Below are 144,179 nucleotides of genomic sequence, written 5' to 3' on the forward strand. Positions count from 1 at the left end.
TGTCACTGCATACAAATTTGTGTGTGCCGTGCGTATGCATATATGTACACGTATGCATGTATAATATATGTACAACAGACATTCATGCATATATTAAATTTTAAACTTCACAAGCCTATCAGGCAAGTGCCATTATCATTCTCATTTAACAGATCCGGAAACCGAGGCATGGAAAGTTTAATAATTTCCCCAGACTTGAGGGTGTATGTTTGAGAATAAGCAAATGTATGGCAAATAAAACCATTGGAATGAATAAGAATGTTGGGGAACGTTTGACTATACACAACAAAATGGCTGCAAATGGTTCCCAAGACAGACTAGGAAGCAAATATTCAAAATTTGGGGGGGGGCGCAGAAAGAAGGGAACATCAGCCACAAATAACCTGAACCGCCATATCTTGGCTGAATCCCAAACAGTTTCACATACAAACTTATAATTTCCACGTCAGGCTACATATGTGTGTGTGTGTGAGAGAGAGAGAGAGAGAGAGAGACAGAGAAGTAGTGATTTGGTATATACCACAAGTTTTACAAGGCTTTGAGTTCCTTCATTTTCAAAATCAACCTAAAACCTCAACACCTAGAAATGGTCTGACCTCCCTCAACTTCAGGGAGGCCCTGAATGGGAAGTTTGGATTTTAAATGTGTCCTCAGTATCCCTCCTGAACTGGCTGGTTCCTTCCCTGCAGCAGCCCTGAGAGCTGTTCTTTTCCCAGAACAATCTCTTGAAGCTGGATGATCACCCTCTCGCACCCACCTGAGTAACATGGCTTTTGGATCTCTTGATTCTCTTGAATTCCTCTCCCCACCTCCTTTTTTAAGCCAGGAAAAGAATCAGGAATTCCCATTCTTGGGTGAACAGGTACCAAGGTCAAAGAACACGCGGATTCTACTTCTGGGGCTTTTATATGTCTTTCTTCAAGATGTCTGAACATTCATTATAATTCAGGTAGGATACTCAGACTGCCAAATTTCACTTGGCAACGATAAATAGAGCTGTGGTTTTCTTTGTTCATCAGATTTTTCTGTGATTCTCTATAATAGCTCAAGGTTTTTTTATTTTGGCTTCTAAAATTCAGATATGCCATAAAACATCATGTAAGTTTAAGGTGTGTCACTGAACCAAACGAGAGTTTGGCTCCCCAATGCACAGCAAGTCAATAAAAATGGACACCAAGCTTTTGCAGAGAAGAAAGAGAGCTTGTTTGTTAATGTGGCCTCACCCAGGAGAAAAAGGAGCTAATGCTCAAAAGTCCTTAACTCCCTGATGGCTTGCAAGTGGAGGGGTTTTAAGGGCAAAATTTGGGCAGGGATCTTTTGAGAAGCTGGATACTGTTGATGGGATGCCCATGATATCGTCCTAACAGGTTCTCTGGTACTGCTTTGTCTGGTCCTTTGAGGACTTTGGCTCTCAAGAGACTTGGAATCTGAGAAGATTTCTTTATATTAGAGAATTCATTAGGACACTTGGTGACTATATCTCTAAGGTCGTGCTTGTTAACTACTGGTAAGTTAGTGGGGTTGCAATTCCTCTAGGTTCCTTGGTCGTTTGGGCTGAGCTTGGGGGTGATAGGACATCTAGCGTTAATTCTTCCACTTGAAGGGACAAGATGGGATGCCAGCTTCAGGTGTATAGGACATGTTGGTTTGTTGTGTTTATAATGCAGTAGGATTAGCTAACACCTCTATCACATCACATAATTATCACTTCTTTTTTTGTGGTGAGAACAATTAAGATCTAGTCTCTTAGCAACTTTGACGTTTATGATACAGTATTATGGCTGTGTTCACTGTTCTGTGTGTTAGCTCTCCAGAACTAATTTATTGGCTAATTGCTAGTGTGTACCCTTAACAATATCTCCCCAATTTCCCCACCCCAAGCCCATGGTGACCGCCATTCTAATTTCCACATACATGAGTTTGGCTTTTTTAGGTTCCATGTGTAAGTGATGTCATACAGTATTTGTTTTTCTCTGTCTGTCTTACCTCACATTTAGGGCTCAATTTGTGAGAATTTATGGTAATTAAACTAAGAGGCCAAAGCACTGAGTTCTGTTTCCACTTGGCCAGTAACACTCCGTGACCCATCCAATGGCTTCCTCGCCTTTTTTTTTTTTTTTCGCTAAAGTACTTCAACCCGGCAACTGTGTGTTGAAAGCTTAATGTACACAAGTGTCTGTCATGTGAGAGATTAGAAGTTTAAAAATTGGTCCTTCACCACAGAGTTTGAGAAACATGGGGTTTAGAGAATTTGGGGTCTTTAGCATCATATAGCATTACCTGTGAAGCAGAACTGGAAAAGAAAGCTTGAACTGATTGATTGAGTCATGTTGTGGACGATGACTTTTTTTTTTTTTTTTTTGCAATTTTTTTTTAAGGTGATATAAGCCTATTTGGGGGCTCCGAGAAGGCCAAGAGAGAGAAAAGGATGGGAGAAGGATCGGAAATGTATGAAATCTTCTGAATTTTATGATGGCTCTAATTTTTATGTTTTTTCATCCATCAGTACGTCAGACAAAACACTTTAGACAAAACGGATCTGAGGTCTTCACGTGGGCCACCAGGTGCCAACTTCAGTGTAAGCAGGTAGGGCTGATTTACTGTGTTTCATTGGCTGTGGCAGAGAATCAAAGCTGTGGTCCCAGGGGTCCCAGCATCCATGGGAATGGGGTTCCTGTCACTTAGATGGGGCAGGAGCCCTGAGATGTTCCCAAACAATGGAGGGCAGCAAGACACAGAGTAGCCAGAGACCCGGTAGTGGGCATAAGGCAGGCAGAGCAGTGATTGTGTACCAACAAAGAGTGGCCAGAGATGAGAACATCCCAGTGGAGGTCAAGGAGAACGTTGAACTGATCTGCCACTTGCCCCTCACTCCTTAGCATTTTAGAACCCCCGCCCCCCCATATTTAGGTGCACCCCTTAGAGAGATCCTACATGTGACTTAGCTTCTACTTTGGTTAGAAAGGAGGTTCAAAGCAGAAAACAGGTTCACAGCGATGCTTGGAGCAGACAGGCTGGGATGTACTTTATTTCTCAGGGGCCCTATCAAAGAGGCCCACATCAAAAAACCCAAATCCTAAATATTTCCTGACTCTGATGCAAGGGTGTGTAAATGACAGCAGCTGCCAGAAAGTTGGGCTCATTGGGAAAAAAACTCAAACCCTCATTAACAATCTCAATTATTTATTCCTATGTAGTCATTAGTGGGACTGATGAAGTCAGGTCTCAGGTTCCAGCAGTGCTGCCAGCAGACTGCCTGATTTTAACTGGAGAGGAAAGGAGAGGAGAGACGGCCTGTCCCCTGCATTTGCTAACACCCATGCCCAGCATGGAATATTAGGTACCAAGCACTAACTTCCTAGGAGGCTGCTTGCTGTTCTCATTTGCCAAAACTAAAATCAGGAATGACCCAGCAAACGTGAAAAATAGAGACAGTGTTCAAGTGTTAGAGGAAAAAATTTGCCCTTAGTATTCAGTGTTGCAGTGCCTTGGCAGTATTTTCCAGGAGCTCTGTAAAAGGAAAAGCATACAGGAAAATTACCATGCTTTTCCTGAGCCCAGGAGAGGAATGGGGACCAACATCTCACTGGGAAATAGGAAAATCTGTTTGAATTAAGAGGCACAGTGGGAGAGCTGGGAAATAGTGTGTCCTGACTGATCCCAGCTGTTCTAATGTTCTCTTTCTCTCAGCCTTAGAATTTATTTTTCTACATTTGAAAAATTACCCAGATAGAAATCCAGCTCTTCCAGCAATGCTGAATAATACGTGGGTGAGGTAGGGAGGCAAATAGTTCATGGGAATGACTCTTACTCACCCACAGTGATGGCTGAAAGAGCGTAAAAGGTTACTGGCAACAGCTAATCCCCTCTTGATAGATTATGATGTCCTAGAGATTGGGCGTAACTTGCATGGTCACCCACCCAGTGCCTTACTGGTCTCTGACTGTCATTCTTTCCTGGCTACAGTCTGTTCAGCACGCAGTAGCCAGAGGGATCTTAGAACCCATGTCACAGCTTGCCTTCTCCATTTAACCCCTTCATGGACTTTCTGTTAAACTGAGAATGAAACCCAGACTTCTGGCCATGTCCTCCAAGGTCCTGCTGGCCTGAGTCAAAGAAAAGCAAAGCTGGACACTAATTAGAGTGGTTGGGACAGATTTTAATCAATAATGACTACCACAATAAGAAAAATGGGTCCATCCTGAACTGAACTCAACCTGGGTTTGTAGAGGTGAATGGGCCAATGAAGGGCAGGGAGAGGGGACCAACCGGGTCTTAGTACAGTCACGAAAGTGACAGATTACAAAGAGATAGTAGAAATGTGGTTAGGCCAGCAGTGTCTGCTGGCTGGCAACTCTCCATGTTCGGATTGTATCTTTCTGTGGAATGGAGGGGCAGGGGCCCCGTCCTTGAGTGACGGCTCAGGAACAAACAGTAAAGTTTTTTGACAACCTTGGGTTTTCTTAAGCAGGTGCATTAAAGTGGGGAGGCAGGAGGCCGGAGTCATTCTAGGGATGAGGCCATGAGCTGGTAGAAGCTGGTCTTCTTCCACCAAGGTTGAGGGCTAGTCGAGAAGAGGGCTCAGAGGACCCTGGCTAGAGTTTGGCCACAGTGAGGGTCTTTGTCACTTGCCCTTCCCTTGTCATCATGCCCTCCTCCCTGAACACAACTCCCAACTCCCCCCTTGCTCACTGCCTTCCTGCCACGCTGGTGTGCCTTCACTTCCACAGTGAAGTGTCCAGCCCTTCCTACCAAATGGCCTTTGTGCTCGCACCGGTTTGTGTTTTTTCCCCTTCATTTTTACATCTTATAACAGCTCATATCCAATGACTTAGCCTAAATGACACCTCCTCCAAGAGGTCCCCTCTTACCACCCTATCTAAAGTAGTCCCATCATGTTCATCTCCATCTCTTCTGCCTGTTGCTGTTGTTTCCAGTCCCCCTGTTGGGTTGTAAACACCATGAAAGTGAGCATCAGGTCTGTCTTCATCATTATAATCTTAAGGGTCTAGCATGGTACATAACAGGGGCTCAGTAAATATCTGCTGAAAGAATGAATGAATGCTCTTGACCCTCACCCAAGTCTGACTTCCTCCGAAACTGCACTAATTTGACAAAATCCAACCTAACCTGGCTCAGGCACCCAAAGGAATTTATTGGTCTATGTATCTCAATGTCATTTGAGTACAGAATAATTCTGTGAAGTTTTGAAGCCAAAGGGAGAGAATCTTGTGTTCCTGCATCCAAATAGGATTTTTCCTTAAATGTCCTCCTTTGTGAGAGCCTGTGTGAGGTCCGGGCCAATCTAGAGGAGTTCACCACCCACTGCCTTCTTTGCTGCTTGCTGGCTGAGTTCCAGGGCTGTGGTTCACAGGAAGGTACCTAGGAAGTTTGGTCCCAGAGTGAATTTGGAGCCTACCCAATAGGACAGTGCCTTTTACCAGATGATCATCGTCCTTTGAGAACCCTGACCTTCCAGCTTGACCAGCATCCCTGCAGTAGTAGCCCTAGGCCAACTCCCAGCATCCTGGAGAAAGACCTGTTCTCAGAAATTTGAAAACAAGGGAAATGGCTAAGCCTTTGTGGCTGCCTCTGAGAGTTAGCTAATCTGCCTGAGTGCTCACTGGGGTGATGAGGGGAGGGATGGAGTGGCAGTGGGAGCCTGTAAAGCAGACTACCTAAATTTGACCGTATGTTAGTTACTATATGAGATCGTAATCTCTCCCTTCTTACCTGCTTTCAAGCCCTCAAAGGTGGCTTTTTAATAGCTTTAAGAAGCCTCCACAGAATTCTGTCCCCCAGATATTGACTCCATTGCCCTGCCCTGCCTCTCCAAACTCTCTCCTCTCTGCCTTTTGGGACATGATGGATTCCTTGTACCATTTATCATTCCAACCACTTTCTCATGAAAACTTTTCCATGACTCTCACCTACCCACTCAAATGGTTATACTGGGTTTTCCTGCAGTCATCACCCCTCATGGCTTCTCAGGGAGCTCATGCTAGTGGTTTCAACTACAATTTGACATGGATGGCTCTCCCATGGACCTCTCTAGTCTGGACCATGCTCTCAAGCTCAGTCCTGGGTCTCAGGAGTGTGTATGGGTGTACAAGAGAAGACATGGTTTTCCCTCTACCCTCCGAGGTCTTGGTTGAGATCCCAGGAACAAAAAGATGAACAGGAGAAAACAGTTCACAGGAATACCTTGTTTTATTGTGCTTCTTTATTACCCTTCACAGACACTGCAGGGTTTTTTTGTTTGTTTTGTTTTTTGTTTTTCTTAAATTCAAAGTTTGTGGCAACCTAGCCTCAAGCAAGTCTCTCAGCACCGTTTTTCCAACTGCCTCTGCTCACTTCATGTCTCTGTGTCACGGTTTGGTAATTCTCACAATATTTCAAACTTTTTCATTTGTTCGTTATGGTGACCTGTGGTCTGTGATCACTGATGTTGCTGACTGTTTCAGGGCACCTCAAATCGTGCCACAGAAGACGGCAAACTTAATTGACAATGTTGTTTACGTTCTGACTGCTCTCTACCGACCTGCTGTGTTCCTGTCTCTCTCCTGCTCCTCAGGCCTCCCTATTCCCTGAGGAACAACAATTGTGAAATTAGGCCAACAGTCAGCACACGATGGTCTCTAAGTGTCCAAGTGAAAGCAAGAGTTGCATGTCTCTCCCTTTAAATCAAAAGCTAGAAATGGTTAAGCTTCGTGAGGAAGCTGTGTTGGAAGCAGAGGTGGGCTGAAAGCTAGGCCTCCTACATCAGTTAGCCAAGTTGCAAATGCAAAGGAATAGTTCTTGAAGGAAATTTAAAGTGCTTCTCCAGTGGGCACATGAATGACAAGAGAGCAAAACAGCTTCGTTGCTGATGAGGAGAAACTTTCAGTGGTCTGAATAGAAGATCAAACCAGCCATAGCATTTCCCTAAGCCAAAGCCTAATCCAGAGTCAGACCCTCGCTCTCTTCAGTCCTGGGGAGGCCGAGTGCAGTGCGGAGGCTGCAGAAGAAATGTTTGAAGCTAGCAGAGCGTGGTTGTGATCTACTCCTGGGGAAGAAGTTGTGAAGGAGTTGAAATGATAACCCAGGATTTAGAATATGACACAGACTTAGTTGGTAAAGCAGCAGCAGGGTTTGAGAGGACCGAGTCCAATTTTGGAAGAAGTTCTAATGGAGATAAAATGCTATCAAACAACAAGCATGCTACGGAAAAAAATTATTCATGAAAGAGGAGTTAGTCAATGTGGTAAACTTCATTGCTGTCTTAGGTTAAGAAGTTGCCACAGCCACCCCGACCTTCAGCAACCACCGCCCTGATCAGTCAGCAGCCACCGCCCTGATCAGTCAGCAGCCATCCATGCTGAGGCAAGACCCTCTACCAGCAAAAAGAAGTGACCTGATGGTCACATTTAGTTGGTGGTTAGCATTTTTTAACTAAGGTATTTTTAAATTAAGATTATACATTTTTAGGGGCACCTAGGTGGCTCAGTTGGTTAAGCATCTGCCTTCGGCTCATGTCATGATCGGGTTTCTGGGCTGGAGCCCGGCATGGAGCTCCCTGCTCAGCAGAGAGTCTGCTTCTTCCTCTTCCCCTCCCCCCAGCTCATGCATGCACACTCCCTTCCTCTCTCTCAAAATCTTAAAAAAAAAAAAAAGATTATACTTTTTTTTTTAGACAAAATGCTATAGCATACTCAATGGGCTACGGTATAAACATAACTTTTGCATGCACTGGGAAATAAAAATAGTCATTCGCCTCACTTTATCATGATATTTGCTTTATTGCAGTGGTCTGGAATCAAACCTGCTATATCTTCGAGGTATGCCTGTATTAGTACATGCAGCACACATCACACAGCAGAAAGCCAAATCAAAAGTAAACAAAATGGAAGCTTCGAATTCCAGCTCATGTAGCATCCTCAACAAGGCACAGTATGTTTGTAAAGAAGTGACAGGACAAAGCAGCTGTAGTCTCCAAGGGCAGCAAACCGTGGGAAGGTAAATCTATGAGCAGAAACAAATGGAGTAAGGTTTGTTGGCAGATTCCTCTGTTGCATCTCTGGGCTGCTAGGAGTCTGTCTCTGTAAAAAGAGAATTTATGCCCTGTCTTTAGGTACAAAAGGGGGAGATTTTGATAGGTTTGCTCCTTCTAATTGCTTTCAGCTCAAAATAACGTTTGTGTTATAACAGCATATATAGAGATTTCCTACATAGGCTCCCATCACCTCAAATTCAACTTGAACTTGATTCCCGAGCCTCCCCAGCTGGTTCACTTCTACCAGTGCTCCTGTTCCTATGCCTGCACCCACTGTTCTTCAAACCTGTGACGTCTGACATTTCCAAGGTCACCTTTAAGCCATCTTATCTCCTTCTCACTCCTCATTGAGTCCCACCAATTCTGTAGGTCATCTCTTTTAGCTCTTCCTGGAGTCTGTCCTCATGTTAGGACTGCTTCAGTTTTGTTTTGTTTTAAGATTTTATTATTAAGTAATCTTTATACCCAACATGGGACTCAAACTCATAACCCTGAGATCAAGAGTCACATGCTCTACTGACTGAGCCAGTCAGGTGCCCCAGGACTATTTCAGCTCTAGGTGACAAAACCCAACCCAAACCGGTGCAAGCACTAAAATCGGGTTCACATATCTGAAAAGCTGGGTGTAGGCCCTCACAAGACATTTTCAGAAATTGCCTTTCTCTCTTGGTCTGTTTTCTCTTTGTTTTCATTATCAGGCAAGCCTTTCTCCTGCCCTGTAAAATATGGAAGATGAATGCTTCATGATCCTTGTATGACTAAGGAAATTCCTATTCATTCCTGTTCTGTTTCTACTATTCAAATTGAGCTCTACTGGCTTGCTTTTTGCTTTTCATGCTAAATCATGCAATTCCAGTGCCTGATCTAAATTAAGAAGAAAAAGAAAAAGCAAGTCCTTGTAATTAACAAAAAGGGTCTCAGAAAGAGATGGAGATGTTTGCTCGTTGGTAGGCCCGGAGGAGGAAAGACCTCTTTACATTTACAACCTGTTAAAAAAGATCTGATTTAATGGGGCGTTAAACTGATAACATTCATTAGAACATCAAACTTGTTTTTCTGTATAATATAGAGACTTCTGTGTGTATTCTTAAGTGTTACCAACTTGTTCTGTTCACTGTCTTTGGAAGAATAATTCAAACAATGGGGTCTAGTAAAACAGCTAAGACTTAAAGAAATGTTGCAAAAATAACCTTCAAAGAATAACCTGTGTCTCTGATTTGTTATCTTACTTGATAATGTGTTGGCCTGGTAATAATGGTGAAATTGCCAGTCCAGCATTTATGAAACCATGTGAACTCTTACAAATATTTTCGGGTTTTTGTGTTATACGGTTTCTGCTACAACTACTCCACTCACTCGGCCCTTGTGGCACCAAAGCAGCCAATAAGCAAATGGGTGTGGCTAAGGTCCGTTACCACTTTATTTAAGGATGCTGAAGTTTGAATTTTATACAACTTCCCTGAGCCATGAACTACTATTCTTCTTGTGATTTTTCAACTATTTAAAAATCTATAAACCTTTCTTAGGTCACATTTGCCCCAAGTGCTTGATCTCAAACAGTCTTCCTCCATTCATTCATGTAGCTAACTCCCTTATCTCCTTCAAGTCTCTGCACTGTCCTTTCTTAATGAGGCCTAACCTGACCATCCTGTTTAAAACTGCAACCTGCATCATTTCCCACTGCCCCCCATGGTCCCGACCTCTACTCCACACTCCTCTTACTTCATTATGATTTTCCCATAGGACTTACACATTCTAAAATACTAAATAATGTACTTATTTATAATAATATTATCTTCCCTTGCCAGATGGCAAGCTGTCTGGGGGCAGGGGTTTCCGTGTATAGGTTCACAGGTGCATCCAAAGTATCTGGAAGACTGTCTGGCACACAGATGAGACTTAGCAGCTTTGCTGAATAATTAAACAGATAGATTCATGACCCATCAAACCCCAGATCAACTGCTAGGTTGAAGTTCAGGTTAGTTGATGGTAAAAGTTGGTTTCTCCTTCCTGAAGGATAGAGGGGTTAGTCTTCAGAAATGAAATTGTCTATGCTTCAGTTCCCGTTGGACATTTCATTCAAGATAGGCCAAAGGACTCCTTCCAATGCAGGAAAAAAAGACAAAAGACTTTTTGTAAAAAAGAGATTGAATACTTAGAACCCATTATACTTCTTTTCCAAAATTAGCTTTATCCCCTACTCAAGTCTGGTGGGTCCCTTCAGCACTCTGTCTGAATCCTCTTCCAACTGCTCTACAGTTGGGGGTAGTTGGGGCTGATGACCAGAGACAGTTCCAAATGGCTGGAAACTTAGGGCCCTGAAATAAACAAAGTCAGGTACAAACAACTTAACTTTTTGTTGTTTTGCATTAAAGGGTCAATTCCAGGAAACAGATCTTAACAACTGTTTTTTCTCCACATGTTCAAGAAATCCATTATTTGCAACTGCATGTAAACTTTCCTTTATTATTTTCCCTTCTTTGTCTGGTTCACTTTTTTCTTCTTTTTTTTTTTCCCCCACTAGTATTTCATTAATTATATAACCAGCATGTACCACAGTATATGCCTATTGCTGCAGCTTTGATCAAATTTCAGCTGAGGCAAGACAGTCTTGAAATTGGTTTTCCTGATTCTTTGAGCAGCTTAGTTGGAAAACAAAGATTGTCTCACTGTGCCTCATTAAAGCTGTACAGGTATCCCCTGATTTTCAAAAGTTTGCATTACATTACTTCACTATTTTTTTAAAAGATTTTATTTATATATTTATTTATTTGAGAGAGAGAGAGAGAGAGAATGAGCAGGAGAGGGGAAAGATTTAAGGGAGAAGCAGACCCCCTGCAGAGCAGGGAGCAGGCTGGGGAACTTGATCCTGGGACTCCAGGATCATGACCTGAGCTGAAGGCAGTTGAGCAACCATTACAAAAGACCTCTGTCAGCCCCTTTTTTTTGCTAACTGAAAGAAAGGGGATTTTTGCTTTTACAATAAAAGGCGAAAAACAAAAATAGTTTGCAACATTTGTTTTGCAGTGAGCCATCCTAGAGACAGCAGCAACAGGGGCACCACCAAGCCCCCTTCCCCAGGAACTACAGTCAAGCAACTCTGCATCAAGCCTCAGCTCTTTGAACTATCTGTGAGCATCTGTGCTTTATTTTAGTTTATTTTGTACATTCATTAGTGAGATGTGTTTTAAGGTATCAGAAAAGCCTAAGAGAGGTCATTTTTGAGGTCTGGGAACACTTAAAATTTTTTTTCCATGTAAATTAATGGTAAATACTTCTTTGCTTACACCATTTATAGCTTATGAAAGTTTTCAGAGGAACACTCTACTTTTAGATGGTGGGGGAAACCTGTATTTTGATCTGAAAGCACACTTTGTATTTCCCATGAATTATTACTTTCTAACTCTAGATTATAAGTATTTATTTACATATCTATCTTTGCTATTAAACTTCCTGAAAATACCTTATTTATATGCCCCACAAATGCTAATACAGTGTTAAATAATAATCTGTTGAAATGAAATGAAACATAGAGTTGGCTTACCCCCAAGAACTTCAGTAGCTCCTCTTTGCATGGCATGAAAAGCCTTTCTTTTCTTTATTTTTTTTTTTAAGATTTTACATATTTATTTGACAGACAGAGATCACAAGTAGGCAGAGAGGCAGGCAGAGAGAGGGGTGGGGGGGAAGCAGGCTCCTTGCTGAGCAGAGAGCTTAATGCAGGGCTCAATCCCAGGACCCTGAGATCATGACCTGAGCGGAAGGCAGAGGCTTAACCCACTGAGCCACCCAGGCGCCCCATGAAAAGCCTTTCTTGATCAGGCCCCCACCTCTGTCCACTGTCACATCAGCTGTTACTCTCTCCTGCCTTCCAGACTCTGGATCATGCTGCTGCTCATTCCTTGACTTTGTATGTTTGCCTCCCTGAAAACATTACCCTTTGACTGCCTGGTGAACTCCTTGTCATCTTCAAGCCAGAGTTTATACTTGTTTATCTTTATCGTTTGTCTTCCCTCAGTGGCCTTTTAAACTATATGAAAGTGGGGGTCTGGTCTGTCTTGCTCACTGCTTTCTCACCAATGTCTGAAAATAGACAGGGACTTGATCGGTCTTAAGTACAGTAGTTTTGACTATTTCCAAAAGGCAACAGGGAATCACCCAATGATACTAACTTAAAAAATTATAAACAGCTTTTTGTTTGAGAAAGGCACTGTGGTTGCTGAAGGGGGTCGGAGGGAATAGATTGGAGAAGGCAAGACTGAACCTAAGGAATCTGATCACTGGAGTTTGCAAAAATGATAAACGCCTGATTTGAGATGTGAGGAGGTGAGGGATCTGAGACATGAGAGAACAATAGGAATGGATGATCTATGAGATGCTATGACTAGGGGTGAGAGGTAGTAAAGGATGGCTCCGTTTCTGGCGTCAGATTCCGCAGCTGGTGGTGATGTCTGGAACCATCACACAGTGTTACAGTTGTACGTTTACTTGTGGATCACTCCCAACTAGTCTGAAAGGGACCTTGCTGAAAGTCTTTGAATTAGCAGTGTAAGAAGAGCACCTATTGGGCACGTGGGTGGCTCACTCTGTTAAGTGTCTGCCTTGAGCTCAGGTCATGATCCCAGGGTCCTGGGTTCCAGTTTGGAGTGGGACTCCTTGTTCAGTGGGGAGTCTGCTTCTCCCTCCTCCGCCCCCGCCGCTCGCTCCTGCTCTCTCTAGCGAGCGCTCTCTCTCTCTCAAATAAATAAAATCTTAAAAAAAAAAAAGTACCTATTAAATAGGAGGCATATAATAAATGAACACATTAAAAATATTAAACAGTACTTCTATGGCCCAATGGGAGGAATGGCTAATAAAAATTCTACATTTACTATTCTCTGTGGGCTCGATCAGGAAGACAAAAACAAGAGGAAACTGGCTCGGAAAACGGGAAAACTGGTTTCTCAGCCGCTCTCTGCCTATTGTACAACCAGGAAGCTGACAATAAAGTTTATTTGAGCGTCGACGTGCCCTGACGTGGTCCCGCCTCCTCAGCCAGAGCCGCGATTGGTGGGCATTCGCCGGCTCCGCCGTTCCTAAGCACCGATTGGTGAGGGCCGCCGTCCTTTCGGAGCGTCCAGGCGCCTGCCCGCCCTTTCGCCGCGTCGCCGGTGCCTGCGCTGCCCGCTCTTCCTCGCCTGTCCTCTCCCGGCCGAAGCCCCGGGAGACCAGAGCGAGACGCGGGGACCATGTTCCGACGCAAGCTGACGGCCCTTGACTACCACAACCCGGCTGGCTTCAACTGCAAAGGTGAGACGGCGGTCCCAGGCCGGCCGCGCGTCTGTGATCCCGCCGGCGGCCACCCCTTCAGCGCCCGCACCCGGGCTCTCCACCCGGACCCTCCGCGGCCTTGTTTCCCCCCGGGCGGGGGGGTCCTCTGGCCCAGCTGCCAAGGACCCGTCTTCCGCCGCCCCTTGGCTTCGGAGCCCCCTCTCCCACTCTTGCCTGGGCACAAACACTTTGTGCACTTGCTAAACTCCAACCAGCAACCCCCACCCACACCCTTAGCACACGAGAGAGTATTCCTTTCTCAATTAGCCCTTCAGCTCCATGGTTCCCCTGGTAATTGGGCGATACTTTCAGCACATTGCTGAAATCTGGGGAAGGTGCTGAGTAACTTAGAGACTGGTTCATTGCTCTCCAGGAACTAGGGGATGATGGCGGGGTGGGTTCAGTGGGACCTCACCCAGCAGTTTGAGATCAAGAGAGTGCACAGTTAAGTCCAGGACCGACAGTGTTGGGATAAGCACGCACAGTAACAGGCTTGTCGAGTCGTGCAGAAAAGTTAATAGCAGGTGATCGGGGCGGTTGAATTGTAAATGGAAAGGTATTTGGGATTTCTCAGCGTTAAACTTTTAAAATGCATTAACACTGGTACCCATGTTATTCAGTCACTACTCTCATGTCTTCCAGAATTTTTGGCCTTGGGTAGACTAAGTTTGAAAGTGACCCCGTACAACCCAGGGTACTAAGACCATTGTATCATTCTCAAGACTTTCTAATGGAAGCTTGAATTTGAAGTTGAAAATGGTTTCTGAGCAGTATAAGGGTGTTTTGTTGATCTCCTGTAGAAGCATATCAATGTATAGAACCTTGTTTTTCTACTTTATTTAATAAAAAAGGGTCAGTAGCAGTAGAGCTTTGATCTAGATTTGAATCTTTGGACTTCAGTCTTCTCATATGTAAATTGGGGATATTACCTTCCTCAGAAAGGTGTGGGAGAATTAAATGAATGAACTTTTCTCACGTTTGCACTTAAGACAGTAAATGACAGTGGTATTTTCTGTTCTTCTGTGTTGTCATTTAGTTTCTTGTATTTTACTGTTATTTTGTTATAAATTTAACTTTGCCCAGTCCTCCCTCATTTTCCCCTCTCAAAAGAACTGGAATAATAACCAACACTTAAATAGCAAAACTATGTGCCAGATGCTGCTATTATCTTTATTTTATTTTCATAAAAACCCCAAGAGGGTTTTTGTAACTCAAACTGAGGCTCAATAATTTAAGGTGATTAGCCCAAGTTCACACAACCACTGAGCGTTTGTAGCTGGAATATGAATGCAGGCCAGAATTTGAACAGAATATTTGTTATTCCGTTCATCCAAAACCTGCACTTTCAACTCCTACTTCAGGCAGCTCAGATAATTACTCTTTGAGTTAAAAAAAAAAAATCCACGAGACCACTTATTTGTTAGAAGAAAGTGTTCTTATCTAGTGTTTCTAGTAATTTATGAAATGTTTTTGTTGCAGATGAAACAGAATTTAGAAACTTTATTGTTTGGCTTGAAGACCAGAAAATCAGACACTACAAGATTGAAGACAGAGGTAATTTAAGAAACATCCACAGCAGTGACTGGCCCAAGTTCTTTGAAAAGGTAATGAATTAGAAAGTTAAACAAAAGTAGTACAGAGAGCTTTTCTAAAAATTATATGAAGACAGTTAAGCTTAAAATTACTTTGTTCTTTTAAAATAAGTAAAAATAAAAATGATCAGTGTTAGGAAAGCTGGATTTCAGGGATTTAACTTTATTATGTTTGTCTTTAAAACAAATCATATTACCTTTTGCAAGTTTTCAGTGTTAGAAAATTTTGTCTGGAAACACTATGGGGTTTCTTAAATAAATGGTCACATGTATTCCATAAATGGTAAAGGTGACCAAAATCAGATTTTTTCCTAGACCAAAAGATAGCGATAACACACTTATTTTATTAAAGTAAGACACTTAAACGTGCTTGAAAACTAAGATTATTTCTTGTTTGTGGTTCTGTTTAACGTATAAAGATGTCCATTGTTGTGTACAATGTAAATAATCCTGAAGGGGCGCTTGGGTGGCTCAGTGGGTTAAAGCCTCTGCTTTCAGCTCAGATCATGATCCCAGGGTCGTGGGATCGTGGGATCGAGCCCCATTTCAGGCTGCTGCTCAGTAGGGAACCTGCTTCCTCCTCTGTCTGCCTCTTTGCCTACTTGTGATCAAATAAATAAAATCTTAAAAAAAAATTATAAATAATCCTGAAAAGGTCTGTGGATAATAGCTTGTTTTTGTGGCTAGAATAATTTTCCGATTGACTTAGTTTAATTGTAGTAACATTTTTGCAGAAAGGGGAATTGTTTTCAAATTAGAATAAAAATCACATTTTCTAGTATCATTATATTAAACATTTTAATCAGCTGTGTTACTTTGGAGAGTAAGGTATTTTCCCTTAAAAATATGAAAATTGACTAAATTTTTATTTGCCACAGCAAAGGGATTTATAACTTTTGGAATTACTTTCAGATCATGAGACATTTTGGATAGCTTTAATATTGGTAATTTTTTATACTTTCTCTTTAGAATCAAGAGTTTATGAATTAGGGAATTGTGTAAGTTATACACTAGTTCTATGACCATAGGCAAGTTTCACTAAGCTTTCCGTGTCTCAGTGTTGTCAATAAATGGGATAACAGTGGTTCCTATGTCACAGCAGCGGTGTGTATTGTTAATGGGTGATATATAGCTATGCTCAGCCCATAGCAAGTGCTATATGCTTTATTATTTCCCCTGCGTCTACTACCATTATCACTACTACTGGATTATTTTCTTTTGCTCTTAAAAAGGTGTTTTGTTTTGTTTTGAAATTTTGGTATTTTTAAGACCTGAAAATATGTTGTTAGGATTTTATATTTGTTTATATCACATTTCATGACCCATTCATGTGTGCGAGACACATAGTTTCACAGAAGGGTATTTGAAGAATAAAAATTTTTCTAATGAAAAACACCTAGAAATGATAGTAAAGTAGGATAACTTAAATATATTGGAACTTACAATCCAAACAGATACTGTCTTTCAAGTTGGTCTCTTTGGAATGATGTCAGTTGTTTAAAGCATATTCATAACTTTTGAATTACTTTCAGATCACGAGACATTTTGGATATCTTTAATATTGGTAATTTTTTATACTTTGAAGGTGGATTTGTGTTCTGCATCATGACCATATCTTGTGAATGAGGTGTTTTATAGCAGGGGTATGAAATTTTTGGTTAGAAAATGAGTTACAGCTAAAAAGTACTGATTTATTAATTAGGCCCAAAAGGATATCCAAAAGGAGTTGTAGAAGTTTTGACTAATAGCGTTGTTCCTGAAACGAGATTTTTAGCTCCTAAGAGACCCATTTGAAGTACAGTGGTCTCTGGCTATACAGCTTCTGGCAATCATCTAAAATGCTTGGTTACATTCTACACATGTTTCACTTTGCTTACTGTATTCAGTGACGTTTCCATAATATGAAAGCTTGGTTTAGATAGTAATTGGTTTATTTGTATATTCTTCTTTTGAAAGCTTTTTGTTTGTTTGTTTTTAAATCATTCTATGTGTTTTCAGACCTGGAATCAGAAAGTTTATGTTCAAGTTCTCAATCAAGTTGTGTAACTGTTGGCAAGTGTTAATATCTAGGCCTTTTTTCCTCATCGTAAAATAAGGAAGTTGTTTTAGATCAGTGGCACCCTACCTGGAATCTCCAAAAGTAAAAATTTCAAAAAGCATGATGGAAGTACTTTTTTCCCTTAAGTGGTACACTTAAATGTTTCCTTCCTTTGGATTATATAATTACATCAACAATTTAGTAATGGAAATGTTGTTTATATTCTTAGAGATCCAAACTAAGATCTTTTTCAACTCTATCATTTTTTTCATTCTGTGACATTATAGTAATAATGAAACTAGATATTTTTTTTCCTTCACAGTATCTCAAAGATGTTAACTGTCCTTTCAAGATTCAAGATCGACAAGAAGCAATTGACTGGCTTCTTGGTTTAGCTGTTAGACTTGAATATGGAGATAATGGTATGTTTTGTGGGGAATGTGTGTTTTAAAGAAAGGAAGAGGAAAGGGAACAAAAGGAGTGTTTCAAAGTAGGGACTTAACAATTTGAGTTTCTCTGTCTTACATTGTTTCACCTCTGGTTCATTATAAGTTTTATATATCCTCATTTTTCTTTTTAGCATCTGGTGAAAAGTTTACTTTCATAACCATCCTTCTGTGTTCATTTCTCATCCCCTATAACTCCTAAATTGTCTAGGAAAGACTTTTCTTCAAAAAAGTTGTTTTTTTGTTTTTGTTTTTTTATCATAAGACATTAAAAGCAACTATCTTTCATTGGTATTTAGATTTTTCTTTTAGAATTTGGGAATGGTGTTTCCTGGTATTTGTCTTCTCACCAAGTAACATTAAATTGGTAAATTTGCTGTCTTTTACAGTCTGCACCTTAGCCTTCTGGATTAAATTGTTAGAGTCCTAGAATTGATAGGATTTCAGAGTATTGTTTGCAGCAGGTAGTTTCACAAGAGACTGAAACATAGATCTAATGCCAATAGGTACTATAGGCCAAAATATGTTTATTATATATGTTTCATGTTATTTTATTATAGACACTTATAATATTAGAAATTTTACGGGGTCCCTGGGTGGCTTAGTGGGGTAAAGCCTCTGCTTTCGGCTCAGGTGGTGATCTCGGAGTCCTGGGATCAAGCCCTGCATCGGGCTCTCTGCTTGGTGGGGAGCCTGCTTCCCCCTCTCTCTCTGCCTACCTCTCTGCCTACTTGTGATCTCTGTCTTTCAAATAAATAAATAAAATATTTAAAAAAAATAATATTGGAAACTTTTTAATATTAGTACCTGTAGTTAAAAAAATTTCCAGTAAACTTGTGTTTCCTCTCATTAGACTATTTCATTTTGAAAGGCCTGCCAGTGTCTAAATGCAGGATCCAATTATCTTATCTTACCTGCATCTTCCTGCATCTTCTGAGTTTTATGTTGTTCTCTTTTATCTGGCTGTCACTTCCCAGTCCTTTTCATCTTCTGCTTTTGAAGCTTTTTTTTTTTTTTTTTTTTTTAAAGATTTGTTTATTTTAGAAAGCATGCATGTGTGCACACAGAGTCAGGGGTGGTGGTGGGGGAACAGAGGGAATGAACATTAGGCAGACTCTCTGCTGAGTATGGAGCCCGAGGCGAGGTTCTGCCTCAGGACCCATGAGATCATGACTTGAGCTGAAACCCAAGAGTCCGATGCATAACCAACTGAACCTCCCAAGTGCCCCTTTTGAAGACTTTTTGATCATTGTCTTCTTTTTCCTCCCATTCTGTCACCATCCATCTTTTCCGATGTCCATTGTACCCTTTCTTCATTCCCACTGCTACCACCCTGGTTTAGGCTCTTATATTTTCTGCTGAGATTATTGTAGTATCTTTCAGACTCATCTCCCATTAGTGTCATCCTTTGTTTTCATCCTCATGGCCCACCAGGCTTACTTTTTGAAACATAAATGTTTTAGAATGCCACAGTTTGCTTTCAAAGAACCTCTTATTATATATTCAGAAACAACATTGCTTTCCCTTTTTCAATGAAAAGAGCTCCAGATCCTTTGGCCTGGTATTCAGGGCCTTTGATAACTGGCATCTAACCAGTATTCACATACTTGACATCCCAGCCAGACTATAAGAGTGCTGTTTCCTGTTTAAATCTTTTTATCTCCCCTAGATGTCTTTGCTTACACTTTTCCTTGGCCATTATGCCATGTCAGTCTATCTATACACATCTAAATCCTATTCATGCTTGTAAGATCCAGCTTAAATGGCACCTAGCAACAGTAATATTTTTTCTCAACTTTCATAGCTCTTTGCCTTTATATTTTTGTCATTCGTCACTTGCCATTTTGTTTATATGTCTTATTTGCCTCATTAAGTTAAAAAAGCTGATACTCAACCTTTTTTCCCTATGTAGTACTACTATGAGTTTCTTACTGATGCTGTAACAAATTACCACAAATTCAGTGACTTAAGACAATTCATTATCTTACAGTTCTGCTTTGGAGGTCAGAAGTCCAACATCTGTCCTACTTGGCTAAAGTCAGTTTGTCTGCAGGGCTGGTTCGTTTTAGAGGCTTTGTAGGAGATCCATTTCTTTGTCTTTTTCGCATTCTTAAGGCTGCCTACATTCCTTGACTCTGGCCGGGTTATCTTAAGAGTTATAGCATAGCAGCTTCAAATCTCTCTTGTGACTCTGCTTGCATTGTCACATCTTCTCTGACTCTGATCTTCTTGCCCCCCTTATAAGGATGCTGTGATTATATTGAGCCCACCTGGATAATCCAGTATAATCCCCCATTTCAAGGTCCTTAATTTAATCACATCTGCAGAGTCCCTTTTTCCATGTAACAAATATAATCATAGGTTCCAGAAATTGGGATAATGAACATCTTGGGGCTGAGGGGTGGAGAGGCAGGACACTAGTCATGATTTTACTGCCACAGTATCAGACATAGTTTTTCAGATACAATAGATGTGTTTATCAACTTTCATAAATGTTTGATGAATACAGTGTATGAATGCTTATGTATACTGATACGGAGCATCAGCCAGCTGTTTTTTCGCTGGTACCTCAGACTTAAATTTCAGAAGCCTTATGGCAGAAATCTTCAGGAAAGTTTTAAGCTCTTTCTGTACTTTCAGTTTTAGTTTAGAAAGAAAACACTTATGATTCTCTTTCTTTATAAATAAACGTAATCATAAGCCTTGGTAGCATTAGTTGACTTTTAGGGTCTTCAGCAAAATCTGTTGTGGTCTGAGTTGGTAGAAACTCTGTTAGTTAATTTGCAACAAAATTTTCTCCAGCTTTTCCAAAGTGTTTTTCAGCTATTACCCCCAAAATTATTTTCACATCTCAGTTTATTTTTGTTTTACCCTTCTTTTATTTCACGTGTCCCGTTTTTATAATAGTGCAGTTTAGGTTACATAGGTACCAAGAACAGTAGATGCCATATGATTGTGTGTCCTTGCAGTTGACAGTTGCTCTTAGGTACATTTAAGTACATAATAGCATGGTCTTTTTTAGTGAAAAAAACAAAACGAAACAAAACTGAGTTTGCATCTGAAATATGGTAAATGTTTGATATGGAAAAATTGTAGTTGAATTTTATTTGAAGCGTTAGTTGAATTATAGTTGAAAAGTAAGCAGTATCAAAAGCATATTTAAAGTTTAAACTAGAAAACAAGTTTGTAATTTTTTGGAAAAGGGTTTAAAGTAGTAATACTATCCCTTATCAACAGGAGGTGCTATTGTTGTTTTGTTTTACATTAATATGTTGCTTTCTTCTGATGTTTAAGGTATTTAAATTTTTTATTATTTGATGAAACCATTGTGGATTTTTATTGTCTGTGCCTTAACATTTTTTAAATCCTTTCATTAGCTTGTCATTTAAGGTGATTAAAATCTGACTTAAAATGTTTTTCTTTTAACTTTGACATAATTTCAGACTTAACAGAAGTTGCAAAATAGTACAAAGAATTTTCACATTTCCATATGTTGCAAATGTTAACATTTTACTTCATTTGCCTTATTGTCTATGTACACATATGCACATATGTAACTTTTTCTCAATCATTTGATAACTTAAAAACGTTCTTTCCCCATTACATGCTTAAATGCACATATACAGAAAATAAATAAGACACCATCTTACATAAAATTACAGTACTGATTCAATACTGTTATATATAGTTACAACTCACATCTCACCAGTTGTCTCAACAATGTTCTCTATAAAAGCAAAAAACAAAAGCAGTCCTGGACCATGTTTTTCATTCAGTTATTATATCTCGTTAGCCTGCTATCATCTGGAACATTTACTCAGTCATTATTTGTGCTTCGTGATGCTGACATTCATTTTGTAGAATGTCTCCCAGTTTGGGTTTGTTTGAGGTTTCTTCATAAGTAGGTTCAAGGTTTGTACTTTTGTTAAGAATAACACAGAACTAATGTGTTCGTTTAAGTTAGTGATATGCCCTGTTACTGGTCACGTTGTTCTCATCACTTCGATAAGGTTTTTTCCACTGTAAAGTTAATATTTTCCCCTCTGTAATAAATATGTATCTTGTGGGGAGATACTTTGAGATGATGTTAGTATGCTTTTGCTCTTCAAACTTGAGCCCAAACTTTAGCTTCCATTTGATTTTTCTTGCCTGAGTCAATTACTATGTTGATGATTGCTAGAGGTGTTTTTCTAATTTCATCATTTGTTATACATTTATTTGTTGGCTTTTTTGCTGTAAAGAGGCGCTTTCTCTTCTCTCCACTATCTCTCCAATTTATTTTTATTTAAATTAGTGTAGATATATGGATTCTTTTACTCAGTGGGCACAATGTTTTTTTGTTGTTTTGATGTTCACGCCATTCCAGTTTTGGCCAGTGGGAACTCCTTTACACTAATCCCTGTCTGACTTAAAGTTTGATGCTTTTATTTTCCCTCTTGTTTCACTCAGAAATCACAGAAGCACTGTAACCAAAGATGGCATCTTGGGTATTAAGTTTAGTGAATTATTAGTAAATACGTATATTTGTAAAGTCTTTTTAAGTTTTGTTAGGTATTTCTCAAGTGAAGGTAATAAAAGCTGCCTTTGGAATTCTGAGTTTCAGGTCTCCATGCGATTAATTTAGGTTTATTTTTGATGATGGTGTATTTGAAATGCTGATTTTTTTTTTAGAAGACAAGGTTTTTGGATTCCATATATGGCATTCAAAAAATTTGGAAAAAAACTTTTTAGTAAGTCTGTATTTAATCTCATGTAACCTCTACCTACTTTCCTTCCATTGTTCTACCCCTGCCAAGTTTCTGAGCAAACTGTAAATGCACACCCTCTCTTCTCAAATGTAGATGGTGTTTGAAATGTCTTAACTTTTAGAAATGTTAATGAGGAGATATTTGTATAGATATTTCAGTAAACATTTTAGCTTAATCAGAAAGCTACAATCAGGGGCGCCTGGGTGGCTCAGTGGGATAAGCCGCTGTCTTCGGCTCAGGTCATGATCTCAGGGTCCTGGGATCGGGTCCCTCATCGGCCTCTCTGCTCAGCAGGGAGCCTGCTTCCCTCTCTCTCTCTCTCTCTGCCTGCCTCTCTGTCTACTTGTGATCTCTCTCTGTCAAATAAATAAATTAAAAAAAAAAAAAAAAAGGAAGCTACAATCACATTGCCTTCTAATGGATTTTTTTATAGCATAAAAATAACTTTGGGTGAGTTATCTTACGCTTATAATCAGTTTGGCTCAGTTAAATTCCGTAAATAAGCAATATTTATTTTACCTTAAGGTACAGTTCTACAAACTGTATTTTTGCCTGTGTTTACAGCTGAAAAATACAAGGACTTGGTACCTGATAACACAAAAAATGCTGACAATGCAGCTAAAAATGCAGAGCCATTGATCAATTTGGATGGTAAGTATGTAAGTGCATATCATCAACATTTTTGGTCCCTTACATGTTTTTTATTTCTTAGATTGAGGAACCTTGGGTTGACTTGGTTTTAGTAAATTAGGAATGCTTTATGTTGATGTTTTATTTTCTGTTGTTTTTATTAGCATTTACAGTATGTTTTCTCCCTCCTCATATAGCTGAATATCTGAATGTTAGAATGCTATTCTTTGATTTCTTCATACTGATTTGGGGGTCTGATTTGTATTTAATCATGGTGGTGATTATTTGCCTTCCTGGATGCGTAAAATATTTTTTCTAATCTAATGACATGAGACAAGTGGTAAAATTTGTCATCTTCATTTCCAGATACTTTTAAGTATTCTCTTTTTAAAAGTATAAAGATTGTATTATAATAATTTAAGTATTCTTTCATGATAGATTCATTGTGACTTAAAATTTACAAGTTACTCTCATGGATTAATAAGCTCCTTACCCTTATGAATTAGTATGCTGCTTAGACAGACTACAGCTGCTTAGAGAAAAGGTTTTGGGAAAATTGTCCACTGAAGGGATCTAGTTTAAAATTAATAGCTTTGGGAAGAAATACTACTTAAAAGTCCCATGTAAATGTGCCTTGCAGAAAAAGTTACAGCACAATCCTAACATGAGTTAACTTGGTAATTCATGGTTTGGTCAATGTGGCTGATCAATAGGGAACCCATTGACCTCATCAGTTTACCTAATGGTCTATGCCCCTGCACTGCTCTAAGCAGCAGCAGTTTTAAAAACGAAGAGGTTTTTTTTTTCTTGTTATTGGAAAATTAAAAATGTTTTTTGTAAGTTTATATGCTTATATATATGTTTATAATTACATGCTTGCAGAGCTGTAAGTTTCCATTTTTAATCTTTTATAGTAAATAATCCTGATTTTAAGGCTGGTGTAATGGCTTTGGCTAACCTTCTTCAGATTCAGCGTCATGATGATTACCTGGTAATGCTTAAGGTTGGTTTCATATTCTTGATTCTTGACAGAAACTCTGTATGGAGAAGAAAGACCTCATTTTCTAAAAATTACCTATGTTTGACATACTGATATATGACTAAATGGCCAGAATGTGGAGGAATGTGGTACTTAGCGCAGATTTCATTTCATATTTCGTCTATTTAGATTATCTAATAACAACTAATACCAAAGTGTGTTCACTTTGTGCCTGCTGCTGTGCTCAGTCTTTGGCAAAGAGGATTTCATTCCCAACAATCCCGGAGGTAGTGGAGGTAGATGCTGGTATCCTTTCATTTTAATACGAAGAAATTGAGACCTAAAGAGGATAGATAATGTCCAAGATGACACAGAAAATGAGAGAGCCAGAATTTTAATCTAGGCACTCTGACCATGTGGTCTCTTCTTTTTCCTGTATGTTTCTACCTTTATTTAGTCCTTTCAAAGATTTGTGATCTGTATTAACTAAGATAATAGAAAATGCCAAATGAGTCATGGTAGATTTGGTCAAAAATACATACCCCAGGGTGCCTGGGTGGCTCAGTTCATTGGGCAACTGCCTTCAGCTCAAGTCATGATCTTGGAGTCTCGGGGTCAAGTCCCACATCGGGCTCCCCAGCTCCATTGGGAGTCTGCTTCTCCCTCTGACCTTCTCCCCTCTCATGCTCGCTCGCTCTCTCTTTCTCAAATAAATAAAATCTTTAAAGAAAAAAAAAAAATACCCCAGAATCTCTTTGAGGACTGCATGTTTTTGTTTTTCTAGTGCCCCATCCTAAATAGGCCACTCAGTTCATATCTGTACTTCAGGGAACTCAGTGATCTGAAAGAGGTCTCTTATTTCTAAGTGAAGAATATACTCCTACTTCAGAAGATTATGTCACATAACTTTGACAGTATGGGATGGGAGGGACAGGAGTAATATTTAAGATACTTAAGATTCCAGACTTGGAAATTATTATAGAAATTGTTACTGATTTTATGAGAAATTGACAAGCATTTGACTATACCTTATACATGTAAATACCTTAATCTACTTTGCAGTAAATTTTATAGTTAAATTCCATTTTACCCACAAGAGATTAGCCGTAACTTATTCTACTTTTTAGAATTATATGTACTAAGTGATAGTTGTATTAAGAGAAAAACTATTTCTAGATTATTATAATTCTTTATACTGAATCTGCATGTTAACTCAGATTTTCTCAACTCCTATTAGATGCCAAGAGATAAAAAGTTGGGTTGCCTGGCTGGCTTAGTGAGTAGAGCATGTGACTCTTGATCTCAGGGTCATGCGTTTGAGCCCCACTTGGGTGTAGAGATTACTTAAATGAATAAATAAATTAAAACTTCAAAAAATGAGATTAATTGTTTTTATTAAAATTTAGCTCTTTCAAGGTTTCGTTCTTTACTCAGGAATTATGTAAATTGCTTTGGAACAGTTGTGCAGTGGTCATGTCACCTTTAATCATAAACTGAGTGAGAAGACAAAGAGACTAGCATACCTGGGGTGCTTTTGTTAGACTTTAAAAACCCAAAGGGGAAAGGTATAAATCAATAATCAAAAGCTTTATAAAATTGTAAGCTGCATGAAGCATTCAAACAATCCATGACAAGATGGAAAACCTCTTGATAGGTTTGCCACATCATTGACTATTCTGCAACTAGACTGATTAATAAATTTGTGACTCCTATTAAAGACTGGTATAATGGCTTTTAAATGTAGCATTTGGCTTGTTATATTAGTAAGTTTTCAAGTTTCTACCCTTCAGTTACAATTGTTATCCACTAATTAAAATTCCATTTTAAAAAACCTTAGTTTTTGAGTGTGTGTAGGTACATGAATGCACTTGTGTCTGCCATAATAAAACACCTTGGTGATGAAGAAAAAAAGTGTTGTATGAGGGAAGTGAAAACATTTCACTATAATTAAGTGAACAAAAGTCAAGGACAGTGTATACGATATGCTACCCTTTGTGTCAGGAGTTTGCGTGTATGTGCGCATTTATGCTTGAGCATACTTGTAATACAGTCGAATCCTTGTAAGGATACACAGTAATCTGGTTCCAGTCATTGTCTAGAGGGATGGTTGAGTCTTGGGTAAGAAGGAGATCCCCCCTTTTTGTTTAAACCACGTATCCTTTGTTACAATTTTTCATGAATATAAATTACCTATTCCAAAAAGTGCTGTTAATTGTTGAGAGCATCTTTCCACATTATAAAGTATTAAAATGAAAACTTTCATTCTGTCAGCAGTTTTGTTTTTATTGGCTGATTTTGTTAATGAACTAGGTAATTCTAACTTCATCAAATTTGGTATCCTTATTCTCTAGATTCAGAGCAGAAAAGGTGAACAGCCAATAAAAAAATAAAAACTACTTTTGTTTTTCTTAGGCAATTCGCATTTTGGTCCAGGAGCGCCTGACACAGGATGCAGTTGCTAAAGCAAATCAAACGAAAGAGGTATGCGTTATTTTTTCCAATAAATTTTAAATTAATTAGTAATGAAAATTTCTTCTGGTATTGTCATGAGTTTAAATTTTGTATGTATCTGCTTAAGATAACCATTCTTTGTTAGAACTGCTTGGAGAAAGGGTAGCTTATTTCAGTGGGATTGAATTTGGTTCTTAAGCAAATTATAGCCATTATTCAGTGAAAAATAAACTTATTTCATACTTTAAAGCAGTTATTGGTAGTATACCCACAGTCTACCAGCACAAACCATTGCACGTGCCCAGTTGTTTATTTTAAGAGTATTTACCTTGCGAAATTTACTGGGTTATTTTGATTAGTTGCTGGAAAATAGAACACACATTATCTTTATTAATTTCCTTCTTTTGACCTAAATCCTGTCCTTTCTCTTTTGTTTCTTCAGAGAAATCTGTTCTCATTTTATTCACATTTCTTAGCATCACTTATGAGAAAGTAATTTACCTAAGGTCACCTAGTTGGTAAGTGGTTGAGCTCAGGCAGTCTGATTGAAGAGCCAGCGCTCTTATGGTAGTTAGGGACAGAGATCTGTGTGTGAAGGCCTACATGAGCTAGTTGACCATCCCAGGTGAAGGGGTAGGGACATAGAGTCTATATTAGAGTGTAAGTTCCTGGGTACAGGTGACTGCACCTGTCATTTTTCAGTCCTACTTTGTAGGCTAAGGAAACCATATACCCTATTTTTCCCTGAATTCTGCAATATTTTAGATGAAGTGCACTAGAAATTCAGATTCACCCTGAAGTCTCACTGACTGGACTGTGTAGAGAAATGTCCTCAGGGATTAGCAGCAGCGTCTGCAGTTGTCTGATAATGCTTCTTACTGTGCAGAGATACTGCGATGAATATCTTGGGCACAAGGGACATTCTAGATTCTGGTCCTTTTTTTTTCTCTCCTAATTCCTCAATGTCTTTTGTCCTCTGATCCCATCTTTTTATCAAGGTCCAGCAGTGTGAAAAGGTTTTTAATGCCAGGGCAGTGTAGTTCCCCCTAAAAAACACTGTTTGTTTTAAAGGCTTTTATTGCTTATTAATTATGTATGGATTAGGCCACTGGAAATTGGATTAAAGATCAGCTCACCCACACTGTAGAACAGACGGTAAGTTGTTCTGGCATAATAAAATCATTCGCGCATTCATCGATGCAGCAAAACTGTGCCTTTGGTTTGAGGGCAGTGCAAATAAGGGCATGGCCAGATCTTTTTGCTTTTGTTTGGAAAGTAAAATTTTCAGTGCTCCTGGTCTTAAGTTAGTGTCCCCTCAAGGTACCATGCAAAATAGTAATATAGAGGAGAAGTTCTTACAGTGAGTGTTCTTGTTTATAACCATAACTAGCTCTTGGGGCATTTGGTCAGGATCTTTAGGGCAGCTGTTCCTTGGTCTCTTGGCAAATAAAATGAAAACAAGACTGACATAGAAAGCCACTCAGTGCAATTCTACTTGTTAGTTTTGCTTGCTGCATTTACATGCCTGTTTATTTCTTCACTTATATAATGTATTATTTTAAAGTAGTTGGAGCATAGGTAGGTTTGCATTAATAGGCAAGAATCGAGTAGTGACAGTGTAGCATTTTGTAACATTGAAAGTATAGATTTTATATAGTATGATCAGCAGAGTTTAGACTGCCTGTTCTTGTTACGTGAACTCCATAGAGTTCAGCATCATGTTTGCCGACTTTGGCATAACTCTGTAGAGGTACTGATGGGTTAACTAAATGGTTTAAAGTTTGCTCATTTTCCTTGATTTCAGAGTAATTTCCAAAGAACTCTAGGTAAGCTGGTAATCATCATGCTAGCTGAAAGAAAAGTAATACATATTTTAGATTTTGTATAAAGACAAATTAATGTGCTCAGAAATATTAAAAGTAATTCTATCCCATTTGCCCTGTACTCTGCTGTTTACTGGAGTTAAAACAGGACAGCAGCAGCCCTGCTCATCTACCCTTCCATAGCAGCAGTGACAGAGCATAGCTGTAAAAGGAACAACTGCTTTATAGCCTAGTCTTACGGGAGGGAATGGGGGATGGAACAGGCTTCCCACTACACGCAGAGGCCATTCTTTCGCTCCTCAAAAGGCAAATTTAGAGAACATTCTCCACCCCACTTGCCACTGCAGCTAAAAGGGTTAACAGAACAGCTAGCTGATTTTCAGTTACAGATGAGAAAAGAACATGATTCTTAACTATAAAGTTTCATTTTGTCCTTTTCTTTTTATTTAAGGGCTTGCCTGTTGCTTTAGACAAACATATTCTTGGTTTTGACACAGGAGGTGAGTGATTTTGTTTGAACTCAAACTATTTTTAGAGACTAGCTGAATATTTGGGGGAGAAATGGGCAAGTAAATGGTCTTGAATACTGATTAATGCAGTTTTCTTATAAAATAGATGCAGTTCTTAATGAAGCTGCTCAAATTCTGCGATTGCTGCATATAGAAGAGCTCAGAGAGCTACAGACAAAAATTAATGAAGCCATAGTAGCTGTTCAGGCAATTATTGCTGATCCAAAGACAGACCACAGACTGGGGAAAGTTGGAAGATGAACGTTTTAGGATTTCAGCTTCTCACCTACTTAGTACAATTGGGAACCATGTATGCTCTGGCATGTGTTTGGAAATCAAATGTCACATTTTCAAGGGAAGAATCCTAGAAATTTGACTATGTTCTCAAGATTTACCATCATTGCTTTTTCTTTAATAAAGTTCAGGAAAAGTGGATTTTTTTTTTGACTGCTATGTTTCTGTGTCTATATAATTAATCATCCTCTTTTGTGGTTGAGGTACATGCCAACCCCCAGCTTTGTTATATAGACATACAGATCCTCAAATCATAGGAAAACTTAAAATATTTTATTGGAGTAATCTAGAAAATTTGAGAATTGTTACATCTTTGGTATTTAAAAATGTAGTAACTTCTGTGGGTAACTATAGAGGGACTTACAGGATCATTAGATACAAATTGAAACATTCTAGCACCTTTTAATATAAATAGAAATGCAGTGATGCAGAGGTAAAAAAAACAAAACCAAAAAAACAACTTTTGCTGGGAAACTATAAATAAGTTGTTTTTTTCCCCACCAGTTCTGCATAGTCTTCTCTAGATCAAGGCTTATAATCCTTGGGATTGTGTCTTTATACTGATCCATCCTACTTTTAATTACTTGGCCAGGAAGAATTCTTAGCAAAAATTAGATTTAGGGTTTTAACATATTCTTATTGGTTCTTCGTTGAATGCATTGGACCTTGTAAATATGATAGAAATGTTTATAAAAAATTGCTTAATAAGCAATAATTAAAACGGTTACTTTTTAAAACCTGTAGTAACTTTTGTTTTTCAAAATACAGTAGTAAAGATTGAGGTATAAACTTTTCACAAGATAGAGTCTTTTTGTACTGAAAGTGTTCAACTTGTAAGTCCAATTCCTTTTTCCACTTTCTTCACCTTTGTTTGCAGTAAATGTTCTTTAGGGTCCAGATTCTGATTGTAAACTCCAAGTCCTTTATGATGCCATGTTTACTTTCTTCCTGTGAGTAGAGGTGAAAGGAACAGTGGGTGAATATTTTATAATCCTGTTGCCACAGCAAGTATTTTAAAGGGGAAATATTCTAATAGGCTGATCTTTTTTGTGTATGGTCGAGCTAGGTGGACTTAGGGGTGAACAGTCTTTACTTCCCTATGTGATGGCCATTAACTTTCCCATTCAAAGTGGCTCTCAGTGGTGTCAGTGGCAGCAGCTGTATTTGAGCCAAGAGTAATCGGTTGCCAGAAACATCGTTCTCTACCCTGCTTGTCTAAAGGAGCAGCCTGAGCATTTTATTTACCTGCTGGGCAGTAGGGGTAGACTGCAGTTATCCCGTAGAGATGAGACCGCTGTTCTGGGAGATACTCATCAGTAAACTGGCCGCTGTCTCTATTTACAGATATAACACCATCCCTGGTAACAGAAAGGAAGAGTAAATTTGTGGGATAGGGAAAAAAGTTACTTTCAGTAGAGAATCTCTGCTAGCCAGCATTCTAGAGTATCTTTTTAATTTTTTTTTTTTTTTAAGATTTTATTTATTTGACAGAGAGAGATCACAAGTGGGCAGAGAGGCAGGCAGAGGCAGAGAGAGGAGGAAGCAGGCTCCCTGCTGAGCAGAGAGCCCGATGCGGGACTCGATCCCAGGACCCTGAGATCGTGACCTGAGCTGAAGGCAGAGGCTTAAGCACTGAGCCACCCAGGTGCCCCGAGTATCTTTTTAATTTAACCAAGTGTGTTTTGACTCCTTTAGATTCGAAGATTTTCCTCTATCAGTGGTTCTCAAAGTGGTCCCCAGACCAGCGTCATCTGGAAATTTGCTAAAAATACAAATTCTTGGGCCCCAATTCAGATCTGTTGAATCAGGAATTATGGGATGGGACCTGGCAGTCTCTTTTAACAATCCTTTGGAATGATTTTGATGCTACCCTAAATTTTGAGAACCACTGGTATAAATCAGTGCTTCTCAGCTCTTGCCAAACAAATTACTCGAGGAGCTGTTAAAATACTGATGCCTGGACCTCCTGCCAGACCAATTAAATCAAGACTGCAAAGGATGGGGTAGAAAGGCTTAGACATCTAGATATGTTTTTAATATCCCTCCTTGGAGAACTAGTCTAAATTACAGTACTTTTCCTTCTCCCAGGTGGACAACTAATATGTCCATAATGTCATTTTCTAAAAATCAGTTTAAATCCTACAGCTAATATACCTCATGGTCCCACTTAAGTATAGTCTTTTATTCTCTGAAGATCAGATTTAGATTAATGCACTTCCTTTCTTAGACAGTTTAGTATCATCTCTGCCATTTTTAAGCAACCTGTGAGCAATACCATTATGATTTTAAAAGCAGTAACACTTGAACAATGTTATCTACTAATTAAGAGGTAATGAAAGCTTCAGTGGAGAGTTTAATTACTAAAGTCATTAGAGACATTAGGTAAAATGCTACTAATGGTGATATGCCCTCCAGACTAGGTTGCCTTTTCAGGCTTGGCCAGGGTGTGTCAGGCTCACCTCCTCCAGTCTGTGTGGTAGAAGTGATCTGCGTAGCTAACAATACTGAAGGGGTAGTTAAGGTTGTTCTGAATAACACGCCGTCCAGTCCCATCAGGAAGTGTACACTCCAGTTTTTTGGTTCCTTTTAAAACATCAGAGAGGGAAAATGAGATCCTTTCATACCATGAGAAAAAATTTTTTGCCAAAAACAATTGTGGCAGGTAGAGGCCTTCCAAAAGGAAACAAAGGTAGAATAGGAAATAAGACATTTTATTCCCAGTGCAGTGATACAAATTAGAAATGAAAATTTTCCTTTCTATTACCAGTCTTCAGTTTGTTTAATAGCATTCTAGTTTTTAGAATTGAGACTCTTAATCCTTTCTTGGAAGAGAGGATTGCATTTTTTCTCCCAAAGTAGGACATTAGAGACAAACTTTGTTCTATTTAAAGTCTCACCTTATAAATTGTTGTAAACATAGTATCTAGATAAATACTTGCCCTTTATAAGCAATGTATAATGCCTTTTAACGAAAATCCTTAAATATTTTTTGAAGACCTTATTTCCTAGATAAGGAATTAAAAGTGGCTAAAATGGTAACATGGCTCATGTTTTTCACTGTAAAGGAAGTAGTCTTCAAAATTTTGCAATACTTAAGTTTCTTATGGAACCTGGCTTTAAATTTCAAATTTTTAAAAATGCAACTCATCTACATTATAATCCTTTTTGTTAGATTATAAACTCTTTAAGAATGCACCTTTTCATATTCTTTAGTATGAAAGTAGACATACAGCATTTCTTCAAATTGCTCTAATAAGGAAATCACACTACAGAAAGAGAGAACTTGGGTATTGGCAACCCAGACTTACTACTGAAGGCCATGCTGCCATATCACTTTCCAAATGTCCTCACCATGATAGCCTATTGACTGGTAAAGCAATAGATACTTAAAAATGTCCTATACTGGCAAAAAAAGAGAAAACTTTGTTCAGTTATCTAAGTTTGTCAGTTTCAGCAGTTAAGTAAAATTTATTTTTACTTTAAAAACTAGGCCAGGTGTTTGTGGACAAGCATTACAAAAATGAGTTGGACATAGTACTAGCCCTCAAATTACCACCTAAGTCACAGACCACCGCCCTCCCCCTCAAACCCCAGGAAGATTATAAATACCACTACAAAATTTCTTCAACGGTTTATACGCCAATTAAAGGAGTAGATTCTGTGCTGTACTGATAAAAATTTAAGCCAGAAGTTCTGTGTGATGGGATCTGGCTTTGCTGTAAAATCTGAGGTAGAGAGCACGGTAAGGGAGTGCGGTGTGTTCGCAGCCATCAGTAATACCTGCGTCTGCCCAGCAGAGCAGTTTGGAGAAGGGGTCAAAGGTTAAACCGTTAGGTAGTCCAATGTCTTTATTCACCAGAATTCTTCTGTTTTCTCCTTCTAAAGAAGATGTTTCAATTTTAGGAGCTTCTCGATTCCAGTCTGTCCAGTACAAGTTGCTATGGGATAAATTAAATACAGTGAAAATGCAGTCTAGGAAACAAGTGTTGGTCTCTGAGTTTTGGTTGTTTCCACCATTTAATGAAGGTAAACCTAGGATTTCAACACTAGGATTTCCTAATGCATTGCTAAAGGAGACCCACCTCATTCCAGGTTAAGTGTGAGGGAGCCTGGCCAGATCATCTGATCAGCATCAGCCCCTAGTCCCTCTCACATACTCTGAATTCTCTGTGTATTGTACCACAGTCTTAATAATTTCCTAGTTTATTCATTAGTTTACTAACTTACTTCTGGAGTATGAGCTCCATGAAAGAATAGACCTTGTCTTTGCCCAGAACAGTGTCTACACCTAGTAGATCCGATGTAAATACTGTTAAACTCATGCACTGGGGCTTTTACACTCTTGTTCTGACCCTCTCCACAAGGCATTTAAAATCCAAGGGCTTCAGAATAGGATCTATAGGTAGCAGGAGAATAGGGAAGCCCAGCTGACCCTCGGATTGGATCCACAGCAATGGCCCGCGGATTCACCAGGTCCGTGTGGAAGAGGACTTGGCGCTCGGAGCCATCCAGCCTGGCTCTCTCTATCTTGTCCAGACCACTGTCCGTCCAGTACATTGTTCTACGGAAGTGGTCGATGGCAAGTCCTTCCGGGCTTATCAGACCTGGAAATAGAACAATGGCAGGACTGGAGCATTTGCAGGTATGAAAAGGGAACCTGAAGCAGGGAGATCTATTAGGTTTGAAAAGTTTAAAAAAGAGGGACACCTGGGTGGCTCAGTTGGTTAAGCAGCTGCCTTCGGCTCAGGTCATGATCCCAGCATCCTTGGATCGAGTCCCACATCGGGCTCCTTGCTTGGCGGGGAGCCTGCTTCTCCCTCTGCCTCTGCCTGCCATTCTGTCTGCCTGTGCTTGCTTGCTCTCCCCCTCTCTCTGACAAATAAATAAAATCTTTAAAAAAAAAAAGTTTAAAAAAGAAAGTCCTGAGAGGCACTCAGTTGCAAGCAGCAGATTAACAGAGGAACTTTTTCTGCCACCTCTTATTCTCCTCTAGACTGATACACCCACTGGCCCGATGGCACCAGGCATATGCAGCAGCAGCTGTGGCCACCCTGAGTTCCCACTGTGAGCCCTTTCTGTTGGGAGCCCTCTTTCTCAGCAGGCTCAGAGTAAGAATCACCTTCTCGTTTCTTGCGTAGGAATGTGTGTTTCCAGAGGGACTGGTATGGTACCACTCAGTGAAGCAACTTGTATGGCACTTTTTTTTTTTTTGCACTTAGTAGAGTCAAATGAAACAGAAAGTTTCTTCTGGATAAAGTTGCTGACCTGAGTTGATGATCGTCTCAGGCTCTGCTCCTGGTTCCAGACTGGCACGGCTGATTGTCCGTCCAGCAACATCTGTCCAGTACAACATCCTCTCGCGGCAGTCATAGTCAATTCCCACAACTATGGAGCCCTTTGTGGACCAAAACATGAAACTGGAAGAATTAGGAGCTTTGCATTTCCCTGGAGTTTGCTCTTAGCAGCTGCACACATGGCTGTAGGGAATACCCCGTAATGTAGTCTCCTGGGCAGCTAATAAGCAGCATGGTTACACAAGTGGGCTTGGAGGCTGACTTCTGGGGGCCCAGCCAGGCTTGGCCACTGACTAGGTGTGCAACTTAACCTCTCTATGCCTGGATTTGTTCACTTGCAAAATGCAGATAGCAGTACCTACTTCATAGTGCTGCTTTAAAAATGAATACTGTAAATTCTTGTACAGTGTCCTGATCGGTCCTTAGTCTCCAGCAAGTGCTTAATAAGCGCTGTTAACTGCCAGCAGTAATAAAACGACTTCATGAAAAAAAACCCCTTTAGTGATTAAAGGACAAATGTTAGGCTCAGCAAATTAAGTTCTTAATGTTTTACCGGGCAAAAAAAAATCTGTTATTCCTTCCAGACTCTTGAAACAGTCTTTCCAAAATTCACCAACATTTGATGACAAAAATCTACTCCCCCTTCCCCTATAATATGATCTTCTCCGTGAAGCGTAATCCCCTCACCCCTATCTCTGCTTCCTTACTGTGAAGCAAAAGGGTTGTATGCTTGTGTAAAAGAAAGTCTCCAGTTGGGTGGGTTAAGAAACTGAAGACTGGTGGTCACCAAACCTCTGGATAGGGAGATCTTTCCCCTTTATTGCTAAATAAAAGCAGTCTTCTTTTTCACATGCTTAGTCTGTGATACTTCTTTGCAGAACTGCACAGTACTTGCTTCATACAGTTTCCAACTCCGACTCCTGGTCTGAGAAACTGAACAGATGTGCAAAGCCAACATCTAGGGGCCATCTGGCTGTCCCTGAGGTCACGCTGGTTCCTGGCTTGCCTAACAGAGCCTCCTGGGGCTGGCTGGACATGCTTCTGGGAGAGGAGTCAAAATAAAAAACACTGAATAAAGCAGGATTTGGCTCCTGTGAAAAAGTAGGCAGTATATAGGTAATAATCTGAAGGTCAAGTGTGTTTTACTTAAAAAGTAAAAGTCCTCTGTGTCAGGCAGGAGTGCACATCCATGTCGGCTTCCATTGACCTAAGGAATCATGGGATCTGTTAAAAGCCATGTATTGATTTCAGAGTTTCTTGGAAGAATAAGTCATTTTAAACAAATTTCCCCAAGACATGCTTACGGCCCATGTTACATTCTCTGTCAGTTCTACCACCCTAGGAGAGGCAAGTTCAGAAATGCCGCACAGCCGTCAGACTCGGTGGATAGTTAGACTGAGGTGTTGGCAATTTCTCAGTTTCTACATCTTTTAGAGAAACTTGTACAGGAGCATGCCCGTGTTGGCCAGCACAACTACAAAACCTAAATCTTAAGGAAAAACACATCTTCCTCTGAATACTGGCTGCTTCTAAACTTTTTTTGGAATCCGAAAAAAAAGTTTGTTCCAGAAGTAAAGGCAAACATGGACATTATACTGTTCTGTACCCTAGAAGAGCAAGTACCTGCTGCATGAGGTTTAGAAATGGAATCAGATGGCTTCCCTTTATAAGTGGCAGTGCCTTTTTGGTGAACCCCCTTCTCTTTTCTCCATTTTAGAGAAGAAATTGCTCCTCTAAAATGGAGTGCTTTGACAGTAGGGATGCTGCTGGCGCAGGAAGCAACAGGCATCTAGGGAAAGCTCCTTTCCCAGCCCTCTGCTCAGAGCTTCTGTGAAGGAGTTAGAGAAGAGACTGATCCACAGAAACAGAATGGGAGGGGAGGGGACTGCAACAATGAGGTAGTCATTAATTTATTTCCACTTGGGATTCTCAACTGACCACAGAAACCACACCTTTTGGGTGGTCTTCTTGGACCCTCTGGAGAGGTCTGGCATAGAGAGGATCCTGGGGACTTGGGTCAAGGTTCTGTCAATTTTGTCTTGACTCGTTATACTGCCTCAGTATCCTGACAAATCTCAAACTCCCTCTCCCTGTATCTGAAACCCCATGAACCACCGGAGAAAGCCTGGGCCAGTGAGATGTGACTCCCGGCAACAGTGCCCCCACTTCCTGTGAGAGCAGTGTCAGACCCATGACAGTGTCAGACTACAGCCCAGAAACCCTCCAGGACCTCCCTCTACCTCTGGCCCTTGCTGTGATTTGAAAGCCCTGTGCAGTCCTGCCCCCCACAGCTGAAATCCACTTACATGCAGTGACAGCAGGGTCTTGGCCATGTCTTTCTGAAGCCTGGTACCATTGAGGGGCAAGTGACCGATCTGCTGGCCCTGGGCATAGAGCAGGAAGGTGCCCACAGATGGAGGGGTCACATCAGGCCGGGGCACAGGCCGGACTGTAGGTGGAGCAACCGTGGGGATACCTGCCGTGGCAAAGAGCAGGAGGGTATAAAGAACAGGGTGGGAAACAAGGGTAGGTGGGGAGGGGGAAGAAGTTACTTTCCACATAACAGAACCTCCAAAAACATCAAAAGGTTTTTAACCTAGACAGATGTGTTCCAGATGTTCCTTAAAAGAAATTCTAATTTCTAGGCTCCCCCCCCACCCCCCGCCCAAAGATTATATAAAAACACTGCCAGTTACTAGGGAGGAAGACAACAAAACATTTCCCTCAGAACAAAGCAAGAGGTTTTTCCTTTTTAAGGAAAGAAACTAGCCAGTATTGTGTCCGCTTTTCTTTGGGCCCCCAGGGTGACACGTGTCTCCTTTCACCCCGGGCTGGGGAGGAGGAGTAACTGCATGTTGAATGGAGTTCCAGATGTTCTCACTACAGAAACTGCTAATGACAAAACCAAACACGAAATCCAAATTGGGATCTCGGGTAGACCAGAATGTAAATCAACACAGTGTATTAGTGACTTCTTTCACTGGACCTGGTGACCCCCTGGCTCCCCCACCTTCACCCACAGCTGGCAGTTGACCTCCAGCAAACCCTCCGAGCGGTGTGCCGAATGGGGGCAGTCCCCGGGTGCTTACAGGCAGGGGTGGTGCCTGGCTGCGAGCGGGTGCCCTGCACTTCTCTGCCATCTTTGTCCACACACCAGCAGAAGTCACTCTTCCCATGGCACTGCAGGGGCATGAAGTGGCCCAGGTCATCACACTGGGGCACATACTGGTCATCCCTGGGCGTGCCACCGTAGTGCTCCAGCAGGTTTTCCCTCCAGCGCTCACAGACGGTCCGGGGCCTCTGGGTAGGCTCTGAGCAAATGGGGACAAAAAGCCTTTGATGGTGAGCCAAGGACAGAATGCAGCGTGTAGCTGAAGATCCCCACACCTGGCCTCCCTCCTCCTAGTGTCCGCCAACAAGGTCTCGGCCAAGCCCCTGGACACTGGACCGCAGCAGTCAAGTGCTCTAAGAAGCTCTCCACAGGAATCCGGAGAAGGAAAGTCTCCTGGGCCAAGAGGATTTGTCATCAAGGCCAGCCGCATCAGTAGAGGGCCAAAGGAGGTAAGATCAGGGCTGCAGGGCATGCTCAGGCTGGGAGAGGTTCACAGGGACTACTCCGCCTGGGCCCAGGGCCTCTGCCAACAGAGCACTTGGTGGGAACCCTCCTCGGGGACTCAGTGGCCCACGTGATATTTCAAGGTAATATTTACTCTTTCCCAGTTGGTTCAAGCTCCAGGACCCACACCCAAGAAGGCAATCTTGAGACTGGTCATGTGTCTTAGAAACTATCCCTGAGTGTTCTACCTATGTGGCCCTCGTGTCTGCTCATTGGAAAACTATATGGAGTAAGACTTGCTGCCGTTAGCACTGGTGAACACAGCAGACAAGGGGGCCAACAGCTCCCTGCTGTTTGACACTCCAGTTCTTGGAAGCCCTTTGGCTCAGAGCTGAACCTTTCTTCCAGTAGGTTCCAGCTTCCGCCATGTAGCTCTGCCCCCTCCCATCTCCAGCATCCTCCTCTCTCTGCTCCTTCTCCCAGCTCACCGCCAGGCTTAACCTGTGAGCCTGATTTCTCCCGGCCTTGCTTCCACGTGGCTGTCACTCTGTCCCAAACATGGCGGTTCTCAGTCTGTGGGGACTCTGCGGCAGGATGTTTAGATAACTCGTCCACCCATCTAGCATAGGCTCATCTAAAGGAACTCAAATAGAAGGTGCTTCTCCTTCTTTAATTTGTGCAACTGAAAGCCTGTGGTCTATAGAATCATATAGCCAAGTACCTACTTGATACTACCACCTGGATGTGTAACATGCATCTCAGAACAAAAACAAAAACAGGGTGCCTGGTTTCCACCATCAACACTGCCCTAGACAACTCTCCCCTAGACATTTCCCTAACAGTCAACAGCACCTCCATGTTCCATTATCCAAACCCAATCATCCTTGACACCTCTCTCGTTCTCCAGATCTGATAGGTCAGAAAATGTCAGCTGTTCCTTCAAAATACATTCAGAAAATCAATCTCTCCACATCCACCCCTATGACCCTGGTCCAAGCCCCATGGTCTCCCATTAGGATAATTACCAAAGCTTTCATACTCGTGTGGCCCACCTTCTCCGTCCTGCCTCCCAGTGTAAACTACCAGCAGCCAGGAAGAGAGTCCCTTTAAAACATAGTGATTTCTTGGAGGTCAAAACCTCCAATGGCTTCAAAGAACAAAGTTGGAAACACTACACTTTGGTTCTAGTACCAAAGTGCACCTCTAGGAAAGCGGGAGGGTAGTAAGTAAAACCCTCAGAGCTCAAAGCCGACCAGCTCAACTACAAAACTCGCTGGATTTGGGTGATGTGGATGTTCTTCAGGTCGTTTCTATAGCTTATGACCCGTGGGAAGCCACGCTCTTTTTAAGACCTCATGAAGAAGGACAGTCTCTCACTTCCTCCCCCAGAGGTGTCTCAAAGACCCCAGACGGAGAAATGTCACTTCCTCAAAAACTAGCTATCCACCTCATACTGGCATTCCCTGCAGAAGTTCCCAACGCTGCCCCAGGCCCACACTGCAAACTCAGAGGGGACATTCTTGGTTCAGGGGACCAGCCAATGAGGCGAAGCTCACTGGAATGCAGACACAGCACAACCAGCCTCTGGGAAATGGGCACCTCACATCATTGATATGTGTGCCTTCCTCTCGTTCTTTACTATTTGAAGCTCCTTCTTAATTCACCAGTTTTCTTTCTTTTGTTTTTGGTTGGCAGGGTTTTAAATATTTTGAAATCTTGGACACAGAGTGTTTTCCCTCCCTTCAAGCCAACCCCATTAACACAGAGGTGACTAGTCAGAAATGGCAGCCAAGGCCGAACCAGCACCAAGAGAGAAGTCTGGGCTATGAGGAAAGAGTGTGCACAAGAGAACACGTCCCTCCTTTAGTCATTAACTTCTCAGTCTCTTGGCTCCCTTCCGAATCACTGTCCTTAACACATGCTTGTCTTAGTAAGTGTAACAGAACTGAACCGTTCCCTAAGGCATGTCCCAACCATCTGATTTCTTTAAATCCCAGATGGAGTTAGAACCGAGACTTTTTAAAGAGTAGGCAGGAGTGAAACCGTATTTCTGGGTGGGTTTTTTTTTTTTTTTTTTTTTTGGACCTTCAAAATCTTTTCCTAAAAATAGGGACAGAGAGGAACTGGGAGTGTCACTGTGGAAACAAGGACATACATCAGAATCAAGCATTACCAATTTTTACCTGTATGACTCTTAGAAGCCCTAATGTGCTGGCAATAATGGTATTACCAAAGGGATCAAAACTGGTGGTAATTCTCCAGCTCTTCTCACTCTTGTACATGAAAAGTCAAGATTAGTATTTATCTTTTTCAGTAGTAGAAATGGACCTGTGACTAGCAGGCTCAGGGCTTTAGGAGTTATTTTGACTAAAAAGGTTTCAATTCAGTCCTATGTTCTTCATAATAAAATTCTTCTGTAATTTAAAAAAAAAAGTCTTCCCACTCTAAACAATCCAGACGGTGGAGGGGAGGCAGGGGGAGCGCTCAGACGGTAACAGACATGCTCACCATCGGCATGTCACTGCATGGGCTAACGTCACAGGTTCCTGTACCTCTTCTGACGGTGGCCTTGGCAGGTAGGGATTCCCTGTCGACATGCCAGGCCTGGCTGGAGACAGCTGGGTGATTAGCTTAGAGCAAACTAGCTGGACCCCCCTACAGGTGTCCTACCTCTTCTTCCCATCAATACTAAAGTGGCCTTCATACTGTTCGCTGCAGTTCCGAAAGTGGAGTGAAGGGATAGAGGGGAATACGGGAAGGCAGTTTTTCTTTGGGATGAAAGGCTGGTCTGGCAAGATCCTCTTGCTCCAAATGCTCCCAAACCTGCCATAACAGATGGAGGGGAATGGCCTCAGCCTGACCGACACACTCAGTCTCCACTTCCAGGCCTGTCCTGGACAAGTGTGAGGCCGCAGCCCAGGGTGCAGCGGTGATCACGTATGTGCCTATGTCCGTCCCTGTCACACAAATGTGCACGCAGGTGTGCACAGACCATTCCGGTGTTCCCAGGAGGAAGAAGCCTCCACAGGGTGGAGATGGGCCCAGGGTCTGGCATCTGCTCGGTTTGGGCAGGGGTGATCATCTGCCTCCCAGTCACCTCCGTTCCGCTTCTCGAGCCCATGGCCGAGGCTGGAACCGGCTCTCTTCCCTGAATTCTCACCTGGTGGTCCGCAGCGCGGTGGCAAGGAGCCGGGTGCAGTCCGCGTGCCGGGGACTTCGTGGCCGTCGGAGTCCACGCACCAGCAGAAGCCGGTCATGCCGTGACACTGCAGTGGCAGGAAGTGGCCCTGCTCATCGCACTGGGGGATGTGCATCCGGCTGCCGGGATAGGCGTGCTGAGCCTGGGCCTGGCGCTGCTGTAGTTCGCAGGGTTTCAGCCCCGAGGAGGGGTCTTCCGAGGTCCAGGTGAAGGAGATGTACAAAGGAGGAATAAAAGACACTGCAACCCGTCCACTCTTACCAGCTAGCGTCAGTCTCCTAGCCAAGGGTTTTTTTGTTTTCCCCTCCATATACTTGGAAGGAAGCATCGCGTGGGAAAAATAGCAGAGCGTTGAGATTCTGAACTCCTGGATTCTTTTGTTTCTGCCACTATCTCCCTAATTTCTCCCTAAGTCTCACAGTTCACCCTGTCCCGGGCTGACTCCCCACTGCTGTCCGGGCAAAATGAAGAGCCACCCACAGCCGCTGTCCAAAGACTCCCAAGAGACTTGGGAGAAGATGGTAAAACTTTGTTCAGCCCCTGAACTCCAGAATCGTAAGTCTGAGAAGCTCCAAGTCAATGGCAATCACTAGATCACAGTGTGCGGGCCAAGACCTCCTAGGGTCTTACGACCAGCTCACTAGCGCACATGGCTCCTGTTCAGCAAGCTTGATCTCAGTACTTCTTCCAGGCAAAGCCGCTCACGAAGGGAGCTGAACACAATGGGTGGGACCCCAGGTAGGACAATGGATGGGTCACATTCCTGGCCTCCCAGAACGCTAAGAACCAGAGAGCACTCAGTAGAATAGGCAACTAGATGGGACAGGAAAAGCCTTGGTCTCCTATAAGAGTGAACTAAAGGCTATAGAAAAATCACATTGAAGGAGCCAGGGTTTTCTATGCCTCATCTGGCTCTCCAAACCTTACCAGGGGTACACTGAAATCCATCCCCATGATAGCCAGGGTGGCATCGGCAGGAGAAGGAGCCAGGGGTATTGTAGCAGGTAGCTGACGGGTGACATCTGTTTTCTGAGCATTCATCAACATCTGCGGAGGCAGGAACAGAGATGAGGGGGAGGGGGAGGGAGGAAGGAACAGCATGACTTCACCGCACACACCCGGGGCTACTGCATGGCCTTAGTACACAAGGGGTCAACCTCAGAAGACCTCTGGGCACAAGCAGAAATAGAGTAAGAGCTAAAGGCAAGCTTAATGTACAAAGCTGGGGGACACGGGAGTTAAGAATGTATGAGGTAGAAATCAAACGTGTGGTCACTTCCAGAAAAAAATATCCTACAGTGTATCTCTAGAGCATCTTTCATCCACAGTGAATTCCAGGAAGTTATCACCTTTGAACTGGCCTCTAGACTGTAAATCATTCACTTCCTTTCCTTACCGCAGCAGTAAATACGCTAACAATGGCTTTGTTCTGGCCCGGTTGGCCCCCTGTCCCTATAGCACCAACATGCAGATGCAGAACAGCCCGGGGAGACCCCAGTGCTTTTTTCAACAAAGGTAGAAGCACATTCAGTCTCATGTAATCAGAGTCCTACTAGCAACAATGCCCAAGTAATCAGAAATTGTCTCTACTGTCTATCTTTAGAAGAAATAGAAAAGTGTGTAAGAAAAATATCAGAAGTTTTGAAGCAACACATAAAAAAATCTGAATTTGGGACAACTGGGTGGCTCAGTGGGTTAAGCGTCTGCCTTTGGCTCAGGTCATGATCCCAGTGTCCTCGGACTGAGTCCCGCATGGGCTCCTTGCTCAGCAGGGAGCCTACTTCTCCCTCTGTTTGCCACTCTGCCTGCCTGTGTTCTCTCTCTCTCCCTCTCCCTGACAAATAAATAAATAAAATCTTTTTTAAAAAATCTGAATTTGTCAGGCTTATCACTATCAATAACTCAGCACACCCCCCTTCACGATACTAGATTTTCATAATTCTCAAAACTGCAACATCCTAGAACTCCAAATGCCAGCTTGTAGTCCTTTTACTCACCACAATCAGCATATGCCAACAATAGCAAGGCACTCCCCCCACCCCCCAAAAAACCTCTGAGAGTCAAACTATTACGACCAATGGCCAGGGGCACTGGCTGGAGCATATGACTCTTGATCTCAGAGCTATGAGTTCGAGCCCCACGTTGGGTGCAGAGATCACTTAAAAATTAAAAAAATTCTTGAGGGCGCCTGGGTGGCTCAGTGGGTTAAGCCGCTGCCTTCAGCTCAGGTCATGATCTCAGGGTCCTGGGATCGAGTCCCACATCGGGCTCTCTGCTCAGCAGGGAGCCTGCTTTCTCCTCTCTCTCTCTCTCTCTGCCTGCCTCTCTGTCTGCTTGTGATCTCTCTCTGTCAAATAAATAAATAAAATCTTTAAAAAAAAAAATAAAAAAAAAATTCTTGAATACATAAAATAAAACCAATGGCCAGTGACTGAGATAAGCTATCTGCAAAGACAGGAAGTCTTCCAGAGTAAAAGGAAGAAAAAGGGTGGAGGTCTGATCAAGGCTTGGCTGAAAATAAAAGCAAGAAGTTGCTTCCACAAAGACGCCCAAAAAAGGATATAAAAATGTGTGAATAGGAAAAAATGTGGGTTGGGATGATCAGTGTGAAACCTACAAGGTGGTGAGTCCCGGGAGTGAACTGCATCCATTTGCTACAGCCCGCAGCAGAGACACACAGAACCGAGGATGCTGGAGAGCAACCGCCTGAATGTGACCTGAATTGGCTGGGGACAGAGGTGGCTCCTCGCCAGGTCTCCCGTGCACCCAATGAGATCTGCTCTAGGGCGGTCAGCCCCAGCCTTGCTACGACCATGCTCTCTCTGGACCCCCTTTCCATGGCTCTACTCCTTTCCCAGGTATTGGTGAGCCAACATGCAGGACGGGAAACCAAGATGTTCTGTTCACAGGAGAGGAATCTCTTACACTGTCATTAGCAAATTCACATTCTGTGTGACCTCAGTCTTGGGGAAACTTGGTTAAAATAAATGAGCTCCCTTAAGTCCAAAAGAATCCTGAATGCTTGACACAACCAAGTTCAATGCTACCCAGAGAGGCTCTGTCCAGAGGAGCACACTTCCTGTCCACCTACAAAGGCAGGAAAGTAGTTACTCATTCCTCTGCAAAGTCAGAAGCAAACCGGGTTTTCTGGTTAGCTCCTCAAGTAACCGAAAAGAAACCGAACAAAACCAGTCACAACAAAAACCTGTCTCCTGTCTCCGAGCTAATCAGTACAGGTTCTCTCTTGTCACATTTAATCATCCCTGAGTTTGGCTCTCTGTCTCTTCAAAAGGGCAACCCCGGTACTTCGCTAGGGGGAGCCAGCGGCCATCCATCTCCCCAGGGCCTGCAAAGGGCTGGGAAACCAAAGCTGTAAAAATGAACATCCCCCAGGAAAGTCAATGCAGGAAGTGAAAGCTATTCATAATACATATGCTAAAAGTACTTCTCATACTAACAGGAACCCCAGGCAATGACAGGAAGCAGGAATTCCTGAGACACAGGGCCTATTTCTAGAACTGAGGGATCAGCTCCTTGAGATTATTTGGAACTCAGAGAGAGGGGACGCCCCAGAGCTACCAAGTTATCTCATGTTCGGAAAGCCCATGGCCTAGCAATTCTGGTCAGAATGAAAGAGCAGTCACCCTCCCCAATAGAGGGGACAATAATGGTTAAAAATGACCAACAGGGAGAAAAGTCCTTGAGGGGATGGAAAGCATCACAAATGAGGAGCATCCATCCCCTAAAGCTGGAGGAGGTTAAGGCTCCTGAAGCATAGAACAGTCCTCGATGCCTCCCTGAAAGACCTCCCACCATGACAGAAAATAGTCCAGTCAGCCACTCTAGGGCCCGAGCTCAGAGCAGGTGATGGCTCCTCCTCAGGAGTGCTAACACTGAGGATGGTTTGGAGGGGACTGGAGTTTTTGAGTAGAGAAGGAGAGCTCTTCCCTATGTCACAGGATGTCAAGTGTCAGGAGAGAAAGCATGGAAAGACTTTCAGCCCCTTGGCAAGGGAGAGACTGAGAGACTCCTTGTACCACTGGGGGAGGGGGCTGCCATTTATGCTTAAGAACCAATGTCAGGGGTCTTCAGGGGCTGTTAGGACACTGAGGTCAAGACAACAAGGTTCAAGTCATAGTAGATCTCCTTTGCTATTCAGATAATGAAACATGGCTGAATCTCAGCACAATTCTCCATTCTCTTGCCTATCAAGCTAGTAAAAACAAACAAATAAAAAACAAAACAAAAGCCTGTATGGAAAATGTGTCAAAATCCTCAATTTTGAATTCATACTTCAGTGTTTCAACACTCTTCTTACTGCCCTCTTTCTGCCCACACCCAAAACCAGGGGAAGTCCCTTTGAAACACTCATTGGATTACCAGACTCTAGCTCTCCATTAACCCATCACTCCCTACACCACCCCTTTTGCTTCCAAACCATCCAGTGAAATTTCCAGACCCCACGAAAGGCTTCAGGCCACAAGCTGTCACTCCCCATCTATTCAATCAAGCACCCGCTGGTAGTGCCCCAGTGTGGTATGTGGTGACCCTCTCTCTGGAGCCCATGAGCGGAGAGAACTACCTTCCCAGCCTCATCTCTTCTCCTCCTGTGTCTACATCAACATCACCATACCTCACTTAACTTCTCCATTCTTAGAACAGGAGACCTGAGAGAGAATACTCTAAGAACGTCTTCTCATGTCACTCCTGAGCACTCAGGGCTCGGAGGGACGTCCCGCCTCTCAACTCACACTTGCTCCTCCCTGGAAAGACCCTGACTCAAGACAATCTGTTTTTGCACCTAGCAAAGTCACCAAGATCTAGGAGGACAAACAGGCCTGAGAAATATTGGCTCATGCCAACACAAGGTTGAAATCAATCCTGAAACTGCTGAAACTGGGATTGATTGAGGGAAGCTGGAAAAGATTTAATTCTACTTGGATAAAAGTAATTCCTGCTAGTGACTCAGACTAGACTGAGAGCCCAAAGCCAAGTTCAGCCTCTCCAGGGAACTCCATTTTTGACCAAATGGCTAGAGAAAAACCCACGCACCCTTTTACTGCTACTTTAGTGGAGTAGAGAAAAATACGTATGCTTCAAGAACGCACACTTTCCATGAAATAGAGCCTTTTTGTCTATTTTTCTCTATTTTGCTGTTTTCTCTCTCTGTGGTCACAGAGACACATGTACACTGTGGTATACCTTGAAAAATGTGTGTGTGCATGTGTGTGCACGCACACACATGCACACAAACCTGAAAGTCACTTTCGTGATTAACCCAGACCAATATAGGCATGGCATAGTCTTCAGGAAAATGACTATTCATATTCTACTCCTCCAGTCTGAAAAGCTGGAATGGCAACTGATTCTGGAAGGCAGCCTCTAAGAAACCCCAAAGATCCCTCCTTCCTGGTATTTGCTATCTTGTGTAATCTCCTTGCCTTGGGTAATTTGCATCTGACCAATACACCAAAGCAATATTGAGGGGATATCATTTTTTTGTGTGTGATTTTTAGCTTCCATTTTACTAGCACACTTTCTGCCACTGGCTTTGAGGAAGTAAGCTACTTTGTTCAAGGTCTATGTGTGAAGAAGCTGAAGGTTATCTCCAGGCAACAGCTAGCAAGGACCCAAGGCTCTCTATCCTCAAGGAACTGAATCCTGCCAGCAACCACATGAGAATCTTTCCCCAGTTAGGCCTTTACAAGAGACCCCATGCCTACCGCACCCCTTGTTGCAGCCTTGTAGGACCTTTTAAAGCAGAGGACCAAACTAAGCCATTCCCAGGTCCTCGACCTATAGACAAGGAATGTGTTTTGTTTATAGCTGCTATATTTGGGGGTAATTTGTTATGCAGCAGTAGATAACTAATACACTAGGGAAGCAATGGATGGTTTTGGCATGTTTTCAAGTTTGTGGGTTCCAGAGAAAATCTCAAAAGTAGAGAAGCAGAGATTGAATAGGGACAATTAAAAATGGTAGAAATCAGCAAGAGAGCAGTAGTAACAATGAATGGCATTATTCCAGAGTTCTCAACACATAAAAATGACCAATTTCAGGGTTCTAATATGACCCCCAAGGTAATCAAAGTCTTACAGGACAAATAGAGGTTAAAAGAAGGAAAAGGGAATGATTCTAGAAGGGATTAGGGCAAGAAGCATCTAACTCAATGAACATTCTGATTATTAACACTCATCACATCTAGGCTGCAATGAATTTCGACTTGTTAGCTTTAAACCAAAGACCTAAGGATTTAAATACCTTAAAACCACCATCTCTGCTGTCCCGAGCAACCAGATGTTTAAATATGAAATTCTGACAAGATTTTGATTCTCCATGCAGTCTTATTTCTTAGAACCAGCAGTGTGTTAAATGAAACTGAATGGCAGGGGTGCATGAGTGGCTCAGTCGGTTAAGCACCTGCCTTTGGCTCAAGTCATGATCTCAGGGTCCTAGGGTCGAGCTGTGTGTTGGACTCCCTGCTTCTCCTTCTCCCTCTGCCCCTCTCTACCACTCATGCTCTCCCTCTATCTTAAATAAATACATCTACAAAAAAAAACAAAACAAACAAACAAAAAAAAAAACAATGACAAAATTCTACAAGAGTGGAAAAGATATTATTCCCACTGTGAGAAATAACAGAATAAGGAGGAGTTAGTGCCCCCTTATACCCTGGCCCACACACCTGTGGAGGCTGCCCACTGTCTGTAGACTCCTAGGACAGATGGAGCTCTTGGGCTGGTCAAGTGAGAGAAGCATCTGTGAATTCCAAATCTCCCTCAGTCTAACTGGAGAAACCCTTGAGCTCTAAAGCAGGGGGTGTTTTTGGTGGGGGGGCGGGGGGAAGGAAACCAAATGGGGCTGAACTGAGCCACGGCTTTGGGTCATTTCAGTATAAATTGTGTTTTTTAAGGAAAGCCTACAGCAGAGCTTCTGTACAACAGAAGTGGGAACATTAAAGAGCCAATTCAGATAATACCGAATGGCCCGTCACATCTGGGAGGGAGAGGACGGCTGTGCTGCCTGACATGTTTGTTCTGTCCGTAACATATGGCTTCCGTCTGCTGGTTCAGGCAGCCCCTCCACTGAAACTGAAGGGAAGAGGAATGGGAGGAGGATGAGAAGCAAACATCTGGTAAGTATGGGGGGTGAAGGAGGGAGGAGAGATGGTATTTAAGCTGCTGTAAAGCTCCCGGGAGTTACACAACTGTTCCAGCAAATCAGCTCAGGGTGCCCAGGTGTACAGTGGCCCGGCCAATGCAAGCATCGATTTGAAGAAAGGGGGAAAGTCTGTGCCCCAGGTTTATCAGCAGACCCTTTCCCCACCATTCTCTCGATCCCAGTGTCTCATTTTACCCTGATTTGGGGGTATTACTGACAGCATGAAATCGAGTTTCAATTCCATCACGTCACTAGATACATTCTGAAAACCTTTAACAGATTATGTAGCTTTGCTGAATAATCTCTATATTAAAGTACTACTAATCCCGGTTTCACGGACATTTATACCCAGAAAATTATACCTAATTTGTAAGAAAATTATACCTAGTTTAGTAACAACCTCATGCATCATTATTATTAGTTAACCAAATTAAATTTTAAGTTAGTCCTGCATTTCAGGTTAGTGATTTATATCAAGCCTTAACCATCTTAAATGTCTTTAGATTTCTGAAAAAAAAGTTGTGCTTAGATATGCATTCCTACTCTTTTATAATGGTAGAGTTCTTTCACTCTTTCCTCCTCCCCCCTTCCCACCAGGGAGAGAAGAGGGTGGGAAAAAATTAGAGGGAAGCATTGCATATATGTTTAGAGACTGCTTAAACTACCACTTCAGCCAGTGGAATAGCAACTAAAAGTCAGGTCTGACTGAAGTGCCAGATTAAGCCATTAACCAAAGACACTGAAGGATGGAGACTTCCAGACAGGTGAGTGGGTTTTCCCAAAGTTCCTGCAGCCTACACTAGCTCCCAGGAACATCTCCACCAAGGACAGCCATATATGCTCAACAATATAGTCCAAGGGAAATTACCCTTGGCTCTGCTTTTTGACTCAAAGGACAGCTTTTCTCTTGCCCTTCAGACAATACCAAGGCTGTGTGAGTTAAGGAAGGGACCTTTTTGAGAAGGGTTCCAGCGATGTGGGGATGTTGCATCCAAGGCGATTGTCCGGAGTCACTGAGGCTGACAACCCACAGGTACTCACCAGTACACTGGTGCCCGTTGCCTGTGTAACCAGGAAGGCAGGCGCAGCTGAACGTGCTGCCTCCATGGGAAATGCACCGGGCCTGGCCAGCGGGAGCACAGGAATGACTGCCATCCTCACAGGGGTTGGGAGGGGGGCTGATCACTGAAAAGAGAAGAAGGCAAGAACATCCAAGAGTTCAGCCCTGCGAATGAGTGAGACTTGACCCTCACAGTGTGATCCCCACACCAATAGCATCAGGACATTTGAGGGCTTACATCCCAAAGCCAATAAATCAGAATCTGACTTTGAATAAGACCCCTAGATAATTTGTAGGCTTCTTTAAGTTTGAGAAGCACTACTCTGAGTTTGTGGTTAAAACACTAGGTATGAGATCAGTCATTAAAATAGCCCTTGATTAAAGTTTATAACTCACCAGAGCTACACACACACAGTTTCTACCATCATGGCTACTTTTCTATCCCACTGGGTTAAAAAGTGTATTTTCTCTATCATCCTCTGGCTCTACCAATGGGATGAATCTGGAATCCTAGTTCTTTTGGATTTACTTTTAGGTCCAAAGATTTCTCTTTACCCTAGAAAAATTCGATTTATTACAGAGGGAGATCTATAGCTGGGCACATGGGACAAGCTTCTTTATAAATCCATTCCATTTAAATTTGAGAACTATTTTACTTCTATCTAGAATTGGTGGTATTAGAGGTTCAGAGTCTTGTTACATGATTGGGCCAAATACCAAGACAGATGGGAATCCCAACTCAGTGAACACCTTCTAGTAACTCAACACCAAAAGTATCTATTTAGGGAAAAACAACAACACAGGGCTGAACTGATTCATAGCTTTGGATTATTTCAAAGTAAACTATGTTCTAAACCCATATGGCAGAACTCCTGTAGGTCGGAGAAGAAACACTAAAGAATCAAAGAGCAAGGTTCAGCGCCATGTTGGCCAAAGAGATAGCATCCTAGCACTCACAGGTGCAAGTGTGCCCGTCATCTGCGAACTCATAACCACTCCGGCACTCACACCTGTAACTTCCCAGCAAGTTGATACACATGGAGTTGGGGCCACAGCGATGGAAGCCAGTTGCACACTCATTTACATCTAAGAAGAAATAAGGACAGAAAAGTACTGCTTAAATCAAAGGTTCCCCAAGAGGACAGGTCTGAAAACCCAATGTTTTCTCACTGCCATGAAGCGCCAACAAAACAAATAAATTAGTTTGTCTTGGGGGGGAGGGTAGTTAAAATGTAGTATTTCTAAGCATCAGATATGAATGCATGTTGTAGGTTATAATCTTTATTTGAAGTCATTCAAGTTAAGTCACAGGGAAAATAATTGAATATTCTGAGAAGTCTCTGAACAGTAAAAAATAAAACCCACTCAACATTTAAAAGAAAAACACACTAACAATTCTTCTTTCAGAAACGTAAAGGAATTTCTATGGCTTGTGGGGAAAAGGCCTTTCATGGGTGAAAGGAACATAAGGTCTGAAACCTAAAGATAACCAGAAAACATACGTTTTAGTAAATATAAGAAACACTTGCTACAGGGTTAAAATGACCAAACTTGAGAGCTCAAAATAGGCAGGAATTGCAATACGTGTCTCCTTTTCCCAGTCCCAACCCCAAATACCCACCTCCCAACTATCCTCTCAACTCTAACTAGAATATGCTTCAGTGTTGAAATAAGAGATTTAGGTTAACAGCTGCTAAACGTGTCTGATGCATCAGCAAAGACTCTTAAACAGACATGCCAGGCTTTGGTAACACAGAGCTGGAGGAGCCTGAGAATGGACAGAGCCCATAAAACTTACCCACACAGCTGCGTCCATCTCCCTGGTACCCAGAGGCACACTCACAGGTGTAGTCTACCCCTGCCCCTGGATGGCACTGAGCCCTCATGTCACATGTGTGTCTCCCATCGTAGCAAGGATTCACGTGGACGGGGTCTGAGTTCCCTGCATGGGTAGAGAGGAAATAGATCACACAAGCACAATGTGGTTGTTATAAAGAGAACGGCATGGTCGGGAGATCAAGGACTCCTCGGGATCGACCGCTTACTCCTCTCTTTGTGGGGGACCACCTGGAGACCTTGCTAAAATATTAATACCCCAAGCTGAGCTGGATTATTTAAGTTGCAGTATTAAATTCAAGAATGGCCTACCCTACAGACAACTAACCTTTTCTTGCTTACAGTAGGCTTGTGTCCGGGGAATAAAAACATCCCAATACACAGCATAATTTTTTTTGTAAAGCACTCTCACTCGATCACCTCGTGTGATTCTCAGGATGACTGTGAGGGGTGGTCATCCCCATGATCGGTAATTTTTGATGAGAAGTGCAAGACATCGGAAAAATTGCCCCAGCTCACAAAGCCAAGAAGTGGTACAGCAAGAGCTCATACCCCAAATTTCTGCCTCGACACTGGGCAGTCTCTCACTAAAATTCACTAATTCCTAAGTCAACATTTAATAACTGGGAAAATCTTGCTTTTTTAAGATCGGGAAGACTAAAGAGGAATGATTTTTGTGGTATTACTTATTAGGATTAACCTGGCTACAGACCTATCCATTCACTAGGTAGAGAAATGCTCAGTACTGAAACCTTCCCTAGAGAGTTTTGTTTCTGGATAGAACACAATAGTAATTCTTATTGTAAACTTATTTGCCAGGCACTGTTCTAAAACCTTTACATATACCATCCCTTTAAATCCTCTTGACTACACTGTGAGGCAGGTATTAATATCTTCATTTTTACTACAGCACAGAGAGGCCACGTAACCTGGCAAAGGTCACACAGTCAGCAGCAGCTGGAGCAGGGATAAAAAGCCAGACTCTCTGTGCTTGCCCCCACTTTGCTAAGCCACCACCAAAGGAACTTCATAAAGTTAGCTAAGCCAAGGGCACAGAGATGATGTGGGAAAGAACCCCAGACACAATGAATCCATTAACTCTGGGCACTTCCATTCACTCCTCTGATTCCTCAGGTGTAAAATAGAAATAAAGATAATACTTAAATCTGCTACAACTGAAGAAAATAAAGAAAACCTGACATAATATATGTAAAAGACAATCCTCCCTCTTCCCCCCCCCTCATGCCCCCCCCCCCACCACTGAGGCCTACCCAGTCCCCAGGGATGACGTTCCTTCTTCCTCCTCAGTGGGACCCCTGCTCGTCCTCACTTGGTTGCAGCTTTGTCTCAGTCCCTAGAATTAATTCTGATCTTAGATCTAAAAGATTTCAGGAGCTTTACCCAAACCTCCCAGGCTTCATGTCAAGCCATCCTGGCTACCAATGGGGCTTCGTCTGTGATAACTTGAGCTTCTGCCTTGGATTTCTGCCTGTGCCCCAGTCCCTATCTTGACAGCCAGCTCAGCACACCCCAAGTCCTGCCTTGCCCTCAGCTGTTCACATGGCACCACAGACCAGCATCTTGGCATCAGTAGACACGGTGACATTACCACCTACTTTAACTTCCTAGTACCACTTTCTCCTGGATTCCCTCTCATTTCTCTCTAGCTCACCCACATCTCTCACCCCTCTTACCTCAAGCAGTTGGGCCTTTTCCAAGTAACTACTAGTCTAGACCCAAGGGCTTGCTGCTATCACATGCCCCAGACTGGATTCCCCCCCACCCTGTCTTTCAGGAGGTCCAGCACCACTTGCCCCACTGCCCACATGGACTCTTCCAATATTCTGTGTTAGTCTGCTGTGAACTAGGATGCCTTGGCTGAGTCTCCAAAGGGACCTGCTTGCATTCTGGTAAATTCCTCCCGTTGCCTTAGAAAAAAACCCCACTGTGTGTTCTTGCAGGGGAATATTCTTATTCCCATATTGTGGCCTAAAAAGAAATAAAGGAGGGCCACCGGCTTATCCTTGGATTGCCTCGGTGATGCTGGCTGGAGTAGGTTACAGAATCTTTGCTAAGAAAAAAAGACCAACAAATGGCTCTGGCACTTTTTTATTTATTTATTTATTTATTTATTTATTTATTTATTAAAGATTTTATTTATTTGACAGAGAGAGAGAGATCACAAGTATGCAAAGAGGCAGGCAGAGAGAGGAGGAAGCAGGCTCACTGCTGAGCAGAGAGCCCGATGTGGGGCTCGATCCCAGGACCCTGAGATCATGACCTGAGCCGAAGGCAGAGGCTTAACCCACTGAGCCACCCAGGCGATTCTGGCACTTTTTAAACCTGACGAACTTCAGTAGGTCACCGTGAGCCTAGCTTCGCATAGCAAACAGATACCCTTGTGTGTTCCCCATTCTTCCCTCTGCGTCTCCTTGTGGAAAGGATGGAAGCACAAGGCTGGGGTTGCAAGGCAGTACAGACCAAGTCCCTGAGACAGTCCCCAGCACGGTTAGAGCTAAGAACAATAAGGTCGTGTCCTCACTGAAGGCCTGATGCAAGACAATACTGACTTCTCCATTTTAGGAGAAGATTCTGTATAAAATGCCTGGCCTACCCAGCCAAAGTAGGAAGGGAGCTCTGACATGTTTTTGTTTGTACACACTAATGCCTGACCTCCTTGCTCAGTACTTTCCAGCATCCGATTTGCAGAGCGGCACATTCGGGCAAAGATGAGTAAGTGTGCGGAGATGTCGAGAGCGGACCACCCGGCCGGGCATGCAAAACCTGCAGTGCAGAGGTGGACTTTCCAACCTGGACGGGATACCCTGGCCCACCTGAAACTGAGGCCAAAAGGGGTCCATAATTACAGGACACTGATTTAAAATATACGTCACAGACAGGATGGGCCACATAATTCACAGAGCCCGGTGCAGGACGAAGATTGGGGAGCCCCTTGGTCCAAAATTAAGAGTCTCAAGAGGACAGCAGCTGAACATTAAACCCTTCTGGGCACAGGCTCTGTTCATGGAATTTGGCTTCTAAAACCCTTGTTTTAGAAATACATTTCTGGGGCACCTGGGTGGCTCGGTGGGTTAAGTGGCTGCCTTCGGCTCAGCTCATGGTTCCAGGATCCTGGGATCGAGCCCAGCATCAGGCTCCCTGCTCAGTGGAGCCTACTTCTCCCTCTCCCTCTGCCTGCCACTCTGCCTGCTTGTGATCTCTATCAAATAAATAAATAAATAAAATCTTTAAAAATATATTAAAGCCACGTGGCTGTGCCTTCTCTACAGCGTGTTGGCTTTTTCCTCTTACAGCAAGGACAATGGCAACCTCCTTACGACGAGTTCGATTTCGCCCTCACCCTCTCTAACAGCTTGACTCCCTGCCAGGAGATCTGGAGCTAATTTACTCATTTAATCAAGAAGAAAAAGAATAGTTTTCCTTCAAGGAACAATCCGTTCCACTTCCCCACGTGGCCCTCGGCCCAGTCTCCTCAACTCGCCAGAAGGAGCCCTGAAGTGGGCGCAAGGGTGTCCCATTCTAGAAGCCCAGGAGAGACCGCCGACCCACAGCTGAAGTGCACACACTTGGTGAGGTGTGGGGGCCGCGGCTGGGGAGCAGGGGTGGGCACCAAGAAAGCTATCCTTTGCTAGTGTTAGGATCTGACTTGCATGGAAAGTAAAATCACATAAAGTTCTAAAGACAAATTAGCAGTTTGTACCTACCAGTTTGTTGGCATGCTTTCTGTTACTCCTATCTGGTCAGTCTCCAGGAAAAATACACCCAGAGATTTATCTTTTCCCTACATGATTCTAGAATCAGAGTGGGATTCCTTGGCCCGAGGAGGCTTCTTCACTAATCTTTGTTTTTACACACCAGATACCTCACACTCAGCGAAGGGCAGAAGGTTTTCCTCTGTTGTTTTTGTTCAAATCTTTTCTTGAGAAAGAGGCAATAATCTTTTCCCTTCTTCCAAGGTACTTTTCTTTAAAACCAACTGACATTTTCATGCTATTAATTCAATACCTTATAATCCTTGGGCGCCCAATGCCTGCACCCCCAAGCAAGTTTCCTAAAACCAAACCACCACCCAACCCGCACCAGCAAGCTCATATTCACATTTCAAGTCATCCTCGTGTCCTTGAAGAGTCCAGGCCTCTGGCCTTAATCTCGGTACCACATTGCTGAAGTGACTGTCACCCTGAGCAGGAGGATCCTTCTGGAGCCCTCCTCTCCCATGCTGAGTCCTAGAATCACCTCTTAGAGGCACCAATCCGGGCCTCAACTATATCAATATGGAGCCACATGTGGGAAACCCTCTCTTTTCTCCTCCTGTGCCCCCATATTCTAGGGAAAAGCTCTAGCCACTGGCTTTCAGAATTAAAACATCCCTTGTGAGCACCTGGATGGCTCAGTCAATTAAGCGTCTGCCTTCAGCTCAGGTCATGATCTCAGGGTCCTGGGATCGAGTCCCACCATCGGGCTCCCTACTCAGCTGAGAGTCCGCTTCTCCCTCTAACTCTCCCTCTGTTCATGCTCTCGCTCTCAAAAAATTAAATATGAATACATAAATAAATTAATAAATCCCCTTCATCTGATAATTTCCTCCCTGCTAGGGTTCTTGGACTTTGCAGGCTCATCTTCTAGCTCACCTAAACATTTTTTTTTTAATCTTCATTTTTAAAGACCAGTTTGAGGTTTACAGAAAAACTGAGCAGAAAGTAAAGGCTCCATACTCTCCCCTTCCTCCAATTTGCAGTTCATTAGCTCCTTGTATTAGTGTGGTACCTTTATAACTGATAAACCAATACGGATATATTTTTACATAAAGTCTCTAGTTTATGTTAGAGCTCACTCTTTGTGTTACGCAGTTGTATAGGTTCGGGCAGATATATAAAGACACGTGTCCACCATTCCAGCAGTATACAGAATAGCTTCACTGTCCTAAAAATCCCGTGCTCTCCCCCATTCACCCTACCTCCCTCCCCCTGAACTCCTGGCAACCACGGATCTTTTTATTCTCTGTAGTTTCACTTTTCCTAGAATGTTCCATACAGTTGACCCTTGAACAATGTGGAGATTAAGCGTGCTGACCCCGTGCGTAGCTGAAAATCTAAGTAACTCTTGACTCCCCCCAAACCAATAGTCCATTGTTGACCAAAAGCCTTCCCAATAATACATATTTTGTGCATTACATGCATATAGTCTTATAATCAAGTAAGCTAAAGAGATGTTAAGAAAATCATAAGAAAATACATTTTCAGTACTGTATTGGAAAAAAATTCACATAGGAGTAGCATGCCCAGTTCAGACGTGTTGTTCAAGGGTCACCTGTAGTTGGAACAACACTGAGGTAGCTTTTTCAGATTGGTATCTTTCACTTAGCAATATGTGTTTTGGGTTCCTCACGTCCTTAATGCTTCATAAGCCTAGAACATTTTTACCATCATATTTATTGAACTTCACAGGTATGGTTGATTCTAACTGAAGTTTGAGAAATACTGCTTTAGGTGTTTTTTTTTCTCCCTACAACTATTTTTTTTTTTCCCCAGTTAGGATAGAACTCACAAACCATATAATTCACACATCTAAAGTACAAAATTCGATGTTTTTTAGTATACCTACAGTGACACAACCATCACCCCCATCAATTTTAAAACATTTTAATCCCCCACAAAAGAAACTTGTACTCTTTGGCTATCCATTCCTTATCCTATTATTCCCCAGCCCGAAGCAACCACTAACCACTGTCTTTGTGCATTTGCCTCTTTTGGATATTTCCTTAAATAGAATCAAGCAGTATGTTGTCCTTGGTGACTAGTTACCTTCTCTCTGGAAATTTTCAAAATTCACTCCTATCAGTATTTCATTCTTTTTTATGTGTTGATAATATTCCGCTGTATGGTTATAGGACATTTTAAAAATCCATTCACTGGGGCGCCTGGGTGGCTCAGTGGGTTAAGCCACTGCCTCCGGCTCAGGTCATGATCCCGAAGATCTGGGATTGAGTCCCATATCGGGCTTCCCCTGCTCTGCGTGGAGCCTGCTTCTCCCTCCCTCTGCCTCACCCCCTGCTTGTACTCTCTCTGTGTCAAATAAATAAAATCTTTAAAAAAATCCATTTATCAATTGATGGACATTTGGGTTGTTTCTACCTTTTGGCCATTCTGAATAATGCTGCCATGAACATTTGTGTTACGTTTTTGTGGGGACATAAACTTTGATTTCTCTTGGTTATATAGCTTGGAGTAGAACTGCTCAAGGGGTAACTCTGAGTTTAACTTTGAGAAACTGCCGGACTGTTTTCCACAGAAGGCATACCATTTTGTAGTCCCGCCAATAGTATATGAGGATTTTATTTTTTCCACATCTTCTCCAATACTTGTTATTATCTGCTTTTTTTTAAAGACTTTATTTATTTGACAGAGAGAGATCACAAGTAGACAGAGAGGCAGGCAGAGAGAGGGAGGGAAGCAGGCTCCCCGCTGAGCAGAGAACCCGACGCGGGACTCGATCCCAGGACCCCGAGATCATGACCCGAGCTGAAGGCAGCAGCTTAACACACTGAGCCACCCAGGCACCCTATTATCTGTTTTTTATTATAGCTGTCCACATTCATGTAAAGTAGCATCATTTTGGTTTTGACAGTGTTTGCATTTTCCTGATGACTAATGATACCGAGCATCTTTTCACGTGCTTTGGGTGTTTGTGTATCTGCTGACAAATGTTTTATCCAAATTTTTTCTTGTTGTGTTTTAAGACATCTTCATATATTCTAGATACAAGTCTCTTATTAAATAAAGGATTTTCAGGGGTGCCTGGGTGGCTCAGTTGGTTAAGTGTCTGCCTTTGGCTCAGGTGATGATCCTGGGGTCCTGGGATCAGGTCCTGCGTCAGGCTCCCTGCTCAGCAGGGAGCCTGCTTCTCACTCTTCCTCTGCAGTTATTCCCCCCTGCTTGTGCTCACTCTCTCAAATAAAATCTTTACCAAAAGAAATAGGATTTTCAAATATTTTTATCCCATTCTGTGGGTTGTATGTTCACTTTGTTGATAATACCCTCCAAATCACAAGTTTTTAACTTTGGTGACACCCAATGTTTTCCTTCATTGCTTATCCTTTTAGTATCCTCTCTAAAGAGGCCATTGCCAAATATAGAATCACAAAAATTCATCCCTATATTTTTTTCTAAAATTTTAGCTAAATTACATTAACATCTTTGACCCATTTTTGGTTACTTTTTGTATATCGTATGAGATAGGGGCCCATCATCATTCTTTAGTTTATCCAGCTATTCCAGAACCAGGTGTTAAAAACAAAAACAAAAATAAAAAACCTAGTCTCCTCACTGAACTGTTTTGGCAACTTTGTCAAAAACCAACAGATGGTAAATGTGTTTATTTATGGATTCTCAATTCTATGCCATTGATCTGTAGATCCATTCTTATGCTAGGACTGCATGGCCTTCATTACTCTAAGGTTTGAAATTAGGAAGTGGAATTCCTCCAAATTTGTTCTTTTTCAGTATTGTTTTGGCTATTCTGGGTTCCTTAAATTTTAGGATCAGTTTCTCAGTTTTTGCCAAAAAGCCAGCTAATAGGATTGTGCTGAATCTATAGATCAATTTAGGAAGCCTTGCCATGTTAATACTAAGTCTTCTGATTCATAAACATGGAATTCGGTCTTCTTATTTTCTTTTTATTTAGGCCTTAGTTTTTTTTTCCAAAAAAAAAAAAAATGCTTTATAGGTTTTAATGGATAAGTACCATACTTAGAATTTTTTTTTTTATTCCTAAACACTTTTGGGACCAGAATCATTTAAAATTTCCTGTTCAGTTTGCTCATCGTTACTATATAGAAATACAAGAGCAATATACAAAACTCATAGCCTGCAACCTTGCTGACCTTACTAGTTCTAACAGTTTAATGAATTAGATTTGCTACATATAAGATTACATCACAGGGGAACAGAGATAATTTTACCTCTTCCTCTCCAGTCTGGATGCCTTTTATTGTCTTGCCTAATTTCCCTGGGCTAAAACTTCCAATCCAGTGCTGAGCAGAAGTGGCAAGAGGACATGTCCTTGTCTTATTCCTGATCTTAGAGGAAAAGCATCCACTCTCTCCTCCTCGAGCACGATGTTAACTTGGGTTTTTCTTACATGCGGTTCGTTTTGTTTTTCCAGGCACTGGCTCTCTCTATCTCTCTCTCTCTCTTTTGGCTCTGTCTTACCTTGACTTGGTGAAATCTGTCTCCTCTAAGTTCTAGCTAAAATGTCACTTTCCAGTGACCTCTTCCCTAAACCTCCAGACTAGGCTCCTAGTAACTTGTTCTCATGACAATTGTAACAAATACTCGTCAGCATCATTTTCCCTCCTGACTTGGCCTCACCCTGTTCATAGGTGTCTCCCCAACACAGACCGGCACATATATGGTGTTTGACTACAGACCAGCTTCACATGTTGTACTCTAATTCACTTGGCAGGGACACTGTTCTAAAAGTTCCATTTCTACCTCTGTCTCCACCTCCACGACGAGACCCCTACTTTATTCATCCTTACCCTCTGCACCTAACAGAGCTTGGAACTCAGTAACCCTTTGCAACCTCTGTGAATCATTCTGAGGTGACTCAAAAACAAAGAAATGTTAGATTCCATTTTTGCCCAGAACAACAGAAGGAAACATACCTTCAACTGGGCCAATCTGATTGGTCACGGCAAATCTAAGCACCTTTTCTTCATCTGTGTACAAGGTAAAGACCCGGTCCACGTTCAGCTGCTGGGTGGTGGGGACGGCCAGGTGTCTGGGGGCATGTCTGCAGGCCTCATAAGTGATGTTCTGGTAGATGCGGTAGGACCGTGTCTGGTTGATGGCACCAGAGGTGAGCGAGTAGTCTCTGGAACTTGTGGAGGTCACAGCTGCAAAAGATATTAGTCAGCCCAACTGGTAAATGTTTAGAATATTAGAGAGTTTCATGTGAGGTAGATTTTTTTTCCTGTAGAGTTTTTCATCTAATGCCTAGAGCATGCTCCTTTGGGAAATTCCTGAGTTTATATGGAAAACCTGCGAGGCAATTCCGGGAATCTGAGCAGATGCAAAGCCAAAGTGTTGTCATTGCTGTCATTATTAGCAAGGAATTAATTCTGCTACTACACACCAGCCACGCCAAGCGCTCTAAAGCATGGTCTTGTTCATGCCTCATACCAGCGAGGTGGGCTCTGTGACCATGTAGAGGGAGCCTTACAGAGGTCGGGAAGTAGCCTAAGACATGAGGCTAATGTGTGATAGAGCTGGACCAGGAACACGAGTCAGCCTGTCCATACTTCACGTTTTCAATCGGTCCACTCTCTAGATGACACAGGCGTGACCGTTCCCAACACTCTGCACTTAAGTCCGAAGGGTTCTGGGCAAAGGAATGGGTCGTTTCTCTCAGTCTGTGTGGAGTCGGAAGCCCGGGCCAGTGCTCCGGCCGTCAGCTGTTCTGTTCACTGTCCGGGTCTCCACTATCCCATTCTCCTCCCTTCATCTCATGCCCAGCTCCCAACTCTCACATCACAGGAGGAAAGGCACGGCTCAAAGCAGACTGTTCTGCTGCAGGACAGCAACCAGGCTAAGCCAGCATCTCGCATCCAGAGCTGGTTTTCTAGAACTCATCAGGACTGACATGTATCAACCACAGAAGGCAAGGAGAAGAGGTACTCTTGTGCTCATTCAGAAGAAGAGAAAATGGGCTCTTTGATGGTCAGTGACCTTATCCCTGCTTATTTTCAACTACAGATCCGTGATATGAATGTCTATCCTCTGACTCCGAATCTAGCATTTGTTTACAACACTGTGAGGCATCTCATCTTCAAACAGGCTGAAACAAGGGTACAGAAGGAGTAAAAATTCCAAAAATCCCTATTTTCCTGTGGCCCGGATGGTTAAAAACTGCATGTACTTAGACAAGCCCCACCCCCAGAGGTAAGGTCGCTGTTGCTGACCTTATCACCGGCATTACCTTAGTCCCGGGATGGATGCTGGTATTCATCTGGGTAGCCAACACTTCTCACTTACACTGTGTATTTGATAAGAGTAATTAGAAGGACATGGGCCTCCTTTTATGTACCACACGCTGTTCTAAGGACATTCCATGTAATAACTCATCATCCTTACAACTATCCTGTACCTTACCTACGATCCCCACGTTATACGGTCACAACTGGCGATACATACCCGAGTCCGAGTAGTGGTAAATCTCCTTGTAGGGAGCTATATGGACAGTGAAATTCACTGGGATGTAAGGCACCTGGCCTTGAATGTCGGTCTTAATGCTCAGATAGTTCTCCGGGTCAAGTCCCTCGGCAGTCTGAGTGATTCGAACCCTCTCTTCTCCTGGGTAGAAAGTAACTTCCATCTCATGTATAAAGGAAGCACCTGGGGAGGAAGACAGACTTCAGCACAGAGCCAGGATGAGCTGTAGCCTCTTCCAGCAATAACTAACCATGCACACTTCTGAATTTCTACTGCTGTCGGAGATGGCGCCTAAGAAGAGCATCTGATTTCAAGACCAGGTACGATCAGCTGCTGATTCCAACAGTTCCCCAAATTTTCTATTTAACAGTGATTTCATCCTGCCTCGTTTCACACCGCTTCTCCTTCTAACAGCTTGTTTTCTGTGAGAAGCTACTAGGAACATCTTGACCTTTCTCTTTGTAAGGCTGTCACAGTTGAAAAACAAACAAGCACAAAGAACTTAGGACCCCCAGTTAAATTTTGATGTCAGATAAATGATGAATATATTTTAGTATATGACGTCTCATACAATATTTGGCACATACTTTTACTAAGCTACTCAGATGATGATTGTTTTACTCAAAACTCAAGGAAAATCAAGATCCTCCAAACAGCTCTGGACTCTGTAGCTGGAGGTGGGAGAAGAACTTTTCTCTCAGTACATTCTCAGCAATGAAGACACATCCAGGAGGAAATAAGCCTTTTCAGGTAGGAAGGAAGGAGCCCCAAAGTATCCTTTACGCCCTTGCTATCAAAAGGGTGGTCCTTAGGCCCGCATGAGCATCTCTGGGGAGCTTGCTAGGAAAACAGAAGCACCCACCCCCCACCCCGGGGCCCACAGAGCCAGAATTCCATCTTTTCACAAGGGCTGCAGGCCATCTGTGTGCAGGTTAGAGTCTGAGAAGCACTGGTCTGTACCATTATTGGTCAGAGTGGTGGAGGTGAGAGGAGGAAGGACGTTTACTCACGAAGGAAACCCCTCTCCAGATGCCCTCTAATCACCACTTGTGCATGAGTCGCTTGACAGATCTGAGCCTAACAACTCAAGCAAACACAGCCTGACAAACAAGCTACAACCAATTCAGGTGAGAGGACCTACATGTTCCAAAGAAAATCATCGTGGAAGAACGTGTGGAAGAAATCAGTCTTTCAAAAACACTCCTGTGAGACCAAACCGTTCCCAACTATCTCCTCATAGAAAACAAGACACCTGAGGTTCTGGAACGCAAAACAAACCAATCCTCACTCACGGAATAAAGACCAGAGCATGATGGCAGGTGACCAGCAGCCCCAACAAAGGCCTCTCCTACTCACCTGTGAAGCTGAAGCCGTTCTCCCAGCCTGGTCTTTGTAAAGCGAAGAGCCAGCCAAATAGGCCTCCGATCGGTATGAGCGGGAGAAGGGCTTGGGCGGCGGGCTGAGGGATGTGGCTGATGGCCGTGTAGGCTCTGCCGTCATTACCCACGATGTAAGCGTGCAGGTCCACGTCCGTGAAGTGCACAGGCGTGTGGCCCACGAGGAGTTGGCCACTCACTTTCCCGTTGACTCGATGAGGTGCCCCTGAAAGAGAGCAAATCCCGTCAACTTGGACCATCGTTGTCCAGGTTGGTGATGGGTGCACAGAAAATTATTCCTCTCCCAATTCCCAAACTCAGTCTTTGGCCATTCTCATGATCTCGTAACTGACCAAAAACAGACTTGTTTTCAATTTCTTTTCTCCCATCCTCCCCTTCTCCCGTCCACTTGGACTCTAATGAGCTGGCAAAAAGGAGGAAAGAATTCTGCCTAATCCTCAAGTCGGGAAAGGAGCCCAAATGGGTTCATTTCTCAAACTTCTCCAGCACCTGCGAGTTGCCAGGACTTTGATTCATGCAGCGGAAATGCAGGGTCCAGATGCAGAGCTCACAGTGGCGGTCGTAAACAAGTGAGCAGCAAAACATACACAGCGCGGCTCCCAGCCCGGCCAAGGGCTCACCCCTTACCTTCTGGGAGACAGTGCTTCCCATTTCCGTAAAACCTGGACTGGCAGTGGCAGCAAAAGCCGGTGGCGTAGTCGGTGCAGAAGGCGTGCCGGGAGCACTGTCCATGGTGGTGTTCACAGGTTTCTTTGTTGGCAGCATTATACGTGAAGACTGGAAAGCAGAAACCAACTTGTGTTAAAAGGATTGATTCCAGCATCATTGCTGTCAAGCTTCATTACAGGCAGCACATCTGCTCTGTAAAATCAGCTTAAATGGTAACAAACAGACGGGTTTTTGATGTTTAAGAGTTACGAACAACATCCAGCCCAGGGGAATTAACTTGCTTGGTCTTCTGGCAAGGAAGATGGCTGACGGCTCCCGTCTGCTCTCAGTTCAGGGCTGGGGAAGTGGGAGGAGGCTCACCCCTCTGGTGTGAGTGCAGGAACAGAAAAACCAACCAGGAAGCACGTGTTAGGCCAGACTGCCCAAAACTGCCGTCCTGTGGGTATACAGTGGTCAAATAGCAACAATTATATGTGGATTGACCTGAGAGTAATGACCCTGACAATAACGACCCCAAGAGGAAGACCAGAGAGAGAAATCATGAATGCGGTCTCAGGTCCAAGCACTGTCTTCTTCCGGGGGAACCCTGAACCTAGAGAGAACAGCTTGTAGCTTGTCTCACTGTGCAGGGAAGTAGGCTTTCTTTCTGAGAAGGGTCTTCAAGAGCACATACAAAGAAAGTCTATGGGGAGGGAAAAGGGGGAAGGGAAGAGGGGGATCCAGCTGGTGAATGCCCAATGCCTGTGTAGAGTTTCCGGTGGCCAGTATGTCACAAGCAGATTGCTGCCCAGTATGAGAGTGTGGGCCACAATCACAGCTCTTCTAGGGGACCCGAGTGGACCAGTAGTGACTCCTTCCATCTTCCACTTATTCTTCCCATTTAAAAAAAAAAAAAAAAAAAGAGGGCCATCTGTACTACCAAGAAACAAAGAAATTGGAGCAGATGCCATTGTCCATAAAGGAAATGGCTAACGGAGTGGGGTGTGGCTGGGGGTGCTAATGGAGAAGAGAGGGCTTTCTCTGGACACCAGGGATGATGCTAGTCCCGAGCATGGCCAGCGGGAAGCAAAGCAGCGGGGCACACCTGGCCTGAACCTCCGCTGGGGGAAGGAGTTGGGGGGCAGACTCTAGGCGCACAGGGGCAAGAAGGGACAGCGCAGAAGCCTAGAGCTGGACCCCGCTGTCACTGTGAGGGGCCAGCTCCTGAGGAAGACAGATACCCTGCTCCTGGGGAAACCCAGCTGGCAGCTGTGTTCCAGGTCTAGGTCTGAGGAGGAAACCTCCCTTCCAAGGAAGGAAAGATGTAGCACCACGTAACACCAGAACCAGAGACCTATCAACCAATGAAAACAGAACAGTTACCATTTAAATAGTGCTTCCTCTATGCCAGATACTGCTCTATGAAATTCACTCAGGCTTTCAATTTGCATGCGAGCAGGGGCCATTTTTATTCCCTTTCTGCAGATGAACAAGCTGAAGCACAGATGAAAGGGACTTTTCTGAAGTCACCCAGGCAGTAGGTAGCAGAGTTGGAACTTGAACTCAGGAGGTCTGGCTCCAGATTCCTAATGGCCGTACTGCAGTGGAACCCAAGTACCTAGCCCCATGGAGCAAGGTTAAGGACCTGATCAGGTGTTTGAGGTTATCAGCATAGGGTTTGGCAAGTCTGACGTGAGGCATACTTTATAAATCAAGCCTAATGGTAGGAGGGAGCAGAGATGATCCTGATGGGGCTTACAGCACGCTGGGTGGGGGTGGGGAGAGAGGCACAGGAGGAGCATTAACTTTTAGACAGTACTTGTCTGCTGCTTACAGATTCCTGAGAATTCCTGTAAGAAAGCAGCAGACTGAGGGGTTGCAAGACAGGTAATACAGTCTCAAGCAGAACATCCGGAAGCACTGGGAGAATGAAATCAGGGACTCAAGCCCTGGTATATAGCGCCTTGATAACACAGCTGAAAAACTCCAGTTTGATGAAAATAGAAATTTAGGCATAACCCTGAACATTTTTTTTTAAATAGGAAAGGGATATAGAACTCACATTCCCCTTTCACCGCTCCCCCTCCAAAAAACCCCAGAATGGTGAATATAGACTCTCTTGTGAAGGAAATTCTATCACTGTCTACCATTGGTTTAAGAAGTCCAGAAGGACCCAGTTTGAGTAAAAGAAAACCAATGGCGGGGGTGGGGGGAGGGAAAAAAAAAAAGGAAAAGAAAAGGAAAAAGAAACCAATGTATCTTGTCAGTCTCCTGTTTCTCTAGCTCCGAAGATAACTGCTAAGTGTAAAGAAGCGTGTGTGGACAAACTCGCATGCGGGCAGGTGCTCAGGCAGGACTCCCCTCCAGAACAGGTGGGGAGAGCCGTGGCTGTGGGTGGAGGAGAACTGCAGGGGCCCCCAACCCTTAGAACTCAACCTTGGCCGTGACTCAGGTGGTTCTGTGAAACCGTAGGAAGTCACAGTCTTTCTGTTTGCTCCTCTTTAAAATCAGGGGGACATCCTCTCACACCTCCGTTGCCAGAAATCACATTTTTTCTGAACACACTTCTAAGTACTAAGGAAAAGACGCAATCTAATACAGGTCTAAAGGGTAGTCATTTTCAGTTTAAGTCAAGTAAAAAGAAAACCAAACTCTAAATACTGTTCTCCAGAATTAAAGAAATGGTGGATTTATGGTATATTCCCTCTATTTGTTATTTGGGGAAGACTTCTCCTTGCCCTCAGTCCCCATTGCAAGAGTGGGTCAATCGAACAGGGAGAGATGGGATGCAGGAAGACCACGGATAGGGCGGGTTAGGTTAATTTACCTAAAAGTCTCAGGCATGGCTTTCCTATGGGCAAAAGGAGAGGAGCTCCACAATGCAGCCAGCAACTTACAAAGGCGACTGGGCAAAAGTTTGAGCTGGTTGCCATACGGACTGCATTTTTCTCACAACAAAAAATAGTGGTTAGGCTCCCATGAAAGGCCATTAGGAAACTGAAACTCTAATTATGACAGGTTACTGGTTACTGGGAAGCTGGCTCAGGGACATTCATAAGCAACTCTGTGGGATACTGCATTCTCAGGGTGGAGCTTATTGAGTTAAAAATAGAAGTTCAGCCTTCCAGCCTCATGACAGCCCATAGGGAAAGAAGATGGGTTTGCTCCTAACAGGGGGACACGGGCTCCCTTTACAATCCCTTTCTCGTGCCTGCCTTCACAGACACACGCACTTAAAACTTAACAACATCGGCTTGTTGGGAAAGAGGTAAATGCCTATTGCTCTTTTCTTTCATTTATTAATTCAGCAAATAATGGGAGCACCCACTATGGGTCTGGCTCTGACCTAGGAATTAGGGATGGAGCAGACAAACATTGTGTCCCAAAGCTCACATTCTCCTAGGCAGCAGTGAACAAACAGGTAAATTATTTAGTACAGAGGTTGTCATTAAGAGCTGTGCAGAATCTTAAATCAGGGAAGGTCAAGAGGGCTGACGGGGGAGGGGACTTTGCTCTTTAAAGCAGCGGGATCAGGAAAGACCTTGGGAGAAGGTGACCTCCGGACATTGGCCTGGAGGCAGGGACAAGCAGGACCCAAGGCACATGGGAAGAGGAGCAGGGGCAGTGAGAGAAGCCCGGGGAAGTTCTGGCCAGTTGGCAGAGGGCCCTGTAGGTTACGGGAAGGAGCGGGGCTTCCGTCTGAGCAAGAAGGGGAGTCACTGGGACATCTGGAGCAGAGGAGTGAGGACTTCGGACTTAACGATACTTCGAGAATGAGCCAGTAAGCGTGTGCCCTGGCAGATGGAAACGCTGTTAGAAAAAAGAAGGGCCCAGAATATGGAATATTTTGAAGGAGCAGGCAGTGTTTGCTGATGGGTTGGATGGAGACAATTAAGGGAGCAGGAAGGGGGAGAAGGTGATAGCAAGGGAGAAAGAGCTGTGAGAGAGGAGACAGAGCAGAGAGAGGGAAGTCCATGTGATGTTCACATCTTGGCAAGCTGCCGTCTCCTGAGACAGGGACACCGTGGCGGAGCAGGTCTGGGAGCAATCCGTCCCAGCAAAGCTTGGAAGCATCTGGGAAGCTCTGCCCCCCTCTGACAGGACCTACAGCCTTAGCAGGGCCCCATCCAACCACACAGAAGTGGAGCTGCATTTCTCTGTGGATTGGGGAGGAGGGACCAGTGCATCCGAATCACCTGGGGTGCTCATTAAAAATGCCAGTTCCCAAGGCACACCTTAGTGCTACTGCTTCACACTCCAGCAGTGGAGCCCGGGCATCCGCTCCTGAGCCACTCCCCTGGGGGTTCTTATGCCCACTGATGATGATATTCAGGACGTTGGTAACTCTTCCACTTCTGAGCTAGAGATGTTCATTAACGTAGTTCATGAATTTCATCTGACAGCAGCTCCTGGAATGTTGGGATTTCAGGGAACGCTTGCACATTCATTCCTGGCCAGCTGAGCAACAGGACTCAGGGCTTATTTCCACTTGGGCCCAGGTCCACAGGCATGCAACGTGCAGATCCTTTAGTGGAGGAAGCCCAGAAGCCAGGTCCCTCCCCGGAGAAGAGGCAAAACTGGACCTACAAATAGGATCCCATATGCAGCTATTAATCCCAGACAAGGAAAGCCAGACCTCTGGCCAACAGGCCTTCTCAGATTTCTATGGGAAATGCAGATAGATCCAAAGCTGCTCGCCTTGAAGGTAGAGAATCCATGTCTGAAATCCCAGCTGGATGAGATGTGCGATAAGCGTATCCCTAAACCAAGTGGCAATTCAGTGATCATTTGTATGCTTCTTCAAAGCAGAGTTTTGGATGTGTTTTCACACACTTCTTCCTATTCTGGTAAAGAGGTATTATCTCCATTTTACAAATGAGAAAACTAAGGCCCATGGAGATGAGATGGTCTTCCGGCTCTAAATCCCAGGATCTTTCCATTACTCAGGGCAGTACTCGGGTGTGGCCTTTGGAATCTGCAAGAGACCTGATTCTGGTTCAGAAGGTAAAAGAGGGGTGTGGAAATTGGCATTTTAAACAAGGGCCCCAGATGAATCAGATGCAAGGGGACTAGAGTCCACACTGAGAAATCACCTTTCTCCCATGGTCTCCTGTCTCCTGAATTTCCCCCACAAGCTTTCAGACCCTTCTGGGACCCAGTTTCTGCCTGATAGCACCTCTCACAGAGACTGAGACAGTGGAGACCAGTCTGCTGGCTTCTCAGGGCACAGCACGAGGGTGGAGGCCTGCCAGGTTTGAAGCACTCAGTTTGCAAAGGCTTTGTGAAGTGTGGTTACATAGTAGGTAAAGCAATCTTCACATGAGGACTTTTAAATTTCATTTCTTTTTCCATTTAATGCTTTTTTACTCTTCTCATAGCCTTAATAGAAAGAAAAAAATGGGGTGGGGATACATAAGAGAAAAGAAGCAAAGGCATGGCCAAAGTACTTGGGATTTGTCCTAATTGGAAGTTACTCATGAAAGCGAAAAACTCTACCCTAAATTTGATGTGTCCTTCAGTCTTCATTTTGCTGGCAATATTTAAGTGCCTGTCTTCAGCCTTGGGCTCCCCTCCTTTGCTAAGGGCTCTGGTCCAGCCACGTGGAAGATGGAAGCGGGGCAGGCTCCAGGCACAGTGCAGGAGCAAAGAGGGGATGGAGGGTGTCCAGCAGGGGGCTGCCCCTGGCAGCTGGAGCAACTTTTACTTTTAACAGCTTTTACTGCTCCAGAAAAGGACCCACATTTTCACTGCAGGAAAGATCTTCCTAAGTTTCCCTGCCTTGAAGAATGATTGATTAGTAAGAAAAACCACATCCAACTTTGTAATGAAAAACAGTGGCATGCTTTGCCACACACACACACACACACACACACACGTGTGTGTGTGTGTGTGTGTGTGTGTGTGTGTGTGTGTGTGTATAGCGATGCTGGTTGGGCAAATAATTATTAGGACCATGACCCCAGCAGGTTCTCCCATGCGGGTGTCTTCACGGGTATGGGAGGTGTTGGTGTTCACAGACCCCAAGCCACGTGGAGCTGGACCCCCAGGAAAGGCCTTCTCGTCTGGAAGCCTGGATGGGGAGGCAGAGCCTGCTCCAGTCCATCGTGGGGTGGAAGCCGCATGAGGAACACATTCTTGTAGCCTTTCCCAAAGCCAAAAGTAGGGTGGGACTAGAAGCCGCAGGGAAATTCCTGTGACACCCCGGGCTTTCCCGGCTCAGCTGCCATCTAAGGAGGAACACGAGGAAACCACAATGGAGTATGAAGAGATTTTGAAAGCCAGTTGTCCCTCGCCTTCTCACTCACCATGCAGACAGAGGCAAGATGCTGCTCCTCACAGCACCACCTCCACAGGTGTAAGGAAATCTACGAGCTCTGGAAGTCATAATCCCTGCTCCCCACCACAGGGCGGTCATTCCTGGTCAGCTGTCGTCCTCCCCTTGCTCACCCGCCCCCCACCAACTCTCTCCCTCTCTACATTTCCACAGTCGTTAGTCCTCTGTGTGGACTGTTTCCCCAGTTTCTTTCTCTAGACCCAGACTCTGACCCCATGAGCTGGCTCAAGGCCCTCCTCCTCCACGAAGACTTCCCAGACTACAGGGACAGGTGGGGCTTCCCTCTACTGGTTAGCTCACAGCTTGGGCCAGTCCTTCCATGGCTTCCTAGCTTCTTAGACAAGTCACTCAGTATTTCCAGGCTTCAGCTCCTTCCTCTGTAGCATGGGAAGAATGACAGTATCTACTTCATAGGGCAGTTCAGAAGATTGATGGTGACAACACAAACTAAAGCCAAGGTCCCACTTTGCATCCAACTGGGAATGCAGGAACTGCCAGCCCAAACTTCTACTAGTGCCTCGGTCAGAGAAGGGCATGTGGCAGGTGCACAGGGAACTTTCTGGGTTGTCGATATGCTACTGGAGCTCCTTGGAGAAACAAGGCACCTCAGACAGAGGATGCTTGCATTTCCATTTTATTGCTGGTTATGTGCTTATGAAAACAGAACAAAGCAAATGATACACTTGAGGCCAGAACTGGAGTGTGGTTGGGACATTCTTGCGTGGTGTACACATGTTCCGAAAAGAATCTAGATTTCTCAACAATAAGAAAAGTCCATGAAAGAGTCCCTAAGGGGAAAAATTTTTTGAAAAGAAAGGGAGAGATATTTGGGGGTTCTTTAACTAAATCTTAGTATCTTCGTTTGGCAAGATGACTTCTAAGTTTAAAGGGGAAATTAAAATGTGTTGGACTTGGTGCTGCCCATATTCAATTTTAATTCTCACAGCTGTTTCACACGGTCCACATTATCTCCATGTTATAGCTAGGGAAATTGAAGATCAAACAGAGTATACATCTTACCCCAAACCACCCAGCAGAGTTGGGAATCAAGCTCAAGTGCACCTAGCACCGAAATCCATGCTTCTCCACACTGTCAATAGAAAGAGCCAGGCAGGAAGGCTCAGAGCTGGGCACTTGTAGGCTATGTTCTGTGGGCGTCTTTGTTACCACACCCATCAGCTGTCTCAGAGGAAGTCTACTTTTGCCTGATGGACCTCTCGGGTACCCGTGTTTTGTCTGGGAAAAAAAAAAAAGTATCTAATAACTGTATGGTTCCATAATCCACACAGTCTTCCTAAAGCCTGAAGGGAAAACAGAAGCTCACCCATTTTCCCTCCACACTTTCAAGTTTTAAAGTCATCCCTCTGTGCTTTCTAACATGCAGTTGCTGATTTTTTTTTATCCTTAAAGGTTCAAAAACATCTAGTTAGATTTCTTTTTCTAAATGTCTTAGTACATTAGCCAGCTTTTTCATATGCATTCTGCCACTTCTAAGGTGTCAGGAGTAGTCGCCCTCCAGCAGCTGCTAAATATCAGAGTTCATGCCCCAGGATGATGGCTACCCCCTCTGTTCTCAACGTTCCTTAAGCCTCCTCCCCTGTCACTCCAGTGAGCTCAACTCTCACAGCTCAAAGCAGGCTGTGCAGCCCCTTCTTCTGAACTCTTTAATAAATCACTCCATAAATCTGCTTCTTAATATTCCAACCTCTTCCCAGGGCAGGAAATCACAAATGAAAAGACCATTTTAGGATTCCCCTTCACTTCAAAATCCCTTTACCAAAAATCTTTGATACTTGGCTTTACGTTTTCTTTAAATATACAGAATTTTCGCTGAAAAGTCAGGAGGTTGTCAGAAGGGTGTGGAGGTTCTAAAGCCTTCCGATCAAATTCACATCTTGGATTTGACAGAAATGTGGCCCTTCAGCACACATGAAGGCCTGGTGATTCAACAAGCCTGTTGAAGAGTTAAAGCAGCCACCATTTATAAAGGATCCATTTATAAAGGATCAGCTCGTGCAGGCACTAAGAACTTGGTTATCTCATTTTGTTCCCTCAGCAAATTTAGGAGAAATCCAAGTGACTTGAGTGTTCCACGAGTTGCCTCAAGTCACCCAGGCAGCGAGCACGCAAGCAAGCGAGGCAGCACAGCTAGGATTCAAACCTGATTCTGACACCAGTGCTCTCCCTCTTCTCGCGGCACAAAGCCACTTTCATCACAAAATAGTTTCTTTCCTCCTAAAATAGACATTTCTTCAAGCATATTCTTGCAGATCACTACCACAGCAGAAGAACCCAGAAGGTCCCCTTTGCTGGGTCAACATGTTTTACTACAAAAGAATGGGACACAGAAAAGGTGGGGGGTGAAGGGGGAAAGAAGTCCTGAAGAGGGCTTTCACTTTTGGCCCCTTTCCTCCTATTAGAGATCAGGTGAGCAGTCCCTGGAACAAATGGAATGAATCCCTACTCAGTTTCTCACTCCTGTGTTTACATCCCTGACTGGGAAGAAAGAACTGATGTGACGAGTCTCAACTAGGAAGAGAAGGCGAAATGGCTCCGTGTCTGTGTTAATTAACCACTGCCTCCTCTCAGCATTTCTCTTCTGGCCCCTCGCTCTGGTCAGTGAGTCATGAAATGAGGACAAGACTCCAGGGAGGTGAATACCACAGCTGCACAGCCATGAACCAGAAATGACAAGACACAGGTGGTTAGCAACTTTCTTGCCCCATGGGTCTCTGCTCCCACACACCAGCAATGCATCTCTAACCAAGGGGAGCACACACATTGTCCCACAACAGAGTACGATCTGGAATGTTCATTTGAGCTAGTACACCCAGCCACTCAAAACGACAGCCTTAACCCCTCCACCCCCACAATGTATATGAAACCTCAGAACGTTTCACCTTTGCTGAACCTTCAAGCTGAAATACCTCATTACACTTGAGAGCGTAGCTGGCACGAGCAGCCCAGTTCTTCCCCACTTGCTTCATGGGGCGCGTTTGCAAAAAACATTATTAATGGTCAAGAGATTCCAACAGAATTTGCCTGCCAAGATTTATTTGGCAAAGATACTCCATCTCCTGAAACATAGGTTTAAAAAGTCCGTTCCAATCTTTGTTTTGCTAAACGTTGCACCAACTCGCTGGAGAGAAAAATCGCAACTCTTATGCAAACCAGTTTTTGCAAAATGAAATCCCAGCACCCAGTCTTCTCAAGCACTTACCCTCAGTGCTGGAACCGATGACATCCTCCACGCCTAGCACTTGCCTCCCCAGCCCCAGTGGTGGAGTGTGAGCTAGCACGGGGTAATTTAGAACGGCCTTTCCTTCGGGGTAGGCTGGAGGGACATCCTCTTCTGAAGGCAGGGACGGTCCCTCTGTGTGGGGAGGCGGGGGTCCCCAGGTCAGACCCGGTGAATCTCCTTCTATCTCTGAAGGAGCTGGGCTTCTGGTCCCTTGCTGTTCAGAAGACTCAACTGCGCCATTTAAATCTGGGGCATCTACCCCACCCGGAGCTCTCCCCTCTTTGGTTTGAGGCTCCAAGGTGGCCAATTCGGTTTCAGGCGAGAGGGGCCGATCACTAGCTGTCAGCTGTGGCAAAGGGGAGGCCGGATCAGAATCTGGTAGAGATATCCCACCTCCTAAAGGTCTTGACTCAGCTTTCGGTTGGAAGGAAACCTCAATGCTGCTTTGGCCTTTCCATGTGTCCTCTGGCTCACTTGGGGGGTACTCCACTTCTCCCTCATTCTCATCATAGTAATCCAGATTGTCTTCAGTGTAGTCACTTTCCGGAGCTGCTGTAGGGCCAAAGGACTGCTCCAGGGGAGGTGAAGGGCGGGCTTTGGTAAGGTCTCCTCCAAGGGTGGCTGGCCTGATATTGTCCAGTGGGGAGGTGCTGCCGATATGAAAAGCCCACACTCCAGGAACCCCCAGGTTGCTCTGTCTAAATGAAAAGGAAACAATGCATGACAAAAGTGTCCGTTTACACAGCATCCCACAAGAGTCAGCGATTTATTTGAAAACTGGAAGACTATTAAGATCAGATTCAGAGTTTTCACAAGCATAAAATCAGGCCTACATGATAACTAAAAGGAGTATACTGGAATTTTGACATAAACTACCTCTTAACATGAGGTTTCAGAAGGCTAGACCATCAAATCAGAAATCTGCTCTAAAATTCACACATTTTGTCTAAAATCTAGCTATTCGAAAGCAAATAGGGAATGTGGGAATAGTTTATACCTTCTCTACTTTTAACACACTTGGGAAAATGTATGCTTAAAAATCTGTGCCAAACACTTAAACAGTAATTACTACTACATACTTTTGAGACTTAGTCATGTACAAAATGCTTAATGTTCTTCAGTACGATCTTCAAGGTAGGGGCAGTGACGTGCCCCATTTTACAGAGGAGAAAACAGGTTTAGAGAGGCTAACAAATCTTTTTAAGGTCATACAATGAATAATTAGCAGAGCTTGGACTTGAATTCAGCACTTCCACCAAAGCCCATGCTCTAAACATCTATATTATGTCAGAAAACCAATACACTATAGTCAGTCAGCAACTGAATTATCACTGGTCTCCGGAATGTTACAGACATTTCCCTGTTTAATCATATGGATTAATCAATTAACTAATTGACATAGAATGGTGAGTCGATGTAAAAAAACTCAAAGAAAAATAAATGCCCACATCTAAAAAATGCTGAGCAAATGCAGAACAAAGTTAAGGGGCCTATAAGAAAGTAGTTTAGTCAAAATGCCATGGGTTAAAGAGGAGAGGTGTTCAGAAACATCTGGAACCAGAGAGCTCATGCATTTTCTTTACTAGAAAAGAACACGGACCCCATTCAGTTTTCCAAATGTTCCAGTGACACATTATTTTAGCCAATGATACTTTCTAAAGAGAATAACTACATATCTTATATGTAGTTAAAAAATTTTTCTAAAAAATTTTTTAAAAGCAACTTTGAACAAACAAGTCCCCAGCCCAGCTCAGCAGCCTCCTCACAACTTGTATAAACCCATATTCTCAGGGCCTGCTTCAGGCGTCCTGAGTCTGAAGCCCAGGCACACCCCCCCCCCCCAGGGTCTTGCTAGCTCGAATGCACCAGTTTTTATTCTTCTCTGGTCTATGTGAAAATACCAGGCTCAAAGTCCCCCATGTTACAGGATTGCCTCAAAAGTCAGTCAGTGAGGTATAAGAGTTAATGACTAATAAGATAATAAGAAAATTATCAAATCATTATAATAACAAGAGACTTTTGCTGCTTTGGATAGGTACTGATCACATTCACATAGATTTCTATAGCAGTAGTATTTTTCAATACAATTCTAAGAATGTCTCTTTCTCTCCTCTCTTTCTACCTCTCCCTCTCCCTCCTTCATGTGTATGCTCACACACACTCATGTGCACGTACACATGCAAAGCTGTTTCTGTTGTAAAATTATAACTACTTTAGGGAAAGAGGAGCAGAGAAAGCAAAACCCTGATCCTTTGTACAACATGCTATGTATACTTAGTATGTTCAAAGACTTAATGTTGGTGTTTTTTGGCAAGCAAATAAGGCACACTTTAGTAAGAAGATAAGAGATAATCCTGAATATCTGAAGATACACATTTATTATCACATCAGAGGTGTTGCAGCTGTGAAATTTCTTCTTGAAGTTAGAGAAAACTATAAAAGCTTCAAAGAATAGGGAAATACAAATCATGGCAGAAAGAAGTTAAGCAAAATAACCTTCTAATGAAATATAAATCACTATCTTGGCTTTTGTCATTGTGCATGATGGAAAAGTAACCAATTTGAGTTTATCCTAAAATCCGGGGTCATTTGGAAAGCTTAGTGATAGAATTTAATTTGTTTTCTAGAAAGGAAAACAAGGCTACAAAATGGGATGACAGTGCCTTCTTTCCTGGGTCATTAAGAGGAGTAAGTAAGAAAACCACATAAAATGTCTGTCATGAGGCTCTGCACATAATTAGTGCTTAGTAAATGCAATTTGTCTTCAAGAAGATAGAAAAATATAATCTCAAAGAATACAAATGGCTGGATTTAAATTTCCAGAAGAGGAGTTATGCCAAATCTATTATGAATTACATATTTTATTACCCTTAAGCTTACAATTATAAGACAAGTTTGAGGAAGACAAATATTCTATTGACTAGGAAAATAACTTTCTTCTTCAGAGATACATACTGAAGTGTCTAGTAGTTAGTATGAGCATCATGTTGGTAATTTCCTTCAAAATTCTTTTTTTTTAAAAAGATTCTTATTTATTTATTTGACAGAGAGAGAGATCACAAGTAGGCAGAGAGGTAGGCAGAAAGAGAAAGAGAGAGAGAGGGAAGAAGGCTCCCTGCTGAGCAGAGAGCCCGATGTGGGACTCGATCCCAGGACCCTGAGATCATGACCTGAGCCAAAGGCAGCGGCTTAACCCACTGAACCACCCAGGCACCCATTTTCCTTTAAAATTCTTAAGCAAAAAAAAAAAAAAAAAAAGAATATTGTCAAAATGTCAACAACTTCTAAATCTAAATGATGAGCTTTTGGGTGTTCATTTACCTATTCCCTCTAGTCTTCTGCGTATTTTTGAAAACTTAAATACTGAAAAGTAAAAATAGAAGATTAAATTAATCTTCTATTGGAGATTATTGGAGGTAGAGAAGAAGGCCTTTCCAAGAATAACAAAGATCTGAAATCATAAAAGAGCAATAACTTTGCCAACCCTAAATTTACATCTTCTAGATGTAAGTAATTTTTTTAAAAATTTTATTTATTTATTTGACAGAGAGAGAGAGACATAACGAGAGAGGGAACACAAGCAAGAGGCAGAGAGAGGGGGAGAAGTAAGGCTTCCCGCCAAGCAGGGAGCCCGACGTGAGGCTGGATCACAGTATTCTGGGATCATGACCTGAGCTGAAGGCAGACGCTTAACCCAATGAGCCACCCTGGCACCCCGGTAAGTTATTTTAAGGAGGAACATCTGGACAAAAATATTCACACTGTGTAAGAGGATTAATTTCCTCACTATATTTATTCTTATTTATAGGGGGTCTTTGGAGCTCTTCTTATTTATAGGAGCTCTTTTGATAGCAAAGGACAGGCAGAGAAGTCACAAAGATAGAAAAATGGCTATTACACATATGAAAAGGTGTTTGGTTTCACTAGTAAAGAAATGAGAGTGAGAGTATGAACATTTGACACCGACCAGAGTCACAAATATTGAAAAGAAAAGCTGCTGATCACGGTTCTCTCTTACTGGTGAGGACATAAACTGGACATTTCTGGAGGGCAGTGTGTTCATGTCCACCAAGATGTTCGACTGTGTATAGCTTTTCTGAGCAATTCTACTTTCAAGAAATTATCTTTCATGAAAATGAGAATCTAAAAATTTTATCCTTAAAACGATAAACATCTTCCTGAATGATACCTATAAGACAGTGATAAATGGGAAAATGCCGCATGGATAGCAAAAGAACCATATTGGTTTTAAAAAGTTTTTGCAGAATGCTAAAGTCCTAGAAAGGCTATCAATACTGGCTATCACGTGAAGTAGTGATAGCGGGTAATGTGTGCTTTTATTTCACATTATTCGGCCTTGTTTGTGATTTTCTTTTTTATGTTAAGTTATATGAAAGAAATATACCTCTGTCAGTCCCATGTCTTCTGTCCTCATCAAGCCACTCTGAGGTTTCTAGGAAGCATGAAAGATACAAACGAGGGCAGGCACATTGGAGGGTCAATGGGAGCGCTATGAGGATGCATGCACAGGCTGGTGCGTGCGTGCGTGCGTGCACGGGCGCGCATGCGCACGCGTGTGTGGGTTAGTGCCGTGGGGTCTTTATCACTGTGGTTGGGGAGCATAGCTGCCTTTTCCTACAGGCTGCTTGGCCCCCTGTACCCTAAGTACAGTTGGCACTCATTCCAGTGCTCCGAAACCATTGATTCTTTCATCTGTTGACCCTCCCAGAATGCGGGCTGCTAGTGTGCGCGGCCTGTGCTTCAGACATCTTTGTATTTCAAGTGCTGGGCCCCCAGTGATCAACAGTGTCTGAGGTGTAGAGAATCTGGGAGCTCCAGAGTGGGACAGGAAGGTGGAACCGGAGGAGAGAAAGCAAGGAGCTGTTTTCTCATGTCTGGACTAAAAGGCAGCCTGGACGGAGACTTAAAGATGCCCAAGGTGGGTCCTAAGACTGGGAAACAAGACCAGGCTTCCCGCACAGAAGAAGTAGTTCGGGACTCCAGGCTTGTGCTTAAATTTTTACCACTGAGTAACTTCGAGGTGACAGGCAACTTAACTTCCCTAAGCTCATTTGTCAAACCGAGAAAGCAGCAGAACTTACCTCCTAGGATTCTTAGGAGTTTTAATTAAGGTTACTTCTGGAAAGTGTTTTACAGTGTTCGGCAAATAGTAAGCTCTCAATAAATGTCAGCTCTGCATAACCATATTTGGTGGTGGGGCCTGCTCCCTGGCAGCTGAGCAAAGCAGATGGCATGCAAAAGTGTCAGGTGTTCCAGTGCCCAGGAATAATGTAATGGAAGGGAGAAGCCATTAAGCGAGGCTAAGTAACTGATGTATTCTGCCTGACTTCTAGACCAGGATTTGGGAAAGGAATAAAAGCAAAGATATTTTTTTTCACAAGCCCTGAAATTAATATCAACGGGTGCTAACCCAGATATGGTGGCTCTGTGGACTGACGAACAGCAAAAGGGGCTTATTATTACTCTAGCAGAGTAAGCCTCTGATGGGTCTCAGGAATGTGCTGCCTACCTCATGGGAAACCAATCAGCATGGTTTGAGTTAATGAAGTCAATACAGAAACCCCGAGACCTCTAACTGCTACCCATGTGTCTGGTTTTCCCTTTTCCCCAAATTACACTATTCTTGATTTAGCTTTTAACATGTATCTGTCCAAAAGATTATAAATCACAGCATCTCTTCCTTGTGAGATGATTAACCTGGAAAAATCTCACTCTGGGCAGTTATGTTACTGGACATTTTTATGTGGCTCCAAGAGCAATGTTTTTCATAGCAAGCCTCAGTGGCTGTGCAAACACATACACACTATTCAGTTTCCAGTATCTATACCTAATAGGGCAGGAAGAATAAAGGGTCTTTTATATTTCTGTGAATTTGCTCCTCCCAGGGTCTAATCTAGTGTCTGGTTTTGACCTGATGCCTCCCTTAGAAGCCACCAAGATATTATTCAATGGCCTTATGGCCACTCAAGTTTGGGTAGCTCCAAAGGGTCATGACAGGGAAAGGCTTACTTACTGGTAGAGATTTTTCACAGACTGTTCAGTGCTGGTCAGGCTGAAATAGGGTCCCTCTCTCTTCAGGTCATCGACCTCCCCTCGGCAGAAGCCCACCCGGGCGGGAAGATCAAGCTGGACGTTGTAAGACTCTTTGGGGCGAGTTCCAAAGAACTGAAGGCCGTTGGCAGGGTAAAGAAAGAGGGCGTAGGTATCAGACTCATCAGATGCCAAAACTGCCTGGAAAGTGTTCAGCTATGAAAAACAAAAAATAGGAAATATTCTTAATAAAACAAATAAGAAAAGAAAAACAATATAGAATGCAGGCAAAGCATCATAAAGTACAAGGGTCTTCCCCCTTCTTAGGATTCCTCCAAATTGCTTTTTTTTTTTTTTTAAGATTTTATTTATTTGACAGACAGAGATCACAAGTAGGCAGAGAGGCAGGCAGAGAGAGAGGAAGAGAAGCAGGCTCCCCACTGAGCAGAGAGCCCGACGTTGGACTTGATCCCAGGACCCTGGGATCATGACCTGAGCCAAAAGCAGAGGCTTTAACCCACTGAGCCACCCAGGTGTCCCCAAATTGCTTTTATACATTATATTCTTTTCAGTTTCTTCTCCAAGCTGTAATTGTGTAAGCTATATTATTATCATAATCCTCTTTTATCATTTAGGTTAATACTTAAAAGATGCATAGGTAAGAACCACAGGTTACAGAAATAATGTTTTTAAGGTTTCAAACTTCTCTCATCCAAACCTCTTTAAGAGCTAAGAGTCAGTACCAAAATTAACCCGTATATACCCACCACCGCTGCCCTAGTTTACTACACTGGGCCTCATGTGGCTCATTCATTCATTCCTTCATTCACCTTTTTACTGAACCCCTATTATGGACAGGCACGGTGTTAGCCATTGGCTGATGAAAAGACCACCTCACTGTTTGCACAGCCTCACTCTCTTCTCTTGCATCTGCCTTTTCACACCAGCATCTGAGTTGCTGACCCTCCTTTCACAGACCAGGAAACAAGACATGGGGGATCCCAGATCTGCCTACAGTCAGGTTGCTGGTACGCAGTGGCAGGCTAGTCAGCTCCAGAGTCCTTGCCCAGCACCACTAGGCCATCCTAGCTACTCCTTAGCATCCCATTCGAGGTGGTTTATAACCGTCCCAGATGCTTTCCCCAGGGTTAGATTCCCTGCATCCTCATCAGACTATGTCACATTCCTGCTCTGTGCCGGGTACTTTAATGTTTCTGTATTTTTGCTCATGTTTCCCTGTGCTGGGCAACCCTCCTAACCTTCTAATGATGCCCTTCTGAGGTTTTCTCTGATTCCCTGTAGATTTATTTCTGTTCCCTGACCATCTATAACGCCTGGTGTTTCTGGTTATCATTCTGGTTACCATTCACCTCATTTTGCCTGGTTAGCTGTTTGGAAACTCCACTAATTAATAATCCACTTGCACCTTAAATCAGCCAAGTGCCTACTAAGCTAGACATTATGCTTGGTGCTGAAGGAAAAGGGAGCAAAGGAAGGGAGACTCTGCCCGGGGCAGTCTCACACTGAGACAGGAACAGCCATGGCTGAAATTCAGGAGAGTTACTGGAGAAGATAGTAGAGGCCAGAGGAAGGTGTGTGAGACGTCAGGCTTGGGCTAGGTAGGCGTCACAGAGGCGGCCTGTGAACATTCATAAACACAGGAGGAGACAAAGCAGGCCAGAGTGGGAGACTAGGAGTCTGAATTAGCTGCAAACTCAGCACCCAGGCCCTTGTAAAATCAGTCCTTGAAGTTCAATTTACTCTTGTATTTTAGCCAGACACTTTTGCCTTTACCTACCTAATGCTATCTTCACCCACACCTTCACATGATCTGTTAGTGGTAACTTCTTGTCTTAAAAAGGTATTATATTTAGGACTCTGAGAACTCTTTTCTCTCTTGCTAAGTCTCCCTCTTTTTTTAATTTTTAAAAATTTTTAAGTCCCCCTCTTTTCACAATTTGGTAGGGAACTGGAAGGTATTTATAAATGCCACTACTTCCTAAATAATGTGACTCTTAGAAACGTTATTTACTGGTAAAGGTTATTCTTCATTTTGCTAGGCAGATAACAGTAGGCTCAGAGAAGAACATCACATCTTCCTAAATAAAATAGCAAACAACAGGAGGCCATCCTGCATTTTGTTCTGTCCTGGGCCCTTCCCCCATATGCTGCTCAGAATCATCCAATGTTTTCTATTCCTTTCAATGTTCAATTGGAAAGTATAGTTTTGACACTTTGCTGATAGGGCAAACCAATTCAGGTGTTTAAACGCTTTTCAAGAAAAAAAGAAGCATATAACCTTTCTTTTTGTTCTCTAACATAGACACACTTGCCTTATTTTGCTTTATTTCTTTTTTTAAAGACTCTCTACACCCAGCATGTAGAGTAATCTCTATTCTACACCCAACATGGGATTCAGACTTACAACCCTGAGATCAAAAATCTCGTGCTCTACTGGCTAAGCCAGCCAGGTACACCTACTTACTTTCTTAAAGCTCACACACTTAAAGATGGCAGAGGAGGGGGGCTGGTATGTTTGTTATTTTTGCAGTTGTTGATTGTTTTATCGGCAAAGCTTGACTGTTCCAGAAACAAAAGGCAAAGGATGCTTTCTAGAATTTCTCAAAGCTGGGAAACCATAACTTCTGCCAAATGTAAACAAAGCCTATTCTGCATCATGTCCATACCTAATATAGACCACCTCCTCGATTAACGTTGATTCCCTAACTGCAGAGTACTCTTTTGGTCAGAATCAACAAAGTTCAGCTAGGGAAAGGATAGTACTTGAAGAAAGAGAAAGGACCTGTTGTAACAAGCTAAACTTTCAAAGCTCCTGGCATTGATTACTTAAAACAAATGTAAGATAGGAAGAATTCTGGTTCTAAGTTTAAAGAAATTCTGTTAAGATAAGGAGGGGGGGGCGGTTCCACAGATTGTGAGGGAACTGAAGAGGATGGGGGAGGAGGGAAGGGAGAAAATAAACAGAACTGTGAAAGGGAGGGTCTGGCTTTTACTGTGGAGTCTGGGACTTTAGCGCTTTATTCATTCTGTCAGTCAGTCAGTAAATCCATTTTGATGAAAATTTATTCAGTGTCTTTTATATGCCATCCCTGAGCCAAGCACTTACACAGGTGGCAAGCCTTTATTTAATTTACTTGTCTCCACTGAAATAGGCAAAAAAGAAGATTTTAGATAGAATTTATGATCCCAAAGTACAGGCCAAAAGAGTTTGGCTGTTTAAAAACCACCCACACACCAAATGATCACTGTTAAAGTTCTCTCTCTTGGCTCTACAAAATTCTACATCTAACCGCTAAAGAGTACACTTCACAAAGTCCTGAAGTACCCCTCCTCCCAGAGCACTCCTGGACTAGCTTCCAGACCGGAAAGGTCTTCACATTCCTGGAGACCGAGAGCGCCTTTGCAAGAACCGCACATGCTCGGTCTCTGAAGATAAACCCTCAGATGGGCTGCCAAACCCCACAAAAGGGTCACCCGTTCCCAGCTTCCTCAGGATCCCAGAGAGGAGAGAGGGGCCTCCATGGAAAGAAGAACAGGACAGAGGGTCAGGGCCAGTGGCTAGCCTGGCTTCAGGGTTTCTGCCATCCTGTTATCCCAAAGAGAGAAAAGCCAGAGTTGTTAGCAGAAACCAGGCTGGCTCTGACTTTCCCTTTCAGGAATGGGACATCACCAAGCAATGCTGACTTGACACATGGCAGAGCCAGGCTGATGGATACAAAACATACCCCTCTAGAAGCTTCTAAATTTGCAATTCATTTAATTAATTGCAGCCATCTGGCGAAGCAACAGAACAGTACCAGCCTTATCCCAAACAGGTTGGCCTATAGTGGCTTACAAAAGTTACAATGAAAATGAAGTAGGGTGACTCCTATAGGAGTTCTCTTTCCTTTCTTCCTTGGGGTCATGTGCTCTCCACAGTGGTGGCATCACTGACTTCTGGTCTCCAGGATTTGGGGTGAGCACTAACCTCTACTCCTTAATATACTTCTCCATCTCCCAGCACCTGTAGGTCACTGTTACAGGCATGTGTTCCTCTCATTCATCTGTATGCCCTAAACCCTACAGATCCTGCCCAAAATCCAAAGATCTATGCTCTAGTCTCTAATGTGACATCCTTCCTGATACTTGGGCTTTAGCAAAACTTAAGCATTTCATTAACCAATTTCCAAATATGTCTCTATGCAGTGCATCTTCAGAGCTCTATTTTAGCCTCAGGTTAAATGTTTTCAGATAGACTCCAGACCTCCCCTCTTCTGGACTTGAGCTCCAGAAATCCAAAAGCCACAACAAAGTCCTTCTTTCACCTCTCATTCTCTCTGTGCGTTCACCCCACTCCATCAACAACAATCATCCTTTGAAACAAGCCAACACACTTTAGTCCCCACATTGAGGCCTCTGATGGACAACCTTCCGCTCATGTCGTGTGACTGGTTCCATGACTCCCCTCATCCCTGTCTCCTGCCTTAGCTCTCTCAGCCCGCTCCCAGGACAAGGCCTTGCCCAGAACAGTTTCTCCTGCTGCCTCATTCTCAGGACCCATTCTTTCAGCTCTTTCGGCTCAACTTAAATTCCAGGTCAACAAAACATCCCCCATATCACACAGATATGTGTGGCCCAGTTCCCCACAACTTCTGTCCGTCAAACAACAACAAAACAATTCTCCCTCTCCCCCCAAAACCACAGCTGAAGTAAACACTAGTCCTCTTTATGTCTCTGTCAACAAGTTTTTTGAAGATCAGTACCATGACTTCTTTGCCCCGTAAGGTACCTATGACAGTTGAGGACTCTCAGATTAACTGAACTGATAAACACTATTTGTTCCTTTTTTTTTTTTTTTTTTTAGAGAGCGAGTGCACCGCCCCCCTCCCTTGACTGGACAAGCCAGGGGGAGGGGGAGAATCTTAAGCACTTAAGCAGGCTCCACACCCAAGGCACCCAACAGGGCAGATCTCATGACCCTGAGACCAGGACCTGAGCCGAAATCAAGAGTTGGACACAACCAACTCAGCCACCGAGTGCCCCATATTTCTTCACTCTTGTTAATCTGTGGTTATACTTTGCCACTCCTGCAACATCAGATAAAAAACCCGGTCATACCCACCATGAATATCCATGGAGAGAAACGGCAACAAGTGAAATAGTTTTAAATGGTTTAATGATGCCATTCCTCTGATATGTTCAAGTTTCCAGTAACTTTGCAACGTAGGGTTAGTGTGTCAAGGTTTAAGAAAGCCACATAGAACTCACACAGCCCTCAGGCAAGGCAGATTACTATTTGCCAAAATCTATCTTCAAAGAACTATTAAAATAAGAACTCAAATCACAGGGCCAATTTCAAGTATTCAGAAGAAACTTCAATGTGGGTAATTGAAAAAACATCCTCTCTCCAAACAGAACCCTTATCTCCTTTCAAAACAAAACAAATTCTGAAGCCAACTCAGCATATGGCAATGTCTGAAGAAGGATTTTAACTAGAAAAGTAAGAGAGATGGAATCTACAAATCTTTCTGTACTTCTCACCCAAAAGAGACAGGAGTTGCAGTTCCAAAAACCTAGTATTTAAGAAGAGTCCTTATGCAAAGGGCTTACATCACAGGGTCCTTATGAGGTAGAGAAATTTAAAAACCAGAATCTGCTCCTATCAAGCCAACATAGAGGAGCACAGATTGGCTGAGCATCCACACCGACTAGGTCTAAAAGAATAGAATGACTACTTTAAAATGTCACCCTACTTAAAAGTGCCACCATAGTTAATTCTGATTACAATCCTGTAAGGTAGGCATTGCTTCCCCATTTTGCAGGTTAGGAAATAAGAATGAGGCTGTCATTGCTTCCAAAGTCTCCACATAATCTTTCATAATGCACATCTTCTTTCAAAATGTTTTTATATTGTCATGGTCTTCACAACCACCCTGAAAGTTGGGTGAAAGAGCGGTATTCCCATGTTACACATGAAATTGAAACAATAATTGACAAAGTCATCTTGTCTGTATTATAATTTTTGGTTTCAAATAAGCTGTGAAAAAAAAATGGAATCTTAAAGCTCTAGTGTGATTTCATCATCCCAGCATTTCTGTGTAACTCTTCATCTCCAATTCATCTCACTCAACTTCATCATTATTCTGTTGAAAAAGTGAGACAGATGCAGCTGAATTCTACTCAAAGCATTGGAATACTAATTTGGAAGTAATAAGGTATCAGCAGCATCCTTGGTAGCCAGTTCCATTGTAAGTTCATTCTTCCTTTGAATGAAATATGATTCCAAGTACTCTTTTGGTACTAAGAGCAAATCAAGCTTTATTTATTGCAAGTCTTTGGGAAAAGCACAATTATTGTGTCCACCTACATCACTTGAGCCAAGGAAATGGATCTTGCATGAAAAATTTGGATTAAAGGCACCTGGGTGTCTCAGTTGGTTACCTGACTGCCTTTGGCTCAGGTCATGATCCTGGAGTTCTAGGATCAAGTCCCGCATTGGGCTCCCTGCTCAGCAGAAGTCTGCTTCTCCCTCTGACCCTCCTCCCTGTCATGCTGTCTCTCTCACTCTCTCTCTCTCAAGTAAATAAATCTTTTTTTTTTAAATCTGGGTTAAAAGCAATAGAAAAAAAAAAAAACTGGGGCACCTGCCTGGTTCAGATGGTAGAGCATGTGACTCTTGATCTTGGGGTTGTGAGTTCAAGCCCCACATTGGGTGTAGAGATTACTTAAAAATAAAGGCAATTAAAAAAAAGTAAGAATCAAGAAATGTGTACTCTAGGGGCACCTGGGTGGCTCAGTGGGTTAAGCCTCTGCCTTCGGCTCAGGTCATGATCTCAGGGTCCTGGGATCAAGCCTCACATCGGACTCTCTGCTCAGTGGGGGAGCCTGCTTCCTCCTCTCTCTCTGCCTGCCTCTCTGCCTACTTGTGATCTCTCTCTCTGTCAAATAAACAAATAAAATCTTTAAAAAAAAATGTGTACTCTAAACATGCCTTTGCCTCACTAAGAGCAGAATTCTCAACAATTGCATTGTGTTCTGTTTGCCATTATCTGTGAAATGCAAACAATAATCTTTGTTGTACTTATCTTATAGGATTGTTGTAGGAAGTCAGTATGATAAAATAATTGTTTTAAGAATTAACTAGGTAGCTTGAATAAACAACATAATTAATAATTGTCTTAGTAGTCTTTCCTTTGAGCCCTTACCTTCTCAATAAAGACAAAAAGAACTCTGGCGGGTGGCGGAGGGGATTCAACCCCTTGCTTAAAATCCTTCAAAACCTACCCACTGTCAAAGAAACAATTCCAGACTCCCATCAGAGCATGCTCTGTCCCCACCCCATGGCTTTTTCATCCTCGTGTCTGACCACCCTTCTTGTTCAGTAATAATGCACCACACGTAAGGCCCAAAACACATCATACTTCACAGCACATGGGTGATCCATCACATGCTATTTCTTCTGAGACTGGTCCACTATGCTCAACTCAGATTCAAAACTACTTCCTCATTAAAACTTTCCCAGATTGGGTCCCCAAAGTTAGTCTTTTTTTTTTTTAATTAACATATAATGTATTATTTGTTTCAGGGTTACAGGTCTGTGATTCATCAGTCTTACACAATTCAGAGCACTCCTCATAGCACATACCCTCCCCAGTGTCCAAGATACTGCTACACATAACATGATCAATGTCCCCACTAAACTATGAGTTCCTTGGGTGCAAAGAGTATTTCCTTTCACTGTGTCTATACCAGTTCTGAATTATAGTAAGTGTGCAAAAACAGTTTACTGGATGAATAAACCTTAATTACATTTAAATATAAATTGCTTATAACACACACTTATATGCATATGCCACATATATGTTACCAAAAAAAAAAGACTGGCAGAAAACAGAATAAAGTATTAGCAGTGGTAACCTCTGGTTAGTGGAGTTACAAATAATGTTTATAATTTTCTTTTTTTATATTTTATATTTTATGTTTATATTTTCTTATTTTCTTATTTTTTTTATTATTAGGTATGTTATATCTAAGGTATGTTATATTAGGTATGTTATATTTAAGATTTTAGAGAGGGAGCGCACAAGTGGGGGGAGGGGCAGAGGGGGGGAGAGAGAGAGAGAGAGAGAGAGAAAGAGGAAGCAGACTCCCTGCTCAGCAGGGAGCCTGAAGACAGGCTTCACCCCAGGACCCTGAGATCATGACCTCAGGTGAAATCAAGAGTTGGTTGCTCAACCACTGAGCCACCCAGGTGCCCCTCTAATTTTAAATAAGTGTTTTAAACTTATATACAAAATGAATGAGTGAATATGAATGAATGCAACATGATGAGGAGGAGCCTTATCTTATTCATTTTCTCCAACCCTCCACCTAGCCCAATGCCCTGCACAAAGTAAGTGCCCAATATATTTGTTCGAATTGACTGTATTCTGTTGAATTGAATAACTGATATGAAACTCACATCTGTAAAAAAAAAAAAACAACTAAATAAACAAAACTAAATGTCTGACAAAAAATGAATGTCCAAAAAAATCACAAATTGAAATATCTTGTATTTCTAGATCTTCTCAGAATAGCCTTTTAGGGATATTTTTCTTACAGAACACAAACAGGAATGGCCACCATCTTGAACTACTCAGTGAGAGCGGGCAAGCTGCTTAATCTTTCAGGGAGGATATGTGCCATCTTCCTATAGCTAAGAAATACTATGATGAGTTAAAATAGAGATAAACTGTAAGAGTTTCAGCCCTTCCAGTATGACATTTTAGATTCAGATCTTATTTCACAGGAGGAAGCCCTTACCTATTCCAGGAATGAGGCAGTTCACCATTTGCCAAGCCACCCTGATCCCACCTGACGTCCATTGGAGTACTTTCAATGTTGCTGCCCAGGGGCACCTGGGTGGCTCAGTGGATTAAAGCCTCTGCCTTCGCTCAGGTCATGATCCCAGGACCCTGGAATCGAGTCCCGCCTCAGGCTCTCTGCTCAGCAGGGAGCCTGCTTCCTCCTCTTTCTCTACCTACTTGTGATCTCTGTCTGTCAAATAAATAAATAAAATCTTTATAAAAAAGAAAAATGTTGCTGCCCAGCCTAAAGACTGGGAGCTTGGATTGTTTTACTTTCTCAGGTAGACTGTAAAAGAAATGGAGGACAGTCCCCTGTAAACCAGGGAGCATGTAAACTGATGTCTGTAGGGCAATTTGGCAGAAGCTATCAAGAACTGGATCCTCTCTGGCCCACAAGTTCCACTTCCTGGAATATCAAGTAAGGACATGTGGAAAAATTAACTTAAAAAAAAAAAAAAAGCACTTCACAAAATTATAATGATGAAAAATTGGAAATCACCTTAATGATCACTGGACATATGGTAAATTCACTGGGTGGAATATTATGGAGATACTATAAATGCTGTTGTAGAAACATATTTAGTGACAATGAAACATACAATATACTACTGAGTGAAAAAATAGTTTACAAAACAGTATGTGCAGTGTGAACCCATTAGTGTTAATAGACAGTGAGAGATAAATACAGACATTAATAGGAAGAAAAAACTTCTGGAAGATATAAATGAAAATGTTTAACTGATTATCTTTGAATGGTAGGAAAATGAGTGGTTGTTCTTTTTTAAATTGCCTGTACTTGCTCATGTTTTTCCTTCAACGAACATATAATTAGAAATAATTCTTATATACTTAGAGGTGATTCTAAAAATAAACAAACCAACAGTGAACTGCCTTGTGTTCTGAGGGCCTTCCACATCTGCACTGGGGCCCTCATACCCTTACTAGAAGTAGCCACCTCTCAGATCCTTAGAGGACGCCTGGAGAAAACAGCCTTCACTTCCAAGCCACTTCCGCCCTGGTGCCACCAAAGGATACATCAGGTTCAGCGCGAGAGAGGACTCAGAAGAAATTCCAAGCCAGTTCCTGGGTTCCAGCCCAGAATTCAAACCCATCCCTCCACTGGCGCTCGGCCGCCAAGCATCCCTGGTCAGTTACCTCTCCTGAGGGCGGCACCCGGCTGCTGGCCTCCTCGTAGGCGCCCACCTGCTCCCAGGTGGCCAAGAAGGCGTGGGTGGGGGTGAAGTGCGCCGCGGTGCTCGGGAAGCCTGCGCGCACGTAGCGGGCGGCCAGGCCCAGCACTGCCAGGGACGTGTCCTCACGGTACAGCACCTGGCCCCGGCCCCGACTCGTGTCGATGTCCGCCAGGAAGGGGGCAATGGCCGGAAAGTCTGTGGGGAAATCGTCGTCCACGTACTGGGTCTCCCTAGGGAAGTCCTGAGTGGAGATGATACCGTTGGTGCCCACCTGTGGGAAGAGATGGACAAAAGGTGATGGTCGCGTACGCGCCAGGGGGCCCTCGGGCGGCCACAAGTCCAAATGTGCGCGCGCCCACCCTGGCTACGCACGGAGAGAGGGGAACAGCCGGGGAGGCTTGAAGCTGCCTCTTCCCTACCCGCTGGGAACGGGACTCCTGATTCAGGGCGACCAGCGCAACTTCGGCCCGCCTGACGCCCGCCACTTCTACCCCACAGCTTGGTGCGATGGGTCCAGAGCCCTAAAACTCCTGGTTCACTTCTCTTCTCACTTCCCGCACAACGCTGGAGAAGAACTTCGGGTGCGAGGAGGGAACGCACCAGCTCTGCAGCGGTGCACAGCCTGCTCGCGGTCCTTACTGGAAACCCCACTGGCCGCCCCAGCATCCCCACCTCCTTTTCTGCTTGGGACGCTTATGCAGCTGCGAATCTGGGTCTGACTTCTTGCTCTTCCTTTGGAGGTAAAGAAAAGCAAGTCAGACAGCAGCATCGCTGCAGAGCCAGGTCCCCACCCCAGGGGCGCTCGGGGACAGCCCGGCGTGCGGACTATTTCTTCCGCTCAGAAGGCAGGATTTCGGTGAGATCCACACTACAGTGACCGGTGGGAAGAATCTGCGAGAACTCTACCGGTTCCCTCACCAAGCGGGGGCTGAACTTACGTAGAGGTAGCTGAACTGGGCTTCGTAGAAGCGCAGGGGACTCGCCAGCTTCACTGGGGTTGAGCTTTCGTCGTCGCCTTCCTGCAGAAGCTGGTCCCCCCGCGATTGACCGTAGGGGAAGAGCTCCTCTGGGTGCAGCGCCCCGGCTCGGGACAGCAGCAGCAGCAGCAGCAGTGGCGGCGGCGGCAGCGATGGCAACGCCAGTCGCCGGGCGGCCCGGTCCCCCCGCATGCTGGCTCGGCTCCTGGGCTGCCCCGCGGCAGAGCGCGTCCCGGCCCGGCCAGCCAGCCCACTAGCTGCGCCGAGCCAGCCTCCAACCTGGATCCCCGCGGGTGCGCGGCCGGGCGGGGACTCCGGGCCCTCCCAACGCGCTGACTGGCTGTGGCGCTCGGCCGGGGACCAATCACCAGCTCGGGGAAAGTTCGACAGCCGCGGCCACATCTGGTTCTTGTTAGTTTTCTAAGGCAGCGGTCGCCGGAGCGGCGGAGCTGGCGAGGTAGAAGCCTGGGGCTGTCCGGAGTGCTGCTCCGCCTCCGCAATCCGTGAGCGGCCTGGCTCGCTCCCGCCCTCCTGCGGGGACCGCTCCGCGGAGCCCGCGAGCCCCTCCCCCGAGACCAAATGGCCCGCCAAGTCCGAGGGCAGCGGCGCTGCAGGAGAGGACCTCAGCGCCAAGGGGGAACCCCGGCAGCGGCGTGTGCAGCTGCTGGCTGGCAGGGCGAGGGTGTGGTGGTGGGGTCCTGGGCGCCCCTCGCACTCGAAGCATTGTTGCAGCCACAGCTCCCTTGCTCCACCCAGAGAGGCCCTGCCAAGAAGCGCGCTTTTGTATGAAGCCGGAAGTCTAATTCCTAAATTCCAACCCCCTTCCTAAGGCTACAGCCTGGAAAGACTGGGCTACCCGCCGAAATGCCCACCAGTCTGGGTCTGGGTCAAGAGAGTTCTCTGCTTTGTACCTTTCCCAGGGAAAACGGGACCTGGAAAGACCATGAAACACTCCTGTGTGTGATGGGCTCCGTGTGCAGCATGGAATGAAGTATCCCATTTGGGCAGCGGAAATGGGTGAGGCGCCAGGGTGGGGGTACCTTGCAGGCAGGGAGCTGCCCTTGCAGTGGGCAAGGGGGTGGTAACTTGAGCCGCTCCCTGGGACTGGAAACCAGCTGCTAGATGTGGGAGAACCCCATCCACCACAAACAACCGCTCTGTGAAGCATCAGGAGCCAGACGAGATTTTATTACCACTTTTATTATCAAGAGCTTGAAATTTCCCAAATAGTCTGTTTTCTCTCTCTAGCCCCCATGGGGTCCTTGGAAGCAAAGGTATTTTAAAAGATGGAAAAAAGCAAACCCTTGGAAATGCCTTAAGCGATGTTCAAAAGACAAATTTCTTTCTGTGGGTTTTTATTCCAGTTATACAAATCCTTCTAGGCCCACAGGCCAAGCCCTGAAAACTTTGAAGATATCAAACTGTGAGAGTCCCAGTATCAGCACAAGGTGAAAAACTGGCCCAAGGCAGTAAGCTTCCTCCCACTGTGAAGAGTCGTATGCTTGTTTTTATCAAAGTGTATTTCTGCTTGCACATATATGTTCTCATTTCTATGGGAGATAGATACTTTCACCATACTTAGGAGGAAAGGAATGCTCGAAGACATGACATGAAATGATTTGACCTAGCCAAGGTCACCTAAAGTTACTCTTTGATATAAAATCCTTCACCAGCTTTCACTAGGTTTTCCAAAACTCTCAACTGAGTTTAATTTTAAAAAGCTGACATTTATTTGGTGGTAATATAAGCTATCAGCTACTCACATAGGCTACCTGCTGTAGGCTACTGGCTTAAAATGACTCCCAAAGATCCCCATTTTATGGTGTTCATTCCCTTGTATAATCCCTTTCCCTGGAGTGTGGGCTGGCCCAATGACTTTTACCCTACAGAATGTGGCAATGGTGACAAGAAGTCACTTTGCTGATTAGGCTACATCTGTCTTGGTCACAGGCCCTCTGTCACTGACTGATGATTCAAGCTATTATGCTGGGGAGGCCCACATGTCAAGGAAACTGAGGGCAGCTTCTGGCCAATGGCCATCCAGGCACTGAATTCCCCCAACAACCATGTAAGTGAGCTTGGAAATGGATCCTTCTCATGTCTTGAGATAATACCTCATCTCTGGCTGATACTTCATTACAGCCTCGTGAGAGACCCTGAAGCCGAAGACCAGATTCTGGACCTGTGAGAACTTAATAAATGTGCATTATTTTAAGCTGTTATGGTTTGGGATAATTTCTTATGTAGCAATAGATAAGTGATACAGCTAGACACTGTGCTAAGGAAACCAAGACTTCAAGGAATTAAAAAAAAAAAATCAGTTAGTTACATGGATTGTAAGTACCAGAGTCAGGATTTGAACTCAGTACTGTCTGATTTCTAAACCTCCACTCTGAAATACTAAATCATATTGCCACAAGGTTCTCTGCAAGGCTGTTCTAGCCTAGCTCTCTGACTTCAGCTCTAGGCACAGCTACCATTTCAGCTGAGACTTTAGTTCTCAATGTAACCTTCTATTTTATGGCGCAGAACACCTTCCCATGCTAGTTCTTCTACCTGTAATGCTTTTCCTAATCAGTCTCCTCTAGCCAACATTCATTCATTCTTGAACACATGAATAAAAATGCTTCTCTTTCCAGAAACTTCCTTGGAAGCCACAATCTGATTTAGAATCTCCATGTGCCATGTGCATGCCATTATCATATTGCCAACCCCACTGTATCTCCCTGAGTCCCTGATGCCCCATGTCTCCCTCACCCCCACGGGGACTTTGTCTTATGGGGGCCTGCCACCGCAATGCTTGCCTGGCTCTTTTGGAGAAACTTAGAGAAATGTTTGTTGAATGAGTGAAAGCAAGCCCACAACCCTGGGGCTAAGATCCCTATCTGCGGACACAAATGAAACACCACCTTTCCTGCTAATCTGAGCCAAATTTAGTAATCCTCTTTACCAGGTAGCAGAGCAGCTCACCTTCCACTGTTTCCCAGCCTTTGTCATTCTCTCATTCATCCACCCAACAGCTATTTCCTGTGTTTACCAAGACAAAAACAACTAGGCAAGACAGAATGGAGTATAAAGTGTGACCCCTGAGCTCAAGAAACTCTTGATCTGGGAGGACGAAGCATGAATATGAAAAAGCAGCAACATCACAAACTTAGCACAGATTTAACAACATAACAGGTAAGAAGCGCTGTGCCATTGACAGGATGTCACCAGTTTCGAGAATCTGATGCTGAGCACAACAAAGTAGATCCAAGAGGGCAGGAGCTGAAGTGAGCAGTGCTGGCTCGCTGCTGCTTCAAGTGGCCGGATTCTTCTTGAATACGAGGCTATAGACACTGGTGCTTGGGCAGACATTCCTTTGAGCTCTTCCTCTAATATTATTTTTAAAAAGACTATGGCATCCAGTGGTTTCTCCTTTAAAATGTCACTCTGTGTCTTCAGGAAAAGAAAAAATCTGTCATAGTAATTTCCCTGGTCAAAGTAAATACTGAAGAAATACTTCTCTTGTATCCAGTCCCGGGGTAGAATTTCCGTGACTTGCCAGACTGGCTGAGGAGGCAGAGGCCACTTTTGGGTTGGCAGTTATGAGAGGACCTCTACAGACATCTTAGTCCTCTTGGATTCATCTGCACGGTGGCTCGGAGCATTACATGAGAGGTAAGATGATTCAGGTGCAGAACTTTTTATCCCAAGCCAGGAATGGTACCAGACCCCTTGCCAACAGACCTCATCAAGAGTCTCCACAGTTCTATTTGTGTGCGTGTGTGGTTATGTGTCTGTTAGAAATACCGAGACTTCAAGAATGATGGCACTTCCTGTTATTTTAATCAAGAGAATGAAAACAAATTTGCTCCACAGTGTGGCAAGTAGATGTGGGGATTCAAGACCAAGGTCTATGTATAGCCCTGACTGGTATGTGTGTATGTTTGTGTTGGAGGTGGGCTTGGCAGAAAATGTTCTGGTTCTTATTGCTCACAGTGATTCTTTGCATAACTTTACTATCCATTAAATTCTAGGGTGGGTATCCTAGCATGTAGGAAAAACAAGGCTGTGCAAATTAGCACATCTCCTCAGACTTGGGCTTAATTGAAATTGTTAGGCCTAAGAAAAACTGTGCACTGTTTAGAAGTTCTGAGTAGTTCTTGAGATAGATTTGATGGGATCCCTACATTCTAATGACCTCCAGATAGACCCCAAAGACCCCTAAGCTTTCACTTAAGTTTTTCATTTATATCCCTCCCCAGGTGGGATGACACATCGAACCCACTTCTAGAATTAGATCCTCTACTCAGAATTTCTGAGTTTTCAGTTTTCATTAGTGGCAGCAAGAGCCGCTCCTTCTTGATTACCATGGCCCGGTCTCCGGTCCCCATCAGCTCTCACCAGCTAGCTTTCATGACAGAAACAATAGGGTAGCTCCCCAAGCCATATTCCCAATCTCCTCCCCTGTGTGAATCCACCACAAATCAAAGGAGAGGAGTGCTCTCTCGGGTTCTCTCACAGCTACAGTCACCATCTGGCTGAGTCCTTGCCAACCTGCTAGCAGTTTGCTGAAAGGCTGGTGACTTCCGGGAGGGCCCTTACCTGGGTGATTCCTGGGAATAGTTGCATCTTTCTCCAGTCTTGCTGCCTTACATGTGGATGTGTTGGTTTGAGCTTGGACAACCGTCTTCTTCAGACGGTAGTGACAACTATGAGGACAAAAGCATGGCAAGGCAAAAAGTCAGATAGGAGATGAGTGTCTCAGTCAGTGAGTAACTGCCTACCCCCAGACTGTCTGTTTGGTGAGAAAACCAACCCGCGTTGCTGTAAGCCACTGTGCCCCTGTACCTAATCCTGATACTTGGCTAACTCCTTTCTCTACATCTGTCTAACACACAAATATGACCACCACACACTCCCGTCTAGGCCCCTTGGGTCGATCCTCCCTCACCTGCAGGCTGAACCTTGAGCTGGAAAGGCCCTGACGCTTGGCCTCTTGTCTGCTGTCTCTTGCCCTTTCCTACCTAGACCTTTAGCAAAACTTAACTATTAGGAGTCCCCCATCCGCACAGAAAGCTTGACTCCAGTGTGCCCGTTTATGCTGTTCCTTGCCTGGAACCCCCTTCTGATCTCCTGATGATCTCTCACGGCCTCCAGCACTCAGTTCAGACGTCACTTCACCTCAGGAGCCTCCCAGAGTTCTGGCAGGCTCTGAGGGATTGGAACACCTGGGCACACTCCCATCTTGGGACCTCACCATAAATACTGAAGTGGTCTGTTTCTATCTGTCCCTTTAACTGGTTAAAAGGGCCTCAGGGCTAGTTTCCATATAATGGCACACTTTAGTCTTCTCTTCTTCTTATGCCCTCTAATGGACTTGGTACATCTATTTCAGATCATTTTTACCACAAGCCTGAGCACAGAGAAAGAGACAGGCCTTGATAGGCCTCTAGAGTGTGAACCAAGCCTAAAGGCAGGACCATATCTTCCTCATCCTGAACATCCCAGGCTTAGCAGAGTAGCTGGTACAACCTTCTGGGCTGTTTAGTAAACCATTGTTGATTTGAATTGGGAAAGAGTGTTGTAAAGAGATCTTCCCCAATAAATAAATAAATAAATAAATAAAAAGAAATTTTCCTTGACTCCCACACTTTTTCCTGAATAATCTACTCCCTGATTCTTCACCCATTAGTTATATTCTGGATTGTTGTGGAATAAAAGGAATTAACAGGTGTGGCTTTTATGATGGTAGCCATCATATACCTTCACTACTAATTATATTTGAAGGTATTATGGATAACAGCCTTATTTTCCTCTAGAAAGAACGGTGCAGAAAGGCCAAAACTGTTCTCTCTCTCCTTGCAACTCCATTGCAAACATGGCCTGAGCCTCACAAATAAGCCCTTAACATCAGCATCCATCTTCTTCACAAAGACTTCTCTCCCCACCCAGACTGCAAGTTCTTCAAAGGGTCTACTTTTCACTTCCTTTAAATACACCCACCACTATCTGACACAATGTTGAATAAATAGGGCTGGTCAACTTCTAATGAGTTGAGTGACTGCCCAAGGGTGAGCTCAGTGTGTGCTGTCTCCATTGGGTAGTGGCTGTGGTTGTGTTTCCAAAGGCTGTTGTCCTTGGCTTCATCTTGTCTTTCCTAGACATCCTGTGCTTCTTACCAAATTGAGTCACCTCGTTTCTATTGCATGTGACCTACTGGCCATTGTCCCTTGCTCAACAAGTTAGTGCATGAGTCAGAACGATGCTAATAAAGCCAAAGATAATAATAGCAAGCCTTAACTGAACCTTTATATTGTACCAGGTTCTAGTTAAGGACTGCATATACATTATTTCGTTAATCCATTCAACATATCCAGTTTGCAGGTGAAGAAAGGAACAGAGAGGGCTTAAGCAACCTGACCAAAAACTCAGCCAGCAAGAACTGAAACCAGAATTCAAACTCAGGTGGTCTGACTCCAGAACTCAAACTTCTAACCCCTGGAGACTGTGGATCTGATTCTCTGGTAGACCAGTTACTTTGCTCAGTAATGTATTCACAGAGAGTACCTTTAATTCTGTAGACCTGATAAAGGTAATTAGTTCTAATATTCCCTATAACTTATAAAGTTGGAACTGTATTATCTTTATTACAAACCATCTCGTGCATGTTTAGGGAATTATAAATATGTAAACTTCATGGAGAAAATATGGCCCAATACCCTTAAGGAGTTTGCAATCCAGATTTGGAGATAATAATAGCTATAATTTATGGAGCATTTAAAAAAATTTCTCCCTTTTATGGCTTTTAAAAAAGATTTTATTTATTTATTAGAGAGAGAGCATGCACACATGAAAGTGAGAGAGGGAGAGAGAGAGTAGGGGAGGAAGGGTAGAAGCAGAATCAGACTCCCTGCTGAGCAGAGAGGCTGATATGGGATTCAATCCCAGGACCCTGAGGTCATGGCCCAAGCAGAAGGTAGATGGTTAACCGAATGAGCCACCCAGGTGCCCCAGTAATTAACTTATGGAGAATTTATTATGCAACAGACACTGTAATATATTATTTGCAATCCTTACAACAACTCTACAGGATAAGGAAAATGAGATTCTGGACTTTAACGGACTTGCTCAGGCCCTAACATCTGGCCGTAGCTGAGCTAGGATCTGATGACCCCAGTAGTCACATCAACTGTAAATATGGTTGTGTTTCATTTATTCAGTGACAGGAACCTGGTACATAAGTCATCCAGAATGACAATGAGCACCAAAATGAGCCAGCAGTCTTCCAAGCATACAACAGAAATAAATAACAAAAATGACAAATAAATGAAGAAAAGACAAAAATGTGAAAGCTATAGAATCTTCTCAGTGCTTGATTCCATTCATATATTGATAGATTCCCCAAGCAGTAACATGTCCATATCAGACATTACTCATATTTTTTAATAATGTAATGCTTCTACCAAGGTTAGCATGCATAAGAACAAACTCTCAAGTTCCAAATGGAGTACAGTGGACTATGTCCCATGCCTGCCCTCTTTTTTGTTGTTTTGTTTCTACCGCGGACATGTAACCTGATAAAGATAGCCCATGAATTGGCTAGGGTGCATTTCTACTGACAAAGTAAGGTACATCAAAGTGAAAAGCAGTATTTTAGCACACAATCATGGTAAATAAGAATCTCTCTTTGGACTTTGTTTGTCAGTCAGCTTATGTTGGCAAGGCCCTCTGGTATATGGTCTTATTCCCAAATCCAGTGTTTTATAGCTATAGTTCTCAACAATGGCTGCCCATGAGAATTACCTGGGAAATTTTTTCTCTCTCAGAGATCACTTAAAACAGAGCCCCTGGGGTCAGACTCAGGTATCAATATGTTTTAACGTTCTCAAGGTGATTCAAAATATAGCCAAAGTTGAAAACCATTGTTCTATAGACACCTTAGAAACAGCCTGCTGGCCACTTTGACCTAAGGAAAACCTACTCATAAGCCACGGATTATCTGAACCTGCTCTTAATATTTTTTTTCAAGATAAAATGTCTCTCTTCTATAGCTATGGTACAAAGCAGTAAGGTTTAAACCAATCCTATAGTAGTATGAGCAGATTCACTCCACATTTTTTTGGAGGAAACTATGATCTTACCATCTCTGTGGCCCACCTCTGTGAGGAAGTAGAATGATCTCTGACCTGGGAAAGAATACAAAAAGTAAGGCTTCTAAATTTTCCCAGCAGCATGTCAACTCTGTCAGTATACATCTGTGGCCTACAGAGCTTTCTTTGATGAGCCATACGGAATATTGCTATGTTAGGTAGCAGGCAGAGAATCTGGCCAGGAATTAACCAAAATCCAGCCCCTGGCAACAATTTCCTCAACACATCTGATATTTGAAACACAACCTACAGGACATAGTCTCTATATCACATCCCTGCAATAACTTATATCATTAGAAATAAATGTACTGGGATTATTTTATCTTGCTGCCTCCAAAAAATACCTTGACTTAGTTAAGACTTATTTTTATGCCTTTCAGCTGTTATAGAAGGTCTTTATGGGAAAAGTCTACTTGACATATCTTTTAGTATCTTTTTATAAAACTATGCTTACAGGTATTGTCTATGTTAATGAATTTTCTCAAATTAGGTTTACAAAAAAAAAAAAAGGTCTCCTATAATTTGAGACCAGTAACGAGTGTCTCTAGTCTAATATGGATGTCTTTTTGATTAGACACTGAGAAACTGTACCACACCACACAGATCATCTGGTGCCAGTCACAAAACCCAAGAGTTCATTTCATTCTAGGAAAGCATTTTAATTAGATATCAATTCTTCAAGTTCATTGTGCTGAGCACTGAATGTGTCACCTTTCACCCTGACCCAGCCCTCTTCCTGCCTTCCATTGCTGTCAGTTGCACCAACATTTCCCCACATACACAAGCTGGAAACCTCAGTCCCCTCTGTTGAGTTCCCCTCTTTCCCTTCTCACTGACCTCCAGTTACCCGACAAATGGGACGGACCATAATGTCACAGAGATCAGGATTCTGCCTCTGTTACTCACTGATGTATTCCCTGGAGCAATCCCTGACACAGGGTAGAGGTTCAATAAATATTTATTGAATGAATAACGTTCTATAGCCTTGCTGGCTTGCCTCCTACTCTCTTTAGTCTTCCCCTCGTCCTGCTCCCGCCTGCCATCATTCAAGTACAGGCTCTTCCCACCTTTCCTCGTCAGTAAAGAACACACCTCTGCTCTGACCCCCGTCTGTCAAATCAACTGTTACTAGGTAAGGTTTCTAAAATGCCTGAATATGCCTCTTCCCTACTCAAAGACTCCCCTTGACCTAGCGTTCAAGATGAATGTTTGATATGATTCTTACATCTGCTTCCAATAATAACTATGTGGTATGAAAGAAAAGAAGTAGGAGCAGCGGCCAGACCATAGCAGCTGTGAAGGAAGATGCCGATGAGAATGAAGCATGGGGTCAGGATGGGGACAAACAGCTTATGTGCCTTTCCGTGGGAAGAGAAGGAGGTCGCGTACATGAACGCAGGTTAAAATGGTAAAGTGCCATAGATGGGTATGTTGTGTCAGTCATAGATGTTCATGAAGAGAACCCTGAGTCATCAAAAAACCCTGCACATTATTTCAATCTGTCTGAGAAAGACTTCTGTCCTAAGTTTTCATTCATAATCTTAGTGGCTCCTAACATTCCTTGCATTTGCAGAGGATTTCACATGCGTTGCCTCACCTAGCTCCTTCCAACATCCTTGAGGGATAAGCCTTAGAACACTGATGGGGAGACCGAGTCTCAGAGAGGCTGGGGGACACAACCACAGTCACCCAGCTAGGAAGTGGCCGTACAGGCCTAATGTAATTTATACTGTGGAATTTGTTTTCGGGCACATTCTTGAGGTCTGTGTTATTTGAGCTAAAACCCAACTTTGGAGGCCAAGTCTGGTGCCTGAGTCGGTCCACCACAGTCATCCCTTCCCCTCTGCCCACCATCTGCTGCTCTGTGCAGTCCTGGAGAGAGTCATTCACAAGAAACTGTACACAGCAGCAGAAGTGTTGTTGGTAATTGACTTCAAATGTGTCACAACACCAGCCAGCAGGCATTATTTTATTTAATCCTCAGAGGAACTCTCTGAGGAGAATAATATTGTTATCACTTTTTACGTCTGAGGAACAGAGGCCCAAAGAAAGAAACGTGGCTAAGGACACACAGCTACCGAGTACTGAGACCAACACTTGAACCTGGGCAGGCTGACTTGAAAACATGAGTATCTAACATTACTATGCCGTGTACCTGAGAACTTTAGAAACACCTCCCATCTTTCCAAATTGTCCTCTTCTCATAGTATCACTTGTCTCCATCTGCCACTGCTTGACTTTGTATTTTATATATTGAATGAGTAGTATGGGGGTTAATGATTCAGGAAGAATCCTAGGCCTTATGTGTCCTTGTGTTCCATTACTAATTTGTCTCCCCCCCGCCTTATTTCATAGACTCATGGCCTTTTAGAACTTGGCAGGGGCCCAGGAAACCCCATCATCTAATCTCCTGGTTTTAGTGTGACAAAACTCTAACTCAGAAAGTTACAGTCACTTGTTCACACGTCACTGCACCAGTAGGAACAAACCAAGTCTAGTTCCCAGGCTAGCAATCACTGAGCCGGAGCTCCAGGCCTTGCTTGTCCCAACCCAGGCCTGCCAAGGATAGACAGTCAGGATCAGAAGAGCACCCTCTCTCAGGTCAGGTCCAAGCAGCGGTGAGACTCTCTTTCCTGAGCTGTCTGGCTATTCTGCCATCAAAGACAACGTATGTAGGAAGGGTTCAATAGACCCTGTTCATTTGACTGAGATGGGGAAGCGTTAACTTGATGCTCTGGGTTAAAAAGACCCCCTTTGCGCACCTACTTGAAGCAGCTGGGAGCCACGGGAAACACAGTACCAGACAGAATCAAATAGGCAGCAAGCTAGTGTCCCACTGTTATTTTCTGAGGGGGCAGGAGGAGACGTTCTATTAGAAGGGAAAGAAAATGATAGGCACTTCCTGCAGTGTAGACGCTTGGGCACGTTGTTATGTGAATTGGTCACTTCATTAAGAACATCTGGTGCCCCATAACCATTACTTAGGGTGCCACTATAAAGACTTATTTATATGGAACAATCTGTTTCAGCCTCTTCTATTAACAAACCAAATTTGTCAAGCCTGACTAGTTAATGAACCATGTGAAAAGGGGAGGCTTCCTTTCTAGGCTGAACTGGAAAATGGATGTGACCAGGAAAAGCTCAGGCTTCTAGCCTTAGGCCAGCCGATTTTGTTCTTTGGTTTTCTCCTTTTGCTTCTTTTACCTCTTTTAAAAATGTATTTGTTTATTTTCTTGCCCCTTCACAAGGCACACAAATTTAAAGGGAAAATATAATTGGAAGCAGTGCTTTTATTTTGCCAAATGCCATGCTAAATGCTAAAGATTATTCTAATTATTCTAATTTTGGAGTCCAAGCAGTATACTTAGGTAGGGTCCACAAAACTATGAGAGGAGAGAGAACTTTGCTTCCTCTGGCCCTCAAGGGCCTTCTTTACTCACAGTTTGCATAAAAGGAAGAAACAGCATAGGAATTTGAGACAAATGTGATCAACAATTTTTTGCATCTAATTGATGGGTGGGCAAGGCAACCCTCTGGGGCAAAGGGGGTTAAAACCTTAGTGAACAGCATCCTAGTCTGTACAGTCTACTCCTGAATAGCTGAGTGTTGACCTATACTTCATACATTTGACACTCGGACAGAGAGTTTGCCAGCTATGGCTCTGAACCCCCAAACTCTCCTCAAGTAGCAAGGCTATCACAGTTCATTTACAAGTGGCAAGCACCTCCGTCTGTTTAAAAGCAGTTTCTCCTAACTCTACCCAGAAAATGTGTAGTACCAGTCAAGACTTGTGGACTTATAAAAATAAAGCATCAATGAGATCTTTTTAAAATAGCATTTTAAAGTATATTTTTAAATTTACATACAATAAATGTTACTTTTTTGGTGTATAGTTTAGGAGTTTTGAAAATGCTTAGAGTTGGGGCACCTGGATGGTTCAGTGGGTTAAGCCTCTGCCTTCAGCTCAGGTCATGATCTCAGGTCCTGGGATCGAGCCCCACATTGGGCTCTCTGCTCAGCAGGGAGCCTACTCCCCCCCCCCACCTGCCTCTCTGCCTACTTGTGATATCTCTCTCTCAGTCAAATAAATAAATAAAATCTTCTTTAAAAAATGCTTAGAGTTGTATAATCACCACTGCAATGAAAATGCAGAAGAGTTCCATCACTCTAACACCCTTCCCAGTGCTTCCACATCCATCACCCACCCCTAATCCCTGTATACCAACTCACAGTGGTACCTTTTCCAGAAGGTCCTATAAATGGAATCACACAGCAATTTGGGTTGGACTTCTTTCACTGGGCGGAATTCATGTGAGCTTCACCTATGTTGTTGCATGTATTAATAGCTTGTTTCTTTTGACTGATAAAGAGTAGCTCATTTTATTGGCATACCAGTCTATCCATTCACCAGCTGAAAGACACTCAGCCATTTCAGATGTTGATGATTATGAGTAAGACAGCTACAAACATTCATGTACCGGTGTTTGCGTGAAAGTAAGTTTTTCTTTCTTTTGTCCTTGGAGTGGAACTACTGAGTCATATCCTAAGTGTATGTTTAATTTTGTAAGAAATTACCAAACTATCTTCCAGAAGGGTTGTACCATTTTACATTCCCACCAGCAATTTATCTGCTATCTGTTTTTTGCCACATGTTCTCCAGCATTTGATTTACCATGATTTCTCACTTTAGCTGTTATGATAGATGTGTAGTGGCAGCTCATTATGGTTTTAATTTGTATTTCTTTAATTATGAATGATATTGAGCAGCTTTTCATATGCCTATTTGTCAGCTATATATACAAATTTAAAAAAACACTTTATCTGATTTCAAACACAATATATATACTTGTTATTAAAAAATTAAAATGTTCCAGAAATGTTATATTGAATACCAAAGTTTCTTTTAATTATTTTACTTTCTATTATAGCTACTATTAACAGCTTGGCTGTATATTCCTCCATATAGTTTCCATGTATTTGCTATACTATGTACATAGTATAGTTTCATACCAGTGCAAACCAGTGGCATTTTATATGTACAGTTTGAAAACTTGCCTTTATTACTTAACAATAATCTTGGCTAGCCTTCCACGTTATGGTAGTCAGTTGTATGCTTTTTCAATCATCTAATGTGTTATATTTTCTAATAAAACAGAAATTTTCTGTGTTTTTAATGTTAAAAAGATCACATTTTCAAATTTCATATGCTTCAATGAATTAGCCATTATATTTCTAGTCTATTCGAGTAAACATTAAAGTTATACAAACTCCTGATGAAATTATGTACTGCACATTTCCCAGCTTTGAACTGAGAGTTATGTTGCAGCAATAAGGTCTGTTTTAGAAAGATGTGATCAGTTGAATTGTGTGGAAATATGAAACAAAGTCTAGTCAATTTCATGTTTATGTCTTAAGAAACTTGGCATATGAGTAGCTACTGTATCATAAGGAATAGCAAGACCACAAAGAAATTTATTACACTGTATTATTGCTCACCAGTGTTTTCCATAATAAACAAACTGGTTCTGGCATGTACTTTTTTTTTTGAACTTAGTTTTTTAAATTAATTATTTTTATTAACATATAATGTATTATTTGCCCCAGAGGTACAGGTCTGTGAATCTTCCGGCTTACACATTTCATAGCACTCACCATATCCCATACCCTCCCCAATGTCCATAACCCAACCACCCTCTCTATACCCCATTCCCCTCAGCAATCCTGTTTGTTTTGCTTTTAATTATTTCATTTCAAGGCAATTACCTTCTACATCAATCACTCCCACTAACTCATAATATTCTCATGGGGGTCAAATTACTATCACTATCCTTTCATTGATGATCCCATGGAGAATAGATATGGTGGCAAGAGAATGTAAATGATTTATTTCTTGTGACTTAACCTTAGATTTCTATGCTTGCTTAAGCTGAGAGAGATAAAGAGAAAATGCTGATAATATGGTCATTCTTAAGTAGAAGATTCTTTTGGTCTTTTTAACCACAGATAGGCATTATTTAAATCTAGAAGACAATACAGAAGTAGGAAAGAAAAAGGAAGTATCAGAGACCTTAGTGGGTATTTCTTCTCTCTCTCTCCTAAGAGCATTTAATCTTTTGCTTTTTAAAGCAAATCTCTTGCAGCTGCTTAGTTCTCTGTTCATGCCAAGGACCCTTTGTTTATACTAACTGCACCCAAAGAATTCTTCTTACACAAGTTGTACTACTTAAGCCCTTTTGCAAGGCTCAGACTTTATCACATCTATGAGGGAAAAGAGCTATAATTTTCTTTCTCAACATTCCTTCTGGTCAAAAAAGAATGTAGAGGATTTAATTCCTTAAACATCAAGTCTTGATACTGCCTGCGATTTGCATGTATCAATGTATGAGAAAATTTTCATAAGCCTGTGGCTAGATTCACCTACCATTTCTGTGCGAAGTAAATTTAGAGAGCCCTAAGAAAGGACCTGGAACAACACTTTAGTCCCTCTAGATTCAGGTGGTTTTCTATCCTAAAAATCAGCAAGAAACAGAATAAACCAACTGACCAAGTTCTCCTGGAGAAGACTGATTCCAGATATTTATCCAAAAATTCACAACTTTTTAGTTCCATGAAAAATACTCTTTTTGGACATATACTTTAAAGCTCTTGAAGATTAAGAAATAATGTCATTTTTTTCTATCATCAAAACCCAAATTACACAATAATTGATCTAATTCCCAATTTGTTTTTTAAGTAGGCTCCATGACACACAGGGCTCAAGCTCATGACCCTGAGCTCAAGTTGCTTGCTCTACCAACTGAGCAAGACAGGTGCCCTTAATTCTTGATTTTTAACATTTCCCCTGAAAGTTCAAAAGCTGTGAACAAAAGGAAGTTCCTTTTGTTCAGCCGTGTCTGTTCAACACCAAAACTTAGTATTATATTGTTAGGTCCGTTATTAAATGAAATGAGACTAAATGAAAGTTATTTAAAGCTTTATTTTATGATAAGTATTAGAAATCAGACTGATCGGCCAGGGGAATGAGACTGAAACAAAGTTAAAGTCATGCAAAGCTCTATTCTATGCCAAGCATTAGAAGTCAGACTAGCCGGCCAGGGCTGTCTCCGAAGAGAGCAACCCCTCCCCATCTTACAGGCTACCTTTTATTGGATAAAACTGCAACCCATATCTTGGTATCTCAATCCACTGGGTTTGTGTGTCTCTTGCTGATTGGCTAGTTCCATCTGGTCTGGTGACTCGCTATTTAAGATTACCCCATACCAGGAACCGTTACAAACAGTACTTTTTGGGAAGACTTAGTCAGTTAACATATTCAGTGTGAATAATAAGATTGTCATCCTTCCCAAGATGGAGTCATTTAGGTTTGGGCAAGACCTTCTCACTGTTGCAAACAGTACTTCGTACTGACTAGATGTCTCTATCTAGCCTGACTCGTCCTTGTATTCTGGGCTCTGTTATCAGGAACTAGTCAACTACATTTTACTGGTTTCCCGGACTTGTTTCTAAGTAAGTTTCTTGGGGGGTGGGGGAGGGAGAGTCAATTTAAGTTTACTGCACAAACAACAAAATGGCTATTTACCCAAGATGGAGTCGCTCTGGCTAAATAGGTCCTTACAATAAAAACATTTGAATGATTAACGCCATTCATTTAAATTGTAGCAGTTGATGCCTATTCAACCATTTTAGAGATGAGATCATCAAAGCTAGGAAGGGTCAAGGGTTACATCTGAGATCATGTATCTATCTATTGGCTGAAGTGAACTCAATCCAAACCCTTCGATTTCTTCACTTTCTTTTCATTGTACCACAAACTCCTTTCCCCAAATTATCCAGATTTTTTAAATTAAAAAACACAGCTAATCATTTTGATATTTACTATCATCCAGATACAAACAACTTGGAACTTTTTTTTTTAAGATTTTTTTTAAAGATTTATTTATTTATTTCACAGACAGTGATCACAAGTAGGCAGAGAGGCAGGCAGAGAGAGAGGAGGAAGCAGGCTCCCCGCCGAGCAGAGAGCCCGATGTGGGGCTCGATCCCAGGACCCCGGGATCACGACCCAAGCCAAAAGCAGAGGCTCAACCCACTGAGCCACCCAGTGCCCCTTTTTAAGATTTTTTATTTATTCATTCGACACAGAGAGAGAGATCACAAGTAGGCAGATGCAGGCAGAGAGAGAAGAGGAAGCAGGCTCCCTGCTGTGCAGAGAGCCCGATGCCGGGCTCAATCCCAGGACCCTGAGATCATGACCTGAGCTGAAGGCAGAGGCTTAACCTACTGAGCCACCCAGCGCCCCAACTTGGAACTTTTTTTTTTTTTTTTTTTTTTGCATGATATAAACTTGATCTATGTAAAATCTTACTTGGCCAACACGACCCTTCTCTCACCTTTATTTTCCAGTTCTTCTGAAAAGTTCATCATCTGCGGGATCAACAGACTCAAGTCTAGGCTTATTCTAGCTATGCTTCACTCACTTGGGAGCTGTGTGAGTTTCACCAAAGTACTTAAACTCTTGCCTGTTTCCTCATTTTGTGAAAGAAGGAAAGCAACTGCAGTCTCCTGCTACAGAGGAAATCAGATGAGAAAATTGTGTGGGAAGCCTTTGTGGCAGTGCTTGGCCAAGTGAAGGGCCCAGGAGCAGTGCTCTAAGAAGGCGTGCTACAAGAGTAAGTGTGTGGGAATACGAGGAGTAGGAAGACTGCGGACCTTACCACTCAATGGTGAGTGACGTGAGTTTGCTCCAGGCTCCAAAATGTATTTGATGACAACATAATCTACAAGGTAAGCTGTGGTGCGCTGAAGGCAGCTGATAGAGCTGAGAGCAGTGAGAGCTTGTTTTGTGTATTTCTTCCCCACTCTGTGTTCACTGTGGTCACGCTGGTAGCTTGAATGTTTGGTGGTTGAATGTTTGGTAGTTGAATATTTACACTACTGGAAACTGGCAAGCGCTATAAAGCAGACCTCCCCTCCCTTACCAGAGAGCTGGATGTTGAACATTCCTCAGCACACTGCTGGTAGAGACCAGGCTTGGAGGTCAAATCAATCTAGATTGGCACCCACACCTGAATTTGGACGCTCACTAACGTACCTTAGGCAAATTCTTGGAGCTACGGGTCTCTGATTTCTGACCCTTAAAGTGAAGCTAATACTACTACTGAGTTTAAAGACTATTGAGAAGATTAAGTGAAATAAGGTAATGTGAAACACTTCAAACAGGACCTAGGACCTAACATCAAATAGTAAATGGTGATTGTTATTATTATTGTGGAGAGTCTGGAGTAGTTTAAAACTTAACCAAATCCTATATATATTTCACTTCTTTTGCATGATACTTAATAAAGACATGAATGTGATTTTAGAGTGAACTTGCCAGTCTCAGTTAGGAAAGAATTTGCTTCATGGAAAAAAATTCTATTCAAGTTCTTTTATTGTTTCTGTTTTAGAAAATATTTAAACAAATTTGAACATCTAAACAAAGAAAGTTTTAAAGCCAAACATCTAAGTGCTCTCAGTCTCCTCTGAGCATTTTTCAACAATGTTGGGCCCAAAGCCAGAATATGTTACAACCCTTTTGAACCCACCCCACCCTGCCCCAACAGCAGGCCTTCCCCAGAGAAAGAATTTGATATAATGCCAGTAAGAGAATCTTCTTCCTTAGAATATCTTAAAGCTTTCATCCTTTTGTTATTCTTAAAAAAAAAAAAAGAGCTAAAAATTTGGGTGTAACAGGCTTCAAAATATCCAAATGCAGAGAGCCCAGAAAAATAAATATTCAAAATATAAAAATCTTTGGTTCAGAGGCATGTAGATGAAGGACCTGGGCCTGAGGTTCCCCTTGCCATACTGTAGAATAATACAGACAACCACAGGGCTAGATTCCTGTCTACACCCAAGCCTTTCTCTAAGTTCCCACATCATTAAAGGAGTAGCTTGTCACCCTCCTGTTGCTGTCCTTTGGGGGAGGCACAATAGCTCAAGGCAGTCCCGTTGGGCAGTTGGGTGAAGGGTCATCCATTCATTTTTCAGTCTGTTGCCAGGGCATGCCGGGGTGGGGCAGGAAAAGGAGAGAGCAGACATGACTTAAGAGCGCTGGTGGAGTTCCGGAAGCTACACCCTATAAGCTGGTGAAGGAAGGATGTGGAAAAGATGGTCCCTGCAGGTCCTCCAGTGTTCGGGCAAGTTCTACAACTTCCTCTTTATCCCCACCATCCACCTCCTCCTTTTGCTGGAGACACTGTTGGGGACATGTAATATATTTGATATACTCTATAGCGGGGTAAAATCAAGATTTTCTATGGACAGTTGCTTCTTTATTCTGACCATGAGCTATACCACCATTGCCCCATTACTATGGAAGCCAGAAAGACAAACACGACTTTAGAATTACACGCTGTTCTACTGACAGGACTCTAAGAGGTGAAATCCTTTTTCCGAGGTTCACAGCTTATTAATTGTGTGCCTAGAGCACAGATTTTTTTTTTTAAACTTTCCTCCAAATGCAATTTCCCCAGGCTACACATGATAGCAGCTTTTCATTGCCAAGACCTAAGTGTCAACTCTTTCTCTGAATTGACTTTCAGAATTCTGCTCCTTCAGGTTAACCTTGAAGCAAATTCCTACAGAGCAGTATCACTTCTGGTTCATTTGCTTTGAACACCAACTTCCTTCTGGATTCACTTCTTCCCAAGCAGAGGCTAGACCCCAGGGTCTGGCTCATAGTTTCCCCTCTGTAACTGGCCGTGTCTAGGTCTCTTCAGCTCTCAGATTTTCCCACTATGATCTCAGGTTGCTGGGCCAGGCTGGGTTCATACAACCATAGCTAGGTCCCAAGTGCTACTCAGAACCCTCTTGCTCATCATTCTGTATGCTTACTTCAGCACTGAGACCGGGCTTCCTGCCTGGTCCTCTTCACAGTCCTCCTGCCTGCCCCCATTTCTCAAAAAGCTTAGAGAACTGGGAGCACCTGGATGGGTCAGTCAGTTAACTGTCTGCCTTTGGCTCAGGTCATGATCTCAGGGTTCTGGGATTGAGCCCTGCACGGGGTTCCCTGCTCAGCGGGGAGTCTACTTCTCTTTCTCTCCCTCTGCCCTCCCCCTGCTTGTGGGCACTTTCTCTGTCTCTCTCCAGTGAGTAAATTTTTAAAAAATCTTAAAAAAAAAAAGCCTAGAGAACTGATTTGCAGCATATTTAGAACAAGTAGATCCATTAAAGATTATGTCATTCAATACTCTCATTCTACAGAGAAGGAATCAAGATCACTGATGCTCAGAAATTAATGAGTGCTTCAGTGCACCTGGCCTATGCCTTGCCTTCGGGTAGGTAAAATATTATGTCCATGTTAGAGACAAGGTACTAGAGATCCAAAGACATGTCATTTGTTCAAGGTCACAGAGCCAGACAGGCAGATTATAAAACAATACCCTCTTCCTGACTCCCTGCCTTCACGACACTCTCTAACCAGACATCCTCTTCACTTTCGAGTATCTTTTGCTCAACTTACAATTAATTTATACTGGTGAGCACAGCAGAAAGGAACACTGCTTAAAATAAGAATTTCTGGGGCGCCTGGGTGGCTCATGGGTTAAGCCTCTGCCTTCAGCTCAGGTCATGATCTCAGGGTCCTGGGATCGAGCCCTGCATCGGACTCTCTGCTCAGCAGGGAGCCTGCTTCCCCCTCTGCCTTTCTGCCTACTTGTAATTTCTGTCTGTCAAATAAATAAATAAAATCTAAAAAAATAAAAAAATAAGAATTTCTATGGGAATTTAATTTAAAATTTTCTGTGATTTTGGTGGGAAATTAACAATAGATTCTTTAAAATTTTTCCAATCTAAAAATGATCTTTTCCATGCCACAGACCTTCAGAATTCTGGAGTCTTGGCTGCTTTTCAGTAAGTTAGAGTGGACCCAAAATTGTTTCCTCAGGATGATTTCCAGTCTACCATGGCTTTGTCCAAAAAACTGTCCTGGTCAGTCTCCTTAATTTCAGTAAGAGGATCATAATTTTACCCTTGAGTCTAGTGATTGTCAAAGCATTTGGATCTGATTTTAATTAGCAATCCAGAATATCCCCACTTCAAGTTTTGCCACATATTAGAACTTTCAACTCTCTGTGGTCCAAGATGACTCCAAAGTTCAACTACAATCATGGAGACTGGCAAAAAGCACATAATCCATCATTCTGTTGGAGATTAAAAATTTTGCCCTCCACTCAAGCTGACCATCCAGCAAGCATGGCTGTACTGTTAGGCCTCCTCTCCTTCCTTAAAGTCACATTTTGAAATTATATTTTCAATTGAAGAATCTCAAAGATACAGCCATCTAAATTCTGTATTATATGTAACCCCACTGAAGCAATGGCCCAGAATCTGAGCAGAGTCCTAGTCGAAGAATCATAGTCCAGTAACCAAAAAGCAATTTAAAAATAATGCAGACTGTTAATTTGTGTTTCTTAAACACAGCAAAGTTAATACACAGCTCATAGCAATATTTTCTAACATGTCATCTATAAGATGATTGACCTTAAAAAAAAAAGCCAGCTCTTTTAGCTGCAAAATGAGTTTATTTGGGAATACCAGAGAATTGCAATTTGGGACAAGCAAACTGCAGAAAACCATAGGCAAGACTGGAAAACAGGGGAGACCAGCTTGCTTTTATAGAGCAAAGGAGGAAGTTAGGAGGGACTGCTTCCAGAAGTTCAGGTAATGGTTCTTCAATGGCTGAGTGCAGCAATTTCTCATTGGTTGGTCTGTTTTTGGACAAGGAGAAATTCTTCCCCTCTTCCTGCTAGAGTATGAATGGTAGTGTGTGAGAGTTCCTCCTTGAGTGCTTCCTGATTTAATTTTTAATCATTATGGTTTTCTTTATTTTCACAAGTTCATGACCTTGATTGCAATGATAATTTCATGACTCTACACATAGCAAAACTCATCAAATGTTATACTTTAGATATATGTAGTTTACTGGATGTCAATTATAACCCAAAGAAGTTGTAGAAACTAATAAAGCTATTAGAAAAAATGCCATCTGTGATCAACCATCTTACCCTATAGTTCCTACTCAGTCTTTTACTCCTAAATCTCTAGGAAAATTCTGGACTTGTCCTATCCTGCCTACCCAATGTGATTTACCATCCTACCCCCCATTTCCTATTGATTTTTCATCATGAAGCCTCAGAAGCACTGGTCTACTAAAGGCAGGACACTGCTTAGACAACAGGATAGGAGGAAGGAAGCTCACTAGCTAAAGCCAGAATCTTCTTTTGGGAACAATAGAAGCATGAAGGAGAGGCTAGGACAACTCATTTTTTTTTTTTGCAGCCCTCACTAAGAAATGTCCTATAATTAAATGTGTACTGGAACAATCACAATCATGCAGAATGTGAATCTGGCCTATACATCTTCTTGGAGCTCTTTTTAAAAGAAGGCATTCCTATATATTGACATAGAAAACAATTTCAAATTGGTCATTTCTTGAGACTTCTGTTTTGTTCTTATTTTATTTATTTTTTAAAAACTATTTATTTGAGAGAGAGAGCATGTGTGTGTGAGTGGAGAGACAGGCAGAGGGAGAGAATCTCAAGCAGACTCCCCACTGAGCAGGGAGCCTAATCCGGGTCTCCATCTCACAACCCATGAGATCAGGACATGAGCCAGAATCACGAGTTGGACACTTATCTGACTGAGCCACCCAGCAGCCCTCATTTTCTTTCTAATGAAACAACACTGGTTAAGTGAATGCACACCAGTGCAACTCAAAGTGGATCAAGTCTTGTTTGGCTCCTGTTCCAATGTTTAAGACCACCTGTGCTCTTGGTCTAACCATCAGAGTGAAACAGTTTCTTGGCTCTTATCTGCGTTGGTGATTTCAGTCCCGCACTTGGGTCTACACTCCCACCTGAAGCCTCTTGTAGATCCACAATGACACCATGACCCACCTCCATCAGTCTCAGAGTGGTACCAACATCCACAGAAAAAGCTGTAGCAACCAACTGAGATTTCTAAATGAAGCAATCCCTGACTAATATTTCTCAAACACTATGAAGGAGATACATAATCAACAGCAATGTTTTTAAAAGCATTTTGCTCTTTGGGGCCCCTGAGTGACTCAGTCGGTTAAGCCTCCAACTCTTGATTTCCGCTCAGGTCATGATCTCAGGGTCATGAAATCAAGCTCCTTGTCAGGCTCCATGCTCAGCGGGGAGTATGCTTCAGATTCCCTCTCTTCCTCTCCTCCTGCTCCACTCTCTCACTCGCTCTGTCTCTAAAATAAATAAGTAAATCTTTAAAAAGAAAAAAAAGAAAGAAAGAAAGAAAGAAAAGCATTTTGTTCTTCCGTGTTTCTTCCATACCTCATAGCTTCTTCAAGCCAAAACTCCTCCAATACTCTTTAGAGGGTTTTATTTCCCAATCTTAGTTCACATATATCTTGGCTCCCATCCTTCTCCCTTTCCTCCCAATTAGTCATCAACAAAATCTAGGGGGAAAAGATCCGCAAAGGCAGAATTGTCTTCAAATGGTGGAGGGGGAAAAGAAGCTTATTGAGCAAAACCATGATACTCTTTAAGGAACCGGAAAAGGGAAAGTCAGCAGCATTCATATATTATTAAATTTGCACCATCATCAGTCCCTGTAGGAATTAAACTGGAGAGTACATTATCTACTAAATCACTATGCTTGTTTCTGTGAACACAGGAAAATATTTGTCAGTGCCATAAAAAGCCATGCTCCCACCAAACAATAGATTTGTCTTCACGGATACTGGAAATCCTCCACTGGTGGAGCCTCTGTACCTGCACAGGTCCTTGAGAAGTCTACAGCCACATTTACACTATAACCCTAGTAACATACAATGTAGCGCTTTAGCATGCAAACCTATATGCTGATGTCACATCTGATTGGTATTTCCTGTGCCTATTTCTCTCACCATCTAATTCTCTTGTCTGTTTATGCTCTATGTAATTTTATAAGTGGTTTCAGATCCATTGTGGAATGAGGTGATGTGTTGAATGAATGAATGGATGAATGAATGAATGAAAAAACACATTAACTATCTTCTCCTTTACAAGGTTACACATGCCTTTGCCCTTGCCTTTTAAATTTTAGCTCCACTGTACTCTAAACCCATTTCTGTCCTGGGTTCCCTGCTGTCTCCCAGTGACCGAGGACCAAAGTTAGACGTCATCTTCAGCTTCTCCGGTGCCTTCTCTCTCAGGCAGTCACTAAGATCTACCAGTTCCCACTTCATTCCCTGCTGCACATCTTTCCCTTCCATTCCAAACTCAAGGACAGATTCTTGTTCAGGTCCTCCTTACCTCATACCTAGACTATTTCCTAAATAATCTCTTGGCTTCGGACCTTCTCCACTCCAAATCATCCTATAGATGCTGCATCATTATTCCTAAATGCATAGAGACTTTTTAAATTTAAATTCACTTAGCCAAAATATAGTACATCATTAGTTTTTGATATAATTGAGACTCTTTTGTTTTTCCCAAATTTAAACCCCTAATTCACATTTTATTTAGAAAAAATCTGTGAAGATTCTTTTACATCTAAACTACCTTTGAGGTTTTCTGGATGGTCCCTAGGTAACTAAAAGGATTTATCCCCTCCCCTTATAAAAGGAGCAATGCTAAAATAATAAGGTATGTTTCATACTCTATATTTTAATTAGCTCTATCACCTATATAAGTAACTGAAATAATTGTGTCAATGCTCACTTTCTGGATCCAGATACCAAATGGGCCTTTCCTTTCTTAAGCAAAAACTAGACTAACTCCCTACTTCAGACATTTTGACTTATACTAACCCCTTCTAACAATTTGTGCATAAAGGACAAGGTTATATTTTAAGGGTACTTGCAAGCCAGGAGCTTATCATAAGCCCATTGCTTATGTTTCTCTTGACCCCTCACCTAAGGCTTATACACCTTGTTTATCTGCTAACAGGCAATCCAAAAATAACCAACACTTTAGGTCATTTGATTATCTGTCACCTATTAAATTCTTGTGTTGTCTATTTCCAACACACTAGTTAAATGCTGCTTTGATCTCAACCCAGTAACCCTACCTTCTCTTCCTTTTTTTAAAAGATTTTTTAAAATTTTTAAGTAATCTCTATACCCAGCGTGGGGCTCAAACTCACAACTCCAAGATCAAGAGTCGAATGCTCTACTGACTGAGTCAGCCAGAGGCCCTGTGCTCTTCCTAATACAAGAGAATCTCATGACATCAAAGAGCTGTTCTAAGCATGTTCTGTTCTGATTTGACTGATGTTCAACCATCATGACAATAATATATTTGGTGATCGCTCCCATCTTATGAATAATCAGTGTAGACTTTGTGCTGCATTGGTAATAGATTCTAAATATTGTTATCAACAGCTTATTCTCTTCAGATAGTTCAGCCATGAGTATGCCACAATTAAGACAGGTCTAAGCTAATGTTTTGCATGATTTTGATATGTTATTCTAGAAAAGGGGGTTTTCTAACCTCTTTGAGAACTCCAATTAGAAACTTAAAAAGTAAATTAATGTCTACTTACTGGAACAATCTAATATCTAAAGGAAGTCTCAGTAATTCAGACTGGTGCCCATTCTAAAAGAAAATAGACCAGCCTGCAATTATGCAAAACAAACATCCCTTTCTGGTGTTACTATCATTAAAATACAGTGGTTCAATCTCATTTCTGAATAAAACAGACTTTCTAAAATAAGGAGGGCATGTGTTGTGATGAGCACTGGATGTTATACATAACTGATGAATTGTTGAACACTACACCAAAAACTAATGATGTAGTCTGGGCTGGCTAACAGAACATTAAAAAAAAACAACAAAAAAGAACAATTTTCTCCACAGAAAAGATACTATTTCAAAATTTTTTTACATCCCTTGATGTGTTTCCAAACCATATCTCTAAGTTTCTATATTTATGCATTAAAAAAAAAACAAAACAAACAAACAAAAAAACAACCCACACACAAGCGACAGTGGCAGGGCCAAACTAAATCAGATTTTACAAAACTGATTGGGAAAAAGTTTACCTGACAGGTTCAATAGATGATCAAATCTTGCCATATGTAGTTATCATAATCCAGGAAAAACTGGATGATTTTTTTTTAAGATTTTTATTTATTTATTTGTCAGAGAGGGAGCAGAAGCAGGGAGAGCTGCAGGCAGAACAGGCAGAACAGGCAGAGGGAGAAGCAGGCTCCCTGCTAAGAAAGGAGCCTGATGTGGGACTCAGTCCCAGCACCCTGGGATCATGATCTGAGCTGAAGGCAGACGCCTAAACGACTGAGCCACCCAGGCATCCCTGGATGATTTTTTTTTTAAATCTCACTTTATAGTTAAAGTATTTGAAGAAACATTTAAAGAAATGTATTATTGACATACCCTTCCTGAAACTCTGTGAACATAAAATAAACTAGTGGTACTTGACAATAAAAGTGTCCTAGTTTTCCATTTTAATGGGAACCTGTCAAAACCTCCATAAATATGCACTGTAAAAAAATTGTAAATCAAGTTGTTGCATAAAACCTTATGAGACTCAGCTTGATTCTTCCCCTGGTAGATTCTTTTTTTTTTTTAATTAATTTTTTATTTTTTCAGCATAACAGTATTCATTATTTTTGTACCACACCCAGTGCTCCATGCAATCGGTGCCCTCTACAATACCCACCACCTGGTGCCCCCAACCTCCCACCCCCCACCCCTTCAAAATTCTCAGATCATTTTTCAGAGTCCATAGTCTCTCATGGTTCACCTCCCCTTCCAATTTCCCTCAACTCCCTTCTCCTCTCCATCTCCCCTTGTCCTCCATGCTATTTGTTATGCTCCACAAATAAGTGAAACCATATGATAATTGACTCTCTCTGCTTGACTTATTTCACTCAGCATAATCTCTTCCAGTCCCGTCCATGTTGCTACAAAACTTGGGTATTCATCCTTTCTTTTTTCTTTTTCTTTTTTTTTTTTTACAGCTTTATAAACATATATTTTTATCCCCAGGGGTACAGGTCTGCGAATCGCCAGGTTTACACACTTCACAGCACTCACCATAGCACATACCCTCCCCAATATCCATAACCCCACCCCCCTCTCCCAACCCCCTCCCCCCATCAACCCTCAGTTTGTTTTGTGAGATTAAGAGTCACTTATGGTTTGTCTCCCTCCCAATCCCATCTTGTTTCATTTACTCTTCTCCTACCCCCTCAACCCCCCATGTTGCATCTCCTCTCCCTCATATCAGGGAGATCATATGATAGTTGTCTTTCTCCGATTGACTTATTTCGCTAAGCATGATACCCTCTAGTTCCATCCACGTCGTCGCAAATGGCAAGATTTCATTTCTTTTGATGGCTGCATAGTATTCCATTGTGTATATATACCACATCTTCTTTATCCATTCGTCTGTAGATGGACATCTAGGTTCTTTCCATAGTTTGGCTATTGTAGACATTGCTGCTATAAACATTCGGGTGCACGTGCCCCTTCGGATCACTACGTTTGTATCTTTAGGGTAAATACCCAGCAGTGCAATTGCAGGGTCAAAGGGTAATTCTATTTTCAACATTTTGAGGAACCTCCATGCTGTTTTCCAGAGTAGTTGCACCAGCTTGCATTCCCACCAACAGTGTAGGAGGGTTCCCCTTTCTCCACATTCTCGCCAGCATCTGTCATTTCCTGACTTGTTAATTTTAGCCATTCTGACTGGTGTGAGGTGATATCTCATGGTGGTTTTGATTTGTATTTCCCTGATGCCGAGTGATATGGAGCACTTTCTCATGTGTATGTTGGCCATCTGGATGTCTTCTTTGCAGAAATGTCTGTTCATGTCCTCTGCCCATTTCTTGATTGGATTATTTGTTCTTTGGGTGTTGAGTTTGCTAAGTTCTTTATAGATTTTGGACACTAGCCCTTTATCTGATATGTCATTTGCAAATATCTTCTCCCATTCTGTCAGTTGTCTTTTGGTTTTGTTAACTGTTTCCTTTGCTGTGCAAAAGCTTTTGATCTTGATAAAATCCCAAAAGTTCATTTTTGCCCTTGCTTCCCTTGCCTTTGGTGATGTTCCTAGGAAGATGTTGCTGCGGCTGACATCGAAGAGGTTGCTGCCTGTGTTCTCCTCGAGGATTTTGATGGATTCATTTCTCACATTGAGATCCTTCATCCATTTTGAGTCTATTTTCGTGTGTGGTGTAAGGAAATGATCCAATTTCATTTTTCTGCATGTGGCTGTCCAATTTTCCCAACACCATTTATTGAAGAGGCTGTCTTTTTTCCATTGGACATTCTTTCCTGCTTTGTCGAAGATGAGTTGACCATAGAGTTGAGGGTCCATTTCTGGGCTCTCTATTCTGTTCCATTGATCTATGTGTCTGTTTTTGTGCCAGTACCATGCTGTCTTGATGATGACAGCTTTGTAATAGAGCTTGAAGTCCGGAATTGTGATGCCACCAACTTTGGCTTTCTTTTTCAATATTCCTTTGGCTATTCGAGGTCTTTTCTGGTTCCATATAAATTTTAGGATTATTTGTTCCATTTCTTTGAAAAAAAATGGATGTTACTTTGATAGGAATTGCATTAAATGTGTAGATTGCTTTAGGTAGCATAGACATTTTCACAATATTTATTCTTCCAATCCAGGAGCATGGAACATTTTTCCATTTCTTTGTGTCTTCCTCAATTTCTTTCATGAGTACTTTATAGTTTTCTGAGTATAGATTCTTAGTCTCTTTGGTTAGGTTTATTCCTAGGTATCTTATAGTTTTGGGTGCAATTGTAAATGGGATGGACTCCTTAATTTCTCTTTCGTCGGTCTTGTTGTTGGTGTAGAGAAATGCAACTGATTTCTGTGCATTGATTTTATATCCTGACACTTTACTGAATTCCTGTACAAGTTCTAGCAGTTTTGGAGTGGAGTCTTTTGGGTTTTCCACATATAGTATCATATCATCTGCAAAGAGTGATAGTTTGACTTCTTCTTTGCCAATTTGGATGCCTTTAATTTCCTTTTGTTGTCTGATTGCTGAGGCTAGGACTTCTAGTACTATGTTGAATAGCAGTGGTGATAACGGACATCCCTGCCGTGTTCCTGACCTTAGCGGAAAAGCTTTCAGTTTTTCGCCATTGAGAATGATATTTGCGGTGGGTTTTTCATAGATGGCTTTGATAATATTGAGGTATGTGCCCTCTATCCCTACACTTTGAAGAGTTTTGATCAGGAAGGGATGCTGTACTTTGTCAAATGCTTTTTCAGCATCTATGGAGAGTATCATATGGTTCTTGTTCTTTCTTTTATTAATGTGTTGTATCACATTGATTGATTTGCGGATGTTGAACCAACCTTGCAGCCCTGGAATAAATCCCACTTGGTCGTGGTGAATAATCCTTTTAATGTACTGTTGAATCCTATTGGCTAGTATTTTGGCGAGAATTTTTGCATCTGTGTTCATTAAGGATATTGGTCTGTAGTTCTCTTTTTTGTTGGGATCCTTGTCTGGTTTTGGGATCAAGGTGATGCTGGCCTCATAAAATGAGTTTGGAAGTTTTCCTTCTATTTCTATTTTTTGGAACAGTTTCAGGAGAATAGGAATTAGTTCTTCTTTAAATGTTTGGTAGAATTCCCCCGGGAAGCCGTCTGGCCCTGGGCTTTTGTTTGTTTGGAGATTTTTGATGACTGTTTCAATCTCCTTACTGCTTATGGGTCTGTTCAGGCTTTCTATTTCTTCCTGGTTCAGTTGTGGTAGTTTATATGTCTCTAGGAATGCATCCATTTCTTCCAGATTGTCAAATTTGTTGGCGTAGAGTTGCTCATAGTATGTTCTTATAATTGTCTGTATTTCTTTGGTGTTCGTTGTGATCTCTCCTCTTTCATTCATGATTTTATTTATTTCGGTCCTTTCTCTTTTCTTTTTGATAAGTCTGGCCAGGGGTTTATCAATCTTATTAATTCTTTCAAAGAACCAGCTCCTCGTTTCGTTGATTTGTTCTATTTTTTTTTGGTTTCTATTTCATTGATTTCTGTTCTAATCTTTATGATTTCTCTTCTCCTGCTGGATTTAGGGTTTCTTTCTTGTTCTTTCTCCAGCTCCTTTAGGTGTAGGGTTAGGTTGTGTACCTGAGACCTTTCTTTTTCTTGAGAAAGGGTTGTACCGCTATATATTTTCCTCTCAGGACTGCCTTTGTTGTGTCCCACAGATTCTGAACCGTTGTGTTTTCATTATCATTTGTTTCCATAAATTTTTTCAATTCTTCTTTAATTTCCTGGTTGACCCATTCATTCTTTAGAAGGATGCTGTTTAGTCTCCATGTATTTGGGTTCTTTCCAAATTTCCTCTTGTGATTGAGTTCTAGCTTTAGAGCATTGTGGTCTGAAAATATGCATGGAATGATCCCAATCTTTTGATACCGGTTGAGACTTGATTTAGGACCAAGAATGTGATCTATTCTGGAGAATGTTCCATGTGCACTAGAGAAGAATGTGTATTCTGTTGCTTTGGGATGAAATGTTCTGAATATATCTGTGATGTCCATCTGGTCCAGTGTGTCATTTAAGGCCTTGATTTCCTTGTTGATCTTTTGCTTGGATGATCTGTCCATTTCAGTGAGGGGAGTGTTAAAATCCCCTACTATTATTGTATTCTTGTCGATGTGATTCTTTGATTTTTGATTTATTAATTGGTTTATATAGTTGGCTGCTCCCACGTTAGGGGCATAGATATTTAAAATTGTTAGATCTTCTTGTTGGACAGTTCCTTTGAGTATGATATAGTGTCCTTCCTCATCTCTTATTATAGTCTTTGGCTTAAAATCTAATTGATCTGATATAAGGATTGCCACTCCTGCTTTCTTCTGATGTCCATTAGCATGGTAAATTCTTTTCCACCCCCTCACTTTAAACCTGGAGGTGTCTTCGGGTTTAAGATGAGTTTCTTGTAGGCAACATATAGATGGGTTTTGTTTTTTTATCCATTCTGATACCCTGTGTCTTTTGATTGGGGCATTTAGCCCATTAACATTCAGGGTAAGTATTGAGAGATATGAATTTAGTGCCATTGTATTGCCTGTAAGGTGACTGTTATTGTATATTGTCTCTGTTTCTTTCTGATCTACTACTTTTAGGGTCTCTCTTTGCTTAGAGGACCCCTTTCAATATTTCCTGTAGAGCTGGTTTGGTATTTGCAAATTCTTTCAGTTTTTGTTTGTCCTGGAAGCTTTTAATCTCTCCTTCTATTTTCAATGATAGTCTAGCTGGATATAGTATTCTTGGCTGCATGTTTTTCTCATTTAGTACTCTGAATATATCATGCCAGCTCTTTCTGGCCTGCCAGGTCTCTGTGGATAAGTCTGCTGCCAATCTAATATTTTTACCATTGTACGTTACAGACTTCTTTTCCCGGGCTGCTTTCAGGATCTTTTCTTTGTCATTAAGACTTGTAAATTTTACTATTAGGTGACGGGGTGTGGACCTATTCTTATTGATTTTGAGGGGGGGTTCTCTGAACCTCCTGAATTTTGATGCTTGTTCCCTTTGCCATATTGGGGAAATTCTCTCCAATAATTCTCTCCAATATACCTTCTGCTCCCCTCTCTGTTTCCTCTTCTTCTGGAATCCCAATTATTCTAATGTTGTTTCGTCTTATGGTGTCACTTATCTCTCGAATTCTCCCCTCGTGGTCCAGTAGCTGTTTGTCCCTCTTTTGCTCAGCTTCTTTATTCTCTGTCATTTGGTCTTCTATATCGCTAATTCTTTCTTCTGCCTCATTTATCCTAGCAGTGAGAGCCTCCATTTTTGATTGCACCTCATTAATAGCTTTTTTGATTTCAACTTGGTTAGATTTTAGTTCTTTTATTTCTCCAGAAAGGGCTTTTATATCTCCTGAGAGGGTTGCTTTAATATCTTCCATGCCTTTTTCAAGCCCGGCTAGAACCTTGAGAATCGTCATTCTGAATTCTATATCTGACATATTACCAATGTCTGTATTGTTTAGGTCCCTAGCCTTTGGTACTGCCTCTTGTTCTTTTTTTTGTTGTGAATTTTTCCGCCTTGTCATTTTGTCCAGATAAGAGTTTATGAAGGAGCAAGTAAAATACTAAAAGGGTGGCAACAACCCCAGGAAAATATGCTTTAGCCAAATCAGAAGAGATCCCAAATCGTGAGGGGGGAGAAAGGGGATAAAAATGGGTTCAAAAAGAAAAAAAAAAAAAGAAACTATTTAAAAAAAGAAAGCCGAAAAAGAAAAAATATAAAAAGAGGAAAAAATATATATATATTAGATAAACTATTTAAAAAAACATTAAAAAAGAAAACGGTAAAAGTTAAAAAAAAATTTAGCAGAAGAAGAGAAAAAGAAAAAAAAATTGAAAAAAAAAAATTAAATTAACTGCAAGGCTAAAAAATCATGGGGAGAAAGCCATGAGTTCCGTGCTTTGCTTTCTTCTCCTCTGGAATTCTGCCGCTCTCCTTGGTATTGAAACAGCACTCCTGGGTAGGTGAACTTGGTCCTGGCTGGGTTTCCCATTGATCTTCTTGGGGAGGGGCCTGTTGTAGTGATTCTCAAGCGTCTTTGCCCCAGGCGGAGTTGCACCGCCCTTACCGGGGCCGGCCTGAGTAATTTGTTCGGGTTTGCTGGGTTTGCTTTCGGGAGCTTTTGTTCCCTGAGCGCTTTCGGTAGAGTTCCGGAGGACGGGAATGAAGATGGCGGCCTCCCGGTCTCCGGCCCGGAGGAGCAGAGAGCCCGGGGCCCCACTCCTCAGTGCGCCCTCAGAGAACAGCGCCCAATGACTCCCGTCACCCTGGCCTCCAGCCGCCCTCCGAGCTGACCGAGCCTGTGACCAGTTCAAGGCAACCCCGAGCTGAGAGTCACTCCTTGGCTCTGTCTCTGCAGCCGGCTTCCCCGTTGTAATACCGGTAAGCTCTGTGACACTCAGACACCCCCGATCCTTCTGCGACCCTGCGGGACCTGAGGCCGCGCTGACCCCGCCTGGGCTTCACCCCAGTTAAGCCTCTGGAGTGATGTCCCTCAGCGGAACAGACTTTTAAAAGTCCTGATTTTGCTCCGTTGCTCCGCCGGGAGCCGGCCCCTCCCCCCGCGGTCTATCTTCCCGTCGCTTTGGATTCACTTCTCCGCCAGTCCTACCTTTCAGATAGTGGTTGATTTTCTGTTTCTAGAATTGCTGTTCTTCTTCTTCTCTTCAATCTCCTGTTGGATTTGTAGGTGTTTGCAATCTTTAGATAAGCTATTTAGCTGATCTCCCGCTACCCGAAGTAGTCTCAGCCTGCTACTTCTCCGCCATCTTGACTCCTCCCACCCCTGGTAGATTCTATTTGGTCTTGTCAGATATGTTCAGGTAAGATATGTGGTCATAGGTCCAACAGATGAGAGCTGCCATTACAAAAGGTACATAGTTGAATTTATCATGACATGAATAGATTTAGGAGACCAAGTATATTCAAACAGACCCAATGAAGGTCAGCCTTAAAACTGTGTTCAAGCCCCATGTTGGGTGTAGAGCTTACTTAAGAAAAAAAAAAAAATGCAGGGCACGTGGGTGGCTCAGTTGGTTAAGTGTCCAATTCTTTTTTTTTTTTTTTAAAGATTTTATTTATTTATTTGACAGAGAGATCACAAGCAGGTAGAGAGGCAGGCAGAGAGAGAGGAGGAAGCAGGCTCCCTGCTAAGCAGAGAGCCCGATGCGGGGCTCGATCCCAGGACTCTGATTTCATGACCTGAGCCAAAGGCAGCGGCTTAACCCACTGAGCCACCCAGGCGCCCCTTAAGTGTCCAATTCTTGATCTCAGCACAGGTCTTGATCTCAGGGTCATGAACAATACATTTCAGGGTGCGGGGCTGATTCTTTTGGTAGAGCATGGACCTCTTGATCTCCAAGTCCTGAGTTTGAGGCCCACATTGAGTGTGGAGCCTCCTTAAAAAAACAAAAAACAAAAACAAAAAACTACACCAAAAAGAGTTATTTCAGGTACCTTTAACCACAAATACTGTTTAGTTCCAAAACATATATCGTAGACACATGTGTGCCAATAAACGTACTTAGGATCCTCCATTTGTATCCTAAAGTCTAGACCACTGTATATCTGACTCAAGGCTCACTAAAAGTCCTTCAGGAGCAAGACAACTTCTGGAAGTCATCAGTTTACTTCCCAACCCTCTATGGATGAAAAAAGTGGTATTAAGTATAAATAGTTTCCTTTCAACACTTTGGATGAATATTTGTGATTGGTCAAAGGACTTATCATTGAGCTTAAGATTTCTTGTCTCTTCTTTATTTCATTCCCTTTGTGTTAATCTCTTTTGCTCTCTTCTCAATTACTTCCTTTCCTATAGAATTCTCTGAAATAAATTTGCCTTTCTCAAAGAATTGCAATGGCCACCAAACTTTCTAAATATTAAATTTAATCTATCAATATTCACTAAAATATGTATATTTTAACTTTGAAACATTTCTATACTTCAGTGGGATTCTAGATCCCCATCAATTAGCTGCTGTTACTGATATTTTTCAGAGCTTCAAACAGATAAAAGGGCATTAGAAAATAAGGAGACATGTGACTAATTATGCAAACTGGTCCAAATTATTTTTCCACAAAACTATGCAGGAATCACTGCATGATTTTCTCTTAACTCTCCAAGGATTTTGTCCTCTATAATTAGACTAATTAAGATCAGATTGTTATTAGTACATATTCTCGTTAAACAGGCACCTCAGGGGTGCCTTCGTGGTTCAGTGGGTTAAAGCCTCTGCCTTCAGCTCAGGTCATGATCCTAGGGTCCTGGGATCAAGCCCAGCATCAGGCTCTCTGCTCCCCGGGGAGACTGCTTCCTCCTCTCTCTCTCCACCTGCCTCTCTGCCTACTTGTGTTCTCTGTCTGTCAAATAAATAAATAAATCTTAAAAAACAACAACAACAAAAAACAGGCACCTCAATACTCTTAAGTCTATTCTTCCTGAATAACAAAACAGCCTTCTTGTCCTTACCATACTAAAATATCATCTGTTTTTGGACATAATAATCTGGTCTTTCCAAGCATTTAAAACCATTCTATCATTTACTCATATTTTATTGAGAGCTTTACACAATAACTTACCAAGAGTTGTCCAATATAGATTTTGTTGGTTTACACAAGGATTCCTGAACTATAATGTAATGCTCATAAGTTATGTCTGATGATGACTACCAATATAAAAAAAGAAAACTCAATCTTGAGTTTGCTTTGATAAGATTGTCTTTGTTTGTTTATTGTCTTTCTCTTCCATTGGAAACATAAGTTCCATGAGAAGAGGGACTCTGTCTTCTTCACCACTGTACCCTCAGTGCCTAGATGTAATAGTGCCTGGCATGTAATAGATGGTCAATAAGAACTTGAAAAAATAGGGGTCTTTCTCCTGCACTGATGGAGGACAATATAGAAGTATTCTCAACACTTGGAAGAACAGCCCAGCTGCATTTTGGTGGGGACCACATGTAGAGCCTGTCAGTGGCCATGCAGAGCCAGTAGTTTTCCCCTATCAGCACAGAGACCTCTGGGAGCTGTCAGAACTAGGAGCTCAGAACCTTGGCTTTGTCACCCACTGTTCCTTCAGTAACCAAGCCTGCGTCTTGGACAAAAGTGTGCATTTCTGGCAATCCCAAGATTTATTTGGGAAGAAAGACACTGGAAGACATTGGACCTCTGGTCATTGACTCCCATCAAGGTGGACATGTATGTCAATGGGACCACAGTTGTGTTACCAGCTTTAGACACTAAGATTACACCTATATTTTCCATTTTGAATATGTATAATCAGCCCCCTTGACTCAATTTTAATTTTTCAAGGGCAGGCATTTAACATAAATGAGGGATTTTATTGATTGATAATGAAATGAAAATAACCCCTACAGATTTGAGTGTAGAGAAATGAAGAACAATTAAAAACAGGTCAAGCTTTTCCTTTCTTAACCCATGCTCTACTCATAAGGCCTCTGAAAATAATTTTTAAGCCATGTGATATGGGAAAAGGCAGCAGCAAGGAGGTTGACTACATTAATATAATGTAACATCCAATGTGATCTGGTGGTGGTATCTGCTTTCAGAACAGCCAAAAATAAGCTTCTTTTTTCCTGCTTTATTCAAAGACAGTAGCCCAGAAAGAACTTGACAAAAGTAATGGGTCAAACTTGATTTAGCTGATGACTTCTTGGGTGATCCTGATTCCAATATTCAACTTCTTTCCAAATATGTTTCCTCCTCTGGTAAACAAGGATCATATCTGTCCATGTCACAGAGTTGTTATAAAAGATTATATAATTATGGAAAGGCATTTAGAAAGTAAACAATTCTATATCAAAAGTGTTCTAGCAGACCTTTCATCCCTGAGTGCATTTTAAGCAGTATTATGCTGTGGGCCATTTGCTATCACTGAAAAAAAAACAGATGGTCCTCTATGGTACAAATTTATACAGATGACAAGGTCATTGTTTTGCAAAAATATATTGAAAGCTAAGAGTCCTCTGCATAAAGATGCAGAAAGATTCAGATACAATTTCCTCAGGATTTCCAATTGAGAAATAAAGCATGCTGGGATCACTGAAAACTATATCTGGCTCAGGCAGACAGCTTACCTGTTTGTTTTATTTTGATTCCTGGTTCAGAGCAGACAGTATGATTGCTGCTGATTATGCCTACAGACAATACTGCTTACTCTTACCCTCAGCTTCTTGCTAATGCAGAAGCATCATATGGGAAACATTTCTACAGAACAGGTTAAAGACTGACTGAATTAATCAACTAATGTCAGAAAAATTTTATTAAGTAAGATAAATGCACAGGACATATTTATAAAGATTCTAAAAAGTTTCAAATGTTTTCTGCTTTTCTTATTATCATCATACAGTATAGTCTGGTGTTTGATAAATGCAAATCTCATTAAGAAAAAGATACAATTTGATTTTCTGGTGAGTGAAGCACAAGGAAGGCACAAGACAGGTTCCATGCCTTTTAATCTCAAGATACTGTGAGAATCAGAGAACCAGGAGTGTCAGGCAGATGTGAAATAGCAAATATTTGGAACGTTTTCTGTTTTCTCTTGAAAGATTTTGCAAAGATGAATATTCTATTCTCATCTCACATGGTGTAATGTTTGAGCTCTTAATTCAGATCAACAGGCACCTTCTCTGCCTGGTTGAGCTCTTTGTTGCTGTAAGTTGAGCAAATATTCCATCTCCTCTCAAGGAGATGAAAATCAAACTATCTAGAATTATCCCCTTGACTACTGTCAGAATATACAATGCTACTGTATATCTATATATCAATATGTAAAAACTACACCTTCATGAGAATGAATGAAGAAAGATATATCCTCTGCATGGGTGCATATATTCTGGTGAGCAGAAGATGCCACGATATGAGAAAAAGGTGCTCCTCTTACTGATGAATATTGCCTGAGCCAGAGCAGTCTGGTCAGCTCCCATTGGCTTCCATGGCTGCAACCCTTTGTGCAGTGTGCAAACCTTACAACTGTATAGAATAATTCATCAGTACTTAAGGATTATTTTGTCGCAGCCTGGCTTCCTAGCAGTAACACTGCTCCACATCTGTCTGTGTTTTAGAATTTACAAAGCCCTTTTAATATTATCTTCCTTCATTTCTTCAAGAATCACTTAAGGAGATGCTATTTCTAATACTTCAAGAAGTTTTGATAGGTTAAAGTACATGACTAGAAGCACAAGAATGGGCATTAGAGACCAAGTCTTTTGTTTCACAATGTCCTTGCTCTACAGCATTAGAGCTGCCCTTTCTTCATTTCCATTTAAACATGCCAGATTATTTGACCATTTTTCATATATCTGTTTCTTCCCACTTTAAAATCATCTTTGTAGAACCTTCAGTCCCATGTCTTTCTAGCGCTTGAAGCAAGAGCCAACATCAACACCCTAACATAGATCAAGTCATGTGTCAATAGGCTTTACAGTGTTTTGAGTGTATTGTGAGGGGACCCAAAGCACTAAAAAGTGCAGCCAGCCCCAAGGCTTGAGTTGTGTATTGATCTCAAATTGATAAGCATGTCATTGCTATTAAACCTTACCTGTATTTGCTTCTCTTGAGAATATGGCATTACTACTTAACACTGCAGTTTGACAACATTCATCAAATTGTTAATGCCATACCGTCAGGTTTTCCTTATTTTGTACCTATAGCATTTCATTTTAGATCATAAATGGCCACTTCAACTTAATCATTTATCATATTTATTTTAATACTTTTCCTGATATTTGATTAACAATTCTTTCTTCCTCTTACCTGATTTAGCAAGACTATATATTTAACCAACATAAGTTCAATACTTGATTTTAAGTCATGTGGGACATCTCTCTTATGTCTTCTACTATTGATAAAACCCCTCTATAAGGATATTCAGTTGTATAAGGCTATATCTCTAAATGCTTTAGAGCAGGAGTCTATAAACCTTCTCAGCAAAGGGCCTGAGAATGAACATTTTCAATTTTGCAGGCCACACAGTCTCTGTGGCAACGACCCCACTCTCTACCATTATAGCACAAAAGCAACCATACACAATATATAAGCAAATGGGCATGACTGTGTTCCAGTACAGTTTATTTTTTGGACACTAAAATTTGAATTTCATATAATTTTCACATGTCATAAAATATTATTTTCCTTTCAGTTTTCTTCTGACCACTTAAACATTTAAAACCATTCTTAGCTCAAAGACTCTATAAAAGAAGGCTAGGATTGGGCAAGGTTTGATAGCTTTGATAGAGATCAATGCTTAAATATTAACATATTGTAAGGTAGTTATATATCTGATGGGGATTAATATCTGAAATATATAAAGAATTCATACAATTCAATAGCAAAAATCTCCCAAAAAATCCCATTAAAAAATGGGCAGAGGAACTGAATATCTATTTTTCTTAAAGATTTATTTAATTAGTTTAGAGAGAAAGAGCATGCATGTGTGTAAGGGGGAGATGGGGGAGAGGCAGAGGGAGAGGAAGAGAGAAACTTTGTAACAGACTCTATGCTGAGTATGGAGCCTCATGCAGGGCTCCATCCAGGACTCTAAGATAATGAATGACCCAAGCTGAAACCAAGAGTCAGTCACTTAACCGACTGAGCCACCCAGGTGTCCCCAAACAGATATTCTTCTAAAGAAGACATACAGATGGCCAACAGATACATGAAAAGGTACTCAACATTACTGATCATCAGGGAAATACAAATCAAAACCCCAGGGAGATACATCATACCTGTCAGAATGGCCATGATCAGTAAGACAAGAAATAACAAATGTTACCAAGGATGTAGGAAAAAGGGAACCCTGTGCACTTTGGGTGGGAATGTAAATTGGTGGAGTCACTATGGAAAACAGTATGAGATCCCCCCCCCACCAAAAAAATGAAAACAGTACTATCACATGATCTAACAATTCCATTCCTGGATATTTATCCAAAGGCAATGAAATCAGTATGTTGAAGAGATATCTGCATCCCCCTATTCCCTGCAGCCTTCTTTACATTAGCCAAGACGGAAATAACCTAAGCGCCCATTGACAAATGAATAGATAAAGAAAATATGGTGTATACACACACACACACACACACACACACACACACACACACACAGGAATATTATTCAGCCATAAAAAAAAAAAGAAGTTCTGCCATTTGCTACATTATGGCTAGACCTTGAGGGCATTATGCTAAGTGAAATAAGTCAGACAAAGATGAATACTCTATGATCTCCCTTACATCTAAAATCTAAAAGAACCAAACTTCTAGAAACAGAAAATAGACTGGTGGCTGCCAGAGGTGAGGGTGGGTGGGGTGGATGCAGGTGGTCTAAAGAGGAAACTTCCAGGTATAAGATGCAAAAGGTCTGGGGATGTAAAGTGCAGACAGTATGCTAACTAAAGATAACAGCACTGTATCATACATTTGAAAGTGGCTAATAGGGTAGATCTTAAAAGTTCTTATCATAAGAAAAAAAAATTATAACTATGTGAGGTAATAGATTTTAACTAAACTTATTGTGGCGATCATTTCAGACTACATACATATATCAAATCATCATGTTGTAGTCCTAAAACTATTACAATGTTTCATGTCAATTGTACTTCAGTAAAACCAGAAAACGAAAAAAGAAAAATAAGTCTACTATCTTCCTTAAATATTCTATTATTTTTATACATAGTAAGTACTCTAGATGATATATTCTTATCAAAAGCCATTGAAATATAAATAAATAAAATACTCTATAAACGTTAGATGCCCAAAGTAATTGAGTCTACTCTAATACATCTACTCAATGTATTATTTATACATTGATAAATATTACATATATAGTCATCATTTATTGAAGAAGTATTTGTTAACCATTATTATGAACTTAAATAAAGGACATGTGAAAAAGGAAGATGCACTCCTCTTGGGAAATTAACACTTTGGTGGAAGAAGCTTCTATTAAAAATAAATATGGTCTCTATATTTATACATATTGATATATCCATATAAATAGATCGATATAGATATATCTCTTTCAGAAAGGAAAGGAGGGGCAGAGGCACTTTTGGGAACCAAACCCCTGGGAAGACTAATCACTAAGAGGAGGGATGCCATAAGAAGGGAGAAGAGCAGACCCCACACCAGGCACAACAGGCTCAGGGGACCTGCACTGGGAAGTACCTGTAATATTTGCCTTTGAAAACCAATGGGGCTTAATTTTGTGAGTTTTTACAATCAGCAGGTCTTAATTCTGGGTACTTTCAATATCAGCAGACTTAGCTCAGGGAAAGCCGGAGGGTGATAGAAAACAGTCCCCACCCTTAAACAGCCCCTTGAGATACAGCATAGAAGCAGCAGTTGGAAAAGCGCCTAGAGTATATGAGAATATTTATTTACTCTCTCAGGACAGAAACTGGAGGGATGGGAATATTTAGGAGATTTTTCCAAGAACAAAAGTACTGGCTGGTGCCAATTCTCTTCATATCCCCACCAACACCCACCCCCCCCAGACTAGATAGCAGGATACTTAGGAGAAACTGTGATTACTCTCCACCTATCTTGGTAACACCAGGCAACCCACCCCCACATTCTCCTGCAGATCTACCCCTATCCAACCTACCCCACTGGTAGGCATCCCTTCAAATCAGCTCCAGCCCCAACACACCCTGCAAGCAAACCCAGCAAGGACAGTGCCACTCTATAGTGACTCTTGCACAGGGGAGAGGGAAAGATAAACACATGCACCAATGCACCCGGTCCCAAGAGCTGAACCTTATAATAATCTGCATTATAGACAAAGAACCCTCCAGATCAGTGCAGCTGCAGTCCTGGGCATTCGGTCTGACTGCCAGCCCACCCACCAGTGAAAGCCTCTCAGAGGACAACACACAGAGTGCCCCCCAGGTTGGTGTGACTGCAGCTTCAGCTAATGGGCTGAGGGCAGGCTTCTGCTCTGATGGCTGACACTACCCAATCACAAACCCACAGCAGTGCCAGACTGGCCCCTTAACAACACGGGGACCAAACCTTCCTGGTGTACCCACAGCAGGCAAAGTGACCATGGCAGCTGACTGCAGTGAAGGTAAATGCAACTCAGACACAACAGTAAGGCACAAGCAGCCTACACAGGAAATACCCCTAAAGCGCCTTGTCCTAGTGAACTGGGGCCTTGTGCCGCAGGGTCTTCTTCTTCATGAGGCCACCGCCTTGCAAGTACAGGAGACATAGCTGACTTTCCTCATATACAAACATAAGTTTAGACAAAATGAAGAGACAGAGGAATATGTCCCAGTTGAAAGAACAGAACAAAATGTCAGCAAAATAGCTAAATGAAATGGAAATAGGCAATATACCTGATAAAGAATTCAAAGTAAAGGTTATACAGACATTCACTGGACTTAAGAAAAAAGGGTGGAGGAGCTCAGTGAATCCCACAACTAAGATACAAAAAATTAAAAAGAAGCAGTCAGAATGAAGAACTCAATAATTAAAATAAAAAATACATGGGAAGGAACCAATAGCAGATTAGAGGAGGCAAAAGAAGGCATCAGCGACTTGGAAGACAGGGTAGTGAAAGGAAGCCCAGATAAACAGCAAAATAAATAAATAAATAAAACAAAAATTGAGACTAGGTTAAGGGAACTCAATAGCACCATCAAGCATAATAATATTTACATTATAGGGATCCCAGAAGGAGGAGAGAAGGCGGCAGAAAATTTATCTGAAGAAATAATAGCTGAAAACTTCCCAAATCTGGGGAAGGAAAACAGACATCCAGATACAGGAAGCACAGAGAACTCCTAACAAAATCAACCCAACAAGATCCACACCAAGACACATAGTAATTAAAATGGTAAATGGTAATGAAAAAAGAGAGTTTTAGATGCAACAAGAGAAAATAAAAGATTTATATACAAAGTGAACCCCATAAGACAATCAGGTAAATTTTTAGCAGAAATTTTGCAGGCCAGAAGAGAAGGTCATGATATATTCAGAGTGCTCAAAGAAAAAAACCTGCAACTACAAATACTCTATAGAACAAGGTTGGGGCGCCTGGGTGGCTCAATGGGTAAAAGCCTCTGCCTTCGGCTCAGGTCATGATCCCAGGGTCCTGGGATTGAGCCCCACATTGGGCTCTCTGCTCATCGGGGGGCCTGCTTACCCACCCCCTCTCTCTGCCTGCCTTTTTGCCTGCTAATGATCTCTGTCTGTCAAATAAATAAATAAAAATCTTAAAAAAAAAAAAAAAAAAAAGAACAAGGTTATCATTCAGGATAGAAGGAGAGATCAACAGTTTCCCAAACAAATTAAGGGATTTCATGATCATTAAACCAGCCTTAGAAAAAATGATAAAGGGAATTCTTTGAATGGAAAGAGAAGGCCATAATCAGGAGTAAGAAAATTAGGAGAAGGATAAAATTTCACAGCAAGTATATAATAAAAGTAGTAGATTAATCACTTGTAAAACCAGTGTGGGAGTTAAAGCACAAATGCAGTAAATCAATTATATCTATGAAATTCAGTTAAGGCATTCACAAAATAAAATGATGTAAAGTGTGAAATCCTATACATAAAATATGGGGGGGATACAAATTTTGTGCTTTTTAGAATGGGTTCGAACTTAAGCGACCATCAACTTAATATAGACTGCTACATGTGTAACATGTTATATATGAACATATAACCACAAATTTAAAAACTATAATAGATATACAAAAAAATAAAAAGAAGGAATCCAGCATAACAGTAAAGAAAGCCAACATAACACAAGGGAAGAGGGCAAAAGGAGAAAAAAGGAACAGAGAACTCAAAAACAACTGTAAAACAAGTAACAAATGACAGTAAGTACATACCTATCAATAATTACTTTTGAGGTAAATGGACTAAATGCTCCAATCAAAAGACATATGGTGATGGAATGAATAAAAGAGCTAAGACCCATCTATACACTGCCTACAAGAGACACACTTCAGACCTAAAGACATACGTAGATTGAAAGTGAAGGGATGGAAAAACATTTACCATGCAAATGAATGTGAAAAGAAAGCCATGGTACCAAGGTAGCAGTACTTTGGCCCGACAAAACAGCTTTAAACAAAGACTTTAACAAGAGGCAAAGAAGGACACTACACAATGACAAAGGGAACAATACAACAAAAGGATATAACAATTGTAAGTATCTATGCACCCACCACAGAGCAAAAAGGAAGAAAAAGTATATAAAAGGATGGAAAAATATAGAAAACCACTGTTAACAGACATATGGAAGAAACAAACAGTAATATAATACTAGCTGGGGACTCTAATGCCCCACTTAAATCAATGGAGACATCATCCAGAGAGAAAATCAACAAGGAACACTGGCTTTGAATGACACATTAGATCAGATGGCCCTAACAGATATATTCAGAACATTTTATCCAAAGAATACACATTCTTTTTCAAATGCACATGGAATATTCTCCAGAATAAATCACATGTTAGGCCAAAAAACGAGTCTCAATAAGTTTGAAAATGTTGAAATCATATTATGCATCTTTTCCCACCACAACAGTATGAAACCAGAAATCAATCACAAGAAAAATCTGGAAAAAAACCCATAAATACATGAAAGCTAAAGAACATGCTACTAAACATGAGTGGGCAAGCCAATAAATCAGAGGGGAAATTAAAAAATACATGGAGACAAATTAAAATGAAAACCTAACAGTCTAAAATCTTTGGGATGAAACAAAGCTGTTCTAAGAGGGCAGTTTATAGCAATACAAGCCTACCTCAAGAAAAAAGAAAAATCTCAAATAAACACCTAAACTTACATGTAAAGGAGCTAAATAAAAGAACAAACAAAGCTCAAATCCAGTGGAAGGAAGGAAATAATAAATATTAGAGCAGAAATAAATGAAATAGAGACTAAAATAACAATAGAACTAATTAGTGAAACCAGGAACTGTTTCTTTGAAGGACCAGCAAAATTGGGGCGCCTGGGTGGCTCAGTGGGTTAAAGCCTCTGCCTTCGGCTCAGGTCATGATCCCAGGGTCCTGGGATTGAGCCCCGCACCGGGCTCTCTGCTCAGCTGGGAGCCTGCTTCCCCCTCTCTCTCTGCCTGCCTATCTGCCTACTTGTGATCTCTGTCTGTCAAATAAATAAAATCTTTAAAAAAAAAAAAAAGAAAGAAAGAAAGACCAGCAAAATTGATAAACCTTTGGCCAGACTCATCAAGGAAAAAAAAAGAGAGAACTCAAATAAACAAAATCAGAAATGGAGGAGAAATAACAGACATCACAGAAATACAAAGGATTGTAACAGAATATTATGAAAAATTATATGCCAGCTAAGTGAACAATCTAGGAAAACATGGGTAACTTCCTAGTAACATATAACCTTCCAAAACTGAATCAGGAAGAAACAGAAATTTTGAACAGACTGACTGCTAGCAATGAAATTGAATCAGTAATCACAAAAACTCCAACAAGGGGCTCTGTTGGTTAAGCATCTGACTTTGGCTCGGGTCATGATCTCGGGGTCCTGGGACTGAGCCTTGCATGTGGCTCCCTGCTCAATGGGGAGTCTGGTTCTTCCTCTCTCTCTCACTCTGTTCCTCCCTCTGCTCATGCTTTCTCTCTCTCTCTCTCTCTCCCTCTCTCAAATAAATAAATAAATAAAATTGTTAAAAAAACAAACAAACAAAAAACCAACAATGCACAAACAGAAGTTCAGGACTAGATGGTTTCACAGGTGAATGCAACCAAACAATTATAGAAGAATTAATATCTATTTTTCTTAAACAGTTCCAAAAAATAGAAAAGAAGGGTAAGCTTGTAAATTCATTCTGTAAGACCAGCATTATCTTGGTACTGAAATCAGATAAAGACATTGCAAAAACAAACAAACAAACAAAAAACCCCGTCAATATCTCTGATGAGGTCAATGTAAAAATCCTCAACAAAATATCAGCAAACTGAATTCAATACTACATTTAAAAAATCATTCACCATGATCAAGTGGGATTTATTCCAGGGATGCAAGGGTGGTTCAATATTGTAAATCAACCAATACAATACATCATATTAACAAGAGAAAGCATAAAAACTATATGAGTATCTCAACAAATGTAGAAAAAAGGCTTTTGACAAGGTACAATATCCATTCATGATAAAAACTGTCACACAAAGAAATGGAAAAATATGCCATGCTCATGGACTGGAAGAATTAATACTGTTAAAAAGTCCACACTACCCAAAATAATCTACAGATTCAATGCAATCTCTATCAAAATACCAACAGAATTTTTCATAAAACTAAAACAATTAATCCTAAAATTTGTGTGAAACCACGAAAGGCCCCAAATAGCCAAAGCAATCTTAAGAAAAACAAAACTGGAAGTACCACAATTCCAGATTTTACAATACCCTGCAAAGCTGTAGTAATCAAATCAGTATGGTACTGGCACAAAAATAAACTCACAGATCTTTACAAAACTGTAAAGAACAGAAGGGAGCCCAGAAATAAAACTAAACATATAAATTCAATTAATTTATGACAAAGGAAGCAAGAATAAACAATGGGAAAAACACAGTCTCTTCAACAAAAGGTCTTGGGGAGAGTGGATAGCTACATGCAAAAGAATGAAACTGAACCACTTACACCATACATAAAAACAAACACAAGAAGTATTAAAGACCTATATGTAAGCCTGAAACCATAAACTCCTAGAAAAAAAGCCTAGGCAATAATTTATTTGACAACTATAGAAACATTTTTCTAGATATCGCCTCAGGCAAAGGAATCTAGAGCAAAATAAAACTATTGGAACTACACCAAAATAACAAACATTTTCACAGCAATGGAAACAATCATTGAAACAACAAGACAACCTACTGAATGGGAGAAGATATTTGTAAATGATATATATATCTGGTAAGGGGTTAGTATCTAAAATATATAAAGAATTTATATAACTCAACATAAAAAAACCCAAATATTCTGATTTAAAAATGTGCAAAGGGGAAAAAACAATTAGTTAATCAAAAATATGCAGAGGACCTTGATAGACATTTTTCCAAAGAAGAGATACAAATGGCCAATGTGAAAAGATGGCCAACAGCACTAATTGTCAGGGAAATGAAAATTGAAACCTTGATGAGGTATCACCTCACACCTGTCAGAATGGCTAAAATCAAAAGCACAAGAAATAACAAGTGTTGGCAAAGATGTGAAGTAAAAAGGAACCCTCGTGCACTGCTGGGAATGCAAACTGGTGCAGTATAGAGTGTCCTCAGAAAATTAAAAATAGAATTACCACATGATCCAGTAATTCTCCCACTGAGTATTTACCCCTCCAAAATGAAAATACTATTTTGAAAAGATAGATGCACCCCTATGTTTACAGCAGCATTACTTATAATAGCTAAGATATGAAGGCAACCCAAGTGTGCATCCATAGATGAATAAAGATGTACTGTGAATATAAAGTGATAGAGATACAAATTAGATAGTGAAATATTATACATCCATAAAAAAGAATGAGAGCTTGCCATTTGCAACCACATGTATGGATCTAAAGGGCATAATGTCATGTGGAATAAGTCAGACTGACAAAGACAAATACCATATAATTTCACTCACATGTGGAATTTAAGAAACAAAACAAATGAGCGGCCAAAGAAGAAAAGATACAAAAGAAAGCAGACTGTTAAACACAGAGAATAAAAGGTTGCCAGAGGAAAGGTAGGTGAGGGATGGGTGAAACAGATAAAGTAGACTGAAAGTACTCTTACCATGATGAGCACTGAGAAATACAGAGAATTGTTGAGTCATTATATTGCATAGCTAAAATTAATATAATATTATATATTGATTAAAAATAAGTAAGGGGTGCCTGGGTGGCTCAGTCAGTTAAGTGTCTGCCTTTGGCTAAGGTCATGACCCCAGGGTCCTGGGGATCGAGCCCCATGTTGGGCTCGGCTCAGCACGGAGTCTGCCTGTCTCTCTCCCTCTCTCTCAAATAAATAAATGAATAAAATCTTTAAAAATAAATAAGTAAATAAATAATAAAAATAAATAAATAAAATACAAAAAGTATTCTTAGCTTAAAAGTTGTATAAAAGCAGGACAGAGTTTGGCAAGGTTTCTTGGCCCCAATGTGGAGATGAATGCTTATATCAACATTTTGTAAGTTAGGGACTCCTATAAATTTCATGTGCCCTACTTTCAGTTTCCCAGATAGTAACGTCATTAGAATCAAATCCTAAGGACTAGAGATAAAAACTAATCAAAATGCCTTCGATGAAATAAATTTGAAATGAAAATCTAGAAAAAACTGCTGCTTTCATGTTTAATCCCATATTACTATAGCTAAGAATATTCATTTATTCCTATGAGGTTTCAGATGTTCATATTTCCCTTTTCCCCTCAAACTTCAGCTTTATGAAGTATTCACAGAAAAAAATATATAAAAAGATTTTTTACTCCACATTAATAATAAATAACTCCAGGCAGTGAACGCTGGCTTCTCCTGATGTTACCCTTGGCTCCAAAGTCTGATTGGCCATGTTGACTTCTCCTTCCTGTCTTGAGTGATTTTAATTCAGGCCCCACAGTCCAGATCCAGGGTACCTGATTTCTAGTTTAGTTACATGCTTCTGTAAGTTAAATAAATGATTTAGATTCGGGACAGTAGGTTCTGGAGAAATCCTCTCTCAAGACGAATTTCAAGCTGGCAGGATGAACTGGGAAGAAAGATAAAGAAATGGAGAAATTACCTATGGTGAAAACTGTAAAGTAGCCTCCCAGACTACTGGCCTCATTAGGACTTTGGACCTAAAAACATTACACACTAGAAGACAAAAAATCTGTTTCCTGTGGATTTAGCTATTTTGGGGCTTTAGCTATGAGGTCTGGATTGTAGACTGCTGTCTAAACCTTCCTGGCTTTTGCAGGGCTGACTTTGGGGTCTCTACTCCTTTGCCCTCATTCTGCTCTCAGGTGCCTCGGTTCCTGGCTTCTTCTACCTTGGCTGGGAATTTCTAGGTCTCCACCTCTAACACTCACTTCCACTTCCCTTGCCATGGTCCCATGCCTGTTCTTTTGAATTAGTGAGACCCTCTCCTTGCTGTTCTGTTCTTTTCATAGGACAAAGAAGAATGCAAATCAAAAATAGAAGGTACTATGTTTCTGTATCAAATTAATAATGATATATAATGTAAACATATATATATATACATTATATATATTACATACATATATTTGATGCTGCTAAAAGGTGTCAGGAAGCATATTCTCACATAATGTGAGAACAGAATAGCCTTGTTGGGATACAATTAGACAACATACATCAAGACCCTTAAAATTATTTGTATCCTTTAATTGCATAGCCCATTTCTAGGAATATATCCTGGCAGAAGAATCCTCAGTATAGAAAAAAGCTTCCATGGGCACCTGGGTGGCTCAGTGGGTTGAGCCTCTGCCTTTGGCTTGGGTCATGATCTTAGGGTCCTAGGCGCTCGAGCCCCGCATTGGACTCTCTGCTCAGGGGGGAGCCTGCTTCCCCCTCTCTCTCTGCCTGCTTCTCTGCCTACTTGTGATCTCAATCTCTCTGTCAAATAAATAAATAAAAAATCTTTAAAAAAAGAAAAAAGCTTCCAGCAGAAAGATATTCATTATAACATAATTAAGACAGAAAAGGGAAAACCTGAATGTCCAGCCATGGGGGAAGGCTATTGTTAACCAAGATGCATATAGTTGATTCGGAGTGTTAGTGTTTATAATAAAGAAAAGGTGAAAAAGCTGGATACAAAATTGTATGTATAGTATGACTGCCGCTATTGATAAGGATATTTACATAGGTAAAAAAAAAGAAAAATTCCAAATAATAGTTAATTTCCTCTTCATACTTTCATGTACTTGATACTTTCTACTGTATATATGCTAGTATAATCAGGGAGAAAACATGTACGGTATGACATGATATGTAACACTGTAAGTACACTGGAATAATCGGGGAGGAAGGTTAGTGAGAAATTGCTTAGGGAAAAGAGCTGAACATAAAATTATATATGTAAAATGAATGCAATGATTAAAAAAACACTCTACATTAAAGGCATCAAACTTAAATACAGACAGGGGCCAAATAGGCAGCAAAAACAAAAACCAAAAAAAAGGAAGGAAGGAAGGAAAAAAAGAAAGAAACAAACAAACTGCATTGGGACAATGGCACACTGGCAAGCATGTGTTCCGTTTGAAGGTGACTCTCTCCTCAACTCCTGCCATTTGAAAATACAGGTTCAGTACGTTTTTTTTTTAAGATTTTTTTTAAGATTTATTTATTTATTTGGGGGGGCAGAGAGAGAGGGAGAGAAGCAGACTCCCCATGAAGTGCAGAGCCCAACACAGGGCTCAATCCTACAACCCTGAGATGACCTGAGCCGATATTGAGAGATGGATGTGTAACCCACTGAGCTACCCAGGCAACCCGATGTTCAATTTTTCAAGAAAAAGACTAAATCTGGATTTAATGTAAAAATCTCTTCATTTTTGCAGGTTAAAATCTAACTTAAATTATAAATATATTGCATGGGACAAATAAAACATACCAATTTTTTAAAAAAGATTTTTATTATTTATTCAACAAAGAGATAAAGAGCACAAGTAGGGAGAGCGGCAGGCAGAGGGAGAGGGAGAAGCAGGCTCTCTGCTTAGCGGAGAGCCCAATGTAGGACTCAATCCCAGGACCCTGAGACCATGACCTGAGCCAAAGGCAGAGGCTTAACCCACTGAGCCACCCAGGTGCCCCCCCAATTTTTTTTTATCCGAAAGACTACCCATCTGCATCTTCTGCTATCTGAATAAACACACACACACACACACACACACACACACACACACACACAGAAATAGACTTTAGGGAGAATCCAACCAAAATGGAAGCAGTCATCATGGCTGGAAGATAGGACTCTGGTGATTCCTACTATTTTCAATGCTTTCATATATACCAAATCTTCTCTAATATGCACAGATGTTCTTATAATGCAAATTTGAAAGCATTATTTTTCACCAAGTACAGACAGAGCTTATCTTTTTTGAAGACTTCTCAGGATCTGGAGCTGCTTTTTCTCTTTCCTTTCTGCATGTTATAGCCATTAAATTAAGCTTTTAATTGTTCTTAAAAGGATTTTTATAAAAGATAAAACAGATAAAAGACTTAAAGACATCAGCATAAAAAATGACAGCCATGTCAAGTAGACAGTAAAATCAGGATGCCATTTTGATGTCACTGCCTAGTCTCTCTCTCCCCTCCCTTTTGTCCCCTCACCCCCAAACCCAATCAAAAGGAATTACGTCCCTCCAGCCTGTTTTTATTCCAACAGCGTAGCTGAGGAGGAGTGAGGAAAGGCAATACCTAAAGTTTATGAGAACTTAGGAAATGCAGGGAGGGTTGATGGCTTGGAAAAAGTGAAAGGTTTTACATCTTACCCCAAAATTATTTTAATAATTCTACTTTGAAAGCTGAGCCATTTCTCTAGACATTAAAGGAAAAAAAAAGTAACAAAAGACTATCTCCAATTCTCTGAGGGACAGAGTTGCAGATGGAGAAAAAGTAGAAAGGAAGTTAGATTTGCCCTTCTGCAAGTCAAGTATCCTAAAGGCCTTTTTAATTTCCTTTATATTTTCCCTGTAAGTTCAAAGGGACTGTTCATGGTTCATTCTGTGCTTAGAGGTGGCAAGCCCCGGGCTTGGCAGGAGTCATATTTTCATTCATTCTTTTGCTCCTCCTTGAGAATGTGCTCTGTTTTCAGGTCTGTTCTAAGAGCCCTGGGGGGCTGAGGCATAACAAGACAGGGTTTGGGAAGATGAGTTTTGGGGGGAGTCATGGGGCACTGAGGTGGGCAGGGGTCCTGAGGTCAAGTAGTTGGGAGAAGTGCAACTGCTTGATCAAAGAGTTCCAGAGTTTTCTCTATTTTTGACTGCGGTTTCAAACTAAAGTTGTAGATTAGCGGGTAGGAGAAGTCCAGTGGGTGGCTTTTGGAAGCAGTTTAATTGAAATGACCAAAATGTTATTATAGAGAGGAGAAACAATGAAATGACTTGTACTTAAAATTATAGCTAAACGGAGGTGGGAAAAAGGAGGCATGTCCTCAACCCAGAAATGGATTTCCTTGAAAGGGGAAAGCATGCTAAATTAGGAACCTGGGAAGGTGGTAGAGCGAGGTCGGCTGTCAAGGATCTTGGAAGTTTGAGCGTTAGGACCAAGCTCAGCTGCCTGCTGAGAGAGAAATGATGTTGGCTCTGCTGTTCGGATTGGGCATGTGCATCTGTACTGGTGGGCTCCCGGGGCAGCTCCACTGTGTTTCAGACAACCCCCAACTCAGTGGCTCAGACGGGAAATGTTTGTCACTCATGGTCTGCAGGTCAGGGGCCGCAGCTCTCCAACAGCTGAACATGGGATTCAGAAGGATGTGCGTCTCTCTGTGCATCTTGTTATAGGACCCACACTGAAGGACTTCGAGCTTCCAGAATGTGATCTAATAGGGCTTCTGGCGTGCAGAACTGTCAAGTGGACTTCTGTCTTCACCCTATTGGCTAAAGTGAGTCACATGACCAAGCCCAAGGGAAGTGGTGAGGCGGGGAAGTAGACTCTGCCCCAGAAGGAAGGGAGCCTAGAGGTAAATATTTGCTTAACAATATTCAATCATAGAAATCTTCAAGGTATTGCATATTTAATAAGGTAAAAAGGTATTGCCTGAGCCAGTTTTTCCTGAAAGTGTTCCTGAGCTGAGAAAGAAAAGAACGAACAAGAAGGTGGAAAGCAACAAAATGAGCAACTTGCCATATCACTCCCTAGAAAGAAATCTCTCACACAGGCTCCTGGCCACCTCGAAGTAGTACTACAAAAAAAAAAAAAAAAAAAAAAAAAGAAAAGGAAAAAAGTGTGAAGGTGTTAAAAGCATTCTTAATGGCAAGGAGGATCCTGATTTTGAGGGGCTTACAGTTTATGATTTAGGGGCTTTGAGAAAAGAAATCAAAATTACAAATGTAAATTTATATTTAAAAGTGTTAAAGTTCATGTTTTAAAAAACTGATCAACAACAAAACTGTACCAAAACACCATCCCCCCAACATTTTTTTAAATTAACCAACTACTTGACACACTTCTATAGGTCTTTCTACATTTTCTGGCTGCACAAATTTTGAAAACCTTTTTACTTGACAATAATTTTCTAATATCATTTCTATACGGAGAAGAGATAAATTTAGTCATTCCTCTAATATGATAGCTTCTGACTGTATATTTCAAAGTGTTTCTCTTCCATAGCCCTCCACGCTTCCAACATCAGGCACTCTGCCACCTCCATGAGACTGCCACTGGCCCAGGACCTTCATGTTTGCTGAGTTCACACCTTGGTCAGGAGGAGCATAACTGGAAATAACCAAAATGGCTACCAGCTGATGAATGGATGAGCAAAATGGAGTATTATTTAGCCATAAAAATGAATACAGTACTGATTCATGCTATAACATGAATGAGTCTTGAAAACATTGTACTAAGTTAAAAAAAAAAAAAAAGCCAGACACAAAAGACCACATATTGTATGATTTCATTTATAGGAAATGACTAGAATAAGCAAATTTATGGAGATAGAAAGTAGATTAGGAGGGGATTAAGAGATCAGGAGCTGGTTGGCATTACAAGAAGGAGAGAATGGAGAGTGGCTAATGGGGTTTCTTTGGGAGGATGGGGTGTGAAAATGTGCCCAGGATCAAATAGTTATGACAGTTGCACAGCCTTGTGAATATACTAAAATAACTGAATTATATGCTTTAAAAGATTCAATTTTATGGTAATAGGAGTTATATCTCAATTCAAATAAAATTTTTTTTAAAAAAGCATTCCAGAAAGCCACTCCTACAAACAGCTGGAAAGAACTATACCCGAAGTGCCTGCAAACTAAGTAAATACATCACACTGAACCAAATTCACTGTATCTTTGCTCTGACACCCTTTAGTCAGATTCTGAAATACCCTTAGCCGCCACATGATATGAAAGGATGGTGATGGAGGGAAGTCAGGGTAGAAGGAGACATTCCTTTTACTTCTGCAAATTTCACAAATTCACAAAAGCATATGACCAAGTGAACACATTGTCAGGGCCCTGAAAGGGGTCCTTCTAGAGAACCCTGAAGTTCAAGTACCTCACTTAATACTTCCATGGTCAGTACACCCTGTCCCCACCATATCCTGCTCCCACCCTTTGCAGACCACACTCATTTAAATTTTAGAACATGGGGGTGCCTGGGTGGCTCAGTGGATTAAAAAGCCTCTGCCTTCAGCTCAGGTCATGATCACAGGGTCCTGGGATCGAGCCCCACATCGGGCTCTCTGATTAGCAGGGAGCCTGCTTCCTCCTCTCTATCTCTGCCTGCCTCTCTGCCTACTTGTGTTCTCTGTCTGTCAAATAAATAAATAAAATCTAAAAAAAAAAAAAATTTAGAACATGGTCAGGTGGTCCTGAATCTTTTTATCCAATTTCTTGAAAGGAAACAAAGCAATGATTTCTTAACTAACTTATTCAACCCTGTTTCTATTTATGTTGTACCTGAATACACTAAAACACTTCAAAACAAACAAATAAGCAAATGAATACCTTTTTTTCTTCATTCAGGACCTTGCAATTGTTTTCCCCTTTTCCATTTTTTCCATGAAATAGAGAGTAGCCTCTGACAGGAATTTCTTTCAACAGGGTCTGGCCCTTCCCAGAGGATCAAAGCCAAAATTTCATTTCACCACCAACGCCCAACCAGAATTCCAGAGGCCTTGGAATCCTCTCTGTCCTGCTGACTCAGCCCCTGAGACTGACCCTCCCCCTCATGGAATCCCCTCTCTCCAGCTGTAGTCTTAATTTTGTCATGCACCTGGCTGGCTCCTTCCCAAGCTTCTCTCCTGCTCAGCTGGATTGGATTCAGATGTCCATACATTCTCCAGCTGCCTGGAACCAAACCATTTCTCAGCCCAGAGGAGGCAGCTCTGTCAGCTCCAAGGGCTTGAAATTCACTCATTTGGAGAGTATATGATTCCAAACCCCAAAAGGCAAATAGAGATATTTTTCTGACATTGAGTGTGTTTCTGAATTTGAGTGACCTATTTCCCAATGAGCAAAAAATATCTTTTGAATACAAACTTCTGACTCCCTATTCAGGTATTAATAAGAAATCGGCTTTAACAAAATACATTATTCCTGCTTTCTAACCAAATTTCCATGTCCTCTGTTCATTTCAGCAAAGATGGGTGAATAAACACAAATCCCAGTGACCGTCAAAGATTGCCTTCTGAGATACATGGGTGGTTTAGCCAGAGAAGAGACTTCCATTTCAAAATGGTGGACCAAGTACAAGTTGCAGTTTCTTCCAAATTCCTAGAAATAATTGTGTTTAAAAACGAGATCAGACTTTGGTCACAAATAACTTAAAGAATAAAAATTCAGGGGTTCCTGGGTGGCTCATTCGATAGAAGATGGGACTCTTGATCTCAGGATTGCAAGTTCAAGCCCCACGTTGGGTGTAGAGATTAATTAAAAATAAAATCCTTTTTGAAAAGGAATAAAAACCGAGAAGATTGGATTGAAAGGGAAATCTGTGGTCATG

At 42.1% G+C, this 144,179-nt stretch overlaps 2 protein-coding genes across 5 annotated transcripts; one reads left to right on the forward strand and one right to left on the reverse strand.

Moving 5' to 3' along the window:
• Positions 1-13,152: 13,152 nt before the first annotated feature.
• On the forward strand, positions 13,153-28,993 carry RTRAF (RNA transcription, translation and transport factor). The gene is made up of 8 exons (XM_047736020.1): positions 13,153-13,321; positions 14,822-14,946; positions 17,295-17,394; positions 22,731-22,817; positions 23,711-23,799; positions 26,188-26,256; positions 28,501-28,549; positions 28,665-28,993. The coding sequence occupies exons 1-8, from the start codon at positions 13,261-13,263 to the stop codon at positions 28,817-28,819; spliced, it is 735 nt and encodes a 244-aa protein (XP_047591976.1). The 5' UTR covers positions 13,153-13,260; the 3' UTR covers positions 28,820-28,993.
• Positions 28,994-29,103: 110 nt separating this feature from the next.
• On the reverse strand, positions 29,104-90,353 carry NID2 (nidogen 2). 4 transcript variants are annotated; one of them, XM_047736017.1, is made up of 21 exons: positions 89,839-90,353; positions 88,863-89,171; positions 78,845-79,077; positions 72,790-73,508; positions 63,215-63,364; positions 62,547-62,792; positions 61,173-61,373; positions 59,645-59,875; positions 50,921-51,064; positions 50,080-50,208; positions 49,104-49,247; positions 41,829-41,948; positions 40,863-41,093; positions 37,236-37,457; positions 36,453-36,622; positions 34,118-34,247; positions 33,285-33,456; positions 32,633-32,790; positions 31,312-31,435; positions 30,098-30,210; positions 29,104-29,800 (listed from the first exon to the last, which is right to left on the reverse strand). In XM_047736017.1, exons 1-21 carry the CDS (start codon positions 90,277-90,279, stop codon positions 29,790-29,792), a joined length of 4,398 nt encoding a protein of 1,465 aa, XP_047591973.1. In that variant the 5' UTR covers positions 90,280-90,353; the 3' UTR covers positions 29,104-29,789. The 4 variants fall into 4 exon arrangements, with proteins under 4 accessions (XP_047591973.1, XP_047591972.1, XP_047591975.1 ...); XM_047736016.1 differs by having other exon boundaries at positions 40,863-41,096; positions 89,839-90,352; XM_047736019.1 differs by lacking the exon at positions 29,104-29,800 and having other exon boundaries at positions 30,090-30,210.
• Positions 90,354-144,179: the final 53,826 nt, after the last annotated feature.

The sequence above is a fragment of the Lutra lutra genome, chromosome 7, assembly GCF_902655055.1.
Source record: "Lutra lutra chromosome 7, mLutLut1.2, whole genome shotgun sequence".
NCBI lineage: Eukaryota > Metazoa > Chordata > Mammalia > Carnivora > Mustelidae > Lutra > Lutra lutra.

What these genes read in the sequence shown, in the direction of transcription:
- RTRAF (XM_047736020.1), top strand. Translation starts at nt 13,261, where the DNA reads ATGTTCCGACGCAAGCTGACGGCCCTTGACTACCACAACCCGGCTGGC. An exon ending in GGCCCAAGTTCTTTGAAAAG is followed by an intron (nt 14,947 to 17,294) that starts GTAATGAATTAG and finishes TTTCCTTCACAG; the next exon opens with TATCTCAAAGATGTTAACTG. An exon ending in ACTTGAATATGGAGATAATG is followed by an intron (nt 17,395 to 22,730) that starts GTATGTTTTGTG and finishes CTGTGTTTACAG; the next exon opens with CTGAAAAATACAAGGACTTG.
- NID2 (XM_047736016.1), bottom strand. Translation starts at nt 90,279, where the DNA reads ATGTGGCCGCGGCTGTCGAACTTTCCCCGAGCTGGTGATTGGTCCCCG. An exon ending in AGATGGACGCAGCTGTGTGG is followed by an intron (nt 50,209 to 50,920) that starts GTAAGTTTTATG and finishes ATTTCTTCTTAG; the next exon opens with ATGTAAATGAGTGTGCAACT. An exon ending in ACCGCGCTGCGGACCACCAG is followed by an intron (nt 37,458 to 40,862) that starts GTGAGAATTCAG and finishes CCATTTGCTCAG; the next exon opens with AGCCTACCCAGAGGCCCCGG.